General features: G+C 39.5%; 3 protein-coding genes across 11 annotated transcripts; 1 reads left to right on the top strand and 2 right to left on the bottom strand.

Annotated features, from left to right (window-relative positions):
* Positions 1 to 7,138: 7,138 nt before the first annotated feature.
* LOC106096629 (C-type lectin domain family 4 member G) lies at positions 7,139 to 12,364 on the bottom strand. The gene is made up of 7 exons (XM_019365149.2): positions 12,057 to 12,364; positions 11,595 to 11,669; positions 10,091 to 10,216; positions 8,966 to 9,373; positions 8,717 to 8,880; positions 8,462 to 8,574; positions 7,139 to 8,342 (listed from the first exon to the last, which is right to left on the bottom strand). The coding sequence occupies exons 1-7, from the start codon at positions 12,121 to 12,123 to the stop codon at positions 8,219 to 8,221; spliced, it is 1,077 nt and encodes a 358-aa protein (XP_019220694.1). The 5' UTR covers positions 12,124 to 12,364; the 3' UTR covers positions 7,139 to 8,218.
* A 672-nt stretch (positions 12,365 to 13,036) lies between these two features.
* Positions 13,037 to 21,179, top strand: nes (nestin). The gene is made up of 4 exons (XM_019365145.2): positions 13,037 to 14,220; positions 15,147 to 15,271; positions 17,028 to 17,101; positions 17,729 to 21,179. The coding sequence occupies exons 1-4, from the start codon at positions 13,390 to 13,392 to the stop codon at positions 20,566 to 20,568; spliced, it is 3,870 nt and encodes a 1,289-aa protein (XP_019220690.1). The 5' UTR covers positions 13,037 to 13,389; the 3' UTR covers positions 20,569 to 21,179.
* A 7,273-nt stretch (positions 21,180 to 28,452) lies between these two features.
* mef2d (myocyte enhancer factor 2d) lies at positions 28,453 to 131,071 on the bottom strand. Of its 9 annotated transcripts, none has more exons than XM_025911272.1 (13): positions 130,799 to 131,071; positions 93,250 to 93,638; positions 84,240 to 84,443; positions 69,876 to 70,013; positions 62,123 to 62,354; positions 57,140 to 57,196; positions 46,874 to 47,052; positions 45,484 to 45,513; positions 42,227 to 42,344; positions 41,791 to 41,968; positions 40,364 to 40,432; positions 36,966 to 37,016; positions 28,453 to 33,865 (listed from the first exon to the last, which is right to left on the bottom strand). In XM_025911272.1, the coding sequence occupies exons 2-13, from the start codon at positions 93,301 to 93,303 to the stop codon at positions 33,430 to 33,432; spliced, it is 1,746 nt and encodes a 581-aa protein (XP_025767057.1). In that variant the 5' UTR covers positions 93,304 to 93,638; positions 130,799 to 131,071; the 3' UTR covers positions 28,453 to 33,429. The 9 variants fall into 9 exon arrangements, with proteins under 9 accessions (XP_025767057.1, XP_025767060.1, XP_025767061.1 ...); XM_025911275.1 differs by having other exon boundaries at positions 45,493 to 45,513; XM_025911276.1 differs by lacking the exon at positions 69,876 to 70,013 and adding an exon at positions 70,160 to 70,285 and having other exon boundaries at positions 130,799 to 131,063.
* Between the last annotated feature and the right edge of the window lie 13,108 nt (positions 131,072 to 144,179).

Below are 144,179 nucleotides of genomic sequence, written 5' to 3'. Positions count from 1 at the left end.
TGACCATAAAGGCCCGATTCACGTCGTGTCCTCTGAACAGTTGATGTAGAGATGTATGTGCTACTGGAACTCTGTGTGGCATTAATCTGGGCTCTAATTTGAGGTGCTGTTAACTTGTGGCTGGTGACTGGGATGTTTTTTGTCAAGAGAGGTGATTCTTGGTCTTCCTTTCCTGGGGAGGACCTCATGTGAGGCAGTTCATCATACCGCTTGATGGTTTTTGCAAGTGCACTTCGGGACACATTCAAAGTTTGAACAAGGACTTTTCAGGACTGATTGACTTTTATTTCTTAAGTACAAATGAACCCTTACAAGGCACACCTGTGAAGAGAAAACTATTCCAGGGGATCATGAAGCTCATTGAGAGAAGGCCAAAGGTTTGCAGTGCTGCCAACAAAGCAAAGGGTGGCTCCTTTGAGGAATCTAAAATATAAAACATATTTAGACTTATTTACCAATTTTTTCTTTGCTTCATAATTCCATATGCTACATGCTTCATACATTTGATGTCTTCAGCATGTATCACAATGTATAAAGTAGTAAAAATAATGAAAAACCATTAAATGAGAAGCTGCGTCCAAACCTTTGACTGATAATAATTAATAAATCATTCTTCAGTTCTGGTTCCAACATTTATTTCTGTTTAATCTTTTATTTTTTCAACCAACCTTAGACATTCACAAAATATATTTGTGAAGTTCCCAACCAGTCCACAGCTCCTCCAGCATAGCTCACATCAGTTATTGTATCTTGAAGTGGTAGGTGGTGTATTGAAATATTGAACCTTTATTTTGCAGTCAAATTCCTACTAATGCTTTTTTTATTATTTGGATATAATAGTTCTTTGCTCATAGTAGCTGTAGTAAAAGTATCTGAAGTTAAACATCATGCACATACAACTAGTCTGCATGGGATAAGTAGTTAAAGATGGATGGAATAATACTGAAAATTCCAGTGGATTACAACTGGTAAAGTTCACAGAGGACACACTCATTCTTAACATTTCATCGTCTTTCAACAAAGTGAGACTTTTACACTTTTTATTTTTTTATTTAATTAAATACATTTTTCTATACATTTTCTCCCATTTAGTCTATGTTTAGGGAGTGGGGCGGGGATGTGGTTGTGGACACGATCCAAGCAGATACCCAGACCTCCCCCTCATCAGCCACCATCACAACCAGGATGCCTCAAAGTCAGATGCCCAAGCTATCAGTTTAGGTTGTTTGGGCATCTGAATGAATCATCTCAATATTCTGGTGCAAAACGTTTGGGATAGTTAGCTTAACATCTAACTTGGACCTGATTTCTACAAGTTTTTTTCCTAGCCTTCATTACTGCAGAAAACACCAGTATAAAACATTGGTATTGTGTAAATTTGCAGTGTTGGTTTTATCTTTTTTTCTTGCAGTATATTTGAAAAGCTTAAGTTACCTTGTAATCGGGATAGTTTCTTAGTGTTGAATGTGACTGAGGCATAGTTGACTTCTTCGTCTGCCATCCTTACAGTCTTGTTGAGCTTTAAACAATTGCAGACAGAGAAATACTACCGTGTTACAGTCACAGAGCAAGTTGTTTCTTAACTCTGTCACACACATCTCTTTTAGCAACTTCTGCTTTTGGCTGACAAAGTAAGCTGTCCATATCTTTCACTTTATTAGGTACACCTTGCTAGTACCAGGTTCTTCATGGCGTAGATCCATCAAGGTGCTGGAAACATGACTCACAGATATTGGTTCATACCAGCATGATAGCATCAGCAGCACAGTTGCTGCAGATTTGATGGTATTTAATGAATCCATAAGATCTGTCTGATATCAGGTGCTTTGGCTCCTTTGTGAGTGGAATAGTTCCAAAATACTCCGAAAATGAGAGGGATGGAAAACAAGCAACTAGAAAAAACATGTAAACTAAAAAAAGAATGAGAAAAATGTCCTTTGGAGGTATTTTTCACAGAGTAATGTTTTATTTGATTATATTCAGCCTCTGATTTTGTCCACATAACATGAGGCACCATTGGCTTATCTATATCTATATAAATATAAAGCTCTAGATGTATACATGAGAAAGTCTGTGAATCAATAACAACTGATAGCTTTTTACATCTAAAAAATACCAAAGATATTATAGTTGATGCTAACAAATTAAACAAAAAGATATATACAAAACTAATATGGAAACTATTAAACTATTGAAAATATAAAACTAACCAAAACAAGTAAATTCACTCTGAAAATTAACTGAAAAACAATGAGCACAAACTGAAAAACAACATATGTAAAACACACAACACGACTCATTTAATAAGCTGAACTTTCCGTTCCTCGCTGCAGCTCTGTGACTGATGTTGACAGGGTGCTTTATTAATCATGTCCAAATGTAGTGGCCAGCTCTTCCTCTACCTCATCTTGATCAAACATGTTACAACAGCTTAAACAGTGTTGTTTTTGGCTTAAAGAGAAGAAGTAAACATCAACCTGACAACACGATTTACTATAACAGAATAAAACTGAAAATATCAGTGCACAGGTATCTAGAGGCTCGTTTGTAAGCAATAACATCCACCTGGTTCCAGTTTTCTGTGAGTCCAGTGTTCATAGCTTCTTCATTGCATTTGAATGCATAGCAACTGCACTTTGATGGCCTCAAGACATCTGGTGCATGATGTTGCTGTGTAAGTTGACAGGTAAGGCTCAGGAGGTTTGTTCTGGTTTACAAATGGAGGACTGCGTGGTTTATAAAAAGTTTAAAAGTGCTGTCCTCAAAGCCTTGGACCTTGTACCTGAAGCCTATAGGCAACATTTTCGAGGTCTAGAGGTGACACAGGGTCAATCTTACCTTGACTTTGCAAGAGAGAAGAAAAAGCTTTTTGATAGGTGGTGCTCATAAAGCAAATGCTGTAGGACATGATAGCCCTCTGCGCCATAGTGCATCTTGGAGAGGTAAGAGTGGGTCAGCTAACAAGGCCAATGCAGATGTGTTAAGATCTAGGGCCAAACTGTGTTTCTTCTGCCACAAGCCTGGCCATGTGGTTGCTAATTATGTGAAACTGGCACTTAAGCGGAAAGCGCATCCGAAGGGAAGGAGGCCTGATTTGAAAACTGTCAGTCATGGTTCCCAAACTGACAAGTAAGTAAGTAAGTAAAATTTTATTTATATAGCACATTTCTAGATAAAAGATCACAAAGTGCTTCACAAGGTATAAAACAAAAACAGTCCAAAGTTAACAAAATGCAATTCTAAAAAAAGGTTGGTTGTCAGGCCCAGCAAAAGACCACACTTGGGGCATAGTTGCTTAAAGGGACTCCTGTGGTCAGTGTAAGAGGTCAACTAACCCTGAGCTGCCGCAGGTTGACCATTTCTCAGGTCCCCAAAATGATCTGCAGGGGAACAGATCATGTATAACACCACCACTCAGACCTGCACCCCTGGGTAATAAACATGCCTGTACCCATGACCTGAGGAATGATCTGGAAAGCGTTTCAGTAAGGCCTACTAGCTGCCTGCTGGGTTCTCCACATGTGATGGCTCAAAAAAGCCCGGGCTATCACATGGGACACTGTTGTGAGGGTCTGGTGCCACCCTCAGTCAGTGTTTTGAACCCATTGAGATGGGGTTGGCAGCTTCCACAGGAAATGCCTAACCGTTGCTATGGGGTTTGGTAGGTGGAAAGCCCACAATTTGTGATGCAGTGATTACAGACTTGATTAATTATGTTGGTTATCGCAACTGGTAGAACAATTTGACAAACCACGGGTTTGTATTTCTGGGAGGGGGTGTTACGGCCCTAGCAGGGCCTCCTCCTGAAGTTGCCTGTGTGGGCGTGTCCTACCAGCTCTCCTGTCTTAGGTACCACCTTTTTCTTTTGTACAGCTGACTCACATCAGCAATTAAAGGTATTTAAGCCCAGAGAAAGGTGAGCTCTGGGCCAGAGTGCCATGTGAGTGTTTGCAGCTAGTGAGCTGTGTGTGGTGACTAAACTCTTTCTTTGACTTACTTTTCAGTTTATTGAACAACGCTTGAGTTTTGTTTGTTTCCTTAAACGTGATAGCGGCTTGTCCGTCTCTTTTAGTTGAGCTATTAATAGAAACTTTAATAAAACTCTTTAATTGAACCCTTTTGCCTCCTTGTCACCTTTTTCTAACCCGGACACTTTTTGTTACTTTCCCTCATCGCCTTGACTCTTTTAGGGGAACGTAACACAGGTATATAAGAATAACTATCACCACAACATGAAAATATCTGAAGACACAATAAAAAGTATCAATGCCATTGATTAATGGTCTTTGTTCAGTGGTTGATAATCAATGGTCAAGACAATTTGCATATTAATGATAAATAAACTGACCTCACAACTCATTGTTCGCTAGTGGTGCTAGTTTCAGTCAATGTGCAAATGTACTGATCATAAGTTAAGTCAGCTGAGACTGAAGATGTCACTTGGATGAGTGACGAAAGGTTTCTCCCACTGAAAACGTGATGTCCAGATGAACCAAATCGATGTTTTAGGACAATAAACTGAGTTTTTGTGCCAGCAATAAAAACAGCACAAGGACTGTTCATACTAAATTACATTAACTTTGGTCATTGTTATTAAAGTGTTATGTCCAATGCTATGTCATTACAAACACAGATAAAGGTTTGGCATGCTGCATCTGTTGCTTTTATGAATAGAAGAGCCTCATTTTTAACCTTTAATCTTCATTGTCAGTAGATTCAAATTGCATATGTCTACTTAAAATCATCGATTTAGATTCTAGATTCATACATCCAACCTTTTTTCTTCTTAAAGGTACGATTTGGAAAATATCCCTGCTAGCTGTTAGTAGGTTACAGATCATAGTCAACTGAATTCAGTTTTCCTACACTTCTCAGTTCAAGTGCATAATCCTAGCTACAGTGGCTGCTGTAGGACAAATAAACTTGGCTGCTGTAACTACAATGTATGTTGTTACTCCTCCGTTTACCTCAGTTATGTATGTGCTAAGTCCAGTTACTCTGGAGGAGGCTGTGAAACTTGGTGATATGAGTCTGCTGAGCGTATCTTTCCTCTGTAGAAACACTCAGACTTTCTAAACCTTTACTTCACAATTACTCAAGTATGAACTATTCTACTCACCAACTCTCTTTCACATACAAAAAGCAGCTCGGTGAGTCAAATTTGCTGTGAAAGTAAATTAAAAATATACATTTTAAAACCTTTAAAACCAGATTTAAAACAAAACCTGTAAAATACAAATCGTCATGGTTTAATGATTAGTTACATGAAACTGGAATAATGACACAAAGATGAAATTTCAAATAAATATATGACTTATGAATATATTTACTGTATTTCTTTGTAAGTCTCATCATACTTTTTGCATGTTGTGCTTCAAAAAACATTACTCATTATGAAAAATGTGGTCCTTACAAAATAAAGGAACATTTGTGTATTTTTAAATTGTGAAACAGCATTTTTAACTAATTTTAAACGTGATAAAGAAGTTTGTTGATTGCTGTTTTAGAAGAAACAATGCTGAGTTGGTGTGACAGGACAGATTATCAAAGTTAATCTGCAGCTTGTTCTTCGGCTGCTAGTTCACCTTTCCTCAGCTGTTGGTTTTTTGGAATTGACATTTTGTTCTTGCCATGACTAAAGACCCTTAAAACAAACACACAATTTCCCTTTTTAATGTAACGATTTGTCAATATCTTTTTCAGTCTGTTTGCACGTATGTGGGTGCTCAAGCTTATTTCAGCATGCACTGCATGAAAGACAGTAAAGGAATACAAACAGATGATAAATACAGAGGAAAAACCACTGATCAGACACACAATAGAAACTATTATAAACATGGGAGGATGTGTAAATTACTTGTTTTAGCCAGGATTATTTTTCTTTAAGATCACAAGATGCCCAGCAGCAAACCTAAACCTAATTACTATTCCAGCTTAAACTACAATGTACTATACTATGGACCAATCCTCTGCATGTCCTTCCTTGTTTACTGTTGCCTGGCAGCTCCATATTTAAAATTATCTGTCCAGTAGAGGCACTATCCCTCCTCTGCACATATTCAGACCATCTCAACCTCTCCTCTCCAGTTTTATCCCCACACGTGTCAACATGGTTGTGGTTCTGATATACTCCTATGATATACTGCTAACAACACTACAGCACTGTTGAAGGAAGAACAACAAGAATTGTTCTTCCTAAAAATACTGAAAAAACTTCCTACGCCAACAGGTACTGCTGAACCAGCGAGGGCATTCAAACACAGTGTACTGTACATGTGTGTGGTATCATCGCTGCAAAGCAGCTGACCATAAAACTCTACAGCTGTTCTCTACAACAAAACATCATTGGAGTACAGAACAAGCTCTGGGGGATATTTAAACACATTTTGCCTCAAAAAGCCACCAATCTGGCCTCAAACTGTACACACAGTTTTCTTACATACAGTCAGTCAGGAATATGTAACTGTACATGCTTGTGAGTTATTTCAAACTGAATTTCTGTTTTTACTGTGGCCCACCTGCAGTACTTTGGCGGCCCACCAGGGGGCCCCAGCCCACACTTTGGGAATCACTCAGCTACACCTTAACTGGTTTGGACCCTCATATGCTTTCAAAAGTGCTTTAATTCTTCTTGATTGAACTCATATGTTAACATCGCACACTTGCTGCTGGTTTGTCAGCTGCAAAAACAAACATCGCAATGGAAGAAAAGAATTCATAAAGCTATGATTCAAGGAATTAAATTAAATTGGACACTAGAGGTACCTGTTCATTTTTTAAATTAAAAAACACATTTATAATAAAATTCACATGCACCTCAATAAGCAATATGTTTAGTGTTTCAAAAGAATTTCCATTTTAGATCATGTTTTGGATGAACATCGCCTTTCACTTTTTGTGTGCTTAGTCCACATATGTGTATGATACAGTGAGAGGTATGATATAGTGTTTGGTTAGATGTGAGGGCATTTATTGAATCAACACTTGTGTCTGTTATTACTGTGGGTGACCTTGGTTCTTTCGTTCGGGGTTGTTAACTGTTCAATTGTAGATGGGTCACATGTTAAATCATTCATTTATATCCTCCAGGCTTTTAATAGATCAGATGTGTAGTGAATGGATTCAGTAAAATTTCAACTCATTTTTCAAAATAAATTTTAGGACTCAAGCACATCATAACAAGGTTACAGACGATAACTGAAAATCTTGGGATTAATGAGTAAGCAAACTACCATACATCTAAACTAAAAAAAACTTTGTTTAGCAACTTATTTTCAGACCTTTTATGAAAAATTATGGATGTATACATGAGGATTTTTATGCAGAGCGAACATTTCCAATAACCATTCTGAGCTTCTTAGATATTGCCCTGTGCTAAACTATTACCATGTTATAGTTTAACTAAAATTAGCATTGAGCCTAATAGAAACTAAATTCAAGTTAATAACTTTTAAAATAAACCTAAAACTGTAAATTTTCTCTGAAAATAACTGAATCTGTATGTTACTTTCAGCAGCTCCCCTTTTACAAGGGTTGTGTGTTTGATTTGCTAGTATTTTAGATCGGAAGCTCTTCCTGATGTGAGCCCAAGGGGAATTTGCATGTCCTGCAGGAATCAAACCAGTGAACCTCCAATTGCTAATTGAACGTGTTAGCAACTAAACTATGGAGCCACTGAAAAGTAATTGAATCTAATTTGGAAAATTTAAAACTGAAAGAAAACGAAAATTTAAAAAAAAAAAGCAAATAAACTATAATAACAATGTTGAAAAACTGATTTGACAAAGAATATATATAAAAGACAAAGCATTTAATAAGCTGGACTTCCTGTTCTTCTCTGCTGCTCTGTGGCTGATGTTGACAGTCCAAATGTAGAGGCCAGCTCTCCTTCTTCCTCATCTTGATTAAACATGTTACAGCAGTTTGAACAGTGTTGTTTAAGCTACAACGTTTGTTTAAAACTTTTGTTAAAAAGAAAAAGTCAGTAACAATATGGCAATTATTTGATTGAAAAAACTGTTTCATTTTTTACTTTCTTTTTTTTCTAGTAAAAGTACAATATTTTAAATTACAGGTTTCTTTTAAATACACAAAAATAATAAAGCAGTGTTCATATTTTATTATATTTATATAATGAATTCTATTTTTACTGATAAGAACAATAATAATATTATATTTTCAGAACATCCAGCAGTCTTGTGACATTTTACTGCAGTTTTCAAAGAGTTAAAGCTTTCTTCTTGCAGATCCATCCGTTCTTCTCATCACAGCTCACTGATTTAAATTCATTTTTCACAGAAACTGCACACTGACCATCAGTAGGAGACGTTGTGATCCAGGAGCTGAGGAAAATCACAGGTTTGATGAAGGGGAATCAATATTGATATAAAATAAGATATAATTCATTTATCTCAGATTTTCAAAATACTTAAAATTATTTTTGATTTAAAGTGTCTCTTACGTATAAGTCAGATTCCTTCCATCCACCCACTTCCAGTTCCCACCTTCGACTCTCAGACCAATCCAGTATGCACTGTTTCCTGAATTCCACCAGTTGTTGCCAGTGACAAAATTCTGAGAATAGAAAGAAAGTTTTCAGAGATATTAAATAGATCACATATCATATCAAAATAATATATAATAAATATTTTGCCTAAAACATTGTGGCACAACTTGTTTTTACATTAGATTTAGAGACCTGCTGGTTTCTCATTACCTTTTCTGTTTCATTATTCACAACAGCCAAATCTGAACTCTTTCCTGTACAGTTTCCTCGAGCACCTTCCCAGGTTTTCTGCTCAGGAGGATCAGCATTATTAATTGCATAGCAGTCTGACTGGAAGGGAAGCCAGCCATCCTGACAAACATTACACTTTCGGTCTGCAAGGATAGAGATCCATTAATAAACATCACTGAATATTTATGTTACATTTGGTATTTTTGTACTAATATATTTGGAACATACTGTTATTGATCTTGTCCTTGTCCTTGGGACAGTAGGCATCAATACTCCACTGGGCTCGACTAACATTGAGCTCATTCCATGATGTCGTCAAGTTTCGTATTTGGTCTGTTAGGTTTTTCTTCTCTGTCTCCAGCTCCTCATTCTGAGTCTCCAGCTCCTCATTTTTCTTTTGAAGGTTCCGGTTTTCTTCAGTCAGGTTTGTCACCTCTTTTTCAAAGACAGTGACAACTTGAGTCAGGTTGTTTATGTGGAGTGTGAGCTCGGTTTGGTTCCTCTTCAAGTCTTCATTGTCTGAGCTGAGTTTGTTGTTGAGTTTTGTCAGGTTACGATTGACAGCATTTAAAGTTGTTTGGTTTTCTTTCAGTTGGTTCAGCTCAGTTTCATCATTCTCATGAATTAATGTGACATCTTAAAAATTAAAATTAGCTTTTAAGACATGGAAATGATGCAGTTTTCATTTTCTCATTTTGTTTTTACAATTTTACCACTGCTTATAGTATTTTCTCTTCTGTTCTAATTAAACTTTTTTTTTACTAGCTACCTTTTTTTTTTTAGATTTTATGACAAAATCTTTTAATATGAATTAAACCCACAATTCCATACTTGGTCTAATATTTCCTTAATGGCTACAGGAGATGAAAATTCCCACAATGCAATAGAGGTTCTAATTTTATGAAAATGTTACTAAAAGTATAAAAGTGCATTTTGGGGGGGGGGGATTCTTTTGGTAATGTAGCTGCAGACTGGTTGTGTCAGCAGTCACAGCATAAGGACTGCCGCAATGACTACTGTTATGTTTCCTTGGGTATCACCTTAAAACCACTGTATTCAATGTTATTATAGAATATTTCCGATGTTAAATTGCATCAACTGCTTTGTTTGGGATCATTCTTGGTTTGCATATTTTTTGTGGGAATTTGCATCTAAAAAGTTAAAACTGAAAAATCACAACTATTTTTTAAATGGTTAGAAATATATTAATCAAGAAATTAGTCTTATTTGTTTCCTAAACAAAATGTTGTTAAACATTGTTTAACAACATTTTCTTGTGACTAATATAATTCATCTAAAGTGCTGTTATTTATGTCTAAGACTGAGTTAATGCATGGATGTTCTCATACTTACTATAGACAACGACTGCTATGATGCCCAACACCAAAATTATACAAAGCGTGCCCAAACAACAAGCCAACTGCTGATAGTGGCGACATCCGCGGTTTGATTTCTTGTCAGACAAGAATTCTGCAGAGGCTAAACAGATAGAAATACAGTTAAGACCATAAATATTTAGACAAACACTACTTTTTCTAATTTTGGTTCTGAACTCAGATCCAGTAGACGTATAGACTTCCAACTTTAATTTAGTGTGTTGAACAAAAAGATTGCATAACAATTTGAGGAACTGAAGCATTTTTAACAAAATCCCTTCATTTCAAGAGTTTTAAAGTAATTGGACAAATTAAATAATCAAAAATAAAATGTTCATTTCTAATACTTTAATACATTCTTTGCTGGCAATGAGAACCTGAAGTCTTGATGTCATAGGCATCACCACATGCTGTTTCCCCCTGTCAGGCTTTTACTGCAGCAGCTTTCAGTTGCTGTTTGTTTGTGGGCCTTTCAGTCTGAAGTTTAGTCTTCAACAAGTGAAATGCATGGGTTAAGGTTCAGGTCTTTTTGTGTTGCCGAATTCCCCAGTGATTTTGATTTTTTCTCAGGATGTAACAAACTGTATATTTTGTCACTCTGTAGCATACTGTAGCATTTTCTCTGATGGGTTTTTCGCAGTTTAAGGATGGCTTGTTTGTGTATGAAGAGCTTCTTTGACTGCATGTTGTCTGTTCACAGCAAAATCTTCCAAATGCAAGCACCACACCTCAAATCATCTCCTGGGCTTTTATCTGCTTAATTGATGATGACATAATGAAGGAATTGCTCACACCTGCACATGAAATAGCCTTTAAGGTGATTGTAATTACTTTTGGGACCTTTAAAAAGAGGGGGGCACATGTTAAAGGGTTGAAACTCCTAAACTCTTCATCCAATTTGAATGTGGATAACCTCAAATGAAAGCTGAGGGTCTACAAATTATGTCCATGTCCATTACATAACTGTATTTGAAATATCAGTAAACAGGTATTAAAACAAAACACTTTTCAGTGTCCAAATGTATATGGACCTAACTGTATATTGTTTTAGCTTTCTTAATTAATAAGTTTTATTCAAAGTTGCAGTTTGTTTTATTAAAACATTTCTGTTTTGTCTCAGCATCTCACAGCAGAAGGTAAAAACCAGAAAGGTTTTGATTTGACTGTATTGAAATACTTCTGTAATTCATGCAGGGCAGTCAAATAATTAAAAGAGCACTTGTTCTAAATGGTCTTGTTGAAAAATAGATGAGTTAAAAGTTCATCATTTGACTTAGACTTTAAAAACTCACAATGCTTAGCTTCTAATAATGTGATTTGTCTTCTTTAAACCAGTCTGCTTAATGCTACCTCAAAATCTCCAGTTTGTCAGACAAAGAGGCTGATTAGTACTCGTCACAACTTCATGTAGTGACAGTCTTTATTTACTGCGTTATTTACAGTGTTAGAAATGTTTTCATGTTTTTCATTTGACTACTCACCATTTGTGTCAGGAGTTTGTTCTGTTGCCTTATTTTGCACCTTCACTTCATCATACACTGTTTCCTCCTTTTTAACTGAAAGGTTTAAACATGAGTTAGTAATCACAAGTTATCAAATAACAGGGCATTCTAATGCTTATTTCATTATTTGGACTTAACATTACAATATCTTTAATCCATGTCAGCTCTCATTCAATGTTTTTCCCCCTGTCTTATAACTACTGCCTAAGAGGAAGAAAGGATAAACTTTGCCTTTAAAACCTTTAGATATGCTTCGTTAAGTTCTTCTGCCATCTTTTTCTTATTTTGGTCATATTGTAATCTTTGGTGCAAGTTGCTTAAACAGGAAGTGAAAATAATAGTGTGTGTCTTCACATCCATTATACTGAAAAGACTACATAAGTACTCTGAGTTTATGAATCTCTTTTTCTTCATGCAGTACATTTGAAAAGCTTAACTTACCTTCTGATCTTTGTTGTTGGTTAGATTTAAATACAACTGATGCGTAGTTAACCTCGTCCTCTGCCATCCTTACAGTCTTTCTGTCTGTTTTTTTGTGACTCGTAGACGGAGAAGAGTAATATATTTGAACCACAGGGCATACATGAGAGAAGTTATTGTTTCCTGAGTTATGTTAAGTCTGTTTCTAACACCAACTTCTGCTTTTGGCTGTGAATGTAATTTGCATACATGTCTGGCTGGAAGAAGCTCAAACACTTTACAGTATGATGAAAAGATAATACTATTCCTGCGAGCAGTGAATATGTTGTGAACAGATACCTAATGTGTACCTTAGACTTTAAATGTTGATTTTATATAAACTGTGAAGCAAAACAATTCAATTTATTGTCCCTCTGTACTGTTTTTGGGAGGTTTTTTTCCAACTTGGCCAATAGAATATATATGTTTCTGTGGTTCGGCCCAAGATATTTTTTTTGGCATCGACCTAATTATGATTTCTTGTAGATGGTGACTATTTTGTAGTTGTATAAGTTCCTAATTACCAAACCAAAGCTTGATTCAACTTTTGCTTGCACAAAATTTTATCTTTGTTCCATAATAAGGTTATGGATTTAATAAGCTCATATTATTTTTGCATTATCGGGCTTAACGATTCATATACGTCACTGTGAATTTAGTCAGATTTATTTTTTAAAAAATGTGTATTAACTGTTGGTTAGGGTTTTCACTTGTTTCAGTCTGCTTAATACTGTGAAGTCTAAACTAAAAAAGTATTGACACTGAGTCCTTCTAAGCTTTAAATTCCTAATAAAGTGGGATACAGAGGAGAGGGAAGGATGGAATGTTCCATGACTGAGCTCAAATTCAGCTGGAAAAAAGTGCCAGTGGTGAAAGAGTTAATTTTATAAATTGGATCACTGCTTCTCTCTCTGCCCTTTCACTGCTATATCCACCCCTGCTACTCCAACCCTCTATCTCATTGCATCTCTGCTTTCCTTCATCCCACTTAGTCACTCCATCCATCTTCCTCTCCTCTCCCCTCCTCTCCCTTTCCAGCCTTGAGTCTCCTCCCTCTCCATCCCCCTCCCCTTTTGTCCATGTGCCCGGCCCCTTCATTAAGCCTAGTATGAAAGGAAACCCTCTTGCAGGCAGTCACATTTCCACAGCCTCCCAGGAGCCTCACTCTCTCACACACACACACACACACACACACACACAAATCACACACGCTGTCTAACGCCTGGATGCAGCAATACAGTCAGTTGCCAATTCCTAATCAGCGTACCTTTGAGTGAGGCTTCAGTTTGTCGTATCTCTTCTTTTTAACACTGTCATGGAGCTCCACAGTTTACAAAGGACCACCCACACCAACCACCTGGGTGAGGAGAAGCAGCAGATGCTGAACCTAAATCGACGACTCGAGACCTACCTGAACCGAGTTAAACTGCTAGAGGAGGAAAACATGCTGCTTGCAAAGGAGATACAAGCTATGAGACGCAATAATCATGGAGCCTTGACACGCAGGAGAGGCCTGGAGGAAGAGTTGCGGCAGGCAAGACTGGAAGTAGATGCAGTCTGGAGAGATAGGGTCCTCACAGAGCTGGAAGTTGGCAAGTTGACTGAGGAACTTCAAGCGCTGGACTTGTGGAGACAGAGGGAGGCTGAAGAAAAAGTGAAGGCCAAGACAAAGCTGGAGCAAAGCAGGATGGAGTTGGAGGAGGAACAGAGGGCACAGATTTGGCTTAGAGAGAAGGTCAACCAGCTGGAGCATGAGATGAGACTCCTGATCCAAACACATGGGGAGGATGTAGCCCACCTGGAAGCCACACTGACCCATTCAAGAGCTACATTATCTCACACATTTGCTCAAAAGGGCAACCATACACCAAATCTCCTTCAGCTGGGACATGAATACTCTCAGAGTGCCACCAGAGCATGGCAGGAGGCAGCAGAGGCCTATCAGGGCCAGCTGACTCAGTTAGAGGAGTCACTTAACCAGGCCAGGAGCCGTTTGACGCAAGTGGGCCAGGAGAAACGTGAGAGCCAGCTGAAGCTCCAAGCCCTGGAGAAAGAGATCATCTCAGCTCAGGAGATCAGACAGCATCTGGAGAAAACTGTTGCCCAGCAGACAGACAAATACAGCCAAGAGATGCAGCAGCTCCAGGTGAGTGAAACAATCCATACATGTTGGGATGCAACAGTTATTACAACAGTTGCAATGGTTGAATGTACATGATATTCAATCCAATTATTACCCATTGAAACTGAAAATTGTTCCGCATATTCACACATTAGGCAACTTCTGACTGGTTGGAAAAGAATGCCAACAAAATTGGTTGGCTGTTGGTTGTGAAATATGCAATAAGTCATTGTGGTTAATGTCACAGTCTAAAATAACAAATGGACAAACCACAGTGGAATTTGAACATGTGATAATTGGCAGACTTGTGACAGCTGCACAAAATAGAGTCTGTGGATATCTACTGTCACTAAATTGACTAGCTATGTCCTAAAGAGATCAAATACTCAGCAAAAAGAACAAGAATACTAGATACATTTTATTTGAATATATATTTTCCTGGAAATATTCAAGGCCTCCAGCAAAAAATGCATGAAGCTCCACTAAAGGCTTTCGGAAGCATTTATGAGTCCCCCCCAAGGGATTTTGCTCCCTTGGCATCCACATTTTATATGCTGATGAAATGAACACATTTGGTTATGAAAGCAACTGGGGGCTACATATTTATAGGCTGGGGTTGATGGGATTAGTTCTGGGTCACAGTTAGGTCTGAGGGGTGAAGCACCCACACTAAATACTTTTTATGGCATTGCTGCTTTTTCTCCCACTGAGGTCCCAGATCACTAGCAGACAGTTATGTTGCTTGTAACAGTGTGTAAATCTAGTGTGATAAGTAAAATAGGTTGAATAACTTAGATGCAGTAACAATAAAAGCCTGTAAACAACCCACCGCATATAACAAGCAACAGAACAAAGGAGATTTAGTCTTACTTAATATAGCACAACATGGAATTCTTTTCCAATGCTTTTTTTAACCTCTTCCTTTTCCTCTTCTGCTTCCTGTTTGGCAGGAGCACTTGGAGGCCTTAGAGGTGGAGAAGCACGAGTTTGGTCAACAGATCGATCATATCACGATGGAGAACCGAGGCCTGATGCAGCTGAAAATGTCTCTAGGTCTCGAAGTAGCAACATACAGGTACACTGAATTGCCTGTTGCACTGTTAATTCTAAAGCACCCTTAACACTTATTTTTCTACCTGATAGTAGAAGTAGAAGCTAAAGTATACTTTACTTTAGAAATGAACTTTTTTACTATTTTTTTTCATGAGTGTGTAATGTATCAAAACAATGGGTTGCTTTGCACATGGGGTATCTTTCAAAGTGAAATAAAGTTTGTTTTATGTGCTTCAGTAACAGAATATAAGATTAGTGGTTACAAAATTATAATATTTATATCTGTCAAATTTATTGTGAGTCATTATTTCATCAGCAGTACTACCTGATTTTGCAATTCCACTACTGCATGAGGTTCACACAGTTTGCAGAAGGTCTTCTGTTTTATTTATTAATAAAGAGACTGTCTAATGCCGTGTCTGCCAGCCCCCCTTCCTTCTGTATTATCTGTGGCTGAAGATGCTTCATGCTCTTTGTGATTTAAAATGAAACATTAGACTTATCTGGATACGTTTTCTATTTAAAGAAGTCGGCCTCTGCATTGACTTAGACATCCCGTATTCGGGTTGCTGTTATATAGCATCAGTGCTTTACAGTGCAATGTAAAAACAATATTGCTTCACCAGGTAGGGTGATCTGAAACACTGAGCTGCTTGATGTCAGACAGTTGGGGCTGCACCTTGCAGTTGATTTTGACTTGCTTAGAGGCAAGTGCAGCTTCATGTGTTTTTGATAGGTGTTCGAAGAATCTCACTAAATGGCTAAATTATCATAGTTCCAAAAATCAGTTTTCAGAAAGAGTCTTTTTCTATAAATTGGTTATTAATGCATATAACAATCAATGTTTTGCTTTCCTGCAAAACTCTAAGAATCAGCCGAACTGAGGTGGAAAAAATATGATTTAAAGATTTACTTAAATAGGTTCTGAACTGCAAACTGAGTCAAACTCCACATGCATACAGCTTAGCTATTAGTTCAGTTTACCATGTAAACTATGTGTTGCATGATTAATTTAACCCACTTAGAAGCTGCTGCTCAGTAACAGGGTATATGATGTCTCTTCCAGTAGTTAGAGAAGCTGACAAAGAAAAAGATGCCCGTGGAGGGAGCAGCCTGTCTGGAAGGTCATTTCTTTGAAGCAGCCGCCTCTGTTGCCTTGAACTGAGTAACTTATCCATTATGAAGCTCTATAGCCCACGTCCCCACCCCACCCTCAAAATATTGACCCTCACCCTTTAGTGAGAAGCTACCAATTTCTCAGCTATGGGAGTCTAGAATTACAGCATAGGGGAGCAGATGGAGACAGGACATTACTAGAGGACACATCTGAATGTCATTTACTCCATGTGCAATTGTAATTCCATGCCAAAAAGAAGAAATTATTTTGTAATAGAGCAAATTATTTAAGTATGTGCTAAAATGGAAACAACAATGATCCACCCGTGAGAATGGAAACAGTTATATTAGTGCTGCATGGGTTGCTTGTAAAACCTGCTGTCATCGTATGTGTGTTCATGAGTGTCCCCTCTGTTGTTGTGTATGTGAGGAGGTTTGTGCACTGCAGATGGCTCCTCAATGGCACTGCCTTTCCTTCATTACCATAACAACAGACCTCAGTCTTTTCTTTCTGCTTAAGAACAGCTAGAGTCTCCCTCCGCTCCTCTTCCCACCCACAGCTCAATGTGCAGCATCATGTTTGCATTCGCTCCTTTACGGCTCCTCCAAATCTTATCCTGGAACCTCAGGATGCAATTGTGTCTTGTTGTCTATCTCCACAGAGCTTTGCTGGATGGTGAAAGCCTGAGGGGAGATGTGTCTGTGTTAAATCAGCCAAGAAACATTTCCATCACAGGTAATTAAAGTAAACTGTATTAACACATCCGCAGCATCATCACCACTGATTTTACCTCTAGTTTGTTTAGAACCACAGCATGTCACATTAATCTTCTTGCTTTTGTCTACTTTAAAACTCATCCTTTCTCAAAGTATAGCTGAAATTATTCTAAGTAAAGGCTCCTCAGAGAGGGTACATGTTTGATTCAGTTGGTAATCGCATTAGTCTCACTGGAGACTGGTGCTGGTGGGGGGCTAGACTAAAGGGGCTGAGGTAGGCACTTTGGGTAATGCAAGCCACCTATGACAGTCCCCAAAGGTTATTGAGCCATATGGCTTTGCTTTCCAGTAATTTAGACAGCAGAGAAAGGAAACGGCGATCAATATCTCCCCATTAGTGTCCAAACCCGGTTGACAACATACATTTTAATAACGCTTTGTAGAGGCCAGATTTCCTCAGAAAATTACACAAACTGACTAATGTTCCGTGGAGATACCTCAGCATGTAGAAAAGCTGTCAGGATATCTTAAAGGATTAGGTTAGTAACATTTAAATGACACATGTTGAAATGATTGTTGTACATCATTGTTATTACAGTAGCTAAGGTCATTGTGTATTCATGAGCTGTGCTCTTGTCTTCCACAGATGCAGTTTTCAATTCTCAAGGCGTTAAAAAGAATTACCAGACTCAGCTGTCTGCCAGCCACAAAACCACTTCTCTCTCATCTATTCGCAGAATAGCAGAACCAACGGTAATGTCTGCCACTGTAGTTTTAAGTAGAAAATCTGTAGCCTCAAATGGAAAACCAAAGATTTCAGAGAAACTTGCTGATACTGGTGCAAGAAAGGCAGAAATTTGGGAAACCCCTTATCCAAAAATAATGCAGGATGGAGCTGTTGAAAATTTCAGACCACAGGAAGTTTGTGAAAAAGTCACGTATGCTGAGCCTTTGTCGCCTCCTAATGAGCTAGAAACTAATCCTAAAGCACCATCAGGGGAAGAGGAAGTGGACTGGAACGATGTTGATGTTGAATGCGCTGATGAAAGGCCAGTTGTTGAGTCAGTTGTCAGTTGTCAGGTTGAATCTTCCCTCAGCGCTGAGCAATCCTTCAATGATGAAGTTGGCCATCACCCGTTTACAGCACCCAGCTATACACCATATCATGCAAATGTGAAAGAAGAGCCCAGCAGTTTCCCAGATGAGTCTGATGAGGATGTAGCTTTGTTAGGGGAAGCTGAAGAGCAATATATGCAACAGGATCCACTTGATACATGTGTAAAGGAAGCATGTACAGACAAAGATACAGGGCATATTCAAGAGGAGAGTTCAGATTCTGAAACAGAGGCAGTGCTTGAACCGACACCTGAATCCAGGCCTAGCAGCCCAGAATCACAATGCGAGCCTCCAGAAAGTGTTTTTAACCAAGCTGTTGATAAAAATGTAGATCTAAATGTGACAAATGAAGTTGATCCAGCTGAAATAAAACAAGAAATAACTTGTTCTATGATAGAGACAAGCCAAATGGATGTCGAAGATAAATTATACCCTGACGGAGAAGAGATGGATACATGGGACAGTGTAATAGAAAGGAAGACTGATGTAAAGAAAGATGATTGCATTACAAATGATGAAGTAAAAGGACAACATGCTGAACCAGAGGAAGACATATCAGCAAGAGAACAAGTGAATGAGCAGAACGGAAGCATTATGCAGGATTTTGCTACAGTTGTACAGCAAGACAACACTATGACTTCTTCCCTGATAGACAAGCTAGCAGATGACCAAGAGCACGCTGCATTAGAGCAAGAGCTTGCTCCACCTCCTGATAACGAAGGAGATGATGATGAAGAAGACTCTCAAAATGTTTCCATGTCGTGGAAGACTGAGCTGGAGGGTGACAGTTATGCTCAGGACAACACTCTGGCTGATACTCGTCCTCTGATCCGATACAAAAGCGATGAGACTGATGCCAACACTCAGGCGTCACACATGGATGAGAGTGAGTCCAGTGAAGGTGAGCAGGAAAAGAAGATCGGAGAGACAGGAACTGGAACGTGGAGTGAAAGCAAGGCAAAGAAATTTGGAACCATGGAAGATCTGTGTGAAGAAGTTGAAGGAGAAACAATGGATGATGAATATAATCTGAGTTACACTCATATCAAAGATGGGGATGATGATGACGGTACAACTGTAACTGAGCGCGTTATCCCGGTGAATGATAAAGAACGTGCAGAAGAAGTGATCAGAGATGCCAGTGAGGGACATTCAGATGAAGAAACTGAAGAACTAACAGAACACATGGTACCTGCAAACGTGGCCTATGATGAAGAGTTGGAAACGGACAAACTTGTGGAGCAGGAATTAGAGAATCTGTGCACAGACAGCTATAGCACTCACTTTGCACAGCAGCAAGACAGCGACCAACTGCTACACACGAATGACGAGTTTGTCCATGAGATAACAGAGGAAGAAGAGGACATGTCGTCCGGTGAGACTGAAATAAGGGTGAACCACGAACTTGTATCTTCCACTACAATTATAGATCAAACTTCTGAAAACCCAAGTTTCAGGGATTTGGCAGATATGACGCATCACACAGACACTGTGGATATAGAGGACATCCACTATGAAGATCAAGAATCGAAAGATACCCCAGAGGAAAGGGAAGAAGAGTGTGGGCCCAATGTGTCCATGGTGACGCAAGCTGATGTAGCAGAAGAACAAACAGGATTTAGCGAATTTATGAGCAGACCTGAGATGGAAGAAATCAGCAACTCAGAGGATCCAAATTCTGTGTTACCCGTGACAACAGATGAGGAAAATGTGCAGGATATGGCAGCTCAGGATGAGGTAAAAGAGGTTTTCCCTCTTGAAGTTATCGGTCAGTCTGAAGAACAAGTTGAGAGTGATAAAGATTGCCAGGAGCTTCCTGAAGCTGAATGGGAAGTTCTAGGAGACCCAAAAGAGGATTTTGAAGCCAGGGATGAGATTGAACATGATGATTGTCAAAAAGTGCCAGAAACCACAAATGAGGGTGATGTTACACACCAGGAGGAGCCCCTTGAGATTCCCCATGAAAGTACAGCTGATGAAAATGGTATTTTTAAGGCAAATGATCCAGCAAACAATGGGCTCAATGGTTTCTTTTCCTCTGGCATAAAGAGTGACTTCTGGGTGTCCTCTTTAGAGAGCGGTGCCACCTGTGAACCAGATGATGCCTGCAATGAAGCAGCTGAGCAAACTAATGAGAATGTGGGATTTGCTGACAACCTAGTCTGGGAGATTACAGGAAACCAGAATGTGTTTAACGGCAAGTCAAGGGTGGATATTGAGTCAGCGCTCACTACTAAGAGCGAGCAGGAACAAATGCATAAAGAAGTAAAGCAAGTGTTGGGTAGAAATGTTAGCGAGGGGGAGTTGGTTCATTCTGAGGAGTCTGAAGCTGAAGCTGAATTGTGGTCATCTGGGGAGGAACCAGCATAAAAATGTGTGAAGTTTTAGATGTAGTGTTAGTCAAAAGTGTGTTTTCTTTAAAACCAAAGTTGTGCCTTGGTGCGCTCCTTAGTGACACTAACCACCAATGTGCCAATTCTGTCTACAAACATACTGAGCACTTGCTGTGTTTCACGTTTTCCTCATTCCTAATTGCTTAAAGGTTTCAGTCAATTAGTGTGCATGCTGTGGAAAAAGATTGAGGGCTTCTGTATGAGGGAACGGCATGATGACAGAACAAAGAATGTCATTTGAAAGTCAAAGCGTTTATTGATTGTTTGCTAATCTGATTGTACTGACTAGTGGGAATCAATAATAGCAGAAGGGTAGAATTACTTGTAGAGCTACTATTCAAAAAAACAACAGACAGCTAGTGTTTCTGTTAGTGAGTTATTTCATTTAACTAGACCAGAGTTGACTTGTTGCATGTTTTACACATGTAAAATGAATAACTGGTGGTAAAATGGCATAAATCAGTTTAGATAAGCAGATAGTTGTGTTTGTATTTTGGCTGATCTCAAAGAATAAAGGTTTTTCCATTCATGAAAATATATAATACACTGCGGTACAGTTACAGTTCAAAATAAACAGTAGCTTCTAGACATTCTGTCTTTTTGTCTTTTTGAACTTATTTGCTTGCACAGTGCCCCTCATCCATGCATTTAATTCCACATCACAATGACATTTTCATTGGTGTAAATATACTCCTACTTATCACTAGTATAGGTTAAAGCTAAACTGAAATATTTTAATGGTCAAGTTTGTTTTTGGTAAACATTATTAACATCATATTAGCCTTTTCCACACAACTCAGTTAGCGCCTGAATTTATTAACCCTTTACACATTTTTACAGAACCTTGAAAGCCAAATTATTGCTTTAGAACGATAACATTTCTTTTTACATGCCTGTCTTTTTTACTCATTATAGAACGACAGGAACAGTGTTCAGCTCTCTTTTGGTTGTCACACATTTAGTTGAATATGTATAAAATCTTCCTGCAGGCTAGAATCCAACATGAGAAATTAAGCTTTTAATAACAAATAAATGACCAGTAGATTTTATTTGGGTTTAAATCAGATCAAACGAAAACCTGTTTGATGTTAATGAGACAAGCCTCTCAAAAGTGCTGAACTTTTCCTTTAGAGTACAGCTGTATTCTTAAGAGAAGGTCAAGAAAAGCAGCTGCTTGCCGCCTTCCAGCAACATCCATCTCCATTTCCTTTGGGGTTTGCATAGAAGAAGGGAGTAAAGCTCGTATGTGCCTGGACTTGGCAACAGCCCAGTTTTCTCTGACCTCGAAGCAGGCGAGACAACAAAGCACCACCGAGGCCCTCCGCAAGCATGCGGCCATCCCATGAGGCGACCAGGGGAAAAGTACGAAAGAGAACAATGTATGACCTCATCTCCTCTCCTTCACAACCCCGCCCCCACTCCCCTACCCCCCTCATGTCTTTCATTAGTCAGTTTACCGAACAATGATGGCTATTTCAGTGGGTGCTCGCCTCCTCACTGCCCAAATCTGCCCAATGGGAGATTCAGTTAGGAAGGAAACCGCGGACGGCTGTATTCAGGATGACAAAGCTGAAGAGCTGGAATGGCATTACAGCAGCTGTCTGGCATGCTCCTATTCTCCACCCATCAATAGAGCTGTTCTACCAAAGACACTCTCTGTTGAGTCACTAAATAAAACTAGAAGAAATGTATTAATCTGTTGAGAGTAGAACAGCAAGAGCAACTACACATAAGCTGAGACATTCACTAAATGGAGTTGATTTGGGCTTGTGTCCCATCTGTGCACCAATTTCACTTATTTCACTATTTCATTATTTAAGGTCTGTTACAAAAGCTATTCACATAGCATATAGTTTTTGCTATTTGATGACTACAAACCAAATTATGTTTAATAATTAAATGCAACATATTGGTATCTCCCCTTTTTAAATTTTGACACTGCACATATGCCAGTGTCTGTGTAGTTAAAATAAGCCTGACTCTGTTTTCAGATTTGAAGGAACTTGGCACAAATCAGCGGTGACCACTATTCATCTTCGTGGTTGGATTTGTCTTTTGATGGCAGCATGAATCATTATATTCCTTGGCAGCTTAACATAGAAAAACATTGTTGCTGAGGGTTAAACATACTGTCAACAACATGTGTATACTCCATTTCAAGTTTTGACTAACAAGCTCCCTAGTGATCACAATCTGGGCTACTAATGAAGTATTGTTGTGTTTGAGGTAAGTTATCAGCACAACTACAACATGTTTGGGTACCCTGCAGACCAAGAAACACAAAATACTTTTAGAGCCAGCTCTGGTGGGTTTAATTGTTGCTATGTTCCAGTTTCTTGCAAACTGAACCACAGGTACTTTCTCTGGTGTTCGGCCATAATTTTATTCTCTAAAGGGAAAAACCTTAAAGGAATATATAATAATAATAATAATAATAATAATAATAATACATTTTATTTATAGGCGCCTTTCAGACCCTCAAGGTCACCTTACAATAACACGATACAATTTGAGTGAAATTCTTTGTTAGTTTTAACACTGGTAACCAAAGGTCCAGCTGTGACCAATTATTGATTATTGGTCACTGTTGATTAACATGGGGGAGGTGTGCTTCTACAAATCCATTATGAGAGAATTGAACCCTTTGTGGTAGTACTTGCACACATGTGCTCCAGTTGTCATCTGCTAACCACCATCCATCTCCATTGATTTACTTTTGATTGGTATGAATAATGGAGGAGCCAGCTACAGAGCCAGACTGAGAAGGAAGAGGTTTCTCCCACTTTAGACCACCTTTACATCATGAAAGACATCATGGACATATGAGCCATATAGCCTAAGTGAACAGATGGTGCCAATGCAAAGTCCAGCAAGAGATAAATCAACACTCATGTATTGTGAGACATGCAGCTGTTTTTAAAATGAATCTATGAGACACAAGCCAAAGAAACTCAAGTGTCTGTTTTCTGGGGTCATAAATTTGCTTTTCAAATTCAAACAATCAATTTAATATTGTTATTAGATATTGAACTATGCTATCTTTAATTTGATCTTTAATCAATCCCCCAAATGGAAAATGGTGATGTGCACAGAGCGTTAACTTGCATAGTATCAAAGGATGTCATCAATAATATCAATGAATTCAGCAAAATGAATAGGTTTTGTTCTCCGGGGACCATAAATATCAGCACTGAATCTTGCTCAGTTGTGAGATGTCTTGCTGTGTTATTCAGTGCTGAATAAATTATCATAAAACAATGAAAAAGGTGAAACTGCTGGTTCAGATTCTCAACAGAGAATCTCTCACCCACTTTACATTTTAAACACTTTCTCTACGCAGTTGTTTTTTTATTGTCACAAACTAAAGAAATATTTGTCCTGTTAACACTCAGGCCACTGACCTCATAACTGTAATTTATTAATGTGCAGTACAGTAATTTAGAAACCAAAGCTCATTTGCTTGCAATTAGTCTAACCTGCTCATCATAAAAAACATAAACTAAATGCTTAAAACATAAATCCCCACACGTCTCTGACAACCTTAAAAGACCCGACAACTGAATAAACAACAAAATCATGTTACCGTCCGTAGAGATGAGTTCCTGCATGGACTGCCTGTTAATTAACATATACAACAACGCCTGTATGCAAAATTTAAATGGTAAATGGACTAATTCTTACATATGATGTTATATAGCACTTTTATACTCTGAGCACTTAAGGCTCTTTACACAATTAGCCTCATTGTGCCTCATCACAATTCACCTTTTCTATGTTATGTCTAAATAAGCGCTTTCTAACATTCACACACATTCATACTTCAGTGGATACACTGGAGAGCAGAATGGAGCAGCCAGGGATCAAACTACCAACCTTTAGTAGATGACCTGCTCCACCTCCTGAGGTACACTTACCCCAGTTATACAAGCTAAAGTCATGCTAACCAACTCCTTAAACCCAAACTGCACTCATGTTTCACTGCAAACTCAAGTTGAATGTTTTTAGCTGGGTGTGGTCAGTAGCGGCCATGCACAGTATGTTAACTTTCTATGTTTTGTTACATTGACTAACTATAAGATCCTCTAAAGCCAATATTATTAGTAAGTCATTAGGTTCTTGTTGCACTCCAATGATCTATTCTTTATCTTTTCTAAGTACTACATTTTTTTTCCATTTTCTTCACCTTGTTCCTCTAAAACAAATATTCCATATGCATCTCAACCCTGCTCTGTCCTGCCTAAACAGAAGCATCTATCTCTGTGTGGACAAGGCTTAAAGACTCTTGAGCATATTATATCACTATCATATCCTACCTATCAAACCATCAGGCTCCAGGCAGTGTTAAAATAGAACAGAAGTTGCACCGCTCTGTGCAATCTGCTGATGACAGCTGCAAGTTGCTTTAATAATCCAGGATGAGTGAGACTGCAGGAATGACACAGGAATAAAAGCTCTAATCCTCCACGAGAACAATATTAGCAAAAGTTGTGACCTGTAGTTCTGAGTTCATATTCAGCTGGTTGAATAGTAGTAAAAGCTATTGTAGTCCTCACAAAATGACAGATTCAAAGGTCCGTTCACTTTAATAAAATGATATTAAATGCTTCAGAAACCATTTAATGTGATCTCATCTGAAGATTATACATATATACAAGGATTATACAGTCCTACAAATTACATCCATATCTCCATATTCGTTTCATGTTTCTATGAGTTGATTATTAAATATTATAATGTTTCATGTCCAGTTCAGCGTTAGGTGTATGAGACGCAGGCAGAGGAGAGGTGGTTCAGTTCCCCTGTTGATATAGCTTTGTGTGTTTCTGCCAGATGTCCACATAGTAATTCAGTTAGCGCGCAGAAATGAAGTTAGACATTAGCTGCCCGACAGCCCACACGCATAAACACAGAGACACATATAAAAGGTAAAGGGGAAGAAGCTGAGTGATAATTCTTTCACTTCTCATTTTCTGATCAACCTCAAATTACACTCTGACCACAAAATTTAAAAATCCTATGTATAGTTGTTTTTACTATACATATTCAAATCACACAGTGAACAGTAAGCTCTAGAAAGACATGATTACAGTCAGAAAATGGCTGCCTTCATGACTCAGCAGTAGGAAGTGGGGGGGTATGTCTCGCAGACAATGCCTCGACTGTTCAGTTTGACTTTTGACTGATCTGTCTGAGGGCGTGTGTGGTTATTATTAGCAGCCTCTTGAGCCAGGAGAATATGAGTCTATCTGAGACATGCGCCTGATCATTGCTGTGGACAAGCCAGCTGAACGTGCCAGATGACAGCCTGCGGTCAGTTCAAGCGGTCCTGAGTTGGGTTGGTGGAGCAATTGTGTGGGTGTCCCCTTTTTGTCTCACATAACCAACCAACTATTTAAATGTCTTTTTGTCCTGAAGTCCATTCGTAAGAAAAAAGGAATGCTACGACTAATTACAGACAATCTGTACTCTGCCCCGACAGAAAAAGCAGGCTGTGATCTTCCTCTTTATCACTTCAGTGCACACTACAGTGCTGGCCTGTACTGTACGTTCATATAAAGAAAAATTTTAATAGAGAGATTGTTAAAAAAGAGAGAGAAATATCCATGTTGGGGTTTATAAAATATACATTTACTTGGTTTGTACAAACCTGGTACTATATATCAGCAATATTAAATACTTTATTGTAATGAAGCCCAGGGTGTACAACACTCAGGCTTTTTGAGTGAGGAACTACAGGTTTCGGCACTTCTGCAATTGTGTCATGATTCATCCCTCAGGTTTATTTCTTGAAAATAAAATACTTAGAAAAAAGATCATGTTGGCATGTTTTCATATTGAAATCATTTGAATTCATGGGCACATTGTGATATACAGTTACATAGCTACATGCAAATGCTCCTGAAAGTAGCTGTGTAAGATGCTGCTATTCATGGAAGGTAGCTGCACATATTTGACCTGGCAGATTTTTATGCCAGATGCCTTTCCTGACACAATCCCCAAGGGAATTGGATCTCCTCCTGAGACTGAAGCAGGTGTGTTTTTGTTAGGCGAATGTGTAAATTCATATAGTAAGCTATTCAGATACAGATGTTAACACAAATTGTTAACTGTGGGGTATATAAGTGCAAAGTAAAAGCTGATTATGGATATTATAGAGATATGTAGAAACATTTATTTAGCTGTATTGTTAATTTCTGGCATTTGTTTCAAATATAATTTTATACACTCATTACATCTTCAAGATCGCACTTTTGCAAATCACTGCTGCACTCTCACTTTGTAGCCTTGTTGAGTGTGAAATAAAAATAGACTTTAACACACTGGCAGGTAGAATGAGCTTGGGAGGGTGTACATCTAATTATTTCTCTTGTGTTTCTGAAGCTCATTAAAGTTGTCATACATTGTTTTTCCTGTAATCGCCGAATAATTATCCTTTGATGCCACATACTGTAAAGCTTTGTTTACCCATCATCAAAAAGCAATTATCTCTGATTTTGAGACATATGTTGAGACGAAGGAATAATTGCTTGTTATATTAAGATAATTGGACAAATTGTTTTCTTGCGATTTATCTCCAGGAAATCAGCATGTTGTTTTAGAAAGTCAAGTAAGTTCAAAATGTACTAACATATTTTTAAAACCTTCTTTAGAAGTAGTTTGCATCCACTAGGCAGGCTACTTCTTATATTTAATGGTTAAAAAAAAAAGAAGCCTTTTCAGCTCAGTGTTTAGTGTATTGTGCCACTTTTCTTGGAAACAGATGACTTCACTTTAAACACTAGACTGGAATCAACAGGGAGCAGGAAACCACCCTGTCAAATTGTTCTTAAGCACCATCCATCCACCTTCTTTCACTTATCTAATTCTGGGCTATGGCTGGGCTAGGGCCTGTCCCAGCTGTCATAGGGCAAGAGGTGGAGTACAGCTCGGACAGATCACCAATCTATCACAGGGTTAACACAGAGAGACAGTTAACCATTGATGCTCACATTTACACCTACAGCCTATTTAGAATCACTAATTAACTTAACATGGATGTTTTTGGACTCTGGGAGGAAGACAGAGTAACCCGAGAGAAGCCATGCAGACCGGGGGAGAACATGCACAGGAAGGCCCCAGCTGCCTGGTGTATTTGAACCCAGCAGATTCTTGCAGTGAAGCAACCACTGTGTAAGTAAGTTCAGTTTTCTATTCATGTATATAAGCGATTAGTCTCAGATGGCTCAATTTGAATAAAATAAAGTTTCTGAAACATTTAGCTTTATCTGTCCTTTATCTTTGGGTTCAAATGCGGAATAAAAAACACAAACGCTGTGAATATTTTTCCTTTGAGGAGCAGTCACACATCACATTTTATTGCTCTGCACTTAGTGACAGTTACAGTACTGTGCAAAACTCTCAGGTCACCCCCCATTTCTGTATATTTAGCTTCCCAGGACTCAGACTTTCCTGTATTTTTTCTAACTTTTGTACAGTACTGTAAGTCCATAAGTATTTTGAGAATAACACACACTCTGCATACTGTCACAGCGCTTTTAAACTGAGCACTTAAGATGTGTCTGAAATTGCAGACTTGTAGCTTTAATTTAACAGGTTTTAACAAAACTGTTGCATTAACTGTTTATGTATTACATCTACACTAAATCAGTCATTGATAACAAAGAAGTCTCATACAAGTGTTAAAATCACTACATATATTTAAAATCACATTGGCCTGTTCTAATACTTTTAAGCCTCTGAAAACTGGAGACAAACACTGATAACAAACACTCTGGTGCCCTCTAGTGGTGGCAACACCGTGATGCTTCCACTTTAAATCAGACTGAAAAAAGGAGTCCAAATAAGTGACACAAACTCAAACTTTTTTCTGTAGGTCAACTTGTCTATTTAATATATAAAATACGGTAAAACATACGCAAAAAGGGGAGGGTAAGAGGGGACCAATGGATACTTTGGTACAATAACAAACACTTTTTTTTGTAAAAGCAGTATAGAATTTGTAATAACATATCAGTGCATACTTTATTTATGAAAATATACACAAATTGTATATCATTCTCCAAAAACAACAAAAAAAAATTCTTTACAACAAAAAAGCAGACTAGCCGAACACAATATATTAGCTATAATTTATTTAAACTTTTTTTTTCTTTGATTTCACTTTTTTTCTTTTAATGTAATCCTGTGTGATGTGTTTTTGTGTCAATATTACATTTTATTTCCTATAACATGATTCACACTTCTGTTGTTTTGAAACGCCCATGCATTGACATAATTGTGTCTGGTCAGAAATAAGTTAGACGTGTCACGCTGCCCCACCCCCTTTAGACTCAAGAGGTTTGTACATTGGACTCAAAGTTTTGCAGCATTGAAGCGATTTGTCGACTTAATCAGCGCCTCCATCCACAGCCACACGTGGAAACTAATATCACTACTCGTGTGTTGCTTGTTACATGTCATAAAAATCGTGCAACATTAGTAACACCCTTGTTGAAGAAGAAAGAAAAATCCCAAAAAATGAAAACAAAAATATATTTATAGAATATTCTTATATAATAAAATAAAATTCCAAAGAAAACAAGAGACCTATCCTACACAAAAAAACAAAAAACAAAAACAACAAAAAAGAACGAAAATGCAGAAATCTATATCATCATGACAGCTACTATCAGTGTGGCTGTGCTAATGATGATAATTATAATAATAACAATAATATCAATTGTCAGAGAACAATTAAAAACAGACTGTCACCAGCACAAATTAACACTGGAAAGTGAGTGAGACTTCTAAACATCATTGTACAGGAGCATGTATCTCTTTTCAGGGGGGGATGCAAGTTAACGGCTTCTCAGCACGATTGTCTGTTGTGTGATTACAGCGACCCCTAGTGTTGTTCTAAAGAACATGTCAGGGCTTCACGAGGGCTCTCACCTGCCTGCTCACAAACAATCTCATTTCTTGGACGAAACATATAAACTTGCAGACTTTTTTTGTTTCTTTTTATTTTTTTGTTCGAAGCTCAGGGCACAACAGTCTTAACAGTCAAAGTGTTTACACTCTGGGGATTTATGTTAACTCTGCCAAGCACTCAGAAAAGCAATATTGACACTCAGACTTGTCACAGAGGATGAATGTGTGTGTGTGTGTGTGTGTGTGTGTGTGTGTGTGTGTGTGTGTGTGTGTGTGTGAGTTTGTGTGTGTGAGAGAGTGAGTGAGTGACAGACGGAGAAAAAGGAAATGAGAAATCACTGATGAACTGAAGGGCGGATGATGGCAGTAGTGTGTGAGATGAAGCTGCAAGCCGAATAGAGTCGGGAGAGAGGGGGTGGTGGTTGTGTTTCTCATGGAAATGACCCCAAAATAATTTGACTCGTCATTTCAGCGCTGACACCCGTTATATGGACGGAGTGAACAGAAGAGGAGTGTGTAATGAAATGTGTGCGTGTGTGTTTGTTTGTCTGTGTGTGTGTGAGATTAAGCTTCCAGAGAGGAGGGAAAAAAAAAAAAACAAACCGAGTGAGTGATAGGGGTGAGAGAGAGGTGACGAGGGCCTGCCCATGAGAAGGATGTGGTGGCTGGATGCGGTAAAACCTAAAGTCGACAAGTCTGCGTTGGATTTGGGAGGTAGTCATTAAAAGATCAAGAGTCATTCTGAAACCTCCGGCTAAGCGACGAACGACACCCAAATGCCAGTGCTTTTAACAAGCAAATGGACGGAGGCTGAGAGTGCTTTTAGGAAAAATAAATACATGAATTTGCACTTTTGACCACCACGTTTAAAAGAAAAAAAACCTAAATCAACCGTTGCCACCTTTATAGAGTAGAAAATTACATCCTTCACTTCTCTTTTCCTTCATAGTCTTCTTAAACTCTCCATAATATAAAACTGCAGCCAACCAGTGACAGGCGAAGGAGAGATCCTTTTAAATATAGAAACATGGCTTTTAATTGGAGGAAAAGGTAAATCTCTAAAAGGAGAAGAAAAAAAGAGGGATCAGGGAAATCCTTGGCTTGCTTAATCATAAACTATCTATATGTATGTATTCTAGAGTTTGACTGATATGGTGGTAGTGGATAATACTCTTTTGCATTTCTGCAATCAAGTTGCACAAAATACCCAATATTTGGCAGTCGCTGCACGAGGAAAAATTCCAGTAAAAGTTTAATTTAGCTAAATGATACAATGGGAATTGCAGTTTTTTTACTAATCTTTAGTTTTTAGCAGTTTTCAAATAAATGCTTCCATAAAAGATTCATTTGAAAGATGAAACTACATCAGCAATGACTTTGAAAGATTGACAAATAGTAACTGAATTTGAAGTAGACAGTGCTACACAGTGAAAGTATAAGTGAAAGTTATGTTCCAATTTTTATACAACTTATCTCTTCTAAAAAAAAAAAAATAAAAAAATAAAAAATTGTAAACAACTCCTTAAATTGGACTTATTATCCTTTTCCTTGCTTTCTATCCAACGAATGCAGCTCGTATTAAACATGTCCAATCCTTTCAGCCCTAAATATTCAATTTTTGTTTTCTACTCTTGGTTCTTTACAAAGCCAGTTGCAGTTGCAGTCATTTGAGACACACAGCACTGGTCATGGCCACCTACCTGCTATTCCAAGTCTTTTTCTTGTGAGGGGCAGGCAATTAGAAAATAAAAAGTAGTTGGCTTAAAGGGAGAGGGAAGGCTGCTTTCACAGAGTTGATAAACTGAGGGCCTGCAAAAAAGATATATAGGATTTATTTGAACTGTGAGTCATGCAAAGCTACCCTGATAAAGTTTAAGTTTGAAAATCTGGAGCTGGAAATGGGAATAACAAGTCTCATTTAAAAAACTGCTTCAATTTATTTACCAATTTATTAACTTAATATATTTAATATTGCAATTAATGAATTATTAATTTAATTAACTAAATTACTCCAATTAGGCAACCAGACTGAGACCCTTACTATAGCTTGTATATTACTTAAATTAAACTACATCAAAAGAGAATTTTGAGAAATAAATAAAAATTGCAATATGTTACATGTACCTGCCATTTTTAGGTTGTTATCCAGCCAAAAACATCAGTCTAACTCTAGTGTGTGCGTGCTGTGCGTGCGTGTCAGAGGTGGGAGTTAAGGTAAAGTGCCCTCCATCAGCGACAGAGTCCTAATCATTGCTCACTCTAAACAGTCCGAGTCACCACGGCTACGTCTTCCCTTCCTGCCTCTACAACACCCTCTCTGGGCTCGTCCACATATTACACTTTATATACACACATAAATAATAATAATATAAAAGAGACAGATCCACTGAGAATCAATGTTTGTTTGTTTTTGTTTTTTTTTTTCCACTTCCTTAAGGGATATCCTGCCGAATATATAGTTTATATATACAATCCCTGTCGTCTGGTGTAGTCTCTTGCCCCAGATGCAGAGCTGCCCTTGCTACCGCCTGAAGCTGTTTAAATATATACTTGAATATGATTTATTTTTTAACCTTCAAAAGAAAAAAAAACCTTATCCCTGTCACACAAAAGCCACAAAGGTTACAGATTGCTTATATACATGGTACCTCACGATTCTCCTCTTTGAACATCAGCTATCTATTCAAAACATGAATTGCTCACAAAAATAATTTCACCTGTGTGCGTTGCAGGTGTGTGTTCAAGGATGAAATTGAAAATGAAGATTTATCCAAATTTACTTCGTTTAAAAAAAAAAAAAAAAAAAAAAAAGCAATAAAGAAAACACAACCAGTTGAGGTAACAAACCCGTATACACACACACGCACACACACAAACCAAACACACACCTTTCTCAGCATCTGTAGTTGACACGATGTGGGCGAAACGAGGAGAATCTGCGTCATGTGTCGTTGAGCTGTGGCAGCTCGTCCCTGATTCAAAGAAAAGCAGTCTTTTACCTCGGCAACAAATCACGTTCCTCGTTTTACAGCTGGTCTGCGTGGTTCTGATTAAATAAAGACCCCTGGTGGTCGCCATTCTTGTAGAGGACCAAATGCCGGCCATGTTGACGGAGCCGCCGACTTGACTGAGAAGGGAGGCAAGTTATTCTTTTAGTGTCTTCATATTCAAAATGAATCCAAACTCTAAATGTCAACAGTCAAGACTGAGGGACAAAACTCCACGCTTAAAAAAAAGAAGAAGAAAAAAAAAAAAGAGCACAGCTGCTCCTCTTAGAAAACAAACAAAAATCTAGAGTGATAGCAATACAACTGTGGATGGGCGGATGTGTACATCGATGTGGACTCGTTTTGTGGCACCGTTTTAATACAGCGCTGTCATATTTGATCAAAACCTACTGTGGATAAACAGACAGTAAAGATATGAAGGTGAGAGATTGCCACCAGCCGTGAATCATGGCAGGGGCATGCTGGGAAACCAAGTCTGGCTTGTCTGCTTTTCCAGAAACTGTCAAGAAGTCCATGTGACCAAATTTAATCAGGCCACAGTTCCTAACCACTGTAGCCTGATTACAAACTCATTCACTTCTATCCGAATCCAGCTGAATGATGTCCAGCATGGTCTTTTTTTTGATAAATAATTCCTGGTCTTGTTGGGTTTGGTGTATGTCAGTGAGAACACATTACAGTTCAAACGTGAATGCACATTGCCATACGAGTGAGTGTCCACGTGTGCGAGTATGCTAGCATGCTTGTGTTGTGTATGTATCCATGTGAGGTTTACTGTGTAGACAGCAGGTTACTGGGTTGGTGGTGGGTGGTTTTTGTCTGTGCGTATGCAATGTGGATATTGGGGCTGCTGGAGCTGGTGGGGCATGTACACAATCCACAAGTACACATCTCCATCCTCCATCTGTCCATCGATCCGTTTATGTGACCCAGGTGTCCAGTCTCATTCTCTTGACGTTGGTCCCATCCTGTTCTTGAGGCTCTGCTGATGAGGGCCGCAGAAGGACCATGGTGGGCTGCTGGGCTCCGGCGCCGACCTGGTGGTGAAAGTCCAGACCCCCGCCTCGACCCTGGGTGCCATCGTCTCGGTCGCTGCCTTCATATGAGCTGCCGTTGCTGCTGAGACTGTCAACAGGTGAGCGGCCTTGGCCTCCCGCTTCAAGACGCAGAGTACCAGGGTAGGCGATGGACACCAGACCTTGTCCCTGGAGTTGACTCTGGCCCACTCCACCTCCAGCCACCCCACTGGTGGAGATGGGAGTGCTGCGGTCACGATTTGGTGAGACTGGTTCGGACTTGATGTTGACGTTGGGGTTTGTGTTGACTGTCAGCGCGGCACCCTGTACTCCCACTTGCCTGGAGAAACAGCGGGTAGAAGAAGAAAGAAAAGAACAAGAAGAATTATGTCAGTATGAAACTACACAACTACACGTATTATCCATCAAAAGTACATGAGAACAGATCTTCATTAGACAAAGGTTTGCAGGGATGGAACACAGAGCTCAGCCAATACTGTAAAAGAATGGTCGCTTTAAAATGAATGGATCAAAGAATTCAGTAAACATATGCTGGACTTGTAAAATGAAAAGCAGGATCTTCAAGCAAAAGGCACCCAGGTAACACTATACACTCGGAACATGAAGGCTTGTGTGGACTTAAGCACATGGAGAACAAAGACACAAAGAACAGATAAGGCTACATTTAAGCAAATTCTGTAAGCCATGCAGCTGAAAAACTCGGATATTAGTTTTGATCCCTTAAGGTCTACAGCTGAACATCATACTGGAGTATCAAAAAAGATACTCAAGTCATCGTTCAGTGGATGCAAGTAGCTAAACAAGAACAACTGCATTTTGTATTTGCTCAGTTTATATCTTTGTTTGTGATACAACAGCTATTAAAGGGCCTAAAGAAAATGTTTCCCAAAATAAATGAAAGAATGACACATCACACATTTTGAAGGGTTTAAATATGATAAGAAGTAGTACAGAAATCAAATATATTTTAGTTGTTGTTTGCTAAAATTATGTTTATTAAAAAAACCTGGGAAAATCTGTTGCAGTGTAAAAATATAAAAATGTTGGAATTTAATTGTTCCTACACTTCTATTTCAAAGTTATATTTTGTCTTTGCTGTACTTTGTATTTTATTCTTATGGGAAAATTTTAGGCACACTAAGGAGCAGTGCTAACCAAGACTACAATTAACACACAACCTCTAAGGCTTTTGGTTCGGGGTACTGGTCTTGTTTTTACACTATACTGTTATACTATCCTGTCATACTTGATCTGGTAAGATTGCTTTCCTCCATGCCGGGGCCACTTCCACAGCTCTTTAATGAGCAAATCTCCCTTTGTGCTTGTGGATTTTTATCTCCATCTGTCCATTTTTTCTGCCAGGTGCGCCCCTGATTCCTTCTCAGAAAGCAACTAACTTTTAGTTTCCCTTGTACTCAAAAGAGCATCTTTTTCACAAGGTCACAAATTACGCATCCTCCACTCTTCTATTCTGTTTTCGTGTGCAAGGTCACTGCCATGTTCGTTTTTAGCTGCACATGCCACAGAGCATCTTTCCCGGCTGATACGGACCATGCTATGAGAGCGGCATCGGTGTTATATTCAAATAGACAACTAAAGCAGCAGCGTGATCTTCCTTCTTTACTGGCCTTTTTTCATGACATCCATAATTTTTTTTAGCATTAAAACCAAAATTTGTCTTGTGCTGTTTGTTTCCCCTGGAACATTTTAACATTATGTCACATTTGATTTGACTTGATTATTATTATTATTATTGTTAAACCTCCAAGCAGCGCCAACCAAGAGTGTCACAGTAGAGTAGAAATTATGCTCTATTGTTATATATTATAAATTGTATACACTTGGTGTTTCGTACACACGTGAAATGTTCACAGGTTTTCAAATGAACCAATCCACACCTAACTCCTTGACTGCGCTGCTCTAGAGATAATTTTGCACACGTGCCCTAAGATCCTCAGGACAATTATATGCCAAAAAGCTTTCGTCTTTGTCACCGTCTCTGCTTCTACCTGCCAAAACTCTTTGATCAGCCCCACCTCACCCTCCTCCGCTGGCTGGAGGCTGAGTCGAACCTGTCACTGTGGCTGACACCGACTGTTGACGCTGCGCTGTGGCTCGCTCCTTTTAACGGCGTCGACATGATTTTTTGGATTGGGCTCGTTCTATCTTTCCCTCTCCTCCAGCTTGACATGGTAGATCTGAATTTGAAGCTCCCAATTACTGCGTTTCGCCCCTTGGGTGTGTTCTAATATGTCATATCATGAGCCATCTGCACCACTGTATCTCTAATATTCCCTCAATTACTGGCAGACTGAGAGGGGAATTTAAGATAGGACTCCTCCAGGCGATCTGGGTCCGTGGCACTCAAATGTGCTCGCTGTCTTCCTCTGTCTGACACACACTTAAAGTTGTGCACTCTTCCTGCCTTACATAAAAATGCTCCTTCCCTCCTGTACTGTCTCACAAACACACCTACACACACACACACACACACACACACACACACACACACACCCACACACACAAATCCCTCGGTAGGACGATGCTCACGCCGTCTCTCTCGTACCCACTTCATCAAACCTGCGTGTCGTGGCTCGGGACGGTACAGGTAGATGGATGATGGTGCCACAGGGGTGCCGTTGCTATGGCGAGTGAAAACGGCTGAGTCAACAGTCCAGTGACAGTGATGAAGGCGAGAGCGGCAGGCTACCCCCCGAGCACTAACAACACGGTGAGCACAGCCAGAAGCAGACACTTGGTTACAGTGCGGTTTGGTGAGCTGCAGCCATGTTTCCCAAAATGCTCTGCTTTTCTCAGGATGAGAATTGGGGAGGGGAAAAAAGTTCGTCTTTTCAAGAATTTTAACTCCAGACTGTTGACCTGTACACTATCACTGAAATACTATATCATGGGGATGCCTACTCATCAGCTCAGCAGGAGCCTTTCCAGGGCTGAGAAATTAGCCCCGATGATGTAACAGTGATGCTATCAGTATTACTTTGGCTTAACAGAAACATTTTGCAAACTGAAGTACAGAACGAAGGAATAAACAGGTACTGGCACAGCTGGCCATGACTGTTTCTTGACTATTACTTTTTAGTTCAGGTTTCTAAATGGTGTTCTGCTGAGGATGTCCATTACTGGATATCTGCATGATATAACATCCTGCTGACAGCTCATTATCCAAGCTCAGTTAGTAATTGCAAGCAGTTCCTTGGTCAGATTAGTTAAACCATCTTGGTGGTACATTAAAAACAAAGGAAATATTATCTGCTTGACGCTATGATACTTTTGTTTCTTTCTTACTACTAACCACTGCTGTTTTGGAGTTAAAGTACCAAAAGGTTCCTTTGTGAAGCAGATATTTTGGGAAAGCAGCATGCTGCAGCTGTGTGGCTTAAGTGTAAAGAGTACTATACCAGCAGAGGCCCTCCTCCCTACCAAAGAGCAAGTTGGGCTGAGAAGCCAAGCTGTGGAGGGAGGTGGAAAAAGAGACAAGCAAGTTTTAAAAAGCTAAAACAGCAGGGGAACAGTGGGACGGAGGCCAGTCATGGTCAATCCAGACACGCTTACGACAAAAAACAAAGGGCCTTAACAGCTGCTTTGGTCAGGCTGGGATGTTGTTAGAGGCAGAGTCGTGAACAGCAAGAAGTGCTTAAGCCTGTGCTGAGAAAATGTGATCACCATCCACATGCAAAGCACTTTTACAGTCACTTTCAGTAAAACTGAAATGGTTGAGTTTCCTAAAATGGGATCAGACAAATTGGCAATCTGTAGTACAAACTCTCCTTAAAGAATATACCACTAATTTTCAGTGTAGTTTCCAGAGACCTTTATATTTACAAAGTCATTTTTGAAATTCTATTCTTCTTTAACTTTCTTTTGCCTCTGTGTCAGTTGTGAAATTGTAATAAATTAATACTAATTAGTCTGTTTATTAAAGTCTGCTTATTAAAGCTGAGTCCACGTGGTGCCAAAAATCAGCTTGCTGTTGCTAAATAAAGACTTCTGAGCCCCATAAAGTAATTCTGCAATTTAACAATCTAACCTGTGACCATCTCAAATAAATGTAATGGATAAATAAACAAATTACCCACACGGCACACACTTAATAGAACTAAAATTGTATTTTTATCGTACAGGTAGAGGGATGTATAATGAATCCCCCGTGGTTTCTAATCTAGGGTTTGAGAAAATACTGATTCCCACCAGGAGGTTTAACTGCTCAGCCTCTGACAGCATGTACGCACCATGCCCTGCCAACAACAGAGTGTCCTCTTAGCAATTTATCAGAGTGTGCACCGTCTCCAAAAGTTCTTCCTTTTTTTTCAGTTTGTGTTCACGAGTTAGGAAACAAGTATGACGAAAAAAGAAATGCTGGGCACAGAAAAAGAGTAAGAAACCAATAAAAGATTTTTTTAAGCTCCATACTGATTGATTAGTAGCTATGTACATTAAAACATCACTTGTGTACTAGCAAACAGCCACCCCTGAAAGTGGGTCTGTTTGTTTCCTGTGAATGTCCCAAACGGAGGCTGTGCCTGCTGATAACACATCGACTCAGTGAGGAAACAAACCATAGTGACGTGTCATGCAAAACCAGTATGCAGAGACCACTTCTGCATAAACACCCAGACAAGCTGAATGCAAGGCTGCGCAGTGAGGGGATTTAGGGGGCAGCCATGACATTAACATTTAGATTAGGAAGTCAGGGCGAAGATGAGAGTCAACAGGTGTACACCAAATTAACTGAGCCTGACCAGGAAAGCAGGAAATAAGCAGAATGACAGAACTAGTGGAAGAAGGGATGATTAAAACGAGGGAAATGGAGAGAGTAAGTTGACAGGAATCATTTCCTTGTGAAGCCTGTGGTGAGGGAAAGTGTGGCCGACAGCGAAGGCGAGGCTCGCAGCCAAGCTGTCAATCACCATTTGATTGGAGGAGCTTGTTTGCTCGCTGTGAGGCTGCGGTGTGATGAAATCAGAAACAAAGCAGAGCAGTCTGGACTGCAGAAGAGCCCACGTCTGCTCATGCTGTCCTTAGGAAGGCACGATTTTCCGTTTTGCCGAGAGAACAGTTTGGCGAGCTGGGAAAGCGTCCCACATTTTCTGTGGTGCTTGCTTGTTTTCAGTGGCAATGATTCTGTTATTCTGATCCCACACACAACACTGTAAACCCGCCTGGTGTCAATTCCAGTGTCACACCTGAGGTTGCTGAAACTCTGTCAGTCAGCATCTGGGCGGCATGATTATGCAGAAAATGGGAGATCCTGCTTATTTAGTAAAATGGTGACTATTTTTCGTGTTTTGAGGAATGTCTTGGTTATTTTATTCTGAAAGAAATCCTTTGTTAGATTAGCTCAAAAAGTGATGAAACATGGCGATCAAACAATTAAGGAATAGAGCAAGCAAAAACGCCAACTTTCAACAGTTCCATGAGCTCAAACGTAAAACTTCCTGCTCCTTCTGTTTCTTTTCTTTTTGCAAATACTTGAACATACTGATCACTTTGAGCTTGTATCTTCCTACAAAATTCCTGAAAATCATTAGTATGTTAAGAATAATCTTGATATGAAAAATGCTCCATATTGCTGTTGGTATAAGAAACAGTTGTTGTATTATTACAGCCAACACTCAAGGAAATCACTGCTGGCTGCTTTTTCAGGATCTCCGAGTGGTTCAATTGATTTGTTTGCAGAAGGATTTCATACAATCTGGACTGCCATTTGTTAACATTTACAAGGCGATATGAAGAGTTCTGCTGCATATGAGCTGGTGGTGACTGTTAACTATATGCTGCTTTTTCAAAGATGCTCAACCCCCTGGAGTCACAGCTGTTGTATACACTAACAAACAACCCATTATCATATTTTCCTGGATGATTTTCAGCTTGTCAGACAGAGGAACAAATAACAATCTCTCTCCTGACAGCTAGAATTATTCTAAGTGTCTTTAAAAAAACAAAAAAACAACAAAAAACACATTTCTCTTATTTGTTTTATTTTTAATCTGTTTTGTGATCGAGATTTGAAGCCGCTGTTCAATTCAGATACATACATTTTGAACAAGAGGATAGCAGCACTTTAATGCCCTTGTCATTGTGTATATGAGTATTTTACAGGGACTTAAATATCAACTGGAAATAAACACTTTTTTTTTAAAGAAATAGCTGCACTTGACAGTGATTCTATACCGTCGAGCTCTACATTATTCTTTTAGTCCCACTAGTGTAGGAAATTCAGACCAATGTGTACCTGAGCAGTTCAATCTTCTGTCTGACTGTCAGCTGAGAGTGACAGCTAAATGGCTGAAAAGTAAAATTTTAATGCACTAACAATGCTGGTGGCACAGAGCTGTGCGCTGGTTTTGTGTTAGGAATTGAAAGCAGCACCCAGAGACTACTTCCATTCAAGAACATAGCAAGGTGCTGCTGCTGTCACACTGAAGCTTCTTCCTCTTTGTTGATGACACTTCCAAAGAGCTTCAGATCTAAGCTTTAGGTGGCATAAAAACTCCTAGAACCAGACTAGTCAAATGATAATCTGAGAGGGAAAAAAAGGTGCTTTTGCCTCAGCAGAAGTGAACGAGCAGTGATACACGGAGAGAGCAAAGCAACAGGCATCACATCAAACATACAAATGGAAAGAGAAGACTGGCTGATATTGTGTTTGTCACGTAATTGCATCAATTTTGTATTTCTTTTGGTTATTTTGGTCACAAACTGTCAAGTTATTATAGACTCATAATTCACTGTGGGAGTATAATAATTTGACAGATAAACGCTGTGGCAGAGCACCAGATGCTATCATGTCATTCACCTCAGGTTAGCAGCAAAATTGGAGATGCAGTTAACCATCTCCGCATTCTGTTTCTCTGCACCCCACATGCTGTGGAGAAAAAGGGGGGGAGGGAGGACAAAACAAGAGGCAGTTACAAGCTGCTCCCCCACCCACACATTAACCTAGCAAACCCAGAATGGTCACATTAAGACTTAATTGTACCAACTTCATTTGTAAAGTAGAAATGTAGTTGATTAGATTCAGGTAAAGGTTACATCAGTTCTGCAAGTTTAAAAATAATATGGCAACATTTCACTTTTTAAATCGCTTTCATGGTCTTGCAAAGCACCAACAAAGGGAAGATAGGTAAAAAAAAAAAGCTAACCTCAGTCAGAAGGACTTACAAAGAATGTCTCAATAATGAAAGAAACATACTCCCAAACACAAACACTGAACTCAAAGAACGGACCCACCTTTGTAGCTGTGTTTGCAAAAGCAAGTTAGTTGTTTTAAACCTATGAGACTTTTAAAGAAGCGGTTTTTCTTCATCAGTTGTCTGCTTCCTGTACTGCACTGAGCTGCGAATAAAAAGCTGTTCACAAAGTAGCTTTTGAGTGCTGTATAATCAGTTAAAATATGATGGCTTGATTCAGCTACTAATGGTGTGTGTCTGCTCCGTAATGACCTCGCTTGTTTGGAATTTATAAGTTTGTCTGACTCGTTACAGATCTGGTCATCTGAAGGAGATAAGAACGTTCTTAGAGCACAATTTAACCATGCAATGCAAATCAAGCCTAGTGTCTCTGTTAATATGCACCAACATACACATTTTTTTTTTTTTTTCCAAAGGCAGTCTGTGGTTTCACAGATGCATTAGAAGTATCCATCACCAGATAGCCATCAAGACACCAAGAACAATGGGACTACTAAAGTAAGAAGACGGGCCATCAGTATAGTGATGTTTCCAGGCTTTTTTTGCTTTACAGCAAAGGTCTGAGGGTACTCAAACCAGCTGCAGGGATTTCTTTTTTAATTACAAAATAGCTCAAATTCTTCAGGGTAAACTTTGTTCTAAGACTAACCTATTAGCTGGAAAATTAGGAAGACTTGAAAAATGGGAACGTCCAAGAGCCAGTCCACCTTTTAAAGTTTTAAATCTTGAGCGCCACATAACGCAGCTAGGAGCAAAGCCTTGCAACCAGAAGCTAAAGACTGGGACCGCAGTGGGAGGTGGAGCTGAGCAGGGGGAAGTATCTAGGTCACCACGAAGATGAATCAACCGCAGCTTGGGTGATGTTACAGCTTTGTATACGAGCATGTGTTATGGTTTGTGTAATGGATCATGTGACATGTGTGGCTCTTGTAAAAGTTTTACTGCTCAGGTATTTCAAGGAAAAGGTTAAAGGTTGTAAGATTGATGGATTAATCTCATTAACGGTGTGTCATAGAAAGAAAAGGGAGCTTACACCAAGTTGCTGAGTGATGCCAAGCTTAGTTGCTGTTGCTGCTGTTGCTGTTGCTGTTGTTGCTGCTGAGAGACTGTTGGTTGCTGTTGCTGTTGCCAAGCAGCCATGTTGCCAGGCACCAGCCCCGGTGGCGTGAACGTCTGGAGCGCTGTGAGATCTGCGCTCGTCAGCTGGTACTCTGAGATTAAGGGATGGAGGGGGAGACGCAGAGGGAGAAAGGCAGAGAGAGGAGACAGAGAGGAGGGGTGAGGGGGATTGTTTTACATCATACAACTTTCGGGTGCATCAATATTAATCAGCGCTAATCCATATTAATGGAGACCTTTGAAGTAGAATCACTCCAGAAGCTCTCACACAATGAACAAAGTGAATATTCATAGTGGTTTGTGGCATCACACTACAAGACTTCCAAGTTTTGCTGCCTTCCACAACTCACCAGTGTTGTAGGCCGTCTGCATGCCGGAGAAGGGCGCTAGGAGACTGGGTGTTGCCACGGAGACCACTGGTGTGGTGAGTGGCTGTGCCACCTGGGAGCCGCCTAGCCGTTGAGCATTCTGGGAACACAGAGAGATGGACAGAGGAAGCTGAACACTGGGGCATGTGAAGGAGAAGAAGTGGTTCTAAAACCAAAGTCTGCATTGAGCTACTGACAAAAAGTCGATTTTCATACGCAACATTTCCTCTTGGTATAAACATCTGTAAGTCTCTCTCTGCACAGTGTAGTTAATCCATGCTAAAACACTGGCACTGTTAAATTCATAACTGAATGCTTCTGATGTTTTCATGCTGAGGAATCTCTGATAAGACACGCAATATTTGAAAGAGAGGGTTTGGTTATAAATCTCAGATGGATGTTTTAGCCAGAATGGTTTCATAGATCCAGTGTTGCGGCTCCATGTCGTGAGAAAACCTGGTCTGGATCCACAACAAATCATCTCTTTTTCTCCTTATATGGACTGAGTGTAGAGGTTCACGGCACATGACTTCATCCATTTTCAACAGCAATAATGATAATGGTTAGCATGTGCTTTTCACTGTACAGCAGAGTGGATGCAGAGACTCTGTAATGTAACCAAGGTCAGCTACTACTTAAATAATTTTACTAAAACCACAGCTTGCTCTACTTCTATTTCAAATAAAAACAGACACATTATCTCTGGTATTCTACTCTATGCTTTACAAAGTACAAGTGCAGCAACTCTAATTAACTTCCAGCTCTGAGTTTTACTGACACTTTAGAGGTTTTATTAAGAGACAGAAGCAAAGAAAACCTAATAACTAAAATCTAATATAATAAACATTTAGTTGATTTCACTTTGCCTGTGCAGGGCATCGGAAGATTCATTATTCATCATGCCACAGCCAGAAGCATATCCGCTTCCAGCAAGAAAATCCAAGCACCTCAGTTCTCTCTGAGGTGTTTTAACTTTTCTGTGACACTTTAACATCGGCGTGCAAGATGAGAAATGTCTCGCATCTCAAGGTGGCGTTGGCACGGCAATGCTGTCGCCAGGGCCGGGTGCTTGTGTTATGTAGCATCACGGTGGAAGGTGTTATGAGAGGCATTGCTGTGCCGGAGAATCATGCTGACAGGAACGCATGCATCGACAAGGCTGACAGAAGAGAGACGAGAGGGGCTGAATGTGTGTAGGGACGTGTTTTTATTTAGTGTGTGCATGTGTGTGTACAGAGAGGAATGCAAGGCATGAATAAACAATGTGAGGTGTGCGTTTGCTCTGAGGGGTGGGTATTGGTATATTTATGCAAAGAAACACCCGTGAACCTGTCAACATGCGTGTGTGTGTGTGTACGTGGACTGAAGAGGTCAGCGTATCTGAGTCTAACACGTCCATCTGTGTTCCAGGTTGGAGACTTTGTGAGCTTTCCTCACTCTGATCCTCAGAGCATCGACACTCAGATGAAACCAAACATGCACATGCTGAGCAGCTTTCACACACAGCAGAGAGTCAGGTGGTTGCTCCGGTTCCCTTGATGTTTTCTCTCTACAGTCTATTTGTGCTTCACAAATGTCACTTTAGGCTAGGCTCAACTGTCCCTTAAATATACACATTTTAAAATTCAATTTGCTTTCAGGTTTTGCTTCGCAATAATACTCCATCAATAACAAAAACTGGAAGGCGTGAAAACGCAACTGCCAAAAGATCAAGATTGTTTTCAATATATTTTAATTTAAAGGATAAAAAGCACAGTCTTAGTAAAAGAAAATACCTGGTCTCAAATGTTTTGGTAAGATTTTACAAAGGATACTGAGATTTAACCCTTTAAAGAATGAACCACGAAAAAAAAACTGTCAGAAAATTGTAATTTTTTAGATAAAGAGTGATTATTGAACCTTCAGACAAATAAAAAAAAATCTAAATAATAAATAAATATATTAAAATGCATTATTTATTTACATTTTTATTACAGTTGCTATATCTGGCATTTTCCCCAAACAATTTATTGCTTAATTTATTGCTTTTTTTCTGTACTATATATATAAACTTTTTAAAAAAAATTATCTATCAAACACAAGTTCTAAGTTCTTGTTTTTAGGTTATGTTTCCCAGACTCTTAAGACCTTTGGTAAATACATATTAATTTGCAGTCTTGCAGAGAGTTGTTTAAGGAGACGGATAACCTGTCATGTTTTTATGCAGCTTATTTAAGCTAAGAAACATAAAAAACCCTCCTGTTAAAAGATGATTTACACTTTTATGGTTTGTGCACAGGTTAAACATACAAGATAAATTCTATAACACAGCTTTAGGGACGTTTATCACTACTGTGCAGCTAAGCTTAGCTGATACCACCTGTTTCCAGTCTTAATGCCAACCTAAATGGAAGCTTCATATCACATCTTAGAAAGCAATATAGAGCTTATCATTAAGCAGCTTTTGGATGTAACTTTATATTTACATAGCATTACATAGAAATGTTATCCATCTTTTCATCTGACTCTGTGAAAGAAACCACCTAAGCCCTAAACGACCCCTTTTTTTGTTTTGTTTTGTCTTGTTTTGTTCCCACAGGTCAAACTCTGCTTCATGATAAGCTGGTAGTTAATAAAGTCTAAAAGACGTTTAAAATAATTAAACAGTGCCCTTTAAAACTTTATGGTCTGCATAATTGAGAGCGCATCTCATGAAAAGCTTTTCAGTCTATCGTACTATAGCCATCAATATGCATTTAGTTCTGTGTTTAAGAAAATGATGTCTGTCAAATAAATGGAATATTAAAGTCCTTTCAGTCCTTGGGCCTAATGAATTAAGCATGCAAGGTATGTGGTTATGCAGGACCTGCCTATCTTATGTATTGTGTATTGTTCTGAGACTTTCTCTGACAAACTTGAAGTTCAAGTCAAGTCTTGCAGGATTGAAACATCACGAGTTCAAGTCTTTTCATGACTTTATTCAAGCCATAAACTCTGCTGGGATTTACAAATCTTGCGGTGAAGCTTGTAGTGAAGCACAACCCTTACAGTCAAACTCATCCAGGAACAGAAGCAAACAGATGATTTCTCCACCGCCTGTGTGTCGCTCTGATGCTCCAGTGGCTTTACGCCTACTCTTCTCATAACACCAGTGCCACTGATTCAACCCTGAAGTGATGCGTTTGCTGACCGTGTCACACTCATGCTCGGTGAGATCACACACCACATCCATGAGCCTAAAACTCTAAAAGTCTATTCACCTCACTCACCAACTCCAGCTCTTCCTCAGTCTGCACGGCCGGTGGAAGAGGGGAGAGTAAAAAACAAAGGGCTGTTAAGTTTCTATAAAATCTAACTGGTGTAGAGATATTTACATGTTATGGTTACTTTGAGAATAATTATAGAGATGCATATTATGGTAATACGATACTGAAAAAAGGGCCTTTAAAAAATTTCCCCCTAACAATGAAGTCAAAACACAGGAAACTGATGGATTGAAGGAGAAAGATTGGATCCAGAAGTCAGCTGTGGATCTGTCTGTACGATCTGTCTGCCTTGTTAGAGTGTACACCATGTATGGATGGACATTGTTGCTTTCTTGTGTTTATAGATTTCTGGCTGTACTAATAGAAATTATGTAATAGTGAGAAAGTTAGAGCCATATTTAGAGAAGGAGTGCAAACATTATTATATTTTAAATTACATAAATTATTTCACTTTCTGGCCATAAAAAGGCACAGTGGCTACAGCAAAAGGAATCAGTGAACATGTCACACATGTGACATGTGAGAACCACGTAAAACATTTTTATTTTCCATCTTCTAAGCCTCTCACTTTTTCCAGACTACAGCTGAGTCCGTCACCTGCAGAATCTTCTTATAGACTGTTTTCTTCAGCCTGATGAATGTGGACAGGTTGTTCACGTCGCTGGAATAATTAATAACCAGAGTTTTCATATAAAGTAACTCCTCATCTTTATAGTTATATTTAGAACAAAGGAATCTAAGGGTAAAGTGAAGTGTTTTAAACACTTCTAAGTCCTGCTGTCAGAACTCAGAAATGTTCAGTTGGGTTGTGTCAGCTGTCGTTTTTAAGGGACCCCAAACAATTAGTACTTCAGCTGCCAATGAAGAGTCCTCGCAAAGTTGTGCAGTAGCAGAAATAAAGATGAAATGGTTTGGCAGTTTCATTGCATGACTCAAACTGGAAGTGGCTAAAGAGAAGTAGCAGTCATGGAAATATGTTTTCATGATATGACACATACTGCTGGAGGCTGACAGGATGTCCTCCTGGACAGTGACTTGCACAAAGATCTTGACAAAAACCTCCTACTGTAGCATTTATGCCATTTTTGCAATACATTTAAAATCTAGATTCATCAAGTTGCTCATTCAACATTGTGGAGGTTTGGACTATCAATGCAAATTGAATAGGATTGAAAATATGAATGGTTCACCCACGAGGCCCCTATTATATATATTATAGGCTTCATCAAAAGGCACCGTAACAAAAAGAAAGGAAAGATTACTGACACTCATCATTGAGAGACTGGCTGTATTACACTTGAGCGATTAAAACACCTGAAGCCTTCATCGCCTAATTTTGACTAATTCTGAATTGAAGTGCTGCTTCCACTCATGATCTCCTTACCAGCTGCATGAGGCTCTTGCCACTCTGTGAGGTGATGACCCTCAGGTCCGGCTTACGGCTGTTGACCATCTGAGGGCTGGGTGGAGGTGGAGACTTAGCCGGGACTACTTTCCCCAGGCTGTTGCCATTGGATACAGAGAGGAGGCCTGGGGAGGCCCTGGCACTGATGTAGCCATTAGCTGGAGAGAAACAAATAAAGAAAGTGAGGTTCAGTGAAGAGGAAGTGTAGGTGGAGGTTGTGTGTTTGTCTGTTTTGATGCTTTTTATGTTTCTACCTGTGAAGTAGTGACTGTTTGTGCTTGTCTGCCTGGATGTGTATATTCAGCTCTGCATGCGTGCGTGAGAGAGCTCTCATTAGCGAGTTGATCGCTCTGTCGCACCACATGCTCGTCATTGTTCCTGTACCTCAAACAGCTTTTCTTTTTTTTTTTGCAAGATGATTCTCTGCAGCTTCTTCACATCAAAACCATGTCACGATCTCTCCAGATCTATGTTATTTCTTTATTTCCATGTTCACACTCACTCTCTACACATTTCCTCTTTTACTTTTACGTGTCTTGGCACTTGGTTAAAAGAAAAACATGCAAATCTTTCTGGACACCTGCCATCTGTGAAACACTGTGAAAAAACCCCCACTTCCTTAGCAACTTAGCTTTCATTGTCACTGAATCATTGATAAATTGGTCTCTATGACGCAGTGAAAAATCCTCCATGCAGTTTAACGATTACACTGTACTTCCAGTACTGTGACTGCATATACTGTACATGTGTAAAGCCATTATATTGTATTTACACACATGTAGTTTATTACTTGTAGCAATACATGTTATTATAAACATCTTTTTTTGAGAAAAACAAAATAAAAATGTTTCTTTTATATAAAGTAAGGTCCATAAGGTTTTGGAAAATAACAGTTTTTGTCATTTTTCTTCTGTACACCACTACAGTGAATATTAACAACCTCTGAAAATCAGATGAGGGGACAAGGCAATGTATAAAAATGCCCTTAATGTCCTTACAATTCATGCAGTAGCTTTTTAAAAAACACATTTTTTTGAATCTCATTCAGCAAAATTGGAAAAATTGAACCTTAGCCAAATATTTACAGATCTAACTATATGTAAATTGATCTAAGGGACTTTATATATATTCTCTAAATTCATCTCTTAAGGTTTTCCTTCAAAATCATTTATTAAAATGAACAGATGTCAATTTGCCAAAAAATGAAGAATTATCCAACACACAAGAGGTTCACATTAAGAAATTAAACCTGTTTTGATCTCACATGGAAGTCTGGTAATGTTTGTTTTTGTGTTTTAGTTCATGAGAAATGTATGAAAAGATATTTTTTAAGGCCATCTAGTCCAGAAGAAAAGCTAACTGATCAGTTTTTAATAATTTCAACAGTGGAGCTTTACGAGGTCTTGAATATGCGGAATACATTTAATTACGTTTAAGGTAAAATTAACTGGTTTTAGTCTTTTCATTGGGCTTGTTGACACTATTCAAAGATAAAATAACTTCTGGTTTGCAGTGTAAAAGTTCTCTCCCCCTTGTTCTTTTGATCTTTAACGTCGATCAGGGCATTCCAGTAACATGTCTGGCCACATTACAGCATGCTACACCTGTTGAACGCACCCTCCTTTGAAATGGCACAACTGCCACATTCCAAACCTTAACACAGCCACACAACAGTTACTCTAAGAAACAACAAAGCCTGATTCGTGACGTGCTTCTGTCACAGAAAAACACTGCACGACACAATGCTGCTTCCTCTCCCATATTTACGTTCTTTTATATTAGTAGGTTGTGTACTTATGGGTGTTGTTGGGTTTTTTAGGTTCTGTGTTTACCTTTGTTGCCTATTCATTTTCAATCAAGTTTAAAAAATTAAAAAGAAGGATGGATTGGGCGGTGATGTGGAAAGGGGGGATATCTGCTTGTCATAACAACAAGACTCCAGCAGACAGCAGCCTGTTCGAGGCTAAAAGACAAGTAGGCTCAAACAGAGATTCAGTCACAGGGTTTATAAAAAGGGGGACAGCAGGGACTTTCCCAGCCCTAACACACCCACCCACACACACACACCCACACACACAGTATTCCCCTTGGACAGACAAGGGCTATGTGTGATAGCAGATAGCAGTTCTCCATGACGCTGCCTCCAGACAACAGTGGCATGTGACTCTGCTTCATCTCAGTCTCACACACACATCCCATAAACGAAACCTCACAACAACAACTAGAAGCGAACCCTACCTCTGTTATCAGCTCAGCGGGAGGGAGACCGGGCAGAGAGGGAGGAAAGAGGAAAAACACAGTAGGAGCAAAGGAAGGAGTAATAGAAGGATAAATGGTGGAAAAGGGAAGGAGGCTTGAGAAGTTAAGGCAAAGCTTCTTAATGTGAAGCACCTTTAGACATCATGTGAGACAAAGTGCTTTATAAAAAAAGCAAAAGAAAGATATAAAGATGAAAAATAGACTCGGACAAATAGATTTTAAAAAGAGTAAAATATGATTAAATATAACCTAAATAGGATTAGATGAACATTATGAAAGAAAATAAAGTTACAATGCAGCTATAGTGCAGTACAAGACCAAATTTTCCCAAATTAAATTTAATCAGAGGCAGAGGCAAATAGAAAAATCCTCAGACTTGATTGAGCTGCTGTAGACTCGAACTTATCTGAGACTTTGTTGCAAATATATGAAGGAAAAAAACTGAATGCTGAGTCTTCATGTTTAGTTTTGACTCTGGGGATATTAAGCAGACCTGTTCTTGTCCTAGAAGATTTGAGAGGTCTGGATAGTTCCTGACAGAGCAGTATCAGATTTGTTCTTTGAGCCTAATACATGATATAGACAAAGAAAGAAAGCTGGAAACAAAAAGAGATAAAGCAGAGCTTAAATAATTGTACTGTATAGTATTACTGTATACTTTATGTTATTTCCTCCAAGTAGTAAAACAAAACACACCTTCAATAAACCCTCAAACAAAGGAAAATTATCATTTTTAAAAAGGAAAAATAGACTTTAAACTGAATTTCAAGTAGGAAGAAGGAAGGCAAGGAATGATAGAAAAAAAAAAGAGAATGAAGAAATTACTCAGAACTGTGGGAGGCAAAAGAGAAAGGTGAGAAGGAGGACCCAGTATGGTAAGGAACTAAGGAGACAGGGAACAACCGAAGAGGAAGGTGTATGGAAAAAATCATTAGGAGACAGGACAGAGAAGGCACTGGAAGGATATGTGAATGCTGGGAGGAAAAAAAGATGTTGCAGGATGCAGCAAGGTAGAGACAGATGGAATGAGACAAGCCAGGAAGATAACAGTAGAGCATGTCAGAAGAAGGTACTGTAAGTCAAGAGAGAAGAATGAAATGACAAGCAATACGAGATGATAAAAGAAGAAAAGGATGGTGGAAGAAGTAGGATGGGAAGCAAGGAAGGAGACAGACTATGACCAAGAAAAGAGGACAAAGGAAGCTAGCAAGGAAGAAAGAAAGTGGGCTTGAAAAAAGTCATTTGGAAAGAAAAGACAAAACAGGTTAAGGATGTTTTATGATACTGCAAGCAACAGGGACAGAAGAAGGGGGGAAGAAAAAGGAAAGAAAAGATGTCAGCAGGTACTGAGGTAATGAGACAAGAGGCAGAGGGCATAAAGTGACCACATATTAGATATGACTGAAACAGAAAGGGAATACAGAAGGAGTGGCAAGAAAGCTACTTAGGAAAAAGGAATGAAGCACATAGGGATAAAAGGGTATCTGGTTACAGAGGCAGGGGGTGGAAATAAGTAGCAACAGAGGAGGAGAAGATAATAAGGGAGAAGTAGAGATGAACAGAAAGGCTAGGAAAGGAAAAAGGCATTTAGGAAATGAGGGACAGAAGGTAGGGAGGTGATGTGAAAGGAAAAAGAAGTGGAGTTTGTTTTTCAGCAGCATCTGACCAGTGAGAACACCTGTGTCCTGCTGACGCACAGTGAACCCTCACTGCATCAGGTGACTCTGGGAAATTCTGCGATCCTCCATGTGTTTCATGTTGCACAATGTGCACTGAGCACTTGTGCATGTCTCTGATGGAAATCTGTTGTTGTTCACATTGTGTTCATGGCCCTGCGTAAACGGAGAGGGTGGTGGCGTTGTGGCAATCCAGAGTCAGGAGTTACAAACAATGTGAATACGAGTGTGAGCCTCTGCTCGAGTTTATGACGTGTTTTTCACTCGCCCTCAAGCCAACTCCAAATCCCCTTACAGAAAATAAAGATGGAGTGCTGAGATGCTTGTGTAGCCCTGTATGTGCATGTATATCTGCTTACACTAGACTAGACAAGTGGTGGTTTTGGCTGGAATTTGGAGATGCAGATTACTGACGCATTTTTGTGTTTACTGAACTTTTACAAGACCCCAGACACATTCTTGTTTGGACACTAAGGGATGAAAAACGGTAAATTGTGGAAAAATATGTAACTGCAAGGAATAAAACACAAAGACAGTATAAAACATGGACAGAGTCACCCATTTCCTTGAAACTCTGCATTCTGAAACATCAACATTAGCTTTTTGAATGCTGCCATGCTTTCTTTTTGCATTTTGTTTTTCATTTTAAAAGCCAGCAATTACCTATGCAACCTATGCAAGCAGCAGTGACTGCTGCTCGTCAAACACATTTCATTGCAATGCTGACCCTGTGCTAACTTGCATATGACAAATAAAACTGAAACTGAAAACTGAATTCTTTTTTTTTTAATTACTGGAAAAACAAAATTGAGAAAATAACTTGAAATTTTGAGTTAGGCATCTTAAAAATTTGAGTTAGCGCTGCCAATCAGGAAGCTCCTCTCCTGTCCCCTGGATGCAGAAGGCATCGGCTATCCAACAGGTCCACATGAACAGACTGATTCGATATCTTTTTATGCAGTTATCATTCACTTAAAAGCATTCAAAGCTGAAGAAGCTGGCACCAATTTGTTGACGTTTGCTATGCACTGGTAGCTCACTGCCTGATTTTGATTGTGTGTGTCTGCACTATTTGCTTCCGTATAACAAGGAAATTACTTCCTTCACTGAGATTCCTGATTTTTAAGGTTTTTAACTTAAAATTTGGAGATACCTTAGTCTAATTTTTCAATTATTTTCTCGGAATTTGGAATTAGGCATTTCCAAATTTTGAGTTACTAATTCAAAACTTTCCACTATAGATATAAATATATATTTTTAGTAGTGCTGTCAGCGTTGATCTCGTTAAAATGACGTTAACGCCAAAACTGCATTAATGCAGCAAATCTGCGTTAACGAGTTACTGCGGATCGCCCCGTGCGTGAGGCTGCACGGCATCAACGCGTTACAGCAGTCAGCTCTTTAACAGGTTGACGCCGTCCAGCCCCAGGCATGGGGCGATCCGCGGGGCGAGCACTAATTTTTAGTGGTGGAAACAAGCTTCCATATTTACCTTATGTGATTAAACAATCAGTAAAACCAGATTAGAGGAGCAGATTCTGACTGGGAAGCCTATGAATCAACATGGCTACGCCATAACTCATTAATTCAAGTGGACGAGTTACAAAAAACCCCACCACAATCAGAGCTGTTATAAAGGGGAAAACAACACAGAGACTGAAAAAGTATTTTTGCATCTGCTATAGACATGCTTTCAATTGTTGTAAAGTTTGGCAATTTAACACAGCAGTCTATAGCAGACTTTCTTTTGGAGTTAGCCGCAAGCGCTCAAAAGAGAAATGTCAGTTTTTGCCACTTCCTCTTGCCTTCACTTTTCCGCTCTGGAGGTTTGCCCTGACCTTCAAAATGTACTTTTTAAAAAACTGAAATCTACAATACAAATAAATTAGACTTATTTTCTGACATAACCAGCAACGCAAAACATCTTAGCTATTACACATAACTGTGAAAATCTACCGAATAAGTAAAGGATGTATAATCCCATATTCCTAGTTGTATCTAGTAACAAATATAAATTTGTCTTGATCTGCTGAGGTCTGGAGATTTCTGCCTTGGCCACAGAATGAATTTGAATCGAGGGCACAAATGAAAATGGAAAAATGAAAAAAAAAAAAAAAAAAAAAGATAAAAAACCTACAACCAAGGTAAGGCAAAAAACAAACATACACATTTTTAGAAGAAAAAAAACTGCCCTACTGACAAAAAAATGTGAATTTTGAATAACAGAAAGGAAATTCTTTTGTGTTTATCTCTGGTTTGTGTTTTAATTCCATGCTTGCTTGTTTTCTGCCCTCTCAGTATCCCTTTTACATTCTAATATAATAACAAACAGAAACTAAATAATTTTTATGTTTTCCTAAAAAGAACTACAAGAAAAATGTTAGGCTTAACAGAGAAAAGTTCAAACTTGCAGATTTGTTTTGTTTTTTATTCCAAGCAGTTAAAAATAGCATACGCTTATTGAGTTGTGGACCCCGTGTTTTCGTGCTGAGTCGTGAAGTGACTGTATTTTAATACTTCGTATGTTTATGTTTATTGTTTACACTGAGCATCCAGAAGCTCACATGAATATAAGTCCTATTCTGAGCATGAGTCACAGAACCGCTCTGTGACATCTGTGGCTTTATTTGTGTACGTTGACTGTTCGAATGCACTTTTCCATATACTTTACATGTGTTCTTGTCAGTGTCCGGGTGAACATGTGTGACTACCCTCAGTGTGTGTGTGATGTCTCCTATTACGCGAGGCTGGGCGTGGGAATGTGTGGAATGCTGGGTGACGTCAATGGTGACATTCCCGGAGCACTGACTCCCTGGACAACAGCTGAGAATGACAGATCCAAGAGGAGGGGAGGGGAAGAGGAAAAAAAAAGAGGGGAAGAAGGGAGGAGAGGAGAAGAGAATGGAGCAGAAGAGATAAAAGGAGTAAAGCAGAGAAAAGAAGAAGATGGGAGAAAAATCTGAAGAAGTGAGGAACTTGAAAAGAAGAGTGGGTTGCAGAAAAAAGTAAGAAAGTAAGCAAAAAAAAGACTCCTAGGTACAGAAAGAAGACAGAAAAACTGGGATGAGGAGAACAGCCATAAAGTGAAAGAGGAAACAAAAGACCTGGAAGAAGGGAGGGAAAAAAATAGGTGACACTGTCGGGATGGTAATGGGAGACACAAAAGATGAATAAAAAAAGAAGAAGGAGCAGGCAGAGAGTGATTAATGAGATGAAGGAGTGAGATGGGAGGACGGAGTGGAGCAGCCATCCGGGTGGATCAGGTAACCTTAGATGAGTTCTGGTACAACGAGGTTTCATATTTCGACACACGAAGGAGTCGTGATGTGTTTACAGAAGTCCTCGTGGTCACATTCATCCAAATCGAAACACAGACATCCACCTACCTTCTGAGGGTCAACTCAGCACAGCCACTGACAACTAAACAAAGGCTTATTCTAACAAGAAAAATACAATGTGTGAAGAGTTTAATAAAGTTAACAATGACTCATTTCTGAAATATTGTTAAAAACAGCTCTTTGATCTTTAATAACAAGTCCAATTTACAGCATTATTAGTCAGACATGACTTTAAATGCTTATTTATTGAATGATGACTTGCTTTTAGGAACACTTGGTTAAAAAAAAAAAAAAAAAAAAAGGTCTCCACATTTTCATTAATAGCTTTGAAAAACTAATATCAATATTGAGCCTTGGCTTTCAAGTATTCCTCTCATACGGTGCAGGGAAGTTAATATAAATGCATTGATTCATTTTGGCCCACCTTACCCTGAGACAATGCGTTTATCAAGTGAATATAGACAGGAAAAAAGCCCCACACCTTTCCACCATATCTATTACTATGGGTTTGCTGGCAGTATCTTTCCCAGCTAATGGGATTTAAGGGGAGAGCTCTGGCTAGTGTCAAAGTCACCTCTGAGGAGAGTCCTTTGCCAAGACAGGGGACAGTTGGATCGGGGGGTGGGGAGGTGCTGAAGGTGGTGGTGAGTGGGGTGGGGTGGTAGATTATTCTAGAGAGAAGATGAGGGGGAACAGCTGAGAGAGACAGCATGAAAAGGGGGGAGGGAAGCAGTGCAGCTAGAGGGTTGAATTGCGGGTGAGGGGTGGTGGGTAAGCACAGGAAGTGGTTTAAGTGAGGGGAGTTAAACAGGCTGCTCTTTTCAGCACCAGATGACGTTGGAAAGGTGCGGGGTGGATGCCATTAATCCTATTTTTCAGATTTCCAGAACAAGATTTGACTGGTTGTTCATTTTTTTTTTAAGCTTCCCTTATTACAGACCATTGAATCACTCCTATGATTTTGTTCAGTGATTAAAACAGATCTGGTCTTGTGATCACTGGAGTCTGTTTCCCTTGGTTGGAGAAACAATCAATCAAAGCTTTGTAGGTCAGGATTAATATATAGTACAAATGCTGAGCAGACGTCTGATTCCACTTTTATATTAAGAAGACGACAAGAAATGATCCTAAATGATAAGAGTCTTAGTTTTGCATGGACAGAAAGAGCTTCATTGACAACGACTGTTAAACTGGCTAGTGCTTAAGTTATTACACTCTAGCTCCCAGCTTGTCACATACTGACACTTTGCTTGTGTCAGTATGTCACAAATACCATTTTAAAACAGTGGCTATACTCTAATTGTTGATTTCTAATATTAGAAAGAACAAAAACCAAGAGAAGTGATGCATGGCACAATCATTGTTTTCATATTTTAAAATTTGATCAACTTTAGCTTTGTTTTGGTTTGGTTTGCTTCATTTCCTTGGTTACCGTGATTACTGTCTCACGCCAGTGACAAGATCAACAAAGCATTTTTGCCAGATGCCAAGGGACTCCTACTGAACTTCACTGGACTAACCCGCACAATTTAAAGTGGCATGCAGTTTGGCATATGAAGTCTGTGGGTGTAAGTGCGTCACAAAAGAAACAGTGACTGATGATGTCTACGTTAGATACTAAACAGGAAACAGAGAGCTGACAGAGAGAGCTGGTCAGTATATGTTTTTGTGATGCCCATATACACGCTGCTTCTGTCCAGAAGCAGGATGTAGCGTTAAGTGGCCATAACTGGTGTCACTTAGCATTGCCAATCAATATCCAAGTGGCAGTTTCGCCCATTTTCAGTGACACTTGTGTTATGTTTAGAGGGACATAAATCTCTAAACTCACTTCTCAATGTACCACACTACTCACGATGACCTAAACCAAAATTAGTGAGACTAACTACTGATTGTTTGGGTCAAAATAAAGTAGAAATAAGACCCTTATCACACTCATCAGGTGACATCAGCACAATGTCAGGCTGAATAAATGAAGTGAAACAACACGGCGCTTTAGTGTGATTATCAAAGTTCACACCACCTTTAAAAAGGGGACAGTTAACCCACAGCAAAATAATATCGACCACAAAAAGCGTCACATGCAGTACACAAAAAGTGGCAAAATAGAATTCAATTACAAACTCATTAACAGTATCATAATTTGAGTATTTTAACATGCTATCAGATGTTTTACATTTCTTTTTTTAATACCAAAGTTGCCATTTAAAAGTTAATGACTGTCATAATAATTATAATAATAATAATAATAATAATAATGATAATAATAATAATAAAGACAACATAATCAGTAGTGGATTTCATCTTTTGTATTCAATACTTTGAGTTGCATCACAATTTAAGCTGCCATAGAAATCATGAATCTGAGTAAACCTGAACTTATAGTTTGCTTCAAATACATTTATCAGTACTCGGCTTAATTTTCATAATTCATTAAACTGGCACTAAAAATGAAATTTTGAACTCACTTTTAGCTTCATGTGTCACATTAAAGACGGTAGACCCCAGACTGGCTTTCTAATATTGCCGAAGATTTGAATTTAAAAAACAGCTGAGAAGCTTCACAGAAGTTATTCTGTAATATTGTCAGTTTCTTTTCCTTTTTTTAAAGTCTCTGCTTGCCTTTCTCCCTCACAACCTGAAACCCATTCTGTTCTTTGGACTGTTGACAAGCAGCTTGTACTGTGACCCTCAGCTGTCGCCAGTCAACAGGTGTTTCATGCTTGTGCTTGCATTTGTGAGTGCGTGTGTGTGCATGGCCGTGTTTGAGTTGGCGTGTGAGTTGTGCGCGCCTGCTGCCACAAAATATTCTGCATTGCTCGGTCTCTACGTCAGTTTCAGAAACCATGTCTCTTTAAAGAGTCCAGCCAAAATACAGAAGGCAAAGAGGAGTGTGTGTTTGTGTGTGTGTGCACATCTTGGTACCAAAACTGGGAAGAAAAGTAAAAAAAGAAAAGAAAAGATTTACTTACGAACTGGACTCGGGCATGCTCCATTAGAGTTCCCCAAGTCTCCCCCTAACAGAGCACCTAGGATAATAGGAAAACACACCACGGTCACATAAATAATGCTAAAAATCATCTCATATCAAATAGTTAATTTGAGTAGCACTAATCTAAAATGATGCATGAAAAATGAAATCATTAAATCAAGTGTCATTAAAAAGTCCTACTGCAATCGATGCTCATTTCACTCACTGAAGGACCATAATTTCAACTCTGCATTTCCACTTAATGTTTAAGTGTTAGTTTCATTACTTCTCAATGATACTTATGTGATATTTTGAGGGGAAAAACTCTGAAAGACTAAATGCTCACCTAAAGCTAATTAAAAGTACAATATTATTTAAAAATGAAAGATCTTCATTGGAAGGAAGACAGTCCATGTTGACAGTGTATGTAACTGCCAGTCAAACTCTCTTATTACATATTTAAGATCGTCAAAATAAACAAATGTTATATACAAAGGTATTTCCTCATTCTCCTCATGGGATTACTATGAAGCTACTGGAGTGCTTAGAGACATTATTCTAGTGTTAATGTACTGTAAATGTGTGAATGTTAAAGTGAAGCAATTCTACTTTAATCATAAGTAGTTGAGATCTCTTTCTCAGTGTTATTGATCTGTGCAAACCCAGAGTGATATTAACAAAAATCCTGACTTTGGAAAATAAACATCAAACACATTTTACCCTTGCGGTTTCAGAGATTTATTTTCAGAGATTCACAAGCCGGTTTTCAAAATGCTCTGTGTCCGATAACACCAATGTGCGAACGTCACAGCATCATATGCGCTGCCTCCTGCACGCTCTATCCAAGCAGCTCTCCCGCCTAAATCACACAGAGTATTTCCAGTAGCGCGAAGGTGTCTGAAGCGGACCATTTCCTGCTGTCTGTCACATGTGAGCAAGGACAACTGTGGAAAATACTTTGCTCTGATCCTCCTGAAATGTGCATGTGTGAAAACTGATTTTTTATTTTGTTTTGTTTTAGCTTAGCTCCACCAGCAGCGCATCGAATCAGAGTGAATATCATTAAAGAAGCTGTGTAGCTGCTAAATGTTTAAAAAAGCAGGTTTGTAATAACACATAAACTTGTGAGAGAGTTTTTCAGTATTTCTCCCAAATAACCAAACGCATAAAACGCATAAAATAGTAATTTTACTGTCGTCATAAAATTAAATCTCATGTGCTTTGTCTCTAAGCACAGGAAACAGAGGCATTTTTATACACTGCAACAGCTACATACATTTATCTTCATTCTAGCAAACATTATGCTTGCTTTTTCCTCACATCGCAGGAAGCATTTTTTCTGCACTGACACTTATTTTCCCTCGGTTGGTGCAATTTCAGTTCTTTGGCTCCAATGCTCTTTAGAAATTCAGGGTCATTAGGGGTGACTGAAAAAAATCTGGCTGGACAGACACACGGAAAAACACCAATAAGCAAAGACAATGAACTCAATGCATCCCTGATAATGTGGGATGCATAAAAGGGTACAGCGATGTATTTGCACTGCTGAGGTTATGAGGAGTAAGGGGAGGGGAGGAAAGGGGCGTCCATTACTGCTACGTGAAACCCACTTGCCTCAGAGAACGGCATGTTATGAAAGATGCTGTAATGCATTTGTTGCGAGTTACATCACCTAATTCTGACTTACAATGAGATTACGCTGGTCGGAACAAAGCTTGATAAGTAACCTTGTCTGAGTCGCAAAAATGGGGCACAAATCCTTTTAGTCAGAGGTTGAAGGATTGGTTTGCCACACAGAGGCAGCGGGCGCACGGTGTACCAGCCAACCAGTCAAAGAAATGATGGATGTCTGTCATTATAGGTAGTGTGCACTTATTTCAACAAGCAGAGGAGTTATTTAGACTGATGGAGCATGCAGGCTGCACAACACATCACTGGTCATTTTGCTGCTTGTCGACTCAGAAGATTCTCTATTAAAACGCTGCTGTTACATAAACCGTGCTTCTGCATAGACCGAGGGCACTTTATGAAATGGTCTTTAAGTAACTACATCACTATGACAACCATGAGTTTAAAAGTGGTTCAAATCATTTCAGTTACACGAGACATTTAGAAATCAGTACAATAACATGTTTGTCCACAGACTGACTGCTCGGGACGGGAAAAAAAAGAAGAAAAAGGAAAAAAAAATACAATTATTAAACGTCAAAATGAAACATTTGAAAACCGATGAAAATCAACTGTACGGAAAGTAGGCCAAACATCGACCGAGAACCACCAGTCACAAGTTTACACAGGGATTTGAGCCTCATATACATAACACAGAGTGTTGACAGATGCTGCTAATTAACATTCAATGCAGCGTGACCCATATTTACAACAGTTTGCAGGTCATGTAGTTACTGAAAGTCCTTTTTCAAAATCCTTGAGACCGAGTGATTGTTCAATGAAATCAGCAATGTGTGAAAGACGTCTTTTTTCAATAATGTTCCCCCTCAAAAAGTCCCCTTTGCCATCTATGCCTAATTTATTAAACAAACATGCAAATAAAAAACTGTATTTCAAATGTTCAAAATGACATCATTTATGGCAAACTATTTTTGTCATCATGCAACGACACTAAGTGCATTTTCCACTGACATGGCGTTGGTGCCAGTGTACGACTGGATTCTCGCACTGTAAAGACTAAATAGCTCACAGACGCACGGCACCACAAATCCGGTGAGCCCCATCATCAACATCGGCATAGAAGGGAAATCATCAACATCTGGCAGATTCAGCCTACAGAACCTGTATGCCATATTTTACACTAGGGCTGCCACGATTAGTCGACTAGTCACGATTACGTCGACTATCAAAATCGTTGACGACTAATTTAATAGTCGACGCGTCGTTTGAAGCTTTGTAAGATCACAAAAGACGCAGGAATAAGTAGTAGGATTTGAGAGTGTAATAACGGACTGAAACAGAAGATGGCAGCACTACATGTACAAGGATGCCAGCTGCCGTTAAAGGCAAAAGAAGAAGAAGCTGTGTCCCAGAATTCATAGCGGCCCAGCGCGGCCCTGCTCAGTTTCCAGCAATGGCAGCAGCTAGTTAGTTTTAATATTACTCTTATTATTCTTTCTGGGTCACAAAATAAACGTCTAACAAGTTTTTCAGGCGAGAATGTAGCTGTGTAAACTTCAAATATCTGCTCAGTTTATCAAGACACCACATATTTTCAAAAGCGCTCAGACATTTTCGGAGACGTCTGTTACGCACCAGCTCGATAGCTAGCTGGGGTTGACGGCTCACTAGAGCCGGTGAGAACACCAGACTCCGGGCAAATCGTTTTCAAACCCACCGCCGTCTTTCACTACTCAGGTTAAACATGATGTATAAGTCACTTAGATAACTGAAAAATGTTATTGTTTGGCTTTTTTTAGTATTTTATTTGTTCCTGGGTAAATCGGTTTGGCTGAGTTTAAAGTTATAGTTTTACACAGCTGAATAAACGTCAAGCAAACAACTGATTATCAGAAGTGTGAGATGCTTGAGAACATACTTCGGTGTCCTGTTATATTTTAGATAGCAAGGAGCAGACGGCTGAGTTTATTAAACTCCACCGAAACAATCTGCAGATTTCATTAAAATTTAATAAACTATCATCTTGTCTTTATTTTTAGTTAGCACATACCTTAAACACTTAAAGCTGTAAGCTAATGATAGTTATTTAAGAGCAGATGCATGCTGGTGCAATAAGCTGTACGTTTTACGTCCAATGGATGCATGATCTGATTAGTCGACTAATCGCAAAAATAATCGGTGACTAGTCGACTATCAAAATAATCGTTTGTGGCAGCCCTATTTTACACCCATGGAAATCACCTCAAATTCTTCGAGTAACAATGCATAATGACCGGTTATCAAACCTGACAAAATGTGGGCTGATTTCCAAACACCGCAATGAAAAACTGGTTCTGAAATTGCACTGGCACCACACCGATAAGAAGATGTATAATGACACCGTGGTTGCACTGAACTGAGTCTTTCTAAGGTGCTCAACCTGACTTGGACTCAATGACACAGGGGCAGCTGCAGTGGTCAAAAGGTTTTTCAGTCACTGTTACTTTTGTTGCTTTTTTTTCCCTTCAAAAAACTGTTTTCTTAATTTTTGTCTGTCATTAAATATGATAAACTCTTTGTGTGAGCTTTCACAGTGAACATGACTGCACTTGTTGTCAGGTTTTACGGCACTCTAAGGTTACACAAGGTTACGACTGAACTGCATTAAAAGCTGGAACACTGAATGTGAAATGGTTATCAAATATTTTATTGAACAAGGAATTTCAGAATTTTAAGAATGATGCATTTCTGGCATTACTTAGATCATGGCTACAACTATGCACACATTTGACAGTGGCAAGCTGCAGCCACTAAAAGAATAGGCTTTTAGGGGGTGCAACCAAAAACAACAAAATATGAGATTTTAAAAGTTTTTTAAAAAATGTAAAAAATAAATATATATCAGAAGGTAAACATATAAAATCATATTATAAATATTTGATGTAGCCAGAAATTTCTAGTCTGTTCATTTTTTAAAATATTGTCTCCATGTTTTCTCCAATACTTGTCAATCAAGCAGTGTGGGTGGCAGTCTAAAGTCTTTTTTTCTTTAGTTATCTTTTGAAGAAGTTTTTGAGATTTTGTCAGTGTGTCTTCTTTGTTCTTCAGTCTATCTCAAAACTGTCGCTGATGTTTTCAAAAAAAGTAAAACTCATCAGTTGCCTAGCATCAGAGGATCCTTCGGTGACAAAACCAAATCAATGTTTAGAACTGCAAATTGAAAACCTATACTGGATGGATCAGTCAGCTGCAGGTATTAAAATTGGATGTTTATGTATAAGAAGATGTTTCAGATTATTGATTATACGAGCATAAGTTCACACTGTCAATCCAAACAGAAAACAGAGTATTTTATTTTGTTCATGCTGTTTCTTACCTGCACTGGCTGGTCGCTGTGGTAACCCTGGTGACACGGTGTTTCTCTGCAGAGCGGGTTGCTGTGGGGAAAGGAGCCGGGGATCTGTGAGGGTGGAGGTGACAAAGGAGGTGGTGGTGACCAGGGCGCCGGAAGGGTTGTTACTGAACTGAAGGGCTGCCGCTGCTGCTGCGTTCTGGTTGGATACTGGCACGGTGACTGGCATGGAGAAGGTGGGCTGTGGAACCGTAGACTGGTGGAATGACAGGAAGAGGGCAAAGATTAGAGTGTTTTCCATGTTTATCCACCCTCACATATAATTATCTATTATAAACAATAATGAACAGGTGATCAGTTAGTGATCAGCAGCAGTGCAAACAAGCCTGCAGGTGACACACATACACACACACACACACACACACACACACACACACACACACACACACACTTGCAGCAATACAACCGATCACAATGAGAAGACTCTTCCCAAAACTAAACTTTAAAAAGTTACACAACAAAGAAGAGTCCTACTTTAAAGCAACAACATAAAAGGAAATGCAAGTGGAACATCTTCTGTTTTGCACGCTAATTATTGTTTCAAGAATTTGTAGCTATTCTTTCAAGCTTATATCACTTTGATAAATATCTTTTTCATTTAAAGGGCAATTTGTTGTGAAATAATACAGTAGTGAATTATTTCAGTAGTTCAGAATTACTTGAAAAGTAGCACTTTTTCCCCTAAACACTTTATCTGATTTGATTTTGGCTCCTCTTCAAGACTGTCTCGTTTTGCTCTGCTGTGCTCAGTCCTGTTGCAAATATGAGGTTGCAAAATTTGATTTTAATTAAAGAAAACTTTTGTATTGTAAATTTTATTGTACCTCCAATATACATATGAAGAATGAACTTTTAATCATTGCATAACGACTGATGTCTCCACTTTCTAAAGTTAAAAAACAGTTAATAAATCAATAAATCAATGAATGAATAAATACAGGGGGAAAAAAAAATCACTCATCCCAAAACTAGAGCTTTGTATTCCAAAACAGGTCAGTGCACAAGAATAAAAATAGTATACAAAAAATTGCAAAATACTTGAAAAGAACTGATTAGCATTGGAAATATTTGTTTCCTACACTGATAGATATTTTCACCTGTTTAAAGAAAATCATATTTTAAAAACTCAAATGCTGACACAAATAATAAAAAATGATTTTAAATAACTTCTTAAGAAGATCGTTGTTTTTCAAAGAAATCATTTAAGGGCCTTAATGGCTAAAGTGATGGAACAATAAATAGGAGTCCATGAATTCTGAACACCATATCATATGTTTCAGATCTCCAACTTTGCAGTTAGTAATAGATTTTAAATCATCAAGATATTATAAAATGATCCTCAATAACTGAAATCTACCTACACTGCATTGGTATTCTGTCACGGTGAATATTCTTTCATTCTTTGCTTGTTTGTCAAGCTTCACTCTTGAGGCAGGAAATCAATTCAAAAGTATCAGACATGTCTGATGTTTGCTGTTTCTACCGTGCTTTAAAAGAACACAATTTTGTTTTGGAAATAAAACTCTTCAAAACAACCAAAAACACACACATCAAATCACAAACACACACACAGACGCACCCAAACGCAGACACGCGCACACTCACTCACTCACTCACTCAGTTGTCATGCAAGGTGACTTGGTGAAAAGGCCAAAAAGCTGTCTCGCCTTTCACTTTTCATGCCAGGTTAAAACTCTTGTCGCAGCAGCAGCAGCAGGTTATTGCATCGGGTTATTGGTGACATTTCATAGCGTGCTTGTCACATTCCAGCAACATCCCACCACCCCCACTGACATGTGCTCATCACTGGGGATTTAAGGAAATATTCAGCAGGAGCTTGCCTACCGAAATTGGCTTTACAATATTACTCTTGTTCTCAAAAATCCTAAAGACAGTCCACCTTTCTGTTCAAAACTTATCAACTGCACTTTTTTTTTTTTAAAGAAATGATCAGCCTCGTCACCTGAGTTGATGAAGTGGATGACCAGACGTCCCCGAGTGCATAAAAAGAGAAAAAAAAAGAAAAGAAAATCAGGGGCAAGGACCTCGGGTTGTCCAGCCATCCGACCCATTTCACCCTGTTCCAACTCAATCTGAAATAAGGACTTCTATATATAGAATATGGGCCAGCACTGCACTGTACTGCACTCAAACTGCCTGGGACCCAGTTTAATATCGAGGAGGACGAGGGCACCTTCCTGCCCTTGATCCCTACCTCTTTTCCTTCTGCACTGCATTGGAGATCACACGAAAATAAGGGAGTTAGTGGACCGAAAACAAACCAGGTGCTAGTTTATTCAGTCAAATCTTGAAAATTGTTACTTAATCATAGGTTTTCATCAAACAACTAAACAACTTTTTTCCAATTAATAAAGGGGTCTTTTCATATAAACCTCAACAATAAAAATAATCATCTTTATTCATTCGTTTATAATTAATTTCTTTTCTTCAAACAAAGTCTAAACAGGGTAAAGACTGGCCCTTTTTTCATAAAACAAACAACAAATTATAGTTCCACAAAAAACCTTTCAATTTATTTGCAATGTTAGCCTTGAAAATGACTAATCTTCATTGAATCTTCCAAATAAGTGAAATTTAAAATTCACTCTTCAGCCTACAAAGAGGAAGTTTGCAAAGCAGGCTGTACAGAGAGAGCTGTAAGTGGCTAACAGGGAGAGTGAAGAGAACAGCTAACAGCATTGCACCACTGCACACAGGCCAAGCAGAAGGTAAAGGAAGGGCATGGATAAATGGGAAAGGGTGGGCAAAGGTGGGGTTAATGCAAAGTGGGCCAGAGGTGTATGAACGCAGAGCATAAGGATCCAGACAGAGTTTATCCCTACAGTGCTTGGGAATGTTTTTTTCTTTTCAGTAATAGATTTCATTATATATTTTTTCTTACTCGGAGAACAACTACAAACAGAGGACAGAGCTGGAGTCTTTGCTGACGGCCATTTTTCCAGAATACAAAGCAATCAAACTGTCACCTTTACCTGACCCTGAAACAAACTACTTTCCCATTAATCAAGTCCAAAACTTACTAAACTACAGTTCAGAGAGAGAGAGAGAGAGAAAGATGTACTGCATTTGCAGATTTAAAGTTGGAATAATGGAACTGTGCTTTTAAATAAATTAACAATAAATAATAGCATTCAGGACAGAAAATATCACTGAAGACAATGTGACCTTAATGCTATATTTGTGGTGATTTGGAGTAATAAAAAAATGGGATTTAAAAAAAAATCTAATTAGACATTAGAAGCAGAGTCAATTTTTAATAACAATGTAATAATTATAAATATTTTTAAGCCACTTTAAACTGACCTATGAATCATTCAAACACAAAGTTAAGTCAAGGTATGAACCAGTGTTGTATCAATCAACCATCTATCAGCAGTCTCTTGCAAAAACATAATTTGTTCCAAATTTATCAGTTGAACTGTAGAAGATTCTCAAAAATAATATATGTGTCACGCATAAAACAGCATTTTTTCACAAACAAAGTGATTCACCAAAAGGATCAAAGAGGGACAAAAAGCTGAGGTACAGCAAATAAGACCAGGACTGGACTGAAAAATCAGTGGCCACAGCTTTTAGAAATCAAAGCTTAAAATCTTACTTAAAATGTTAGTATGTACAGCCATCTGTAAAACATGGTGGATGCTCTATCATGGTTTGGGGCTGGATTTAATTTCAACTAAAGAAACACAAAAAAATTTGACCCACCATGCAATTCAATCTAGAAAGCATCTGATTGGTAAAATTACTATTTTTCAGTAGAATATATCTACTGTAAGCGTCTAGCTGAATATAAAAATGTACACTAGAACACTATCAGTCAAGGATTGGCCTCCAAACACCTAAACACTGCTGAAGCAGTGTGGGATCATCTTAACAGGAATCAAAAGGCAGAAAACATTCAAAGAGCTTTGACTGTCCTTCAAGAAACCTGGAGAACTACTCCTGACGACTACTTAAAGAAGTTCTAAGAAAGCTTGCGTAAGAGAGTTTAGTAGTTATACCAGATATTGCCTTCCAAGCTTGTAATTGCATGTTTCAGTAAATTGCTGTACCAACTTCCTATTATCCTTACTGAATATGAAAAATGAGAGATGACTCAAGAGTACTATGCATACCTTAAAAAACAATCCTCTTCAGCTGTCTGTCTCTAATGGTAGTTTGCAATACATTTAGCCATCGATTGTTTGCAGCTCGCCACCATTCCACAAGACCTTCATATCTGTATCAGCCTCTGGTTGCTAGGAGATTGGTGACATAACTCCAAAACCTCTTCATTTATTCTGTAAATATGAATTTTAAATTTGTCTTGACCCTGCTCTCCACTGTGCTACACTGAGAATTAATCCATGTCTTTGGCAAATTACAAGAGAATTTACATCTGCCCACTCTGACTCCATTTAACACTGCTGCTCCTAATTGCAGAGAGGAGGGTTAACTGGGTACTGCTCCTCATCCTGTGGATTTAGCACAGAGGATGGGAACCATAGAAAAAAAAAATAACAAGAACCTGTTAGGTAAATAATTGACTAGGAGCTTTTCCAGAGGCTCATGTGAGGAAGCTCAAGGCCTCTTCTGTGTGAAGAGAACAAAAAGAGGGGAGAGAAGGCTAACCTATTTTCCCTCAGAGGAGCTCTCTCAACAAGGGTGTGTTTCCTGGATGCAAGGGTAAATCAGAATGAATTAAACTCATGGCCTAGTTTCCCTTTTCCTCCCTCTTGTCCTGGAAGCCTTTGAAAGTTTTCTTTTTTTTCCCCTTTTTCAACTGTAGGATTGTCGCATCATATTTGTACGAGGCTGCAGATCTGAACACAGAGGCAACATTGGAAAAGTGTTTGATGGACCTTTAGATGTCCCAGCAGTTGACCAGTAAATTAGTTTTAGTTGTTTAGTTCTATGCCCCCCCCCCCCACTCTAATTTCTTTCCAACTTCACTGATATTTGATCCTAAATAAATAAAAAGAGGCTGAATGACTCGCGGCTCACCTTCTCCAAAACATTGATTCTCACTGAAAATTGTTTTATTTGCAGCTCTTAACAGAAACTATTAATAGGGATGCTGAGAGTCCTCATGCTTTCATGGCATGAAATTCAAAGCTAAACTAATCTCAAAACTAAATTAGATGTGATTAAGTGTGCAGCAGTTTCAATAACACCATGTTTCACTTGACATTCATACCAAGCTTATACAGGAGACAAAACACTCAGCTTCTTGCTGAAAGGCACCATGGAGGTGTTTGTTAAAAGGCAGAAATCTATTTCTTATTCAATTTCCCGACCCAGAATCTCAGAGCCAGAAAAGGATCAAACCAGGGGCCCTCCGGTTAGGAAAAAAAAACAAAAAAAACCAGAGCTCTTTTCTGTTGCCTACCACAGTGCCAGTTTAACAGGAAAAGATACGTTTGCTGGGGGCTCGTTTAGCCAAGTGTCCTGCCCGTTCTCCCTCACCACTCTCTTCCTACCTCGGGAGGTATTTGAGTACAAGTGGGATTAAGCTTGTATATCCCGGCCCCTATCTGTCATGCTGGGGATTATGATGCTGAGGGGAGGAGTGGCAGGTGGTGCTGCATGTTTCTGATTATTGGTTGACCGTGAAAGGTGTGCTGGAAAACCAGACAGGTAGGCAGGCTGACTGGGACACCGAGGAGCAGAGTGATGTCGGGGCAGCTTTTCGCTAGAGTCATTTGCTAGCAGCGTTACGCTAGCATACAAATGGCATGAGCCAAGGGCTGCAGCTCTCTGAGGGCAGTAGATTGAATCCGCTTCTTCTTCTTCTGTGGTTTTCTCTTTTGAGAAAGTCTTTTCAGAGCTATTTGTCTCACACAGCACAGAGAGGCTGATGGAGGCAGGGTGGATACCAGGAGGGGAGAGATTCATTGAGCTGATTAATCTGAGAGGCAGCTCATTTTCTCCATTATGCTCTGATGTATGTGAGATTTTAGTAAATTAATATTAACATTAGCACTTGATGTCATTTTGAAGAAAGCCTCTTCTTCCCTCCAAACCACCAGTGTGTTTTTTATACTAGTTTTGTCCATAAAACTGCTTTTAATTTAACAAATAGTGTGTTTCAAGGCTTTAAACTGAAAACCAGAGGAAGGTATAGTCTTTCCATCGCCCTAGCTGTAAACTAGATATGTAGCTGACAATGCATACATTATACATTGTTCATAATTATATGCCTTTTCACAGTCCTATTTTCATACGCATATCTCATCACTAAGCCGATTACAATTACAGCATAATTATGAGACTAGTCAATCATACCACAAAACAAGCCTAATACAATAAAGAACAACAATAAGAAAAAAGAAAAACGCCTCTACCCTCCATAAAGGTGTAACACCAAAGGTGTGATTGTAGTAAACAACTGCTGCCTAACTATTCTGCAGAACCTCAAAGTGACTGTGTCCCATCCCAAGCGACCAATCAGGGGGCCGGCAGACAGGAAGAGGAGCTGTAAATTAAGTGCTAGTCATTAAAGTGACATTAATGGCATTATTGAGCAGAGAGGAAAAAATGAATCACAGAGAAATTGGCAAAGAAGTAGAGCGGTAAAAGGGGATTGGCAGAGCGCCAGTCAGGAGGCAGAACCTGGTTAATGTCAGGAGCCCATCGGAGGAACAGGACTACACTGGGACTAAAGTGACCTCAGTAATGCTGCTAATAACAGCCGGTTATCAACTGCACTCTGGCTTTCTATGTGTTATCTGAGAAACAGACACAGCCCTGGTGGATACAGACGATCTGAAATTGCAACGCTCTTTCTTTAATGTTGCTAAGTATTACACAATTGGTGCATTCAGTCAAAAAAATCTGACTGCTCGAAGGCATGCTCCAAACGTGTTGATTATTACCATAAAACATGATTTCCCCTTGCAATATTAGTTGCTATGCCAACTTTTGTGAGAACCAGGGACCTAGTTATCGCTCCTCTCCCTCTGTTGTTTATTCTTGTACGTTTGCGAACTTGCAGAGGCATCAGAAACATTGTATTAAAAGCCATAATACTCCTGAGAATGTGCTTCACTGTGATGACTGTAACTTCAGATGAATAATCACAGTTAGCATGCCCTATTTGGTGTCATGCTGCTTTTTTAAGGATGACTTTCTGTCTTACACATGTGCAGCACTGCAAAAAACAAAACGAAACAGCAAAAAAAGAATATTATCTATCTTTTTTATGAGTCCTAGGAAATTTAACTATAGAAAATGACTCACAATGTACCCCATAAATTATGTCTATCTGAGCTGTGTTACTTTAAAGTTATCATTTTTGTGTTGGGTTGTTGAAAGGACCAAACAACATTGGAAACACAACTTTGGGCTTCCTTACAAAACAACAACAACAACAAAAGAAGAGTAATACCATTAATTAATGATGAATGTGAACATTAGTTAAGATTTTACTTTTAAGAGGCTTCCCTTAAGAACTTGGCTGCTCTTATTTCTTGCTGAAGCACACACCATCAGTGGGGTGGGGTGGTTGTGGGTAGTGATTTGGGGGATGGGGATAGGTGCTATTGGTAAGCAGTGAAGTAGAGAAGGTAAAGGAGTGGGGAATGGTGAAGGCGAGTGCTCTGTGAGTAGTCAGGCCACCATCAGCAGCCGGAAATCTCCGGTTGTCCGGTCAGCGGCAGCAGCAAGGTACCAACATGAAGAGGGGGCAGGGTTACGCAGAGTGGTGGGAGGTACTCACTGACAGCCTATAGTTCTGCATCATTTTATCAAACTCCTCGTCAATTTTTTTGTATTTCTCTTCAGTGCGGGGGGTGAGGGAGAAGGGCTCCTCGGGGTCTGGGCTCTCAGAGTCCCGGTGCTCTTTCTTGTTCAGAGCCTTCGTTCCCCAAACAAAAGAAAAGAAGGCAGACAGGGAGAGAGAAAGAGAGAGAGAGAGAAAGAGAGAGGAAAGTAGAGAAAAAAGGGAGAAGAAGAAAAGAAAGGGTAGGTTAGATAAGGTGACAAAAATGTGATTGTACTCACGCCGTAGCGCTTGAAGAGGCTGTCCAGGTCCTCGGTCTTGCGGTCATTTAGCGGGCTTTGGTCGATGGAGTCGTCGCCGTCGGGCTCAGGGCTGTTGCAACCGTTAAAGCCTTTCTTTCGCAACGTCTGAAGCGGTTAAAGAGGGGTAGAGGAGGAGAAGGAAGCACATTTACATTTCATTTTTCCATGCACATATTGGAATTAGCACACAGTGAAAGATTTTCATTTCTCAAACACAAATGAACATCTTGATTGCATAAAATGTGCTGACTCCTACGCTATTCATTGTATAAACATGAGCCAGCTAAGGTCAGATGGAACAATTTGACCCTGATGATGACATAAAAAGAGTTTGTCTTTTTTTTCCTTGCGGCACCTTCTGTGAGCAGAAAAGCTGCCTTACAGAACACACATTCTCAACTTCAACCTTTGAAAATCCTCTGTCGATTTGTGAGGTCAAAGTTCGTAACATCTGCCGCCCACCTGAAAGCGAGTTATTAAGGAAGAAACTGTACTTGCTTATCCAGCAGGTGCACTCAGGAAGTTATGGTTTAAAGGGCTAAAAAACTACTGAGTCTTATTCCAACTGCAGAAAGCTTTCAAATCGGAGGATGTGGTCTGAGAAAACAAGGCCAATAAACTATGTGCATGTCAGAAGATACAGCAAGGCATCACACTTGTGCACACGTTGGCTAATCAACAGTGTTAGTAATTGGTGTGAAGCTTTGCACTGAGGAATGTGGTAAAGTAAAGCAAAAGGGTAAAGGGTGAGCTAGGAAGCATGTGCTGGTATTAGCGCTTCAGCTAACGGCAGACAGGTTGCGTCAGTGTTCGCACACTTTGGAAAGGGCGAGAAATGGAAGAGGGAGACCGACGGGCGAGAGAGGGAGATAAAGAGGCTCTTATTTTGAGAGGATTCTGCTAAACAAGATTTGCTGTTAAGTAGCTTTGCCTGGTGGGCCCTTGACCACAGAGCCAAGCAGAGAGATCCTCGTAGCAAAATGGATCTTAAACTGGAGCTGGAGAACCTACTGTGGTCCAAATACAAGCTTTAGCCTTGAGTGGTGCGAAAAGAAAGAAATCCCTAGCCTTGAAATCTATCCCAAAAGGAAAAATAGACTATAACCATGGCCAAAAAAAAGAAAAGAAAAAAAACTCTAGTTCTCACTCCAGCAAGTCTTTCCATCCAAAACATTTTTTTATTGAATAAAAAAAAGGAGGGGAGGGGGCATCTGTCTGCGAAGCACTATATTTTAAGCTGCACTCTGTAGAAATCAACTGATTTCAAGAATTAACAAATGACCTTCAGTGTCTTACAAGAAAGAAGCATCATTAAGGCTTAGGAAAGTGGACGTTTACTAAACAAGCAATCACAGGAAAAGAATTTCTTTAAAAGCTCGTAAATCTAGCCGACAGTATTAAGTGTAATGTGCAGTCATGTGAAAAAAAGAAATGAAAAAAGTGGAAAACTAAGTAAGCTCTTATTGCTTCCATTGGTATTATGAGATTAAGGTGCTGCTAATCATATGTGCTTGATTAGATGATCATCAGCAAGTGTGAGCACCTCTATAAAAGCAGGCGTTTTTGGCAGCATTCAGATGTGAGCATCCCAGCAAATTCACCCCAAAGTGAGACCGTGCAAAGCACAGAGAACAACAAGAGCTACATCTCAGACTCTACAGGCCAAAGTAACAACTCTACAATTACAAAAACACTGAACGATTATGGTTGGTTTTGAAGGGCTGCTGGGAGAAAACTACTTAGGTGTGGAGATGTTTGGCCAAATTGCACCACATTTGTAGAAAACCAAATACAGCACATAGTAACAGTGATGATTCTGGCTTGTTCTGCAGATATGGGACCTGGGCATTTTTCAGTGATTGAGTCGTCTATGAACTCCTCTGTATTACTGACTAAACAGCTAGAACTGGGTCATGCAACAGAACAATGATTCCAAGTACACCAGCAAATCTGGTGTCTCAATGGTGCAGTAAAACCAGACCTCAACCTTACTGAAATGTTGTGATGGAACCTCATTGAAAGGTGTGAATAAACAAATGCCTTCGTACCTGAATGAACCCAAGGAACACTGGAAAGAAGAGTGGGCCAGAATTCCTCCACAACGATGTGAGAGAATCATTGTCACACGGAAAATGATTACTTCAAGTTACTGCTGCTAAAAATGGCTCTACAAGCTACTGAATCATAGGGTTGTGCATAGTTTTTCCACAGTATTGTGAAATCATCCTTTTTCATTTGTAAATGTAAATTGGGGGTTGAACAAAAACATGTAGTCGACCTAATTTGTAGTTGAGTATGTAAAACAAATAAAACCACTGGCATCTTTTGACATTCAATTACACACAACATATAATGCAGGACACTGTTACATGTATCACCTAACAGATATTATATTCAATATCTCACGTGTCCTTTACTTTCTTTAATTAACAAGCACTTGCCGTGTCAGGTGCGACTATAGTCTAGTGGCGGTCTGATTAAAACCTAACCATGTGTTCCATGAGTGCACAGCACACAATCATTGCTAAGTGAGAATGATTCAACTGCATGCAATTCAGCCTCTAAAGTGAAGCTGGCGGGAAGTCGTTGTATAGAGAGCTCCAGACTAAACCCCGAGGAGGAAGAGACAGAGATTCCTTTCATTTTTGATGTATTAGCCTGAAATCCTAAAAACAGGTGAGGGCAAGAGGGTAATGATGCCATTTGGATGTAAGGGTAAAAAGACTTTCAGTGTTAATAACAATACTGCTCTTTGATATGAATCTCATTAAAAGCCAAAGCCATTATTATTAGCGCAGTGTCAAAGCTGCTTTTTTATCTACCCACAGAAACGGGTTATTAGAAAGATTTGTTCCAACATGGAGACAGTCTCCTGATTCAGCTGTTAACTCTCACCAGAACGAGTAAGTGCTCTGATCTGCAGCTTAATGTAAATTTCACACACAGGAGCAGCCACCATGCGCTTTGTTGCGCACAATTCATAGAAAACACACTCTGTTGAGGCAGATGTGTGTGCGCGCTGACCTAAAAATTGAGAGAATAAAAGAACTACATTAAATAAATAAAAATAGAACAACTTTCAACTTGACAATGACGGCATGTGACAGAGGGCTGTGCGGAGGACGTGATAGAAGCGTGGACCTCCTGCCCTGACTGTCAGGACACAAAGAGATAAAGAGCCTGCAAACAAAACTGTGATGACACTGGAGCCATGTTCGTGCACTGTTCACATGTAGCGACGCACATTTGTACTTGCATACTTGTGAGGAGAGAAAGTTCCAGTTTTGCATTTCCTAAGCCTAATTTACAGGTAGATGGCTAACACCAACCAAAAAATAAATCTCCTTTAATTTAAGCTTTAGCGCAGTTCATTAAAACTTTGATCCTACTTTCATAGATCTGGGACCAAAGCATCATCAAATATCAGTCCTCGTTAGAGTTGATATGATGAACAGGGCCAAAAAAGCAAATGGATTTGGTGATCATATACTTTTTTACTAATAATTACAACAAAAATAATGACAATAAGACGAACCATGCAACTGTCTTTGGGGTTTGGACAAAATTCCCTAAATGCCCTCGATCTTTAAAATCTTCCTATTTTAAGTGTGATTCATTTGAATTTCTGTACTTGATTAACTCTGGCATTATTTGTCATAAAGATGCAGCTATCAGTGCATATGCTATTAAGGCGCCATGTGTTATTAACTATGACACAAACATCATTTCCCCCAAAGGACAATAAAAAGAAGAAAAATTATGCAATTTCTTGCAATGCTTCCACTAATGCTTCCAATAAGGACATTGTTCATTCATTTTCAGTGTATTTATGCCATCGTGGCAATAGATTCACCAGTTTTTACCTTATTGGCATACAAACTTACCTTCATCTGTAACTTCTTCAGCATGTAGTACTGAAGTCTAAATGCTTCTGCTTATTGCTTTTCCTAATTTGAGGCCATAATTATCCACTGAGATTGCTAGCTTACTCTATTTTCTTCCAAAGAAGCAGGCCATGGAATAAGGTCAGAATGACACTGCATTTCAGTTCCACTGAAGTACAAACCGTCCGACCCATAAATCAAAAATCTGAACTGATCACCACAGGTCAAATATTCCTTTGTTTCCTCTCCATCTGATACTTTCAAATTCATATAAAAAGCAACAATCCTAATGGACACACTGACATATGGATGCAAGCAGATGTACAGTAGGCTTCCTTCTCACACTGTCTCTACTTGCTTTCACACACACTCGATATTTTTTGGACATCACAGGCTTGCCTCTCTGTCGTTCTCTCATGTAAACTCCACTGATATTTTGTGAACATTACAGTGTAAACATGGGCATCTTTCCCCCTCTCTCACTCTCTCTCAGTTTCTTTGTTTGTTTTCCCACTCTCTCTCAGACTGAACATTTTGTGTTACATTGCATTACATTCACATTCTCTCTTCCGCTCACACTCTCCAACACACACACCCCTCTGTTGTGCACTGATCAGCTTGTCTCTCAGTCAGCCATCTGTTCACCTGTCCGCTGTCTCCCTCTCTCCCACTTTCCCTCTCGCTCTCTCGCTCTATTGTGTTGCCAGGGTAAGATTCACCCTGCAGAGCACCACGCCAGCCTCTAACTGGCTATGACTGCTCGCAAGCCCCGCCCCACCTCACTCTCTTCGTTCCCCTCTGGCTCGCTCGCTCGCCCACCCGCCTGTCCGCCCGCCCTCTGTTTCCAGCTCTCCATGAAACGCTGCTGCTGCTTTGTCCTGTCTCTTTTTGTCTTTCTCTCGGCCTCTCATCTCTCAGCCCACCACCTTTAACGCAGCTCTCGCTCGCTCGCAGTGCAAGTGCAAACTCTCGCACTTGTCCTTCTGTGTTTTTCCACCCTTAACATCTCTCGCCATTGCTTCCTCGAAATGTCTCCATACTCAATACTCCCCAGTCGCTTATTTCCTCTCATCAACCTTCATTCTCTCCTCTGTTTCAGTTTCTTTCCCTCTCCTCTTTTGCCCTGTCTCTTGTTCCCAGAGCTTTTCCCATCATAATTTCCTTCCCTTTTCCTCTCTCTTTCCTCCTCCAACCTTTTATCCCTTACTCTGAAAATGTGTTTGAAGCCTCTATGTGCTCAAAGTCAGGAGCGAAAGTTATTGTACGACTGCATGTATAGTGGCAGTATTTGACGTTTAATAACAGAGGCAATAATACTTTGAGTGTATCAGGTTCCCTTCCTGGTTTTTTGCATTTCCTTTTCTGTTTCTCAGTTTTGCCTCCATCAGCTTTATCGTCACATTCATTTGGAAAGTGCCAGAAAAACTGACCTTTACCAAAAACATACATGTGTGTTTGGGTGTCACCATATCTAGCCATGAGTAGATGTATAGGTTTAACAAACACACACACACACACACACACACACACACTGACTCTGGAAGCAACTCTGGGCTCTGTGACTTGCCCAAGGACACTTTGGGAGGTGGGAAGGCCTGGATATGAAACTGCCGAGCAGCACCGCTCACACAGTTTTCCTGTTTAGCCACTTCAGATGTTTAAATTCTCATCTATGATAAAGTAATTGTTCAACATGGCAAGAAGACCATGAAACCTATCTTTGTAATCAGAAGAACAAAGAGTCCTGCAACTGATAGCGTAACCTCCACACAAACCTAATCTCAACTTCATCAAGTTAGCCTGGAAACAGCTTTAATCCACAGAAACTTTGGCCAGTCCTCCAAGAAAACTGGAACAATCATAATTGCTTTAAGAACAAGGAGAGTCGGGCTAACCACTGATTTGTACTGCACTTTAACTAAAGTTAAAGGATGGGAGTCACCAAATAATTGTCTGGAGTTCATAAGGCCACTGATCCTCCTGGTCATGGCTTCCAAGTTAGAGACTGAGGATGAATCAATCAGTCCTCATTAAAAAAAAAAAATCTGGTAATTAAACCAATTTCAGTCTTATGAAGGCAAATAAGACAGATTAAAAAACAACTCATTTCTAAAGTTACATTTACTTTACATACGAGTACCAAATTCCCACTTTGACTCACTGTTGCCGCGCTGCAGGTCAGCACAGAATCAAAATCTTGACTGGATGAATTTCAAGATCTATTCAGGAACCAAAGACTGGATTTTATTCTTCATCACTTCTAACAGAGGCATATTAGGACGGGATGTTTTAGTGGCAAACATGAACATGAAGGATAAACAGAATATTAACAGAGACATGTAAAAATCTTTCCTTTAACTGATTATTATAGTTTTCTAATCTCACTGTCTAACACTTTTATTTGCCCAGTACAGTATGTGCTGTTTATTGTTAGGCTTTCTTTTGGACTATGACGGTGCAGGTTATATGGTCTCAAAAGTATTTAGGTAGCAGGCAGAGTCCCTGCTGTCTAGCTCTGGTAAGTGCAAAGCAAACTGTAATGTCACCTCCCATTGTGGCTTGTCAAATACAGAAATGCAGAAGAAAGTCTCTCTCTCACACGCATGCAGCCTCCTACAGTCAGTCATTTGGGGCATCATATCCACAGTCTCAGCACAGCAGTGGCTGCCAGGCTCCTCAGATGTTGTATTATAGATCAGTACTTGTTGTTTCTCATGTCACTAACCTGCCAAGCTGTGAGACGTGAGGAAGTCATGTCCTCGCTGCCCACTAAAACACACACTCGCTATCGTGCGGGTACAGAATGTATTTTTTTGGACACCTAGTTAAAACAGAAAACCAATAAATAAAATAACAGAAAACAGAAAAGAACGTAAATGCATTTCCTCGTCACGCTCTCTGTCAGTTTTGTATTTAGATTAATTATGCTTCCTGTTCCTAGTGCTCCCCCGTGTAAAGTATTAATTATGCATTAATTTCAGGGTCAAAAGCGTATTTAACATGAAAATGTAAATGAAAACTCAACTATACGTTATGCATTGTGATGGTCTAACTAAGTGTTTTTATTCTAATTAAAGTATAAAATTCAGGAAGTTAGGTTGGATTAATCATTTAAACATTTGGACAAAGTTTAGTTTATGACTTGTAGACTTCCTTTAATTTCTAACCATTTAGTTTATTAAAAACCATCATTGCACAAACAGCTATTACCCCTCCAGCCCCTCCAGCTCTCACTGGAATTATTTGTCCATGAAAATAATGGACTTCTCTCACTTAGCCCTCAAGAGGCCTCTGGATGTATCAGAGGAAGCTGATCGTGCATGATGCCCTACGTCAACTACAGATGACCTGTAAGCCAATCAGTCTTATTGATATATGACCGCCTACACTAATGACAACTAAACAAAATATTTCGAAGCCCATTTTTCTGCCCTCTAGGAGTATGTGTTCCTCATTCAGAATCTCCATAACACGACTCAATCTGGGAGTGAGTCACATATTTGATAATCAAGGACTTCCAGTACTTAATATTGTTTTAATGAAATCTTGGCCCCTTTTCAGCACAGGGCTGTTAATTATTTTGTAAGAAAGGTCAGGATCACTGTTCTGAACACAATGCTGTGAATGTGTGGTATAATACTGACCATAACTGAAGGCATTATATTGCATTCCTTAACCTTGAAATTCAACTGCAAAAAGCAGCGAGGTAATAATAAGAAAGAAATTTGAATAATTTTGAGGCAATGACTAAACATAAGAAAAGTTTATATCTTGGTTTAAAAATCAAGTTGTGTGAATGTGTCATATCACAACCCCCCAAAAAAATCTAATTTAAAAAAGAGAACACATTAAAATTCTACTTGTAACGTAAAAAAAAAAAAATCCAAAAGTCCTAATTATGGTTGAGCTTTGGGCTTTTCAGACAAGTTTTGTGGTTCAGAAACTTGGAAGAAACAAATCCCAGTAAGAGTGGTGACCACTAATGTAAGCACCAATAAACCTTCCTATGACCTCTTCTACTCCAGATTAGGACCTTGGGCATGGCAGGTCTTAGCAGGAGGACCACAGAGTTCAGACAGCAAAGAAGGATTATATGAGGAGCATCTACAGGGCAACACAGGCATCAGCTCCCACCTGTGTGTGTGTTCTGGGAGAGGACGTCAGAGGAGAAGTGAGCATGCAACTCTGCAGAGGGGTGAATTTCTCAGTGTGCACTAAGTGGGGTAATCTGGGGTTGTATACTATTTGTTTGAAGCGCTAGGGATATTGTAGCAACAAAATCAATCTGTTGCTTAGTAGGAAAACACTGACAAGTAATGTTTCGCAATATGTGAGTCTCCCCTGGCTGCAGCCCAGGAGGATCAGGGCGGTGCCCAAAGTCCTTAAGCACGAGCAGTGAAGCTCTTGGTGAGATCTGTCTTCCCTGAGCCGCTTAAAGGAAAAAGGGCATCCCCCTTCTCCGCCCATCTTGCTTTCTCTCCTCAGCTATTCATCCCCACTCTTTTAGCATCGCGCTTGCTTGTGTTCCCTCTGTCTCTCGCTCACTTCCCTTCTTTGCCCTGATTGGGATCTGCAGTCAAGCGGATTAACACATTCTGACAGGAGAGGCAGGCTGCCCACACACACACACACACACACACACACACACACACACACACACACACACACACTTTCAAGCAGCACGTGCATCTCAGAGAGAGGCTGTGTGTGCATATGTACAGCTTCTCAAGCTTGCACTGAAGTGAAGGAATGTCTAACTGTGTGATGAATAGAGTCCCCACACCCACATACACACCTCAGTATGAACTTAAGTGCATCTAGGCATTTAGGGCCAGAGGTGCGTGCATGTACAGCATAGACAGAGCGACATACACGAAGCATAGACTGTGTACGCACGTGCACGTATCAGTTTGCGTGTGCCTGCGTGACTATATCCACACTTCATAATTTATACTCAAAAGCACTTGCAGAGGCAGAGCAGCAAATGGGCACATTTTGTGACTATCCAATTATCCCCTCTCTCTTCTCCCTCTCCCTCACTCTCGCACTCCGTCACTCGGTATGTCTCAGCTCTGTCCTTGACCAGCGATGTTACACCATGTGCCAGTGCAGATAATCTTTAATAATTATTGTATAATTCGCCAATCTTGTCACACTGACTGTTCGACTGTACAGGGCACCACTGAAAGCCCCCAACCCTCTATGTCTAGCATTTCTGTAACGCACGTCCAGTCATGGTTGTGACATTTAAATGTACAAAATGTACAAAATGATAATTATCATTTATTGCACATGGAGATAAAAACTCTTTTACAATAATCACAAGTCTGGTCAAGCTGTTTAAACTGCTGTTCTCTTTTGGACAAGAACATGTTAACAGATTTAGGTCATTTTTACTTTGCAAATTTTCTACATTTCTTTACAGCAATTATTTAATAAAATAATATATATAATAATAAAATAATTCCTGCTAGTGTTTCACAGTAAGAGCCCTTCAGAGAAGTAAAGACATTGGGTTCTTCTCCCCTATAACTTGCCAAGAAAATATCTAATGAAATCTTAGTCACAACTGAGTTATTAAAAGGATGCATGTGATGATCTTCTGTATTTTTGTTACAGTCAACAAACCAACACTATATTCATTCTAGTAACGAGTACTTTGAGGCCATCCAAAGCCAGATCTATCTTATTTCGCTGTGTCACAAAGCTCCATTGTTTATCCAAAAACTTTCAGCAAGCCACACATTTGTACTGGGGAACTTTTCCTTTCATTACCACAAACACCGACACTGTTGAGTACTTTCTTTTGACCAAATTCTACATAGACATTCCTAACTTAAGCACAGAGCGTGGATTTATCTGTCACTGAAAAAAGTCCCCAACAAATACCCTGTTCCCTACAGACAAATGTTTACAATAACTCTGCTTCCAAAAAAGGTGATTACACTGTGTGCAACAAAATTCAATGATTTGCAAATGATTAAAAGCGATTTAAAAAAGTAAAAACAAAATGTTAAAACTGAGAAACGCTATTGTCAGTAATGTTCATTTTGAATTTTATGCCAGCAAAAATGCTCTAAAAACGTAGGACCAGGGGCATGTTTACCACTGCGTTGCATCATCTCCAGCTCTTTTTTTCAAATGTTTTGTCAGCCAAATGTTTTCCAATTTCCAGCTAATGCAGAATATCAGCTCCTTAACAGCTGTCAATGGTTCTGCTTTTCAACAACCTGTTTTGGAGCTAAATATTACACATTTCCCTCCACTACATTTATGCAATGGTTGTATTTACTCATTACCTTGGAGATTTAGGTTTCCCATACAAAAAGTGACAAAGACACATTTAAATAAGCTGCAGTTTTACTTAATTGCTATTTTGTGCAGCTATTAGCAGTACACTATAGAACGTATTCTGAAAAAGGTTCTAAGGGCTTTTATTTTTTTAAACTGAAATGACTCATGCTACTCTACTGGTAATGCGAAATACCAAGAACTCATGGAAAATGTCAGGGGCGAACAACACTGATACCTGCCCAACAAGGTGTTTAATGCAGTACATCTGTGGAAGGGGACAGTTGAGGACAAACGCTGGCGAATGTTGCTTAATGCCTCCTGGCTTATGAAGAGAATGGGTGGTGGGCAGTATGAAGGCCGGTATAGGAAGGAAGCTCCCATGTAGGACACAACACACACACAGATACACACACACAGAAGCTGACACAACCGAGAGGCTCACCAAGTCTGAATATTGTATGAGGCGTTCTCATGGGCCACTGCAGAGCGTGCAAACAGAAAGAGAGGTGGACTTACGCATGCACACATACACACACACACACACACACACAAAGAGACAGAATGAGACAGAGTGACACACTCGAAAACACAAACACATGTACACACACAAACAGAGCCAGTGGAGCTTGAGCTGATGTGGCCCGGAGCAGCCCAACGCCCAGCCACGACACACACACACACACACACACACACACACACACACACACATACATGCATGCACTTGCATACACTTAAGAGCCATCTGCAGCTGAAGATACAGCCTACAGAAAGGCTTTACTGCTGACACTCTGAGACAGACAGAAAGAGAAGGACAAGAAAGAAGGGAAAAACTGTCGTGACCGAGTGAATCAGGAGATTAGGAGGAAGCGAAGTCAGGAAGGGTAGAAGGAAGAGAGAAACTGACAGACAGAAAGGTGAAGGGAAAATTATAGCCTCAAACTCTCAGTCTTACCTTCAGCCCACTCAAACACAAAACTGCTTCACCAACACTTTCACTGAGATTTCAGCAATTACTGAATGCAAGCCCTTATTGGATGAAATTCCCCTTAGGAGCATTCTGCTCAGGCCCCAAAGATTTCATGCCTCTTCACAACCAAATAATAACCAATAATGACAAATCCCCAATCACAAAACTCAGGAAGTTTAGGAGTATGTTCAGACAAAGTCCCCTTTGTGAAATAAATTAGATAAATCTGTTATTCATTGCATTTTCTTTAGGCTTAATGTAGCTAGGCTGGCAAATTCCTTTTAGTCCATGTGTGATTTTGGAGTGATACTTTGGCCATTTTATAACCCATTTCTGATGAGAACCAAATGCTTCCATCAACAGAAAAACAGATGGAAATCAGTTCTAGTTGAATGTGGAATTTACTTTCTGCTATATATGAAGTAATTCAAGCTTCAAGTATGACTCTGTCTTGTATTCAAGGAAAATGGTTTCCCAACAGTTCTGGTCTGAAAATCTTTTTATAATCAGAGATTCCGCAAGAAAACTGTTGGAAAGAGGATTAAATCTCACAGCCAGAGAATACTCAGATGCAAATCCAGAGCTGGGACTTTTGTGATCCAGGACCTGAATTCAACCAATGAGTCCTTCAGGTAGGTTCCTACAGCGGAAAATAGCGTTCTCCATTTAAAAGCACCTTTAGCAGATAACTGTAGCTAGCCATTGATTTGGGTGTTTGTGAACAGTTTGAGAGAACTTGGAAAAGAATTACGCCTTAAAGCAGCAGTTAGAGGTCAGATGAGCTTCCGAGCGCTTCATAAATCGAATCAAACAATGTTTGCAGCCTGTGGGTTTCTTCCAATAACGCATTTGAAATAGCCTGAAAGAGGGAAATAAAACTCATCATTTGCTGTCAAAGTTCAGCACTCCAGGGACACAGGTTGGTATCGCTTACTTCATAAATGTAGTGAATCAAAAACTAGTGGAGAACAAAAGGGTGCAAATAATATTTATTGCTGTAGGATCAATCTCAATTTTACAGGACTACGTTCTGCAATTTAGAAGCAGCTGATAAAAGAGGGAATCACTCCCACTCTATTATTTTTTTGTTCTCAGATCATTGCCAACACAAGGTTTTATTCAAAATTATAAGGGCAATATGACAAAAAATTCAGATTGGGAAATTGCTGTTGACACAGATCAGGTAATGCTAGTGCCCAACTAATAATGGCCTAAATCCATTCATGAGCTAGCCATCTCATTTTCTGAAACCTTCCTGTTTTGCTGCGTGTTGTTTGAAATACGATTTAGCTCGAGCATTCAACATGACAGTAAAGCCATGGCGGTGACTGCATGTTGACAGTGTTTGTGGTTGACTGATCATGAACTCCTGCAGCAATATTCAGTGAGGAAAAAACCCTCAAAGCCAGGCGAGATAAAGCTTTAAGTCAACGCTCCATATGAAGCGTAAGTGCTGTACTGCGGTGTACACGGCTCGCTGAATCATACCTAACCATCTCGTGTTGAATTCATGAGAGGGTCCTTATGTATAAAAGGGTCAGCAAGGCATGTGAATATGTTCCATGTTCGCCTGACAAGCTCCAGCGAAGCCTTTTCCCACAGGGAGGAAAGACGTTAGGAAGCAAATGGATTCCTATTACAAAACCATAAAAATGCAACTGACGGGCTGCCCTCACACTTTCTCTGCTGACCTAACCGTTGACCTCTCTTCTAGTAAATATGTAAATGAACAAACATTATTTTTTTCAGAAGGTTCTTCCTCTAACTGGTGGCCATTTTATGCTGAAGTGGTTTCCAACTGGTTCCATGCATTGTCCTTTGGCTTGTTGGTGTTTTGTTGTTGTTGTCAGAGAGGTCTCCAGGTAACAATACGACCAAAGCCAGAGTGTTAAGGGGGCGGGGGATAAGACGGGGAGGCCCAGCTGTTCCTATCTCTCTACTCCCATTAAGCCTAAAGGCACCAAGCCAGAATCCAACCATAAACAGCACTGGGACTGACTGGACTCCACAATTCTGAACTGGGCAATAGTAAAGAAATACTAAAATATATGGTTACTTTTCAGTAACAAGGGATTTAAGGAAATAACAGTGGGTTATAAAAAGTTTTTAAAAAAAATGTAATGACACCTCTAAAAATGTGGTGTTCAACCACTTCAGTTTCTTAAAGCCTAATTTATAATGCATAACAATTTAGAAGAAGGTTAGATTGCTGCAAACACTGAAGGTTAGTGTGACTTTGGCTACTTTATAGATTAAACAAGATGTAAAATATCACATCAGCTGATTTTTTTGAGCTAAGCTACCTTAATCACCCTCTGCCTCTAACCTACCTACAAGTAAACAGGCATGAAAGTGATATCAATCTCTAATCTTATTCTTGGGAAGAAAGTTAATCAATACACATCTGAAAATGTCCAGCTTCCCCTTTTAATGACTTAATGTAGAATAAACTATGATACTCAGAGCCTTATTGCAACAGAAGGCAACACAGTTTGGTCAGGAAGTATATCTAGGTCAAGATTACTTTAAGTCTAGCATCTGCTAAAATAAATAAATATATTAATTAATTAAAATAAAGGTGATCAAATGGAAAAAAAATACATTGAATGGACCTTAACAAAAGGTTACAATCTGACTCTGTAGAGGATAAAATAGGTTTAATCAAGAATTAATCTTTATTGTTCCAACTGTAGAACCATGTAGAAGGAGGATGCATAAACAATGAATAACTTTCTGAGATTCATGCATAATAAAATAAGCACCTATGAATGAAAACGTATAGATCAACATCAGAAGAGGGAAAAGTGGACCTTTTAAGGATGTCATTGTGTTAAAAAGGTTTTGAGGTGTGTTAAAGACGCAGTTGTTTCCCGCTGTTTGACCCACTGCCCTCCCTCCCGTCTCCACGCTTTACCTCGATAATGTCAGCGTTAGTCCGGCTCTCGTGTGGCTCGTTGTACTCGGTGTACTTCAGCAAGACCTTGTCCATGTCAGTGCTGGCATACTGGAACAGCTTGTTGGAGTGGTTAAAGATGATGAGAGCAATCTCGCAGTCGCACAGGACGCTCAGCTCGTAGGCCTTCTTCATCAAACCAAACTTCCTCTTGGTGAACGTCACCTGATGACCAAAAAGAAAACTGAGCTGAGAGAGATCTAACACAATCTTGGTAAAGCTTTTATCAAAAACACTTCATAGTTTCCTAAAACAATTGTAATTTTAATTTTATAACATCATAAGCGACACTCTGTTAATGAAGTTTTGAAATGAAATTGAAATGAAAACAAGGGCATTATATACATATCTACATTTTATTTCTTGTTCTAAGGCAAAAAGGTTTTCATGGAGCCTCTTGGTCCTGAAGGATGTGGGCCACGGAGCTAGAGTGTGGATCTGGCAACAAGCCACGGATTATAGATTTTTATTAAAAGATCTATTTCAATTTTCATGAGAGCAAAAATTTTCTTCGGGTTCTGTTTAGAGTGATGTTCACTTACAAAATTAAAATGTCAACATGTACAGGTCGCAACCATTTCCAAAAAAAAAAAAGAAAAATACATGCTGATAACCATATTTCTTTCATCACACACCACAGCTAAGACAAACTAGATATTTGAAAAGGATGCAGGTGGTGCACACAAGTTCTCCTCAGCAATTTTTTAACAAATAATAAATAAAAGAAACGAAGCAAGTGAAAGAAATTTTGTTATTTCAGCTTAAATACAACAAATTTTGAATGTGTTTGAATAAAAACATATAGATATAAATAAAAAAATCTGTTCACCAGAATTAAAAAATCTATAATCTGCAAATAAGACACAAGGCATGATGAAACTGAAAGGAACACACTGAGAAATCTGTCAAATGCTGAGAGTAAAACTGATACTAAATATGACTGTAGGATAAGCGACAGCTAGCATCTGTCAAAGCTCCCCTAAAGCTCTCTAATTGTCATGTTATATCCTGTTTTATCTGATGAAAAACCAAAGAGTAAAACTGACAACTTGCAGCTTTACAGTAAATTATCTGACCTCACTGTGACTCTCAATCTTGGCAGGAAAGTAAAAACGCACATTTACTAAAATGTTGAGCTTTTCCCCCTCAAGACCTGACTTAATATCATTTTGGACCAGAGCCATTCAAACCAGCTTATCCTCAGTTAAACTGAAAGTGTAATTTGAGCTTTTTGCACTTCCAGACTCTAAACACGGCACAAATCGTGCGCTGAAGCGTATGGTTTGGCTATCTGAGACAAAGCAAGACTGACTGCATGGAAGCACTGTGTATTAAACATACAAGATAGAGACATTTTCAGGAAAAAAAGACTTCTAGACAGAGTGTCTAAACATGCTCTTTCAAGTACTCAGATTGTATTTTGTGCACAGACTTTCACTTCAGTCCGTACACTCCTTTCTCTCCCGTCACACTCGCTCTCTGTCGCTTTCACACTCTGTTATGCTCTTTTCCATGCTCTCTTTCTATGTCACACACTCTCTCCCGCTCTCTTTTCCGCACTCTCCTTCTCTCACACGTTATTTCTCCCTTTCCCTTATGCATACATACACACACATAACACACACACACACTCTCTTGTACAAGCCCCCTCAGTTGTGAACAAGCTGAACAGAACTGGGAGTGTTGCTAAAGCACAGGGTCCCTTGTTGTCTGCCGGTTGGCTTTAGAAGCGCTTCCCTGCTATAACCAACTGGTATTTACAATCCAGAGAGATTTGGCTTTGTTTGGATTAAACACACAGGATTGCACAAACACAAACACACACAAGGAGAAGAAGATTAGCAGAAGAAAAAGAAGAAAAGGCTTCAGGTACTGTTACAATATCGAGCATTTGATATGGGAGAAATGGAAATAAAAGTCAATGTGTACACAGATGGTGTTGAAGAGGCAGAAAGATTTCAAGCATGCTGCACTTCAAGCAGGCCACACCCACGAATGACATCAACACATTTTCCATCAGACGTGCAAGCCAAAAACCTGCTGTGACATCAATGATTGTGGCTGTGACCTGAAGTGCAGCATGCTTACAAGTTTCCTGCAGTTTACTGCACTTTCTTATGTAACCTTAAGTCTTAAAGTCCCTTTAAATCTTTGATTCTTATTCTTAGAAAGCTTTTTGTTCTGTACATCTGGAGATTGGTGATTTTTACTGAGGGAGAGGGAGTCACATGTTTGACCTTGAAGATTTTTAGCTATTTTACATTAATTTCAGTAATGGACTGATTCGTTTACTTTTTTGCTTTTAAATTGAAAAAAAAAAAAAAAAAATCAAGATTTTTCTGACATTTTTAATATTTAGTGAAGTGTTTTTACAAAGGTTGAACTGATTTCACTGCAATTTTTTACAGATATTCGAGACCTTTAAAAAAGTCTTCATCAAAATTTAATCGCATTTACTTGGCTTTTAAGAGCAAAACTGCAACCCTAATGGAATAACCATCTTCTGGTTTTATTTTTAAGAGTGAGAGTGTTGAGCTTTTTTGTCCATTTATGGTAATTATACTGTATTATAATCATTCTGTCGCCAAATAAACGTATTAATGATATTCTGATACTGCCTCTAGGGTTTACCTGCATCGACAGAGGCCACATTTCTGTGGCAGAAGGCTGCTCCGCTGGCAGCTGAGTTCTGAACTGAAACTATAATTGAAATGAATTGAATACAGAAAGAAAGAGAGAACAGATAGAGTGGTAGAGATAAGATAGAGACACTGAGGATGAAAGCAGGAAAAGCAGCAAGTGAGACCTTCAATCTGTGCATCGTTCTCTCCTACAATCACTTCATCTCTTCCATCTCTTGCTCCTTTCTGCACCCGACATGTTTAAGCCTCCCTCATCCCTCCTTCTCCCCTCTTATTTTCTCGCCCTCGTTTTCTCTTCCTTTCTTCTCTCTCTCTCACTTTTTCCACATCCTCCCTTCCTCCCTCCCTTCACACTCGCTCACTCATTGCTTCCTGCTGCCACAAATCAAATTATATCGGGGTCGTATCCATGGGCAACCGACTCCCCTCCTCCCCTCCGCCCCCCATTTCCCACCTCATCACACACTGCTACCATCATCTCACCCCCCACACCCCCTCCCTCCCCATCTTTATCTCTCTGCCTATCTACATATCTCTCCACTTCTCTTCCTCTCTCCCTTTCTCTCTCTCTGTCTCACACACACAGACACACATGCACAGAATGAGCAGATAAATTATGTGGCGATGTTGGAAAGGGAGGAAATTACAGTTGTGCGGGATGACAAGACTGGTTGGTGATGAAGAGACAAGCCACTGCAAACAACAACTGCTCCCTAAAAAAATTATAAGGTCATCCACCAGTGCTTAAAACAAACAAAATCAGTCCCACATCCCAAACAAAACCTCTGTTCGTCTTTCTTTTTTCTTTTCTTAGAAAAAGTAGGCAGTGGGGTAGTGACTTTAGGTCTGAGCTTCAATCTTGCTGTTTACCACAAAGGATAAACAAGCTGGAGGTAATTGACATTAAGAGCTGAATTGCCAGGTAACCAATGGCAACTGAAGAATAAGACATCCTCAGTGAGGAGAGTAAGAAAGAAAGGGGGCGAGTGGTTTCATTGGAGTGCGTGTGCGTGCATGCGTGTGTCTTGGCGAGGTTGTGGTTGTGTGGCAGATGGATGAGGAAACCACCACTGACAACCACAACCTCCTCTTGCTGTTTCCTGTAGCCAAAACCTTCTCTTTCATTTGCTAGCTTACAGTCTCACTCACACATACAGTTTGAACAGTTGGGGGAAAATAAAAAAAATAAATACACCAGGTCTCACCATACTAATCAGTACAGGTATGAATTTTCAAGTATCTACAGAACCACAACATGCCATTGTTATTTTAAATGTTAAGCGATTCATAGCAAAGGTATTGTAAATAAAACTGTATCTACTGGAACTGCATTTGTTGTGTGTAAATGAGAGACAGAACCTCCCCCCCCCGTAAATTGCCGATCTTCACTTTTAATTAAGGTGCTCCTCTACTAATATTTTAATTGCCAAGAACTGTGCTACAAATAAACAAAAGAGCAATATAATCAGCTGCTTCTCCAGAGTCTCTCTTGTCCTAAGGTATCGCTACACTGTATTGTCCTTCATTTTTTACACATATGAATCTGGAAAATGTTGGGAGAATCATGCTGGAACATTGGTCAAAGCTCTGCTTTTCCACAGCACACCGCAGGAGCTAGTCCACTTCAGAGAGTTTTTACTACTGGAAATACTGATTTAGGCCAGAACGCTGCCTTGGTAGAGTGTGCAGGATACAGTACACACAGTATCCCTTCTGCTAGCTACGAATTCTTCAAACAACTTTGTGTGCCATCGGTGCAAATCGGTGCAATTGCTGACAGGTTAAAAAAACAAAAAACATCTAGTGTCTAATATTAGTGTGTTAGAGATTTGCTTTCTCATGTGCTATTCTGTTGAATAATGTCTAGAGAAGTTTGGAGTTACAGTGCATGTGCAAAATTGAATCTTGATCTGCTTTGCAACGTAGGTTAGCTCAGCACAGTGGTTTTTCTGCATGTTGAACTACAGTTCACGATGAACTACAGAACAGGATGAGAGCTACAAATTGCAGTCTAAAAGAGTGGCATTAGATGCATTTATATGCAAGATAAGAAACTCTATGGAGAATAATTCGAATGGTATCAAGATTGCTCTTGATAGTGCTCGTGTCAACTTGCACTTAGCTTCTTTCTCTTGCAGCCTCCTCTAGCTCTTTTTGAGGGGAGACCTAAGTGTTCCAAGCTACCCAAGCATGTTTTGGGTCTACCCCTGGGGTCTCTGGCCAGAAGGACATGCTCAAAAAAATCTCACCTCACAGATGCCTTAAGAGGCTTCCTAGTCAGATGCCCAAACCAGCTCATCTGGCTCCTTTTAATATGGAGGAGCAGCAGCTCTGCCCTGAACCCCCCCCTGAACGACTGAGATCAGTAAGGGAGAGCCCAGACACCCTTCTGAGGAAGCTCATTTCCACTACTTGTATCTCATTTTTTCGGTCACTACCCACAGCTTGTGGCCACAGGTGTGGGTAGGAATGGAGATCAACCGGTAAATCGACAGCTTTGCTTTCACAATCAGCTCTCACTTCAAGAGAGCAGGCCGATACAGTGTCCACATCGCTGCGGACACCACACAACACATTAATGCTTAATGCTTCATAAATCGTTAGACTTTTAAATACTTTATTATGCATGACTATATTCCAACAACTACTAAAAGTTATCTGTTCTAAAATGTGAATCCTGTGGACTCTGTAAATTTGCTATAACTAGAACTACTTCAGTTAGGTGAATTTTATTCTTCAACGATGGGTTACACTTGAAAAAAATCTAGATAAGCTGAAATGCTGAAATTCAACTTATTTAGTGGTGAAAGAAAAAATTCAGCACTATTACCTTTTTCCATTCACAGATATTTTCAAACTTATTTATTGAAAGCTGCTTCAAGGCTCATAAAAAAAAAAAAAAAAAAGTACTGCACATGAGATTTTTTTCATGTGCAAAAGATCATGCACATTCAGAAACATGGCTTAGAATTCTATGTTTTGCTAGATGGAAGCAAAAAGCAAATGCTCAACTTTGTACAACAATCTTTAGCTTTGATAAGTTCATGTTCAGATTTTAGGTGAATTATGAATGAATGCATCAAAGCTGTAAAGTTGGCTGGGGTGCCGCTGAGGATTAGTTTAAAACCTGACTCATATCTATTTATTTTTTTCTACAACACTTTGCATGAAATTGCCCCGATTAATTGATCTACAGGCCTACAATGAATTTAACAGCTATGTTAAAAAAAATAAAAATTTTATGGCACGGCAAGCTTAAATTAGTTTACTTTTAGACTCAACGACAATACAGAAATACTCATTACAATATGCTGAATTTGTATCAGGAGCTGGTTTAAATGTTAAAATCCATAAATATTTGCATAAATGTAAAGAAGTGCTTTGATGTGTCTAATAGTTGATCATCTGAATTAACCATAAATTGATAAAATCCCATTTGGTTACAGCACATGCATGTTTTATTTAACAGTTTCTAATCTGAATTATCAGAAAATGGGAGTTGAGGCACAAGTGCTTCTAATTATTTCAAACTACACATCACAGAGACGTCTGTGAAATCACGTTTTCTCCAATCAGTTTGGTATGATGGACTAATAATAGTGACACTAAATGCACGACTACAATACTCATTAGACTTAGCTAAGGAAAATAGATGCAGGAGCAGTATACTGGACAGCAACTACCCCAAAATGTGATTCAAAACCAGAATCAAAATATCATCTCTAACTTTGGGGTCAGTGTTAGCAAAACAAAAACATAAATCTTAAGTGGATAGTTTATACTAGCATCCCTGGAGTAATAGTTTTAAGTGAGTTTTCTTGTTCCTTGAAATTTAATTTCCAAAACAACCAGATGATGAATGTAATTCTTGCATTGCACTATGCACTACAGCTGTTGCTTAACATAAATCTGATTAGCGATTCGGGATTCTTTGATTTCTGGCAGCGAATCTTTCTTCTTCTTACATCTTCTTGCTAAAATGGGTCACAGTGTTAATGAAAAGTCAACTCTTTCTGTGTTATCTTTGATGTGACAAACACTTCCATAAAAAGAAATAAACAATTAAATCAAAGCATTCCAACATACCAGTCCTGTTCTTTTTCATGCGTCTTTGTCTTTGTAAGAAATGTGGTATTTGAGATGTTGTCATGTTTCCAGCCGGGGCCCACACTCTGAACGCTGTTTATTTTGCAGAGCTTATGGCAGCATCTCTGAATCAACATGTAGGAGGGTGACGGGCTGCATGTACTCCAAAATTCATTTGATTTCCTTTCAGAAGCTGCACTGTTCATTAGCTGAAGCAACACAGAGAAAGCATCTAAAAACCCCTTATTTCATAGTCTGTTCCACCTCAAACACTAAATGTCACTGAGAGAACAACTGAATCCTGCTTTACTGTGTCAATTGCTCTCACTGAGAACATCAGATAAACAGGAAAAAAAGGGGGCGAAAAAAAAGAAGGTGAAATGTAAATGCTGACTACAGCTTTGGTTCCATACGAGCATCAAAATGTCATCGCGCTGACTGGTTTGACAAAGTGATTAAGAAACCATTTTCTGCGGGGAAATCGCTTGATCGCAGTCAATGATTAATTTGGGATTGTGACATTATGATCATGTATTACCACAGAGTTCATCACCTTATTGATAAACTGTTCAACACCTGACAGAAACACTGGCTGCTCGAGCAGAAACAGCTACAACCATTCCTCCTTTATGTCCAATTGTGTACTGATGAATAACAACTCATCATACTTCACTGACCCCCTGCAGGCACTGCTTCCTCTTCTTTATCGAAATGCAACCTGCTAAGATTGATGAGAAGAAAACTGAGGATGATTTTCCAAACCCTACGGCCACCTCGCTTTTACAGTGCTCGGGTCTTATTCAGTCAGGCACCTTGTTTCTCTCCCTACGCCTGTCTCCATCTTGTTTTTCTTCTCTCTCTGTTTTTGAAGGTGGGCACGTCAAATCCATTACTCAATCTGCTCAATGGAGCGAAGCCCATTTACCAGTTGACTCATTTTAGATGGATCATTTACCCTTTCATCCTCTCTGACAATGCCACTGATGTAACCAGAGGGACTGAGTCTGTTTTTTGGGGAAATATCATACTTTTTTTTTTTTTCTTGCCTTTTTCCACTGTAGGAAGGGGAGGTGTCAGAGAAACCCCCCGACACATATGAGCCTCATAAAACACAATGCTATTATACTGTTCTGTTGTGGCACTCTTGAGAGAGCTGCAACTATGTTGTTCATGCTACATGGGACATATGAAAAACGAAAAGGATCCCTGTGGGAATTTCTTATTGCCTGAGCTAAAGTATTCTGTCACCACAATGGAATTCAGTGCTGGAAAAGTGAAAATGATCATTTCTTTCTTAGATCTGAGCAGAACAGATGAGAACTATACAGAGAAATCAGCTCAGTGAAACCCTGCATCTACTGGCTATATATGCATCATTTAACACTCCCGACTGGATCGTGAAGTTTAGCTCAGAAATTAAACAAATATGTGTGTGCTTGTTAATTTTGTCTTTAGCCTTCAGTGTAACCATTTAGCTACAGCATAGCTAATGAGTGCATTAACAAAGTTAACAACAATATCTGGACTGTGTGCTGCCTGTGTTTTCTGCTGCAAGTTTCTCAAGCAAGTAGAAACTGAGACCGAAGAAGATAAAGTAATGACACAAACTGTCCCACAATCACTCCAGATGGGTCAGATACAACTGCCTTGTGGTACAGTGGTGCTATCAGCAGATGAAATACCCACTCGGTGACATACCAAAGCCATCTACTGCTGTCTGTGCAGACATACTTACCCCTTTTTTTAAACAGCAAGTTCCAGCTTTATTATAAATGTATATCATAATGTATAAGCTGTGCAATTCATCTCTTATATGAACAACATAATGTCTATAGCAATGGAACACATTTGCAAACAACCTATTTAATGTGTTCATTTTATATTACAAGTTCCTTACAATAATTATGCCAGTTTTTACGAAATTAAGTTCCTGAAAAAAAATTAATAAAATTCAATAAATCAAAATATTAAATCTTGATTACCTAACACTGCATGACATTTATCATATACTTCACTACAAGGGCGTTTGGGATTTCCTTATGCATGCACACGAAACAGGGTCAATACAGGATTCATTTTCAAGTACCACAGGACTGATCCACAAATCCAGCTATTTATAATTATCCAGCTACTTATTTTAACTTTGTTGAAAACTTTAGTTTAATTTCTCTAATGGTTTCTGAAACAGGAGTTTAACAGGGGCTACTTTCCATATCATGACAGTTCAGGTCATTTGTTCTAACCTGTTTGTTGCGTTCGTCAGTGATCCTCTGAATCTGGATCTTTTTCCTCCCCATGGTTCTGGTGTTGCAGTGGGAGGATTAGGGGAAAGTGACAAGATGTGAGGTCACGGATGGCTGCTGTTACTTTTCCTCCTCTTTGAATCTCTATTCGCTTTCAGTTTGCCCTCGGTGTACACACTGACCCTGTTTGAAGCACCCAGGCAGGGAGGCTTCCACCAGCAAGATTGAAAATAACAAAAACAAAAAAAGAGGGAGAAGGAAGAAAGGAAGACTGGGGCTCTGTGTACAGCACGCTTTTCAGATCATGGTCCTGTTTCTGGGGGCAGGTCATCCACACTCAAGCTGAACTAGGATCTTCTGCCCTCCCCTTCACCTCAGCTGGGCAGCTCCTGGAAAACAACACAAGAGACATTTATCAGGCTGAGAGAGACAGAGATTCTGAAAAGGGCAGAGAGAGCGAGGCTTTGTTTGTATACTGTGACCCAATTTAGCTACTACAAACCCAACATATACAAGAGAATAAATGATGCAGCAATCCATTTGAGGCACCATCAAATCAGAAGCACATTTGGCTGAAATGAAGAGTAGGTGAGGGGGGTGGGAGTGTTTGTGGCTCTACATGCAGAGCAAGAGGCCCTCAGGGGCCCGCGAGTCGGGAGGCTGTGCTGTGTCAGCTTCATTAGAGGCATCACCGCCACATCACTGATCTGCTGGTCGCCCACGGCAACCGGCTGCCCAGCCCAGGCCGCCTGACACGCCGAATGTGAATCCCCGATCAGAGGCACATTAGAGAGAATCCACCGAGTCTGTGGATTCTGCTCATTTCCCCATTTTCAAAACACCGTCTTATGCATTGATCATTTCTCTACAGGAAGCTCAGTAGTGACAAGACAATATGACGATCTGCACTATGCTGAAGGAAATTATTCTCCCTTTAAATCCATGAAATATCCATATAAATAATCAATGCGGTTAAAATGCAATTTTCAGTCTTTTCAAACAGATTTTCTCACGAAAGATACCTGACACATCTGCAAAGAAAATGAGTGGGCAGATCTCCAGTGACACTTCATATTTAAAAGACAGGATGGCCAATGTCATTTTCTGACCATTAATATCATTACGCCTTATTACCTAAACTGAATGCTGACCTAATTCCATGCAGAACAGCGAAAGATGACGAGTGTAAAAACGTGTGTCTAATTCACTCATACGTCTAACTAACCATGAAATAAGGGTGGTCTGGGATACGCTACGGTGCCTGATCAAAAACAGAGGATGGGTACATTACGAAGTCCATATTTTAAAAGGGCAAGTCAGAGCGAGAAAGCCCAGAGTGTTTCTGCAAATTCATGCAAACTCATGAATGAATGAGACAGCAGCAGCCCAGGAATGGCAACAGAGGCAAAGACCGTTTTAGGCCCTGTTACTACTATTTACGGTTCATCTTTAAAAATAGCACTCTATATATATACATACAGATTGTGTGGACACACAGCACAGCCTGCACGTGCGTGCACACACACACAGAGACAGTGGCAGCCAAGTGGCAGAATTACAGAGCTAAATCATCTGGAAAGCAGCAAGTACAGACACCAGGTCCGCAGCATTGTTTGCATTCCCTCTACCTGGGAGAGCAGCAGCAGAAGAACGCCCTCTATTTACATCCATTCTTATGAAACAAAGAACGTGAAATAGTCTGTCATGAGACTGACATTCCTTTTGTGCTGCTGTGGGAGCTGCACTGCATGCTCGTTTAGAGAGGATGCAATTGGCTTAGCTTTGGAGATGAGTTGCCTATGAATTATGCACTGATGGGAAAGAGTGGAAGGGGGCTGAAGAAAGAGTGTTATGAATGTCATAATTGCTTTGTAAAAAGGCTTGATGGAGAACTGGAGGCTGCCTGGGCCCGATTTTTTACACTGAGCATCTACAGTGAGCTGCAGGAACTGAATGTATTATACTGGCAAGATCTTTCACATATTTGGTTCCAGCCCCTTAAACAAAATTATTTTATAAAAATCCATCTCATCCGCTTTCGTTCATCCTCATTGTCTCCATTTTCAGTAGCACCAATTTAATAGGAAAACTAGCAAAGGATAATGAATTCTACCTGGATCACCTAATTAGTGTACTCCTGGAAAGAGCAGGCATTTCTTTATGTTGCACATTCATTCCTTTCATTCACCCTCAAATGAAGGAAAGTAAAGAAGTGGTGGTGAAATATTTTAATAAAATAACAGGGTGTGCGTTCATTCTCTCATAGAGCCTTTGTCAGCCACAGAGCGAGTAGGGGACTTACTGCAGTTGCAGTGAAGTTCAAAGGCAGCAAACTGAGGGATTTGTCTTTAGGCTGTGGGCTGATCACACATGAAAAGGCTGCTTTATCTGCCTGGGGTGGTCAAGTCTCGACCTTTTACCCTTCATGCTGCTGCAGCTCGCTTCCCATGTCTGATGTCAGGCAGAATCTCTGCTCTCACATGGGAAGCGGAGAGCCTGGAGTGTGTCTGTTACTTCACTGAGCAGACACCAGTGATAGAGAGGCTCTGGACAATGAAAAGATAAACACTGATAATTAGGAATCTACCGTGGACCCAGATTAGCACCCTGGGGAACGCCTAATGCGTTTATATGCTTTATTCCCCAAGAGGCCATTGAAAGGCTAGTCTTTAACAATTTATTATGGTTGGAGTTAGGAAAACTGAATAAAAGGAATATAGAACTTTTAAGGAAACTGCAATCATTGAAAGTACAGCTGTGCTACATTTCTATAGTTTTTAAGCACAAATATGAGCTGTTCAGGTTTCATGAAAAATTCATCATCTCTTCAGATTACCCAATTTATCTAAAGTTGATAAGGCTCTGTGGCTTCTAATGCGAGATGTTTTCATACACTTTGTACCAAAGCAGAGATGCCCTACCACACAAGAAATCTAGAAATGAAAAAAAGTATTTGTACAAGATGTCAGTTCCTTTCTGTTCATCTTAATTACATCAGTTTGGGGTTGTCTTCAGTGTCCTTTGAAGATGCACACTACATTCTATAGTATATAACAAAAAACCACCAGCCTCAAAATATCTGACAATTAAAAAAAAAAAAAGGAATCCATTATAATGTGCTGTTTCAGACAGACAAAAAAGGCACAATGCAGAAAAGTAAGCCAACTGAAAGAGAATCTGGTCATCAAATTAAAGAGCCTTAAGAGAGCATCATAAAGAGCATAAAAATGAAAAATACTGTTACTGTAGAAATGTGTCAGCTAAGCTCTAGAGAGGGCACATCAGGTCACAGCTTTAGGACAGTCTGTAACAAAGATTAGTCCATAAAAAGAATGGTTAGAAAATGTTGCAGTGCATCACCATCCCTGACATCTACTGCTATGGCTGTTAAACATTTCAAAGCATCAAATCTTCTATTCCAATGATGTGGGTGGAAACCCACGAGGTACAGGGGCTATATTATGATTTTAACATTTATTCATGAGGAAAAAGTTGACAAGAATGCTCTATTCTGCAATAACTTGCTTCACTTTTATGCAGAGCCGTAGCTGGAAGCTTCCTGTTGCAACTGTCTTTTACAGTCAGACAATAAAAAAATCTTCCTTTGGGCAATCAGGGGTTAAATGACTTGCTAAAGGGCATGCCATCCAGATTTTCCCAGCCAGTAAAGGTTTGTGAACTACTGACCTTCCTTCTGACAACCTGCCTGGCTGCCCCCAAGGCTAACACTGCCCTCGATATTTCCGATTCAATACGACCAATGTTTCTGCTACGGGCTTAATGTGCAAGAACCTGGAGGGAAAGAGACACACTTGCATGCCACAAAATGTAGCAGGAAAAGAGGGTGTTTGGGTTAAACATGATCTCTGTCAGTACAGCATTCTGTTGGCTTTTACGATGGACGATATGATGTAATCAGATGATGATGCATCTCTGTGTGTGCACACTAAAGCCTGACAGCTACTGTGAGATATTTGGGTCAGAAATGAGTGATAATTCAAGCAGAACAAAACCTGAAACAGGACAGTTTTAATTAAAATACACTACGAGTGCTTTATTTCAGCTTTTTTCCCCTGTTGTTATGGGTTCATGGCACGGGTTTTTAGTGTCGCACTGCAACCTGCACTGTCAACTAATAACTACAAATGTGTGTTATATGCTATTTTCATTAGTGTGAATGCATCTGACATACACTGCGTGGCATGTAAGAAAAGGCAAATTTAGACATTGTCCTAACTAGACTTTTATATCATTGTACTGAGTTAATTTGCAAAAATTATTTTGAGACAGAATAAGCCTGGTTAAAAAGAAACATGATGATTCTTAGAAAAGTTCTAAAGTTATGAGCATTTTTTTCCCCTAATGATTTTTAAGCTGATGAATGTTTACTCGCTCATAATGAACAGAAAATACATTAGTCATTAAGATTAAAACATTTTTGGGGGGACGGTTATCAGTATGCCCATATGATAAATCTCCAGTACAACAATAGCGGGTCTATATTGGTCAGGCCTGAGTATTATCTGTCTGTGTGCTGGTGTGTGTTTATGTGTGTTTTCCTGTATGTCCATTCTTTACCGTCCTGGTGTGTAAAGTGGCAGTGGAGCAGCCTGGAGCAAAGAGATAACAGTCAGCGGTAGAGGGCTGGCCGTCAGGGGGAGGAGTAGTGGTGGTGGTGGTGGTGGTGAAGATGGTTCTGGGCTGTTGGAGCCTTGCCAAAGGACTACAGAGAAATCCATTACTTTTCCCACTCAGCACCAACATCTGCTAAAGCTGATCGCAACCAGCTCCACTGCAGACGCCCACTATGCGCTGTCCATTCGAGCCCAAGCTATGATTACACCAACCGAGACTAAAATCAGTTTCTAGAGCTTAATGGACGGAAAGCTGCCAATGTCATGGGAATTGTCTGAAACCTATATCTATGTGCTTATACCAATTGTAATGAGGGTCAATTTAAATACCCAGCAGACGTATAACGTTTAATGGTTATACAAGTATGAAAAAACTGACACAAATCCAGGAGTTAAACCATCACAAAAATACACACCCAGAACAAATTCAACACAGAAAATAAAATAAGCTATAAAAACAGGCCGTTCCCAACTTAAGGACCAAGTAAAATAAAAAGAAAACCAACAACACTGGCACAATGTTCACACAGTTGTTCAAAGAAAATTACTGAGGCAATAAACTCGCTTATTGCCGAGAAAAAGCATCCATTTAAGTTGCTAAAAAATGTCTTTTTCAGACAACAGACAGTGACCCTGAACCGAGGTACACAATCACCAGCCAGTGGCATTTAAGTGAAGAATACATAATCCAAAAAATGCCCCATGAATCACCGGCTGCTGTTTACCAATGTTGATGTACCTGGCACTTTGGGGAGGTTCATGTGACTTCTGGCTAACAACATAAAGTGGAAAAGTATTGGGTGTTTTAAAGCCACAGTCAAGAAACACAAATTTTAAATAGTGTAAAAGATTCAATTCAAATTACACTTCGATATCTCTTAGTGATGCTGGGATTGATAGTCAGTTTGTGTCAGACAGGACTGTCTGGTCAAATGATGTCAAATGTTTTGTCTTTTGGTCCTAAAAGAAGTTTTCCCTCCTGTCAGAAATGGTGGCAAATGGTGGCTGGTGATGTGCCAGCCCCCATTTACTATGCATAATATGCTGACTATAAGTGAGTACCTCATACAACTAAACTTGAAAAGAAAAAAATGAGTAGAAAGCTAGGTATCAGAAATTACTCTCTGTGGTACAGCTATGTTAAAAGAACAAAACCAGCAAACCTGTTGGTTTTTGCAGACACTGGCAAAAAGATACATGGTCCTCTAAAGGAAGCTAAGCTAAAGTGCACTATCAGTAACAGTGACCGTTTGTCATGATATAAATATAAGCAAATTATGTTGACTGCTAATGAAATGTATAAAAATATCATTTAGCAGACCCTGCTGGCAAAATATCACAGACATAGCCTAAATATCTGACAGGAGTTCAGGGCTTCATGTTTCAAGATGGGTGCAGTTTGCCTGGATATAGCTGCTGAAGTCATGACCTCTGCACCAGGCTTGGAAAATGACTGATCTGTGGCTCAGTTTGAGGTAGACACGGATCAATAATTTACCAATATTCATTTATCACTCAAGGTTCCATCAAAATAGGTCTGACAAGCTGGACAAAATACAATTTGACAAATGATCCAATCAGATGCTCTGTTCAACTGGGAATCAAATGAAATCAAATCAGCAGGTGTCTGAGGTGGTCTTGCACCTGTGGTTTAATTTGACCAAAAACAGAAAAGATGTAGCAGACCAGAAGAGCGATCAATATGAACATGCTCTTCTGCCTCATTAAAAACACAAGGACCAGAAATAAACTCCAGTGTTAGGGACATTTAAAGGTTGAAGGTTAAATGGCAGGCCGAGCTCAAACCAGTGTTAATTGGTTGATTAATTTGTAAGCTGAAAATTAATTTGAAGACATTTCATTTTTCTTGCACAAATGAAAAGCGTCCACTTGGGATTCTAACCACTCTTTTTCCCTGGTCTTTTCAAGTCCCCCCTGTCTTAATTGCAAACACATATAGGCACTGAGACACTGACATCTTGAAGGCATTAATGCCAAGGTTCATGCATTGCACACCAGCTTTAAGATGCATTACACTAATGAATCGGGTTTTGTAAGAGGAGGAGGAGAAGAAGAAGTCCAATAGATTTGCTCCTCGCTGGGAAACAGATAGAACCATCAATGGGGCTGAGAGTGAAGCGCTGAGGGTTGGGAAAAGGTTGGCGTGTAACTGGGCCACTGAAAATGTGACCCGGCGAGCCCAACCTTGAGGGTGTTCTGCCAGCACCAGCTGTGTGATATTTACAGCCTGTTGCCTCATGTTCCCGGGCAACTGTTGGACACAGCTCCCAGCACACTCAAGCTTCAGATCACCCAGCATGCATCTTTACAATATCAACAAAACCCTATGGCTGATTTTGTGGTATATCAGCAGGTGGAGTAAAGGGAGGGCATGGTGACAAATAGTGGAGGAGGAGAGGGAGATGGACGAGGAGGAGGGAGCTGCTGGCCTCGTATCTGAAGCCTGGCTTATGATTGTGATTGTGCCTGTGCTTCAGCGCTGCCAACCCTGGCAGTGGAATATGATCTCCCCTTCCCCCTTCCCCCCTCTCCTCTTAACCAATCATGGGTGAGACTTTAGAGAGGTGGGAGAGAGTGGGGAGGGCTGATGCAGTGCAAGGGCAGCACTTCTGAGGTGGTGGTGGTGGTGGTTTGGGGCAAGAGATGAGATGGGATGGGAGGGGTGGTAAGGAGATCTGTGCCTCATGGCTTGTGAATCACGCCCGCACTGCTGGGTCGCTATCAATACTGCAGTCTGCCCGAGCACGTACACACACTCCCAAACACGTATACAAAAAACAAACAACAGCACGCACAAAAAGAAAAAACACACCTACGCACTTAACACAGGGCGCCCTAACTGTCACTGATCTGCTGTTTGTGCTCATAGCCTCTGGCATGAATACAGCAAAAATATCCTGATAATACCCATAATGCACATATATACTGTATGCGAGTGCACACACAGACTCACAAAGATGTCTTTTGTACTGAAGCTTAGAAACCATGTGGAGTATAGGGGACTTGTTGGCAGGCCATACAATACTTTAAACTGTAATTTGTTGTTGATCTGAGACCTGCCCCTGTCACTGCATCATCAACGTGGACAATGTGGTTTGGCCTGTTGGGTTACATCACGACCAAAAGATAAAAGCTCCTAACATGCTCAGGGGCACTCCTATCCCTGAAAGGTGTGGACTGATTAGAGGAGCTAGTGGTAAGAGTTTAAAATGATAAACTCTTACCGCATAAGAGCTGTAACAAATAGGAAAAATGGGACATCGTTTCTTGATTAGAAATCGTTCACATTATCTAATAAGGGCTTGAGGCATTTTTTTTTAAATGTATTTGAAGAGCTGCTATGGCCTTTCATGTATAAGAGGTCACTACAAGTCCTAAAAATTTCCTGCATTGATGTAAAGGTGCAACAATCACTTACAGTAAATCAAATTCAGTCTCACAGACGCTTTTTCAAGACCTGAAACCGATGTCTAAAATCTCAGCTAAACGTGCCATTGATGGTTATTTTTGTTTGATCAAATAACCTTATCTAAAATGAGTTAATTAATCTTCAGATACGTAGTGCTTGGAGATACTCTAATGTGCATAATTTGCTTCTTCTTTCTGTTTGTGTAATATTAAGTTGGATATATTTGTTTTTCAGACATATGATAATTTCCCCTCAGGCTGAGAACTCCTGTGATCATAAATTTCTTTATTTACTGACAGTTTTAGGACATAAAAAAAAATGACATGAGAGACTGGTATGATAATAACTAAATAAATAACTAATCAATCAACACTGTGGCATTACATTGAATAAGCTCTTACACACAGTGTTTTGTTTTGATTTTTTGGATCACAGCAAATTAAACAGCTGCAATTTGATTTATAAATGAGAGTTATTCTGGCAGCGGCAGTATTTAATGAATTTATTATTCATTCAAGTACTACCCATTACGTTGGGCTTTGTTTGTCTTTGAGATCAGATCATTTATAATCTATAATCTGCCTCATTAGGGCAAACAGTTTTGAAAAGCAACTCTTGAGATGTCTGATGGAATCCAGGTTTCCTCCCTGAAAGCTTTTCCCATCGTTTCAAATGTGCTGCGGCACAACAACAAAAGGTATGTGACAGAGAAGAATGCCCGCCAGACAAAACACTAATGACATCAATGTGACACTCGAGGACGTAAGGCGTGCATGCCCGAGCCAGCGTGCGTACGATGGTTTGACATCACTAGTCGAACATGTTTTCATCAATGGGGCCTTACGCAAGAGCCAGACAGGTAAGATCAAGACAACCGGCTGGCTCTAACACATAGTGCTTTAACGCAAGTGCTGTCAGGTTTATTTTCATGAATGCAGGTGAGTGGGAGGAGGAATTCTGTTTTTTTTTTTTCAGCACGAAAATACCTACCTATTTTTACCATCCACCACAAACGTTATGTTTATTTATCTATCATTAACTGTGTAATGTGGGCACTGCAAGTATGCTAAAGGCACTCAGTAATAATAAACACTCCACGGAGTGTGGCGCACACACAAACACCACTGTTCTGAGAAGTAACTGTAGTCCTTTCAACAATTTCACTTTCCCTATAGAAAACATTTTTGGTAACAGATATACACAGGCTCAGTCATGATTGCTTGCGTGTGTGTGTGTGGTCATTAGAAAGCACAAGCTCCTTCAGCTCAGAGAGGCATCTTTCAATCTAGTCACAGAAGATCGAGCCAGGTCGGCTTTGTTGTCAAGAAACCTTTCAAAACAAGTGCGGAGCAGCTGCTTGGAGACCTGCAAGTCCATCCACTCTTGTTCTGACTGGTTTAAAAAGCAGAAGGCACCAATGCAACTCAATAAAAAAATATCATAACCTTTCTGAGAAAGGAAAACTTATTTCCTGTCATCATCACAAAATTAAATGCTGACCACTATGGAGCAACCAACAGCAGTGCAGCGCACGATCCATGAAATAATCTCCCATCTGCAGAACAAGACCTTTCAAATTCCTGATGTAATTCTTTTTCTACAAACAACACAAAGGAAGACAAATCAATTTAAGCCTAGAAATCAAAATAAGCCTATTATCTCTAGGATAAAACAACCTCCTGCTATTAACCTTGTGTGTTCTTGCAATTGTTCTTGCAATTGCGAAGGTTAAAGAACCCCAACAGCTGTATTCAATGTGATATATCTCACCATACGTAAAGTACAGAACATAGTTTCAACAGGTGTCAAGGGCACAAGCGTCATGGCACTCAACTCACCATTAATGGTCATGTAAGCCTTCAATTCAAGGAAGAAAAAGAGCAGGTGTGACGTTATGAGCTTCACAACAACACAAGCTTTCGACCATAAATCACTACAACAGACCCTCCCTCCACTCTTGAGCCTCTCTCAGCACATTTGGGACTTGGGTAGATGTCAGTTCAGCAGCTGACAAAGGACAGCCGGCCACACAGCAAGTCACCTCGCACTCTTCCATATCTACCTCGTAAAGACCTACTGATTGCTTCCTGGACTGATTAGAGACCCGGGAAATCTCTGAATGTTCATTAAAAAACATTTTTTCAGAACTTCAGCTTAAAACGAGCATGAGAAAATTGAAAAATGTTACTTTTAGCCAGAGACGAGGTAATGTGAAATCTTAAAAGAAAAAAAATATCACTTTCTCTTTTTATGCTTTTAAGAAACATAGCATTCATTTCACATCAAATCAATTTAATCAAACCCACTCTAACGTCTCTATTGACTGCTCTTACCGGCGAAGATTTTAGGTGCCAAAAAGTTGTTTTGGAAGTTCTATGACACAGCAGAAAAAAAACACAATGTTGAGGTCAATAGTTCCAAAGTAGTCCAAGTCAAAGATTGCAGAGGTATACAAAGTCCTGAATAGAAAGACAGTCCAGCTTAGAGCAGCACATGTGCCACTCCACCCACCATCGACTGCCGAAGTGACAACTGCTGGTGGAACACCTCACTCTGGACGCCCCAAATTACCCTTCTTACTGGACCCCAAGCACCACCAAGGCCCCCCCTCTGCTGCTGCTTCTTGTCACTCTACCTCACTCCTCACAATTACACAGTACACTCATCCCCCTCTCTACCCGTAAACCCCTCCCAGGTCACCCTTTGCCCTAATATGCCTTCAGCAACTGCCACCAATTCATCATAGTCTATGTTAGCAAATGAGGTGTGTGTTGCTCAGCTCTTCAAAGAATTTTTTTTCCCACATTTCAGCACATTTACTGCAAATCCTTGCATTTCCAATTTATTAGTAGGTCAATATTTAACTTTATTGAATTATAACTGAACAATAGATTCTTTTCTTAATATATAAAAAAATCTCATTACCCAAGTTTAAACTGATAGTTAAAAATATGAAACTTGACATTATATGTTACAGCAAAAAAATAGTGCAGCACACTATCAAAAAAAAATCTGCATTTTTGCTCAGCATAAAATGATTATCATCTCATATCTGATCTGATTATTTCTTTCACTTTAGTGATTAATCATCACAGCCAGATTGATCTGCTCCACTATGATAAAATAATACTGTCAGATTGTTTGGTGGCAGTACATGCAAGACTGTTGTAATGCTGAAATCCTCAGCTGACAAATGGAAAGGTCATTAACTTCTGTTTTTTGATAACTAACAACCTAATTTTCTTAAGCTTCTGACATAGTGTTTATTGTAATTCCCAGTTTTTAGGCTAAACAGAATATCGCTATATGTATGTGTCCCAAATGAGTAAGGGAGTCACTAGCTGCCTAACTGAGGGTGTCAGATCCTTGTTGCACACCAGTCTGTCCCTCGTGCACATGTGTGTCTATACATCTTCCATTTGGATCATGAGCTGCTGGCAACAGGGTGGCAGCTGCCTACATACCTTTTGTTCCTCTGGACTCTCTGAGGACCCCACCCTCCAAAAATCTGGACACATACACAAAGGCAATGCAATGCAATACACACATATACTCGCATGCTCAGCTGTCGGAGAATTCAACACACCGGTACTGTCTCGTGCCCTTCTGCCCTACCGTTCAATATGCGATTTTGAAATTCTGCTGTTAAACTTCAACAGCTACACCGCCACATCTCCGCCTCCCCGTCATCTCCAATGTGGACCACTGCTGACGGCTCTGATCTGATGCCACATCCAAATCCTAGAAGATCTGAACTTGGTAAGATACAGTTGTTTGACAGCGAGCACTGTAAAAGGAGCGCTTCGCTCTCTGTGACTTTTTTGCAACAGTGACTCTGCTTCCCAAGGCATGAATCTCAGCCCGTGCCCTTTCCTGACCTTGAAATCTCCAAAGGGGGGCCGGAGGGTGTGGGAAATGGGAGGCCAGGAGTCTGCTAAACAGTTGTGTCATTGAGTTTCCACACACAGTGAATACATGTATGGGTGCAGGCACGTATGTGCCAAGAACCAAACGGGTTAAACAAGGGGCAAAAATTCCAAAGGCCGTATTCATCTTGAAGCAGTAACTTATATGGATAAATCTGAAAGAGGAGAGAAAAAAAAATGTTTTCCCTTTGTGTATCTGGAGCAGGAAATCTGCCCATGGATAGGAAAATATACACCACTACTAAACACAACAATCCTAATGTCAGAGTATTGAGGGCACATATTACTTCCACAACAAACACGGGTGCTCAGATGGCCTTATCTTTCTGCCCCGTTCTCCAGGTTTTTTCCCCCGCTTGCCATCCACATTTGTCATCCGTGTGCACGACTGCCTGGGGGCTCTCCGTGTTGAACACACGGTGTTGGCCTGGAGCCTAAAATGGGGATCTATGAGCCTACCTCCGCTCTCACTGACAACTGACTGCAAGCGCGGGCCAAGACTGTGTGGTGCTGGCTACATGTGGTGGGGATCCGGCACTGAGGAGAGGTGGGGGAGGCACAAACACTAAGCAAAAGGATATCTATTCTCTCCTCTTTAGCAGAGCAGTGAAAGAAAGCAGCTCCTTTGCCCAGAGGCAAGTGTATTTATGTTTAAAGGAAACACAAACGCATATAAGCTTCAGCTCTTGCGATGATAAACATCCATCCATGTAACTGCAAATCCTTGGAACAGTTGCAGAGAAGGCAAAAAGATTTGTTTTTGTGTATTGTTCAACGTGAAAGGTGTGCCACCTGAGTGATGTGCAATGACAAAGAAAAACTCAAGAGGTTTTGTTGAAGACAAGCTTATTTGGTACTTTGTCTTTGTACCAAATGACTAATAGGTTTGTGAATAAGCATGATATGCTTTCAAGGGTCTGACAGTGAATACCCTGATTATGCAAATCTGCCTCCCTCCCGAGGATGGGGTAAATTAAAAAAAATGACAAAGCTTTTCTTTGGTGTGGCACTAGTGTGAGCTATTTTCTCGCATGTGACCTACATTATTAAGGAATTTTCCACATTTTCACATCCTTATGACAAATCTCACAGAATAATAAAGCTCAGAAGATGAACATTTCCAACAGAACGTACTCATCCAAACAATGAGGCTGTCTAATTACTCCACATTATCTGTGCCAGCATCCAGAGCCAATCTTCGTTTTACTTACATTTCATGTTAGAAATCTAGTGATTTCAAACCAGAAGGTTTTCAGATGCCCTAAAGCATCTTGAGTGGATCAAACCAATTTCAATTCCATTTTCACCATTTATTTTCACATATGTCTATTCAGAAAATATAAGATAAGCACACTGAATTTGCTTTCATTTTTTTGCATCTGACTTTAGCCATTAAGGTAGGGATGTGATGCAAATGAAGAAGTACAAAACAATGAGGTAAAACCATTAACTCTGCTAAATCCTTTTATGTCATAATAAACTGGTTAATTGTTGAGATCATAATGACAAAAACAGTTAAAATCTGTTGTTATAATTCCTGCAGCCATTGACGTCTCTTTTGGTGGGACCAATAAAGATGTGCAGTTTAACGATGTAAATCAATATATCAGTCAAGAAGCTACGAAAAAGATAAATGATTAGTAAACCAAGTAATTGTTTGCCACTTAATAAATCAATAAATCCAGTTTGGCACTCTAGTATTTAAGAGTTCTACTTTTATTCAAAACTGCCTTTAAAATGAGTTCCAACTCAAACGCATTAGATTAGCAAAAATTTAAAAAATGTAATTAATTAAATGAAGCTGGAGGAGTTCTGTACAGAATCCAGAGGGATATGATCACTGTTCCAGTTTGTTGTGGCTGAGCTCAAAGGGAAAGCTTTTCATTTACTGATCAGTCTGCCTTCCTTGCTTTTCTCACATGCGGCCACGTTGATCACAGATACAGAAGTTGCAGAAATGAGCTTGCTCCGATAGGGCCCTGAGCTTACCCTTAAGGCGCGTCCACACAGGAAGTAATTCGTTTGCCGTGCATTGCTTTGTTGCTGACAGCTGGCTTTCAGCAGACATTCCAGGCTCCAGTCGCCTAGGCAACCCTTTAATATATTTAAAACCTTGCTATATGTCAATCAATGGTGTCCCGCACTCTCACTGACAGTCGCTTCAATCTCTTGCCTCCAGGTCATAAAAACTTTAACTCAGGACCTGCACACTTTGCGTCGCCAGCAATTGCTTGAAATCCCAAATTGACTTTCCATGGTCTCTGCTAGCTGCGAAATTAAAGTCATCACTTCCTCTGTGGACATCTTCAGAGATAAGCCATGGAGCTTCTCTGCATCAGAAGGATCTATTTGAGGTAGTTTGGGCACTACCAAAGTAGTGTCAATGTCCAGTCTACAGCCAATTCCATGAATTTCACCAACCACAACACCATAAATTCACTGGCTCTGGTGTCAGAATTGGCATTGTCAGTGGTTTTGGTAAGGGAGTGTGTAAAAAAATTCAGCAATGACTCAACGATGTAGCCCACAGATTGTATCTGCCAATATTTTTCCAAGTAAATTATCCCATCTTTTGCTTTACTCTTCTGAAAATGCACCAGAGCAGGAGTGACTGTACACCAGCACTGTCAACATGTCAGGGGAAAGTAGGGAGAAGCGGCCACCCACTGAGGTCTTTCAGGCATATCCATGGTGGAATAAGCTTATAACATTTTCAAAGAAATAAATCTAAACTTTACACAGAATGTGAGCTACTTAAAAATAGCACGAGGCTGCACTGGAACACCTTTAGGGACTGCTGTATGTCACAGTGCCGACCAGTATTGTATTTGTCTTTATCTAATCTAGCCCTTGCTCACTCAATCTGGGGAAATTTGGTATCTCCTAGCCCCTGGAGCTGTCGCAGCTATAGGTTAGAAGTCAAGAGCAGCAAGACAAGCCCCAACAGACGCAGCAACCTGTTCCCTTCAACTGTCTGCCTCACTCAGCTGGCTCCACAAAGGCTGCGACCTCCCCACCCCATAAAAGCCTCTCTTTGCAGCTCCAAGCGCATCGCTTTTCCAGGATGTCACTGTCCAACACAGGAACAGTTTTAGGGACAGATTATTAACATCAAACTCCCCTTTGAATCTGTCTTTAATATAACACAAAGCACTAAATTAAGCAGCGCTCTGATTTCTGTTTATTTTATGAAGTAATCAATGAAGTACCATTGCCTTCGTAAGGGAAATCAATCCCTGTTGACTAACAACATGCCTTCCTGTGTACAGTATACATTTTAATATGTAAAGTGTAGTAGTAAGCTTTTTCCATGTCCCTGCCAAGCGATTTAAAGTAAAATTACAGCTGGCTCAGTTATTCTAATTAATGACCTGTGCGTGAAACTTTATCATATTTTAATCTATCAAGTAAATTAAAGCCATAAATCACTCAACACCTGTGACTCCCACGCCAGCATGACATAGTGCATTGTGCAGGACAGCAGACATTTAGCTTACGCCCTGAAGAAAAAAAAAGAAAAACCAACAACAAGAGCAGACGTCTGGAATCAAACGATCACCTATGTTAATTTCAAAGAGCTGTTGAGATCGAGAGGTCTGGAGGAGGAAAATTATCTCCTAAATGGTCATTCTACGTAACAAGAGACCTTTATTACCACAGATTTCAAAGCTCACTTGCTCTGACCTCCTGTAATCTATACAATTGGTTGTTAGTGATGTTGGTGACTTGGGAATTTGAGCTTATTATATGTCTGTACTTACTGTAAATTGTTATTTGGAAGACCATCAGCTGAGTGAATAGAAGAAGAAAAAAAAATCAGAGCACATGGAGGCGTGGGGTGTGGGGTGGGCTGGTTCTTCTGTGACTCTCTCAGCCTGTGGATAATCTCACAACTTCATACACCGCTTTGCACTGCAGCTGCTAATGGCAGTCTTTGTTCTGCTTTGAGCTCAGCTTCAGTGAGCACATAAACCAGCCCCCACCTGCTGCAGGTTCTGGTTAGAGGAGCCCTCCAGATCTCCAGAGCAGAGCTGCAGTCCATGCTTTGGACTTAGGAGTTGGTGTAACCACAAACAAGATCCTCTTTGGAGAAACAAGTAAAGCATGCCTGTGGTAAACACTAGATGTTGTCATATAATTACCTGTAATTGTACTACTGAAATGTTTGAAGTGTTACAAAGCCTTTTGCCAAACACAGAGAGGATTATTTCATGCCACCTGGACTGACAATAAGCTAAAATTGGCTGATATAGTGGCCTGGCCCTCCATACCAATAGCAGGAGGAATATTGAAAAATGAACCAACCTGAGTAAACAATGTCTTCTTACATCAGGACAAGCAGAGATATAGTAATGCGAAAATAAAATGGTGATAAGTGTTTCAGGAGCATTAAAATCAGCTTAGATCTCAAAGGTTAACTGCTCCTAGAAACTACTAAAACAGTTTCTTCAGCTGTGGTTTGACGGTTCATTTGCTACTGATTGGTTAGGGGAAAACGAAACAAAATAAGCCCCCATGCACAAAGAATCTATCAACACGCAACTACTGCCAAACAGAAAGAATAAAGGAAAACAGAAAGCAGTTCAAGATGAACATTAAATGTGATTTAATTTCCCATATTTTTTAAATGATACATGCAGCTATTCTATCAAGCACAAAGATGAAAGAGTGGAAGTTAGCTGACATAGTCAAAATTACTTCTCGACATGAAAGATCAGTGTCAGAACCAACAGCTGAAACCACAGCACTATCAAAGTTTCCACAATGTCAAACTGAAACACAGTCTGCTTAGCTCTAGGACCACGCTGTCAGGTCATGAGTCACACCTCTGAAAGTTGCAACCACATTCTTCTTGCTGTCTAACAACTAAAAGTTTAGATAGAACTAAATATTGAAAATTACTTTCCTAACATTTAAACTTGAAGTTTTTTGATCATGACTGATTCTTTTGGACTCATTTTTTGTACAGTAAGATCTTAGTGATATTTAAAGTTTTGGGGTTTGGTTCAGTTGCAATAAAAAGACATCTGTCATGTAAGGAATCAAACTTACTGCTCATAAAAAGACAAAATAGAGACATTGTTTCAAAGATGCTTTCTGATTCTGATTTTTTTTTTTAAACTGAGAAATTGAGTCAGAGTGCAATGAACAGAAAAGAGGCAAAGTAAGACGAGACCATCATGGCACACAACGTAAGCACGAGGCGCTGTGTTGTGCGCTAACAAATCCCCAGAGGGGACAAGGCGTTTGATGTGCAATGGGGCGGTGAGTGCCACACAGAGCCAGCCCTCCCCCCAACCTCCACAAGCTCCCTGACATTGACTAACAGACATGCACACAAGCGCACAGACACATACACACACTTCTCCTCAGAAACAGCTGACGTTTTAACAGGCTTACAACAGCTGACAGGCTACAGGTGGGGCAGAGGGGACCCTTCATAAGTCCTCTAACCCACCCCTCCTCCTTTTAGTACCCGGCTCATAATTCCCCCTTTGCAATCCACACACACAGAGACACACACACCTGTTGTGACTCCAGAGGAATTGTCCTCTGTGAAAACCCTTACTTCATACTGTATCACCCACCTACTCTCACAGACACACACTCTGTCTCCCCCTCAGTACATTAAAAACAGGGCTTTATGACCCTTCAGCATGTGTTTGAGTGGTTCGAGTGTGTGTTTGCTCTGTCCGACTGTAACAACAGATGCTACCAGAGAAGAGAACTACGGGCTAAAAGCACTAAGCTCCTTTGCCTTGCTTCAGTGAAGCTGGTGCTGGCATTACAGCGAGGAGAAAACCATGCTGTCACGTTAATCCATAATCATTTTAACCCACAATAACCCTGGTTTTCACTTCAATCACCACTGTGTAAAAACAGTTTGACTGTATGTGGATCTTATAATCCTAAGGTCACATTAAAGTCGAGGAACAAACTGAGCGTCAACTTCAACTCTGTTTATTATCACAGAGTATTAATATTCTTTAGATTGTTGAGAGAGAAACTTTTCGGGCATTTAGATTCTGTAGCCACACAATGCAATTCTTCCTTTGACGGAGACAGAAAAGCTCCGTCACACAAGCCTTATTCAGGAATTTGGAGATACCACCCCTCTTGAACATTCTCCAAACGCTTTTGTCAGACATAGTTCTCTCCAAAGTGAATTGTGGTGAAGCGCAGCTGAGATATTTAGGACGAGTATCTGTTTGTAAAAAGGAGCAAAGCTGGAAAGAAGAGAGGGGATTTGAAAGCGCAGCACTTCTTTGGATTGGATGAGAAACCATGGGGTGAAAGAGAAAAAGAAAAAAAAAACATATCTGGATTATGTATTCTTGCTGGGTGTGCAAAACAGAGCAGAAAAGAAGTTTCTATAACTTCTAGTGCAGAGTTTTTCTTCTCTTTTCATCCACAAGGTCCCACTACAACAGGGAGTTATTTACCAACATTCAGTCATATTTGATTGTATAACTTAACAGGAGAAGAACACATAAGATGGATTACGAGGTAGCTGGTAGACTTTTCTCAGGCTTCAATAAGGAACTTTAAGAGAAAATTAACAAGTGATCGAACTGATAAAGAGCTGCTCAATTCAGACATTAATAATATCATTATATTATCAGCTATACCCCCTAGCTGGCTAACGTGGGTTACTGCCAGTGGCTAACGTTAGCGTGTATGCTGGCCAGGTTAACATTTATGATGACTGTTTAATCAATGTTATTGAAATGAGAGCTTTACTGACCTACCAAGTCGCTTTCAGAAAGGAAGCGACTTGCACTGACTGAGGGGTGGGGGGAGTACTATGTCTTTTTTTGTAGCCACTCGTGATTTTTATGTGTACTAATCATGTCTGCTCCATGTCACTCTGCATTTCTATTGAATATATAGCAAATGGTGTGATGCACAAGTGTTCCCCAGGCAGCCCACTTCTGCTGTGCTTTGCTGAACACAGCAGGATGCCGCTATTACACAGTGCATAGAAAAGAATTGGTTGCAGAGTACAACACAGCACATGCATCCTATGTGAAAGGCCCTCAGTCTTTAAGGTGCTTTGCCAAGATTACTGCCCTACTGTTCATGTGTTCAGCTGCTAGTGAGAGGAAGGGTTATGGGCCTTTTTGCAGCAGTGTTTTATGAAGTTCTGTGTCAGCAGGAGGAGGCAAAGGTGTCACTCCTGGTATTTAAACTGTGGCAACTGAGAATCTAATCTGACAAATTTTAATATAACTTAGAGTATCAACTTTTCTGACAAACATACTCAGTACACATACGAACTACAGCAAAATACAATAATATTTTTGAGCTGTATCTGTTGTATGTGAATTATGACAGTTGCAAGCACAGAGAAAAGCAGCTGGATATTATTTTAGGTCCGAAGGAAGGAAGGAAGGAAGGAAGGAAGGAAGGAAGGAAGGAAGGATGGATGGAAGGATGGAAAGATGGATGGATGGATGGATGGATAATCAAAATCTGTTACTTTGACATCAGACACTAATATAGAATTCCAGTTTTGCATCTTCTGTCATTAACTACAGTCTGGCCATAACAACTCACCAGTGGATAAACTAATTAGAACCTTAACTATTGCAGTGGTAATTCAGTTAGTCACACATCTGGTTATCCAGTTTAGAGGAGGTTAAAGGCAGTTGTGAAATCACTAATAAATGTAGTTAAAGTATTCTGGAAAGATCACAGACAGACATGGTTTCTGTTTCCACAAAACAAGTAAAGAAACATGGTGATGCTGATGAGTGCACTGCAAAAGCATTTGAACATATTCTTATCTAGTCTTCCCTCTGCTCTTGTTTTTCGCTTGCACTCTCGCCGCCTTTCTTTTATTTCTTAAGAGAGCGGGAGGACTCTTTCTCTCTGAGCCTGGTGGTGTTCCAGCTGTAATGTGATAACCAGTTCAATAACATAAACAACTGCCAGAATCCTCCAGAGGAAGGATGCAGAGAGAGCGGGAGTGTGTGTTTGTGAGTGTGCGTGTGAGTCAGTGGGTGGATGTCTGTGTGTTTGGCTTTACATGGGAGCGCGTGTGGGCTGGAGAGCAGGAGAGGCCTGGGCGAGAGGTGAGGACGAGTCAGCCATTGAACACCATCAAATAAAACGTTATCTAATGCCTGCACTGACACGGCCCGCCAGAAAACAAGTACACTCTCTATCGACTGAAAACACGGCTGTGCTTTTGCCCGCGAAAACACTCCTCGCTGACGCCGTGAGCTGGGTTTGTACATCAGACAAGAGAAATGGATTTCAGCTGCACTTAGAAAAGCCATCGGGGTATCTGAAGCCTTTGTAAGAACAAATTTAGTGACTTTTAAGACCTTTCTAATATCTCCAAAAACAAGAAAAATACTATTTTCTTACAAAAAGATCCAAGCAAAAGAGCAGCATCAAAAACTGTTCCTTTGTGCAAAAGTGTTATTACAGAATGGCTGGCATCAGCACCTCTTGAACTTTATTTAAAATTAATTATCATAAACAGTATATTATACATCAATTCCCCACAGTGTATTTAAGCCCAATGATTACAAAAAGTGTGCAACTAAAGCATAAATAGCTTAATTACCCATTATCTCTTCACCAAATCTCACCATCTTCATCATCACATGGAAAAATCTTATTCACTTCCTGCAGTTTTAGCCAGTCTCCTACAGTGAACTTCAGAGGTGGGATGAAAGTACTAATCATTGTGTCCTTTAACTGGAAATCCCCCCCCAAAAGTCCTTTAAACTGTAATTTTGCTAATTTCAGACTTGACATTGGAAATGTTTTCTAAAAGTTTAACATTAATACCAAATTAAAACCAGATTTATATGAATAAGTCTGACTTATTTTGTTTAATTTGACATTTTAACAAAAGCTAGCTTTGTTTTAGCCAATTTGATTTGTATTTTATGTTTTAATAAGGTTAAAAAACACTAGCAAGTCCAAGGATATGAATTTCACATCTATAGAGAACCACTGATAAAGTTACCCAAATACTTTCAGAAAATGTATGGCAGGTAACTGAATTATCCAATTATCAACCCTATGTCTGTAGCTACAACATTACTGGCTAGTAGTTCCCCATATATGATTGATCAGAAGTGACTTGGTTTGTCTTCAAGTGTGTAGCTAATGGATTTTCTCATGATCATGATCTCATGAGACCTCCGCTGCCTCACAAGGTAAATTCTGCTCCATTACACTTCCCCTTAGTAAAACAGTATAAAATCTTAAACGTCATAAAAGATGAAGCAGCACAGTTTCAATAAGACGATATATTTTGAACCTCATGCTCTCAATCACTGACAGATACCAGTGTTTGTGCATAAACACACACACCCATACACACACACACGCCTGAAGCCATAGCGACATCACATGCAAATACACAAGCAGAAGGAAGTGTGCAACTTTGGAAGAGTGGAAAGGGGATTTTTCAAGCTCCTCCTTCCTCTACTTCTACTTCTTCTCTCTCTGGAAATATTCCCAACTGGGGTAAGGCTGTTCTACAGAAAAAGAAGAGGAACAAGGATGAATAAACAACCCCCTCCCTCCCTCCATACATATTCTTTCTCCACATTAGCTTATGGCTATCTTAATGAGTCTTGTGCAGATGGTCCCATAACACTGCCACAGCTGTGTGACTGTAAAACGATGCCACGCCCCAGCAAGGAGGAGGCTGTTATGCATTCATATATTCAAATGAGGCCGTAACCTCTCGTTGTGCTTTACTGGAAGTGGATGAGAGGTGTGGGAGGTGTCTGATTAAGAGTGGGGAGAATGGGGCGATGAAATAGAGGCAAGATGATAATGATGAAAAGCAAGAAAATGGCAAGATTTCAGATGAAAGACAGACAGAGTAAAGAAGAAAGACGATAGGGAAAGACCGAGAGAGCACGAAAGAGAATGGGAAAAAGAAAGAAGGAGAGAGGTTTAGTGAGAGGCGAGGAGAGTGTGAGAAGCCTGGGTGTAGCGTTTCAGCTCCTGGCTCTTGCTGCTTGCTATTTCAGCTGTGCTGGAGTGCTGGCCAGCAGCCCCTGCTCTCACGCCATCGTAACCCCGTCAGTATGGTGGCACAGCAACTCGGTTGCATTCACAACTGACAACTGAGAGTCTCCCAATTTCTACTTCCCCCCTCTTACAAAGATCACATTTTTCCCTCCTTGGTGTGACTTGCAAAAAAAAAAAAAAAAAAAAAAAAATGCTGACTGAAGTCACAGTTTCCTTCCAATTCCAATTGAGACCACACAGATCTGTGCCACCAACTCAGATCCCCATGTGTTGTAGCCTCCACCGACTCTGATTAGAATCCTCAAAAAGGACCATAGAGACCAAGTTAATCTCACGTCATTTATCAGTGATGATACCAAGACCTTTTGGTACCATGACAGCTAAACTGAGCCACCGACAGCAAAGACAAAACAAAGCAGGAATGAAAACCAAAAACTTAATCAGTTTGTAATCATGGAGTTGCCTAAAGGTAGAAACTAAAGGAATGTGGGGAAGCCCAAACAAAATATTACCCAATGTCCTCTTCACAGCCTGGTACAATAAAGTTGTCTGGTCTTTTTAGCTAGTTTCTCTCTTCAGAACAGCCTTATGGGGTGCTTAAACTTAGGACATACCAGCACAGGCAGCTATAGCCCAGAGCTTTCTGCTAGGCTTCTCATCCTCTAATTTGGGTTATTGAACTCAACCTCTAAACAGTCTTTGTGATATTGCTGCCTTTTGGAGCATTTTAATGGAATTATCTTACAAATAATGTAGTCTGTTGTCTGGGACATCCTGTCCAAGAGATTTGTGCTCCAGTGTTGTATGTTATTAGTCTGTTGCACCTATAAAGTTTATGAAAATCAAGCTTACAAGGTTGAAGCCAAGATAGTGGGTTTAAAAGTATGGAAATCACTGGGTATCATCAAGGTGGTTATGTCACTTCAAGTTTATCGTTCATACAGTGAACTCACGCATGATCCCCCCCACCCACCACCACCAAATGCAAAATAGTTAAGGGTTAAAAATGTATAGTAAATTCAACTATTCAGACAGCACCATGAAAGCCACAAGTTACTTTATTTCTTTCTCTCTTTTTTTACCCATTTCAACTGCTTCGTTCTGTAAGGCAAAGAGTTTGAAAAATCTGGCATTCACTTTAACAAAACAGTTCCTGGCAAAAGCAACTTAAGGTATGAGTTAACGTTCAAGTTTTGAGTCAGCAAAAGACTTCTGATTATGAAACATTTCTGTTTCTGGAGGCAGAATGATCCGTGTTTCTGAATACTGAATGATGCATCTGAGGTAGTACACTTTCCTAAAACAGATGCATGACATTTGAAACAAAAATCTCTTCTCTTATACATCTTTTTTTTTCCTCTTGTAGCTTCCTCCGGTCTTGTAGGTGTGCTCCTTGATCCATGTCCCAACTTCATCTTTTTTTTCTGCTTGCTTCTTCCTTTTTAATCTTTTTGCGAGGGATTGTTCTCAGAGTTCTCTGGCAACAATACCAGATAGACCTCCAGTGAACCATCAGTGTGCACAAAGGAGACTGCAGCTTGAGTCATTCAACAGAGAAGCCTTAATCTAAGCTAAATATAATGCTGTGGATTGCTGGCCATTGTTGATTCTGATTCTCAGTAATCCTCCTGGTATCTGCTGCTCTTACTGGATTTCTGGCAAAGTCAGGAACCTTCAATTCCAGCTGTGTTATAAAATGCTGATTTTGTGATGCTAGGAAAGCAAAGTCCATCACTATGAGACAGAAATCCAAACTAGGACACTTGTTTTTTTTTATTTCCTTTAAACATCAGTAGGACACTGGAGTGAGTTCTGAATTAAAGTCAGAAGCAAGACAATACAGATCACGTTGACCTTATTCAATAAAGTTTCACTCATTAGAAGTATTCCAGTTTACGGATTTAAATCAAATGTTCATTGATATTAGAGGTTTAAATATGTTGAGTCCAAGTAATCAAATTTTTGATCTTATAAACACAAAAATGTTATTTAGATTAAATAAGCAACAGTGCAGGCAGCTTATTTGATTATTTCTGCTTTTACTGAGTGCTGTTCGTTTAGTTTATCATTTCTCTTCTTTTCACTTTCTTTTTTTCTCCGTTTAAGAACTCCAAGCTTACTAAGTGCATAGGAGAATTTTTAAATAAAAAGGCTGTAATGCTTAAGGTTGTCAGAAGCTGAACTAAATGGATTCAAACTGAACGTAAGTGGATTTTGATAGTACGGCCTTGTCAAGGTCAAACCAAGATTGGTTTTCTGCAGTGCAACCCTGAGAGTGCTGCGAGGGCCCATCAAGCCCCTGTTACTAAAGGTTAATCCTGCAAATTGTGTTGGGTTTAAGTTGCATTAAACCTACAGAGAAGCAGCGGGCTGTGTCTTGATCCAGGGCCAGTGGCCTTTGATCCCACTGCACATGCTGTACGATATCCATTTGGCTAGTTTTGCATTAGATTATCTCTTTGGTAACAAGTGTATTAAAAGAAGGAAAACACAACTTAATCTGGATAAAGTGCTATAGTGAAGCACACTGCACAAGGCAACAGAGCGAGATCACAAAACACCACAGACTCCAGGAGATAGAATGTAATGAGAGGGGCAGAGAGCTGCAGACTCCAAAATCCCTGATCAAAATAAATGTTACGTGCATTCAGTGTTTTTATTTTCTCATCTCCTTCTACCTCGTAGTCAAAACGAGGTCAGCCCAGATTTCCATTTTGGCTCCAAAGCTGGTTTTCCAGCAATTTCTTCAGAGGCAGACCAAATATATTTAGCACCCTGAACAAGATATTTTTAGCCAAAAAGAAAAAAAAAAGCCAACAACTGAGGGATTTACCATTCTTTTTTTTTTTTTTCCCCCATTTCTGTGCAACTTTTACGTACCAGACCTTCACATAATAATTGCATCTCACAGAACGAGCAAACACGGTGTACATCAACAACCTTTGGAAATTATTGCACATTTTCATCATCGCTGAAACCAAACTATTATATTTTTTTTCAGTGCTATTAAGTAGTTCAGCATTCAGCATCTAGCTCAAGGGCACTGGCAGAACACTCAGACTCCTGTGACCTTTCAGATTACCAGAAGGTCTCTTTAAAGTCCAGGCCACCCTCCTGCTCTACTTCCCCAGAATCTGTCATCTGAGGACAAGGAAGAGAAATTCTCTGCTGCTGTTGATCAGGGAGATGAATGGAAAGTCTGTGGTAAACCACAGAGGGCTGATTATAATTTAGGTCAGGATGACAGTCAACAGAGAGAGCAAATTTTGTCAAACGGGAATTTGGGATCCAACTTTCTCTATAAGATCAGAGTCCCTGAGTGGCACTTAAAGGTGAGACCAGCAGTCACCTTCCATATAGAAAGGCACAACATATCGAGTTGTTTTCACAGCAACAAAACTTCCAAATATTCTGCATCATATTTTCCTGATCAGTATAGAGCAGAGGTGTATCTCACAGGTTTCCTCTTCAGTGGGCAAAGTGTAATGGCCATATTGATTAAATGGCCCCGGGAACTAAATATCCCCAGAACCTTATTCACAAACCAATTCAGGAACCAACATGAGAGCATTAGCTCAACTGAAAACACTGATTGGTTGGCAAATTGGATCAATAATGGATTAAATGAACTCCCTTTCATACTATAATGACACTAACTTCTCATTATGCCACCTTTGCTTGTTCACAGCGAATGGAACAAATGACACTGAGGCTCCAGTGTGTGTTTTCAGATAACATGCTGATGTACCCGAATCAGAGGTGTGACGTGAAACAGAACAGAGCTGTGGTGTCTAGTGTAGAGTGCGCCACAATCCTGGATCTCCCTTTCACACAGACATTGATTCAGTCTCTGGGACTTGATTCTGGTGCCGGCTTAAAGGTGCAATAACAATATCCGCTTATTCCGTCTCTTTACCTTTCACATAAAAAAACACATACAGAATATAAGCACAACAGTCCCGCACTGAACACACTGTATGAAAGAGGTCAGTGTCAACATGAATATTACCTTCCACTTGCCATTAATCCCAATTCAGTGCATGAAAGTTTTGGTATAAACTGCAAAGAAGTATCAAAATAGTCTTGTATCCAAAGCTACCATTGCATACCTGATGGTGTGATTTTAGAATGGATCCTAAATTAGAGTTTTACCAGTTTTAATCTATTTGATGAAGGCAAAGTTACTTTTACTTCAAAAGCAATTAGAAAATTGTTTTTGTAGAGAAACAGGCATTAAGTTAAAAAAAAAAAAAAAAAAAGTATGTTGCCTTTATGCATCCTAGATAAAAGGTTAGTTTCGGTATCTGTAACAGCAGTAGCATTGATTTTTTTTTTCCTATCCGCCTGCATGTAGGTGAGTCTGTAGACATGTCATTGCAGTTTGGAGCTTCTGTTTCATATGTTACCGACAGTGAGAGCTCCAAAAGCCCAGAAAGTCCATTCTAATAGTTCCAGTCATTGATATACAATTTTCTGATGGTCCCTTGCACTTTTCTATTTCCTGTGAAGAATTTTTTAAAAGCTTAAAGTTTGATTCTTGATCCAGTTGGGCAATCAGAATCAGAACATAAAATATGACCTTTCTGCCCACAGCACAATAGATAGAGGGTTACTAATGCATTTAAACTTAGGTCGACCAGCTCTTGGATATACTGAGATGTCTGGTTTTCATAACTGAAAATTTGTTCATTTTTGGAAAGTAAAAAAGATACATCGAGTTTCCCTCTGGAAGAAACTTCATTTATATCTGATTGACTGACTGCAGTTTTGCATTCAAAACTATAACTTAAAACTTTAATTCTAGAGAGAAATGTGGTTGCTGTTTCAACAAGCTGATGTGAAGCAATAAAACATGACTGCTGACATGAAAGAAAAGCACATTTTAGGATTCTTTTAAATCTACAAGTCATCTTAAGAGGTCTGCTTATAAAATAGTTATGTGTTTTGAAGATTGAATCATCTGTTTGTTAAATATGGAATCTTGAATTTAACGGGGCAAAAGTGTTTCAAATTAATTCTTGCAGACATGTTTGACATTTTATTGACCTCTCACATAGTGATACAACAGCTTCTCACTATTCAGTCAAATGAAGACAAGTAGAAAGACAAGTTGCAGTATATTACAGCATTGAAAGCTTAGAATGTTTCTCTAATGACCATCTCAAGTATTTAGGTTTTAAACAGGTTTAATGCTAACTTTATGCAAATGCTAGCTTCATCAAATCAAAAATATACCAAAGGCTGTTTGGGTTTCTTTCTAACATTCATGGACTACTACTCAAATAAACAACCTATAGTATTAACACTCTGAGGAGGAGATGGACAACACTCCTAAGTTACACATCCCTAGTTACAAACAAATGTGATTTTTTTTTGCAATGTAGCTACTAATTTTTCTCAGAAGTACTAGACAATGTTATACTATTTTGGTACTCTATGATGAAAAATTGTCTTCCAAGAAGTAACTTACATTTTGATTTTATATCTATCTTGTCCTGTGCCTTTTAGAGATTATCTGTCAGTCAAGCAGTATGGATGGGAATGGGAATGATGTCTCCTCCTCAATCGACTTTCATAGAGTATCATAAAATCATCAATCAAATCAATTGTTCTTACTGGAGTGTTTCTCAGAGGAAAAAGACAGAATAAGTAAATGTTTAAACCTACATAGAAGAAAATATTTGATGACAAAATTACAAGAAATCTCTGAGTAAGGAGTAATATTTAAATAATTTATAATACTCAAAATAATAAAAAAAACAAAAAAAAACCAGTTAGCCAATTAATATTATTTGTCATATTTTGTACCTTAGCTCTTAACTTAATTAAGATTTTCACATCATTGTTATTTTAGTATTTGCATTCTGAAGAGCAGATTAGACATTACTGTCCTGAAACATGCTGAGGATCTCACCCAGACCACAGCCTGTCCAACACAAATACAGCTAAACTAACAAGAAGTCTCCATCGAGCTGTTTGAAGCAGCCTCCATCCCGCACAGCCATAATCAACACTCCACTCCACGACTCAAAAATCACTCCACTCGTTAAGCTACCTCTTCACTGAAACACACACACACACACACACTCAGTCTTCCTCAGGGTGGGTCCTGATCACCTCCCTGCCCTCCGGACTGACTCCCCCCCGCATCTCCCCAACCCGATCTTCTTCCCTCTTCTCTATGTGCTCATTACCTTAATTGATGTTTAACCCATAGATCAGCAGCTGATGATGGCCCAATTAAGAGCTTGCTGGAGGACAGGGATTAGTCCTGTGTAAGTAAGGGAGTTTGTTGGCCTGCAGTTACAGCTTTTGTGTACCCTGATTTTTCACTTTGGCCTTAAGGGTCAAATGAGAGAGGCCATGTTGGCAAGTACTTACAGGCTACATGAGGAAACAATTACAGTATGTACATTGGGGGATTTTCACCAGTCATGATAGCAAAACTGGTAACATTTTCAGCTAGTGAGTCTGTGTACATTTGTCTTCAGTGCCAAATGTGGCCCTGAAGGGGACCTGGTCCTGCTTTGAGTACTTTTGCAGGTGTTTGTATGTTTGTATGTCTGTACAGAAATTTTGTCAACATGAGTGAATGGCTCCAGGAGTTGGGTGGCCAAGGGGACCCACAACTGTCTGTTTGAGAGCTTCAGTACCATCCAAGATTAATTTAAAAAATAAACAAACAAACAAAAACACTCATGTGTTCAAACCATATGCATCATATACCGGATGGAGTCCAGTGCTGCACAAAGTGACTAGTTTCATTATCAGTGAAAACACTTTTCTCTGTTGCTCCAATTTATAAAAAACAAAACAAACAAACAAACCTTGTTTGGACTACAAAATTTATTAATATTATTAACTGAAAAACATCCAACACAGACTCCACAGACCATATCTTTTTCAATTTAAGAAGCCTATATCATATTAATTTACAGGTTGATGATTTTAATTTGGTGGTCAACTAAAACGCGCCATTGCTGCAGCAGCTTTTTTCACCTTCTGTCTGAAACATTTTGGCTTCTTTAAATCGCTCGTGCATAAAAGCCCAGTCTGTTCTGAACGACATAAAAAAATTGTTTGCATATTCTTATGAGCATAACAACAATCCACACAAAACTGGTAACTAAACCTCATAATTAATGTGCACACATTCAAGCCAGAGCCATAGCCATAAACAAGTCACAACATTACAGGATGGTGTTAATATTTCCTGGATTATTTGTGCCATATTGTCATGGATTACTCACAAACAAGCCATCTGAGGTCAGGTCAGAGACATGAAAATACAGTAACCCAGACACTGATTTCCATATGAGGTGTAAAGTTTCTGACAGTCTGCCTGTTTTGCAGTTTTTTTTGTTTGTTTGTTTTTTAAACATAGCTTTATGGACATACGAGCAAGGTAAATGTTAACTAGACACATATTAGCTTTTGTGACTTTGCAGACATTTTACACCACAAAAAATTATGTAAAATGCTAAATGGTACATTAAAGATTGTAAAATTTTGATATGACTAATCAATTTGTCTACAAGACATTTCAGGTCTTAAACAGTTTTAGTTCCTGCCCAATAAAATACCTCAAGTTTAGAAATATCTCTTTTCCCTGATGTATTCATATGTTTATTTTTCATTGCTTTAACATCGCATAAAACATAAATTACAAAAATCAAAACAATATGTGACGATTTTGAAACCAAATAATAAATGCATGCTTTTATGGGGTGGTATAGTACTTTTAACAAGGTGAGACAGATGGTGTTCTCACTTCACTGAGATCCTGGAACACTGACATTCCACGCCACGTGTAAACCATGAGGAAATATCCTAAATTCCAAGTAAATGTTTCAAACAGTTTCAGAAATACTAAGGTGGATGCGTTTTTTTTTGTTTTTTTTTTAAAAAGCACCAAAAGATAATCATATGCTGGACGAATAATCAGATTTCTTCCCTTCTTTTTTTCATCCAAGTGTTCCCAGCTGGTATGAAAACAAAAGCTGGTAAATTACAGCATAGCTCAGAGCCGAGCACGGTCATGCTTTGCCAAAAAAGCATTTCAGATCTCCCTGATATCTTTATCGCCAGTAGTTCTTGTCAGGAGACCTAATACTTCTTAGAAAGTTTGTTTAAATTCAAATTTTGGCATAACTGAACCCATGATCGTAGATACTAACTGTTTGTTCTGATATCTGCTTTTTTATCATTTTAAGAAATACAGCAATGTTCAATTGACAGTTTTCTGTCATTCAGATTCTATGTCAGTTGCACATAAAGGCTATTTTCCAAACCACAACAATAGCAATTTGACAACAACATAAAAAGCCTTATCTGAAGGTCCGCATGTTTTTTTCCCAGTGCTTTCAGCTACATCCCGTGGTCTTCATTAGTAGACAGGAAATGTTCCGCTTTAATAAAAGCTATTTTGGTATTCCATTCGTCAAGTTAAAATCAATGTTAAATATTTCACAGCATTACTACAGACAGATATACACACAGATTTGAAATTTTGCAGTAGATTGAGATTTAATTTTGATTTACTACCACTAAATTGTATTTCAAGTATCGATGCCTCCAGATTGCCAATAAAAATGTTGGCTGGATTGGTTAAATGGATTTTTGCAATGCTTAGCGCAAGTAATAGCCAACTGTATCCGTGTCATGTAACATTATTCGATAAGTCCTATTTATTTGTTTTGCTTGTAATCCGAGTATGTATAACTAAAAACAAATCAAATCTAAAAATCTAACACACTGAACTCTTCCACTCGGGGTCAGGGGAAAGACAACAAACAGTATGCGCGATGAGCCGCGCGAGGAGCGGCAAATCTCGCCTGGTCTGGTTCCTCCACTACACGTGGGGCTTCTCTGGCTGCAAGCACAGAAGGGAGGCCATTTTAAAACCACAGCAGGGGGAGAGTGGATTGTGAGGTGAAGCTTGCTGCTGCTACTTCCCACATTAAAAGGCTGATGGTCTCCTCTTGGTACAAAAACACCTTTGGCTTTAAGTTCCATTAACAGAGAGGGAGTGAGGACATTTTTTTTCCTCTTTCAATGTGCCAGGCTAAAGCATTGCCCTGCAATGATTGAATCATGGCCATAATAGCAGAAGGCAGAGGCCTGCTGTGCAGCTGAGTTCTTCCTGTTCTCCTTGCTCAGCGTGGGAACAGCCGTGGATAAAATCTGCCCTGGAATCAGCACACAAAAGAGGCCATGAAAGCAACAGGACCAGAGCAGGTAGTAATTGCTCCTTTCTGCTGAAATGCTCCATCAGTTTGAAAAGGAGCATGGCTTGTGGTGCAAGGCTTTCAGTTTGACAACGGTGAAGGGGTGACGCTTATCTAACCCAACCTGCAAGGAAGGTTTTTGCGCCATCGTGGGATGAGAGCGTGGGTCAGCTGAGGGCGAACACAGGGAAAACACATACCCAACACAGATGCTTTACTACTATTATACAAGGCTAAGTCTGAGTTGAAAAGGTAAACAGGCAAATCAATGAGGTGGCAGGTGACTCGCCCTGCACAACATGGTAGCTACAGTAGCACAGCTCGCCTCTATTCAACAACTTTCTTATTTCTTTTCTCTTCAGTTTCCTTGGTGCTGAAATATAAAACAGGGTTTTTAAGTTCCACAGCATGCTGATGTAATTTTCTGCTCTCACTAGCTAATGTGGCCTTGGCTTCAGCAGTGATTAAAGCCCATCAATACCCAGCCCAGCCAACAAACAAATTGATTAATGAAAATTAGACCTCAGACTTTTCCACTATGAAAGTCAGGAAGGTCTTGACTAATGGAGGGCTCTGGAAAATCTGTCAGGGAACGAATGCACTGCTGCTCACTTGTTCCTTAGTTTAATTCAAATCTCTGGTACAGAGTCTAAGCTTTCATTATCCCAATGTAGGTAAGAAGTGTTAGAATTTGGTCGTATTTTATCAAAGCTGCTGCTTCAATTAATGATCAGGTTTAACTAGCAGGCATACTGCCAGTGCCCCATTATCTAAATATCCACATAAATTTAAGAAAACACACTTGCAACATTAGTACCTCGTGCATTTTTTAGTCATATCACATAACAATTCTTAGTAAATAGAAGATTTTTTTTCTAAGCACTTAAATGATGTTTCATGCCTCCTTCTACAATTTAAGACCAACATGCCTCCTTAAAGTGCTCGGAAAGATTACAAAAAGTTATTACTTCACATCTCCACATGGCATGGTAAATTAGGGCAAGGTAAACAAACATTATACATCTTGCTGGTTAGTACTGATTTCAAATTAGTCAACCTTCTGAGTCCTTCTGGATAAATGGCAGAAAGTGGTGAAAAGTAAATCAGAGTGCTGATGAATTATTAAAGACAGAACTCATTCCTTTTAAGAGGCATTTTATTCTTTCTTCATAAAACTGTGACAGCATCGTTAGGTAACATCTCTTGATTTCATTATACTGTGAAGTAGAGCTGGGCGATATAAGATTTTTTCATATCACGATATGTTTTTTTCATTTCAGGCGATAACGATATATATCACGATATAAGCTTAATAACTATATTTGTAAGATTTAAATGTGCCGTTGCTCACAAGTAAAATGTGAAATAATCAGCAGCTTGTTTTGATTTAAATATTTATTTCCCATAATAAGTTCAACAGGGTAGATGTACTTAAAGAACATGAGACTTCAGTTTCAGATAAATAAAGGCAAATATTGCAAACTACACAAAAAGGTAGCCGCTAAAGCATTTAAGTTTCAAAATAGAACAAACAAAACAGACTACTAAATTGTCAATTCCACTTAGAAACAAAATATTAATTCTAAAAATATTCTAAAAATTAATTCTCTAAATCTTAGTTTGTTTTACAGAAGAACAGACAAAATTGACTAACTTTTGTCAATATCAAATAAACTGAGAACTAAAAGGAAATTCTCAACCTCTCCTTGTTGTATAGCTTAGCTATTACCTCAATTAGCTGCTTGAATCCTTCATTTTCGACCCTGTTTATTGGTAGCATGTCTTTAGCAAGACGGTAGGCTATGGCATTCGATATGTCGCTATGTCTGTTCTTTTTTGTCATATGGTAAGACGCTGGAGAAAGCCGACTCAATTGACTGTTGTTGCTTCGCAGGGATTCACCTGGTTGTTTTCGATGACGAATTAGCGCTTTTAGTCTACGGAACTTCTCTGGCCCTTCCTTTCGACAATCTCTCCGGCATTGGAACCGTCATCTGTGTTCTCTTCGGTAACCTGGTCACCCAAGCTCTCGGTTGATTTTTCTCTAGCGGGCAAACTCATTTTCTCCATTAACCAGCCGGCACGGCGGCTGGCTGCTTCCCAAACAAATACACGTGCGGCTGGGCACTTGTGCTGTACGTAACAAGTCACGTGACGTGACGCTGCGGCTGTGATTGGTTCGGCTATGCGCTACTTAATTTGGATTGGCTGTTCTTTTAAGACAGGAAGAGAGAGAGATGAGGTCTATCGCAATAGTTTCATTTTTCTATCGAGAAAAAGTTATTTCGCAGTACATATAGTTATCGCTCTATCGCCCAGCTCTACTGTGAATTATTCCACTAGTCACACCCCTTTGATGTTAACTAACTGAATGTTAAATAACTTCTAGATTGAGTTGACTGGCCAGTTGATCAGGGGAAAAAAAACAATTAACTCAGCAGAAAGAGGTGAGGTTCAATCGGTTAGGCATTCTTATTGTTTTAACAGGCTGGTCCTGGTGGTAATTACACAGGAATTACATATGACAGGCAGGTGTGTCAACAACCTTTAACGTTGCTTATCATTTTGAAAAAGTAATCCGCCTAGCGTGAGTCACTTATTAAAAAGGTTACTGCTGGCTATTTCAACACATAATCATTACCCTGTACGCTAGTGTCTTTAGCAGGCGGCTTGCTTCATGTATGCATTTGTTAGAATTAAACTTTAGAGGCCTTTTCTATGTCCAAGAGACAAGAAAGAATATAACACGTAACATCGGTACCACAGTGGTTCAATGCAAAACATATTTATATATTAAAATAACATCCAGTGTTTGTTTTTTAAGATTTTTGCCACTTTATTTTACTTTTTGAGTGTTCTACCTCCTTGATAATTAAAATGAGTAAATATTCAATAATTAAAAGACCAGTAGCTGAAGATGGTCCCTTCTAGAAAAAGTGAAGTGCTGCTTTTGAGCCCCGTGTAAGATTCACCAATGTAAAGCTGTTGAGAGCTGGAGCTGTATGGTCAATGTTGAGCACTGCAGAAAAAAGCGCTGTGTGGAAGTCCGCAAACATGCCAGCTATCACCAGTTGTTGGATTGACAGCGGCAGGTTGGAGAGTTTTAGCACGTCGTCCAACCCCAGCCCTAATATGAACTAATTAGCTGACTAAATTCAAATGAAATTAATGAATAACTCAGTCGGTTCAGTCATTTATCATCAAAACATTTTCTTCTCACAGCTTCTCCAAAGGGAGGATTTGCAGCTTCTCATATTGAAAATTAAATTAACAAATTAAATTAATTTATTATTGGGCCAATTCACAATTTTCAAACATTTAACTAAAAAAAAAAAAAGTTTAATTAAGTACGAAAAAACAATCGGCAGCCTCAGCATTGATGCACTTGCATGCGTTGATACATTTAAGGACACGTCCTACGAAGCCATCAAACTGAATGTTTAAATGCTGTACGCACAAGAAACTACAGGGCTGTGTATTTAAACACGTTCAGCTGTGTCACTGCGCTTCTGACGGACACCGACAATCTCTGTAATGTCTGGAAAATGCGCCAGCTGACTGCCTGTGTTTGCAGTTCAGCAGGAAGCTGCACCAGGAGAGAATGATTGTACTTCCTCAAATTTGCAGAAGCAAAGAGAAGGAGGGGGGCACGCTTCCCCCACTGTGTTTTGACTGTGGCCAACAGAGCACACGATGGGAGCACATGGTAGAGCTCTGGCATGGAAAACCTAAACCAAACCTGGTTTTGTTTGTTTTGTTTTTCCCCATGTTCTCAATCTCAACTCTTAATTTGGATTCAGCACAATTAATTCCAAGATAATTCATTTCAACGATAAAAGTCATCTCTGTAAGTTCTAAGGTGTTTTGACTGGGAATGAGAGCTACAGATTTGCCAGCAGTCACAGTTCTCAGGGACACAAAAGCCCATTATGACAATTGAGCCTATACTGTAAGTTATCTGAAGCATAAGCCTCTTTTCACTGAACAAGTCCGGTTACAAAATAAATTTTGCTCAATTCATGGGTTGTATTCCTATATGGCCACACAAGCAGTGGGGAGAGTACTTCAGAAATTTAGAGACCCTGAGACTCTATTGCACACCTAAGAGCAACTATTTTGCCTTCCTTTAAAAGGTGCACCAGAGTGCAGCAGTGGAATAAACTTCTGAAGGAGATGGCGATGTTTTATATAGGACCTCTGATAATGTCAGAATCAGGATTACAGCCAGCAGGGTCACACCTCACAATCTCGAATGGAACAAAAGGATAAGAGAGATAAAGTGATGCATTAGTAAGGGGATAATTGCTGCCTGGACATCTTGATAATGTCAGAAACACAAAAAGCATTTATTTCAATCAGTCCAACTTCAGATTTTGCTCACATATCTTTAAAAAAAGATATGGCTGATGTGAACGTTAGTGTTTTTAGTGCAAAACCTAAGCTGGAGATTGGGGGGAGAACAGCATACAATATAGGTGTTAAGCTAGGGATGCTGCAGTTACACCCAAACCTGTGACCACCTTTACGTCTTAGACTTAACCTATACTAGAGAATTAAACTGGGATACTGGCAGCTTCAAAACAGCGGCAAACTTTCAAACAGCTATCACATTTAAGATGTTAGACCAAAGGAAAGCTGAGGGAGACCAGGAGAAGAAGATCTGATGTTGGCCGATCCAGTTTTCTGGATGAAGTTCTGACTTTGATTTCACTTGAGAGTTGCAATTTGTTACTTCTTAGAACATAACTTTCATTTCTTAATTCACCGGGCACGACATGTTCATATTAAGATTAAAAAAGCAAAATAAAATCTATTTTCAGTCTTTAGTAGCAAGTAAGCAAATTCTTCTGTGAATATTAACAGTTTTTAAAAAAATATTTCTAGCCTTTTTGATTTGATGCTACTTGAAATGAGCAATTTAGTTGCAATTCTTGATACTTTTGTATATTCATCAGTGGTTTAATGCCCACAGTCAGTTCTGCCCTCCATCTCCATATTACCTGTCTTATCAGGACAAACACTCATCTGTGGTGTAAGCTTCTAAGGCGAACATGCCCTACTGACAAAGACTCACAGAGAACACCTAATCTGTTCTCCTCTGGCTGCTGCGACGCTCACTAGCACCCTTACCTGGACTGGCTCCCTGGAGAGCCACTGACACCTTTTTGGCAATCTGGACTTTACCTGCAGGCATTGTTGAACCGCTCATCTGCCAGTGTTGCGGTGCATTCCTCTGCTGCACTAGATAATGATGTAATAGATAACTGTTCCTCCTGCCTCCTGACATGCCAGACTCCTCTCTAGGGACATATTCTCATTGTCTTGCTGCCCTCTAATCCCAATCACCTGCCTCTCTGAGATGCTGTGCGTGGGAAAAGAAGGCAGACGGGCCCGTTCTGATTTCAAGCAAAACTCAGAGCTGACTTGACAGCAGTTTTATTTGGGTTTATTGATGCCATCATTACGGGCTGCTTCCACGAGTAAAATGGTTTCCGGGTTTGAGGGGGAAATTAGAAGTTTGATGGCACTCTCTCCCGGGAGAGAAGCAATTACGCACGGCAATGAGAGCACAATTGTCGGAAATGGGCTCATGAAAGAGACATAAAATAATTCAACAGCCGCGATAGCTTAAAGGATATGAGGGAAAGCGTCCGATGTGGTTTTTGATAAAGAAACACAATTTCACCAATCACTACAGTTTTCCTAGAGCAAAAACTGCGCTCTTCTCTCTTCATCTGCCCACTTTCTCCGCAATGTAAACCTGTCATTTAACACGTAAACGAAATTGATGGCGCAATAAAAGTTGCCAATAAACTAAACATGCGTTCTTTTCTTGGAATGAAATGGGTTTGAAGAAATGAAGAGAAATCACGTCAAAACCCGGCTGACACTTGTCGTAAATCGTTTCTGACAGCTCTTAATGGAGTGTTATTACTGTTGCGCACAACGCTCAAATCCACCAGCTGAAAGATGCTGTTTACTGAAGGTCTGTGGGACTGAAACGTGCGAGCACGCAGTGAGAAGTGAGCTCTGACTGTGGCACTGGCGTTAACTTAGCAAACTACACGAAGAACTGTTTTCTTGATACAAACACTGACAGACACTTGGGAGGTTTTACAGCGAGCACCGTGCACATCCTCCTCAGAGTTACCACAACCACGGCTCTGTGGCAGTTTTTCAACTCCGACACAAACGTGCAAACACCACAACAACAAACAACACGGCGACTGGACACGCAGTTGTCAGAACTGCCCAAACACAGGAAGAGACAGGAAAAAAATGAGGCAAACGTGAAATGCGGACACAAGCTGGTAAAGAGTGACTTACCCGGGCAGTGTCCACATCTGTTGGATGAGACGGGAGATTCAAGCGTTACACTTCGTTGCATTCAACGCGTTCAGGCGGTTTGGACGAAGATGAACTCTCCGCCGAGCGCGGTGGACTACCAATTAAAACAATTCTTCCTACTTGATGTACAATGTAACTATTTAGTTATGGCAAATGGTGCCTAATCTATCCTGAGTGGCATTGCTTTAAGATTGACAGGTGCGCGACCAATGGGGGCCAGCTGTCCGCGATGCCTCGACCAATGAAATTGTCGGTGCGGAGTTACTGGAAGGTGAGCTGAGAAGTAGGAAGGGCTGATGGCGACATCATGTGTTAAGAGTTTATATCCCTCCGCTTGTCTTGTTTTGAGAGCAAAGACACTCTCACTGCTTGTTATTGTGGGCTACATTAACCGGAAAATTGGAGCTTATGCGACTTAAGCATATTTTGATTGTTTTTATATTCTTGCTTTTGTTCCTTTGAATTCCCCCTTTCCCAGATCTCCCACCATCTAGGAGATTTTCGTATAATTTTCGTGGGGAAATAAATAAAAACAAACGTTTTAAATTATCGAGTGCCATCTTTTTCTCTCCCACAGTAGATGTTTAGGTTGTACATTTACCTAGAAAGGCATATAATTGGAAAATACTGCCTCTTTTTAATATCCAGTCCCTGGATAAATGTTAGGCTACGTCCTTTATTTGTTCTATTCGCATAGGTAGTCCTATTATACATGTTGCAAGTAAATAAATAAAAATTAACTATTTGATTTCCGGGTGGAAAAGTTGTGTTTGTACTGGGTGTCGAGCGAGTGGGGTTCAGTAACTTTCCGCCGCCCTACTTAACCGTTCTTGGCGGAGGAACACGATGTTTACAGTGGGGACGTAGGGACGTTACCTTGACACATGTAGTCAGTTGGCGCTTGTGGCGGAGCAGCGGGAGAAACACCTGCACGAAGGTTACTTTCGCACCCTCCCGATTAGACTTCTTTCTTTCTGTTAAAGCCTTTTACTCTTTCCAATTTCAACGGCGTGTGTGCGTTAGACTACGTCACGTTACGTCAGCACGGCGCAAATGGCTTGGCTTCGAGAAGTGGGCTAATAAGGCTCGTGCATGAGATAGCGTTACGACTACAAAAGGTGACGTCACGGTCCTGTAAAGTTAGTTCAGCGGTTTGTCAGTAACTTTTTAATACCCGTGAAATTATAAAATGGAATAAAGTCCAACTTAGAGAAGTAGAAAATAAACATTTTTTTAAAGACCTACTTTAATGAATTTTCTGTGTCATACAAACTAATAAAAAAATCTGCAAATCCTGCAAAATAGCTGTCAGCTAATATGTTCATTAAAATGTAGTCCGGGAGAAATATAAAGTACTTGGCAAGAAATAATACTTCTGTAAATGTTGGGATGAGTGTAATTTGTTACTTTCCAGCATTTAATAAATTAGTGGAATGTCAGGTAAAATAATTTAAAATAGAATAACAAAAAAGAACTGAAGATGAACAAAACATATGATGTAGCATACCAGCATATACCATCTGCATGCCAAGAGTGTGTGAGTGTATTCCTGTACACGGGCCCACACCTGAATGTGATGTGTGGGCGTCATGCAGAGGGAATGTGCCACACAATCTGGACTACACTGTCACATTGCATGGTAATGCCACATATGACAACAGCAGCACACAGCAGGGAGTGGACAGCTGACTTCTCTCACACAGCAGCGAGATGGAAATGCTTCCCACAAGGGAAGGAATTTGTGTTCAGGGATCTTTTAGTTTGCAGTGTTTTATCTCGGTGAAACTTACTGATGTTGAGCAACAATATTTCATGTAAAAGCATACTGAGAGTAAGGCCGGATAGCTGGTAAAGCTTATTATGCAACATCACAAATCTTAAGATGAAGATAAGATTTCCTTGTTGCTGATAAAGTTGAATAAGGAAGAACCAAAGTGATGAATTAACAAACACTAGTAGCAGTATAGTGACAACAGCTCAGACACTGAGAGAGGGAGTGACAGAGAGAGATTACCCAGTGTTTTCTGCTTTACATAAGAGGCTTATACGGTGGGGTTTTTCGGAGGAGAATTGCAGTAGTCAGATGGACGCCCCGCTGTCCTCCTCTCTTACAGCTGGGTAGTCCAGTGGTCAGCTGCTCGCCCCCGGGGTCAGCGAAATGCCACGGGAAAAATGACAGCAAACAATCGCAGCCAGACTAGAGTCTGGAATAAAAACAGGAAATGCAGCTCATGTCAAGCAGTACAAGTGGCATAATCAAAGCTACTGATCCTGCTGACATATAAGTTACTGCATTATTTAGAAGTTTAACTTTGTCATTGTTGGATTGCACAGATTCCACTGTAAACTGCTTTTGTGGGGACTTTTTCTTCTCACAATAATAAAAGCAAGTAGCTTTTCATTCAGCCCAACTTGTAACTATAGCTTGGCGCCCCCTGTTGAAGCAAAGATGCCACACGAGGTTGTGTTAACTGTAATTCATTAGATAGATGTTATCATTTCAAGTCATATTTAGATCACTAAACAGATGAAGCACAAAGAGACCTTCTACATGACAGCTGTACCACTGAGAAAATCTGAGCAAACTGGCTACTGAGCATTAGTCCGGCGTTACCTGTGATGTTATCTTCATGCAGTACCTGTCTGTGGCAGTTTTTTGACTATTTTTGGACTGTGATAGATTATATTTTGCAGGGAAGACAAATTTTGGTGTTGCGGCACGCACTGATATTTTAGACAGTAGTCTTCATCTAACTTTGTGACAGCAGTTTGAGGTAGCATCTTTCTTGTTTCAACACAACAATGCACCTTCGTACATGAAAAACAGTTCTCTCACTCTGGTGTTGGAAAAAACGTGGCTGATCTGCACACAGCTGTTATCTCAACCTCACCTTTTGGAGGAACTGAAATGGGTTTCACTGATGTTCTGGGGTGTGAATGGAAGTAAATCCTTGCACCAGGTTTAACATGTGTTAGAAAGTTTGTGTAAACAACTTCAAAGGAGGGAAAAGCTACAAAACTCAGGCTAAAAATTAATTGCTAAAGCCTATAAGCAACAGTTCACAGCTGCTTCAATGTATTTTTTAATACAAGCAAGGGCGTCGATTTGGCATGGACGGAAGGGACATGTCCCCACCAATATCCAGCGATTATTGAATTGTCCCCACCAATAATTTGATCTCTTCGAGTAAAGAAAAACAAACCCGATAGAAAGAAAAAAAAGATCTGTCAACGTCTCATTCACCCAGCGGTGCAGAAAGAGTTAAATTACGTTCTCTACTGGAGTCCTACCTCATGTGACAAATATGGCCAATGTGATTGGCTGTGCCTTTCAGGGAGCTCTGTTTAGTTTTAGCAGCGGCAATCCTGCGCTGTGAGGACCTGCAAGGAGGAGAGGAGGATGGCAGCAAAAAGGAAGAACCTGGTTATAAGAAAGTATTTTTCAAAGAAACCTGTAAGTCACTTAAAGTCAAGTTCACTCATAAAATGTGTCCGTCATAATAACGTTACAGGCAATACCAGGCCATACATGCCAACCCTCCCGGTTTTTCCGGGAGAATCCCGAATTTCAGTGCCCCTCCCGAAATTCTCCCGGAGCCACCATTCTCCCCAATTTCTCCCGATTTTCCACCCGGACAACAAAATTGAAAAACCATATCCTAGATTGGCCCAGCCAATTCCAGTTTCCAACAATAGCTACTACTACTGCAGCTACTTAGTATTAATATTACTCTTATTACTCTTTCTGGGTCGCGAAATAAACTTTTAACATATTTTCAGGCGAGAATGTAGTTGTGTAAACTTCAAATAACTTAAACATGTTATTGTTTGGCCTTTTTCAGTGTTTTATTTGTTCGTGAGTAAATCGGTTTGGCTGAGATTAAAGTTATTAGATTAGATTAGATTAAATAAAACTTTATTAATCCCTCGGGAGGGTTCCTCCGGGGTTTTCACACAGCTGAATAAATGTCAAACAGAAAACTGATTAAACAGAAGTGTGAGATGGTCGAGAATCTACGCAAGCGTCCGGTTATATTTTATTTTATTTAGACAGCAAGGAGCAGACGGCAGAGGTGACGTAATTATGAAGGCTAGACCCCCCAATTTCACAGTCGCTCATTTCCGGTCTACCCGGCTTTCGGAGGACCCGGCCCACTTAGACCGCGAAGGCCGGGTCCTCAGGTGGACGCAGCCTCTGAATTTGGACACGGCCGGAAACAGGCCGGCGACATTTAACTTATTTTTTTCCGATAAGTAAACACTGTAAAAACCCCTTTGAATGTCTCCCTAATTCTGAGGTCTCAAGGTTGGCAAGTATGTGCTAGGCTTTGGCCCACATCAGTCTAAAACTGTATGTAACCATGAAAAAAGTGTTGCCATGTCCACCAGGACAGTATAGTATAGACAGTATAGTATAGACTCCTTCACATAGTGGACATTGAGTTGTAGTGTGGGGCACCAGTAATCCATGTGTTTGCTGTAACAGTAGTTCATGTTTAGAATAAAAAGTCCCAGCTCACTGATTTGATCGGGGCAATAGTGCCTAAAATGTTGCATAATTTTGCTGAGAGATCTTTTACTTTGTGGTCATCTTAGACGAGTAGTTTTATGGACAAAAACCACCAGGTCATTCAGTGTTCCCTTAGTGCTAATGTGTAAGAGATGTTGGTACTATAACTGAAGTAATGTTGTTAAGTCCTTAAAGTCATATTCTTTTATTGTCATGACTCTATTTGAAGCTATTTTTATTTTTGTATGATACCTGATTTATATGGAATATGGCTGAAGTAAACTACAGTCTAAAATCAGTCATTTGTTTAATAGTAATTTAACATTATATAATTCACATATAAAACTATGAATTGTAATTTTAAATGGTTTAAAAGCATGTAGAATAACATATGTAGGCAGGTATATTTCTCCTTTTTTTTATCAAGAAGCAAAGGCAAAAAGGAAAAAAAAAGAAACAGGGCAGGGTTCGGTGGTTGAATCATCCGTCCCCACCAATGCCAAAACCAAATCTACGCCCTTGAATACAAGCATGTCCTTTTCTTGTACTGTACTTGTACTGTAGTAGTCAGAGTTAGGCTGACTTTATGTAATGTTTGTAATGTAAAAGTAGTGCAACATAAAAGCTTTCCTTATCAGTAATATTGGAAATGGAAAAGGATCAAGTGATCAAGCTTTTATAAACTAAAAGTGATAAAGTAGGTTACTTATGGGAAGGTGGTAGGCTACTGATTGTATTTTTTGTCATTATTATAAATGGAAGAGGTGGAAAATTGGTGTTGGTGCACTGGTGAGGCAAAACACTATCATGTTTCACTGAGTCCCAGATCCCACAGAGAGAAACAGGAAAACATAAGAATCTGTTTGCTTGTAGAAATATATTTATTTTAATGTGAATCTGAAGATTGCAGCCAGTTGTGCCAGTGTCTCCACATTATATTTCATGTTGCCATGGTATTTTAATTGCTTGAGCTCATGTTTGTGCAAACTGCAGTTGTGGCGGGGAAAGGGCTCAGTTGGGCTCAGTTGGTCTCATTTAGTAGAAAGTTCAGAGATATAAGCAGGAATTCAGTAACCCCTCTACTGTCCATCAGCTTGAATTCCCAACCCACAATGCTCCTGAAGACTGCTAATGTGTTTGGGAGGGCATGAGGTCACTATGGCTGGAGAACACTGCAGAAAAATGACCGGTGTTATGCAATCAAAAGAAGACTCTTCTTTCATGAAATGATGAATACTGACAACTGCTCCATGTTTGTGCCCTAGCTCCAAATTGTTAACCTCTCAGAGCGCTGCATGTTTTGAAGACAGAATGATGAATTAGCTTAGTATTTTTGAGGCTACTGAGCTGGCATATTAATCTTATTATCAAAGTGCTGAATAAAAAATTAGAATATCTTTTGTGTATAAAGTATACACAAAAGACGGCATGGCCAGCATTCTGTACTGGTGTGTAGAGGTGAGGCTCATTGCTAGTCAGCCCCTTTAGTCTGCATTCAAATTAGCTACTGGATGTTATTTTTAAAATTTTATATCAAGATTTAAGACTTTCTGAGAAAAGTTCTCACTGAGCTTGCTGATCCCTTAACCTCTCCTCAGATTGTCTTGAAATGTGAATTTTTTGTACATTCTTTAAAATTATGTGTAAAAAGTTTCACTTCAAGTACAAATGGTTGTCTGTGTGTATGTGTTAGCCCTGCGACAGACTGGCGACCTGTCCAGGGTGTACCCTGGCCCCCGAGACGCTGAAAAGGATAAGCGCTAGAGAATGGATGGATGGAAGTTTCACTTCAAATAGTGCCATCATCAGATCAAACTCTAATCATCTCTGTTTTCTCTGTATTATTGTGGAGTCTTTAACTTACAATTTAAAGCAATTTGAGGCAACTGCTGCTGTGATTTAATGCTATATAAATAAAATTGAGCTTGTTAACATGCAGCCTGGAGCCCAATAAGCACAAGACAAATTCAAAATGGAAAACAATATAGTCCATTTCTGAAAATTGACCAAGACCAAGAGGCAAAAGTATCAAGAAGCAGTATTTACTTTTAAGGCAATAGTATTTTATTTTCCACATATTCATTTTGTTTTCTTTCTTTTTTAAATGTACTTTAAGATGTTTGTTGTGCAGTAAAAATCAGATAAGAGTTCCATAACAGATGTTTGCTTTGATTACACAAACATGTAGGAGTAGGTAATGGATAATAGCCATTCATTTGTAAACAACTGGACTGAATAACATGAGGGTATTATGTAATATTATACTACAGTATGTTTCTAACTAAGCAGGCAGCTCATTCTCTTTGTCTTGACAAGAATTTCTTTAAAGATATGTTTGAAAGAAATGTGAAATATATAAAAGTGGAATCAGAGGTGACATGCAACATTATATTTGGATGCAAACTATAATGTGATATTTAAAATCCCTGTATTCCAGTATAACTTCCTAAATGTTAGCATCTCTTTAGCACTTATTTAATAAATTTGAAGCAAAGTTTTGAAGATAAAAGACATTTTCTGATGATTTGATCTTAATTGACCTTAAAGATGCACTCAGAGATCTAAAGTAACCATATTTAGAATTCCCATATTTCATTCCCTATAGGCCTATATGTCACCAATACAAACAATGGCAGTAAGAAACATAGTTTTAAATAGCTCTATATAGTATAATTACCTTCAGATCAATCTATTGACCTTGAAAGAGAAGTGAGAGATCAAACGTGACATCATATTTTAAATCTTGATATGACATTCATTATGTTAACATTTCACACCACACTTGTAAAAAGCATAGTCAAAAGGCTATTTGTCAATTTTTCACCAGTAAATCATGAAGACCTTGGTGGTGTAAGTAGAATTTGATGGGTTGACCACCCTCTACACCCCTGCAAAGTTTTATCAGAATTCATTCAAAACTATTGTGACTAGAGACAGAAGGGCATGAATGCAAAATCATAATCTCTTCAACAGAGGGAAATATTGGCATTCAGTAACACAGCCATGAGTTAGGGGACTGTAAAGTTGAGAGCCTGTGAACTGATGCATGGTTACTATAACAACCCACAGTCTGCCTATGAGGAAATCAAATAAACAATACCAGACATGTCAAGGTCTGATTGTGCAGTTATCAACGTCAAAAAATAAATAAGGAATAAAAAGAAAGAAATATAACATATGGTTGAATATGTACAGGTTAGTAATTTTATAAAAAGCAGTAATGTCATTACTTGTAAGTAATGAGCAATGCACATTGCAAATTTAAGGTTTCATCTGAGTTTTTACAATATCAGTGAACTTGAGTCGTGTTTGTTATATTTTACAAACTTAAAAATCGGATTATTTATACTTGTAATAATATTAATGATAATTGGAGGTCAGAGTCAGAGTCAGATGGTGACACCATATGAGGACACTGATATGATACCATAACCTGGCACAGCTTGATCTTTAAGGCTCCATTCATTTTCACACATTTCCTCTCACAGTCCTCTCACGCTGTGAAACATCGCTGCACAGATGGACGACTTGTTTGCGTCTGTATAAGTCAAATCTAAGCCGCTCTGCTAACCTTCTGCTTCTCTCACTCCCAGGTATAATTTATGAAAACACTCAGCAGTGTCAATGTAAATGGATACATTAATGGAAAAGGTTGAATGAATGAGTGTAGAAATTAATGAATGTGGATTTTTTCCCCCCCAGAACACAAGGCAACAGTAACAACAACAATAGTGAATGAGTCATGATGATTTCAAAAGCTTCGACTAAGATCTCCCACAAAAATAATTAAATTCCATATTTGTACAGGAAATAAAATCAGCTTTATACTGGACGATTTGATTTATAACTGACAATATATATGTCCCTTTAACTTTAACTAGATCTCTTTAATGCTATTTTTTAAGATGCATGACCTTTCCAAAGAAATCCAAAGAAAGTATTAAAATCAACATTATGTTAATCTGCTTCTCATTGCTGAACCTATTTGTTCCAGCTAAAGATGTAAATCTTTAGAAACATGGGAATGATATTGTTCCAGTCCTCTAAAGACTTTCCTAGCAAAGCTGGGCACTATTTCACCAAACTTTACTCAAACAGGAGGAAATGTTGTCTCAGTATTCAGTGGGAGATTAATCTTGTGTAGTCTATTGAACATTTGAGGGAGCGGGATGGTGAAAATAAATTTCACAGTATCGCATCCCAGTTCCTCTAAATCAGCATAAAACGTGCTACGTGCAGTACAGATGCACAGACCTTTATGTCCATGTATTTACCCAACACGAGACTTAAGCTGCGAACCTGGATTCTGTGTTAACGCTTCATGGGTTATGACCTCCCCATTTGGTCCTGAGAGTACCCAGCTGGTAGATTAGAGTTTTCATCTGCATGTTAGGAAGACATGTTTTCCTCTTATGCACTGACCTAAGTATCTAAGCACTGTAGGTCCTTGCAATAGAATGACCTTTTAGTAGAATGACTGCAATAATTCATCCTCAGTGACTTAACATATATTATTTACTGGTACTTCTATGCAGAGGGAAATGCCAGAGTAGAATAAGGTTGCATTTATGTGATGATTTAGTGCCATGAAAAATAGAAAGACACAGTTCTCTTCTGTGATCCTTTGTTCCTCGTGAGGCATATGCTTGTCTGGTCAGATGCAGCTAAAGCTGAATTATAGTTATATAATAGACATGGATATAATGTGTAGACTCTCAGCTTTGATTTGATGGTATCTACATTCAAATCAAATGAAAGGTTTAGGAGCTTCAGCTTCTTAACATGTGCCACCTTCTTTTTAAAAGGGAACAAGAGTAATTGAATTGACTCAAGGTTATTTAATGGGCAGGTGTGCACAATTCCTTTGTTGTGCCATTATCAATTAAGCCTGGAGTTGATTTGAGGTGTGGTGCTTGCATTTGGAAGATTTTGCTGTGAACAGACAACATGCAGTCAAAGGAGCTCTCCATGCAGCTGAAACAAGCCGTCCATAAGCTGCAAAAACAGAAAAATCCCATTCAAGCAATTGCTAAAATATTAGTAGTGGCAAAATCTACAGTTTGGTACATCCTGAGAAGGAAAGAAAGCACTTGTGAACTCGGCAACACAAAAACACCTGGATGTCTGCAGAAGACAACAGTGGTGGATGATTGCAGAATCATTTCTATGGCAAAGAGAAACCCCTTCACAACAACCAGCCAAGTGAACAACACTCGCCAGGAGGAAGGTGTATCGATATCCAAGTCTACCGTAAAGAGAAGACTGCGTGAAAGTGATTACAGAGGGTTCACTGCGAGGTGTAAACCACTCATAGGCCTCAAGAATAGAAAGGCTAGATTGGACTTTGCTAAAAAAAAGAAAAAAAAATATCTATCTATCTAAAAAAGCCATCACAGTTTATGAAAATCATTCTTTGGATAGATGAAACCAAGATCAACCTCTACCAGAATGATGGCAAGAAAGAAGTATGGAGAAAGCATGCAACAGCTCATAATCCAAAGCATACCACATGATAGGTAAAACACAGTGGAGGCAGTGTCATGGCTGCCAGTGGGACTGGGAAACTAGTGTTTATTGATGATGTGACACAGGAGAGAAGCAGCCGAATGAATTCTGAGGTGTTCAAATCCAGCTAAATGCAGTGAAATTAATTGGGCTTAGTTTCTTAATACAGATGGACAATGACCCCAAACATGCAGGCAAAGTTACCCAGAGTTTATTAAAGCAAAAAAGTGGAATGTTCTTGAATGGTCAAGTCAGTCAGATGATCTTAACCCATGCATTTCACTTGTTGAAGACTAAACTTCGGAGAGAAAGGCCAACAAACGAACAGCAACTGAAAGCTGCTGCAGTAAAGGCCTGGAAGGTGGAAACACAGCATCTGGTCATGTCCATGAGCCCATGAGTTCAAGACTTCAGGCTGTTATTACCAGCAAAGGGATTTTTAAAGAAGTATTAGAAATGAACATTTTATTTGAAGTTATTTCATTTGCCCAATTACATTTGAACCCCTGAACTGAAGGAATTGTGTTAAAAATGCTTTAGATCCTCATATTTTTATGCAATCTTTTTATTCAAACCACTGAAATAAAGCTGAAAGTCTGCACTTCAATTGCATCTGAGTTGTTTCATTTAAAATTCATTGTGTTAATGTGCAGAACAAAATTAGAAAAAAGTTGTCTCTGTCCAAATATTTATGGACCTAACTGTATATTAAAGTGACAACATTTACACAGAAACGTCAGCAGTGACTCTACCACAACAGCATTGCTGTGACAAGTTCTTGACCGAGTTATGGACGAATACTGGGAAGGGAGAGCAACTTAAGGAAAGACAAGTAAAGAAGATAGTGAAAATTCAAGCACAGAGATGAAAAGGTGACTAAAAGGATTAATCAGGAATTTTGTCAACTTTGAAACTTTGTGCCCTCTATCTAGATATTGTTGAGTTTCTGTTTATTATTTGCAATTTTGCTCCTGTCACTACAAACCAAAAAGCCTAGCAAATCTGAACTGAGATTAAAAATAACAAAATTTAAGGCTTGTTTTATTTCTTTAACCTGTTTCCAGTCTGACTCCCTACTTTCAACATCCATCTTTTCTCTTTCTCACTCTTATCTTCTTTGCTCTCTCTGTCACTCCTTATCGCTCTTTATCTTTTGTCAGTCTCACTTCTCGTGTTTTTTTCCTTTCCTCTCCTGATCTCTCTCTTATCTGCCTGCCCTAATCTTCTCCCCTCCTTGTTTACTTGTCTCTCTACTCTGTGCCTTTTTACTTGCTTGCCAGATGATGATTTTTGGAGATTTTGCTTTTCTCGTTGGGTCTTTTTTGAACCACCAAGCTTGCTATGCCTGTGAAAATCCAGCCAGATTTCCTCTTTTTCACAGTAGATTTGTTCTTCAGATTCACATAGCCTGCTCAGAGTGATTTTCAAAGCCTTTGGCGTTGTGTGTGTGTGTGTGTGTTTTTTTTAGTCATCCCAGTTTTGTTACAATGCTATTTCCCTGTATTTTGCATCTTTGTTGTTGAAATTCCTCATGTTGGGTTTTATTTAGCAGTTTTGCAGAATTGTTTGCTCAGTTCTGCAGTGGGAAAACAAGAAATTCCAACTATTCAAACAGAAATATGCTGATATTGTATCTTCAGAAATAACATTTTTACTCTCAGCACAAAGCTCCGATGTTGTTGTTGTCCTCTACATGCATGGACATCATCAAAGATTTTAGTCTCTCCAATCTTGCTTCACATACTCGAAACAAGCTAGTTTGAAAGAAACAGGTACTGACCTTTTTACCACGAGATGTGAATTTTTGTCTGTTAATAATTTGTTTGTCTTTCTGCCTGGAAAAATCAATTACAAGATGTTCTGATTTGCTGAAAGACTGTGGGGCAAATCATTTGAACTTCTGCGCCTAATGTTTGGTCTAGCACCTAAATGTCAGCCCCTAATTATCAGGAAATGTTTTGGGGACTTGTGTAGCTCATACAAATTATAGCCTATACTTTTGTTTTCACAGCACATTTTCCGTGTGACTCAGACATCTCCTTTCAGCAGCCAAGCTCAGAAACCGCCTGTCGACAGTGCAAACAGACACAGTCACAGACAAGCCGCTGAAGAAAAGCGCTAGAGTAGCTAAATTAAATGAAAAGAGCAGATATTTTTTCCAAGGAGTGTGTGGAAGCAGAACCATAGATCAAATCAGAGAGAATATACGATTTATGTCCTCCAATAAGTGAATAAGAACTATATTTATTAATGCAGCTTTGGTTTTGAATTTACACAGTCTGATATGGTGGACATGTATATATGCTTAAAACACAATGCACAGCTTTTTCCTGTCTCTTCTATCTTAACTAACTCATTTATCTTAACTCTATTATCAATAACGGAGAGGATGATACTGTTTTTTTAAAGTGAAGTCTTATTTTCTGTCTCTGCTTCGATTTAAAGTTTAGGCTATTTTGCAGGGTGCAGCTTTAGGTTGAAGTATTAAATGACCATTGGTGCTCCTTGCACCCAATCAGTTAGTATAAGGGACTTGTCATCTAATTTATTTCATCCCTTCATATTTCTTCTATATCTGCTCTCCCTATTAGTCTCCCCCTTCAACTGTGTGTGCTGGGTGTGGTGCACATCAAGCACAGGATCATAAAGTTTGGGGATCATAATGAAAATGAAATCAAATAAAATTTTGTCTTTTTCTGCACAGGAATCTCACTGTATCTGTTCGTTACGCTGTGTAAAACTTCCTAGTTCCTCTATACAGAAAATACTAGACTTTAATCTGACCTGACAGGTTATATGTAGCATCACATGTGCATAGTGTATTCCTTGCAAAAGATGTCTCCAGCATCTCTGTCAGTGAAGATGAGGCACTTTTTAAAGTGAAGTCCTATTTTCTGTCTCTACTTTACAAAATATGGTAAAATTGAATCAGAGTGCAGCTTTAAATTACAGTATTAAATAATCATTGGTGCTCACAGCAGCCAATCAATTAGTATAAGGTACTCTTCATCCAATTTATCTCATCCCTTCTCATTTCCCTCTCCATCCTCTCTCCCTATTAGTCTCCCCCTTCTGTTGTGTGTTGGTCTGTGTGTGAGGGGTGTGTGTGGGTGCACATCCCTCTCTCCACAGTGACCCGCTGCTCTGCTGCACTCCGCTTCCACAGCATCCCTCTGGCTGCCTAGCAACGCTCAGTGTCCATGGCAACAGAGCCAACAAACGCCCCCACACCTCTTCAGCTTGCACCCTTCAATTAGGGCTAAAGTGTGGCAATCAGGAGTGAAGAGTCACACAGCAGATTAACAGGGAGGGACATCAGGAACTGGGGTGCACAGGTTGGAGATG

Source organism: Oreochromis niloticus, linkage group LG11 (assembly GCF_001858045.2).
Source record: "Oreochromis niloticus isolate F11D_XX linkage group LG11, O_niloticus_UMD_NMBU, whole genome shotgun sequence".
In the NCBI taxonomy this organism is placed as follows: domain Eukaryota; kingdom Metazoa; phylum Chordata; class Actinopteri; order Cichliformes; family Cichlidae; genus Oreochromis; species Oreochromis niloticus.
This window is presented reverse-complemented; position numbering and strand designations above follow the sequence as displayed.

What these genes read in the sequence shown, in the direction of transcription:
- mef2d (XM_025911272.1), bottom strand. Translation starts at nt 93,303, where the DNA reads ATGGGGAGGAAAAAGATCCAGATTCAGAGGATCACTGACGAACGCAAC. An exon ending in TGCAGAACTATAGGCTGTCA is followed by an intron (nt 62,355 to 69,875) that starts GTGAGTACCTCC and finishes TCATTCCACCAG; the next exon opens with TCTACGGTTCCACAGCCCAC. An exon ending in ACAGCGACCAGCCAGTGCAG is followed by an intron (nt 57,197 to 62,122) that starts GTAAGAAACAGC and finishes CTATTATCCTAG; the next exon opens with GTGCTCTGTTAGGGGGAGAC.
- nes (XM_019365145.2), top strand. Translation starts at nt 13,390, where the DNA reads ATGGAGCTCCACAGTTTACAAAGGACCACCCACACCAACCACCTGGGT. An exon ending in AAGAGATGCAGCAGCTCCAG is followed by an intron (nt 14,221 to 15,146) that starts GTGAGTGAAACA and finishes CCTGTTTGGCAG; the next exon opens with GAGCACTTGGAGGCCTTAGA. An exon ending in AAGAAACATTTCCATCACAG is followed by an intron (nt 17,102 to 17,728) that starts GTAATTAAAGTA and finishes TGTCTTCCACAG; the next exon opens with ATGCAGTTTTCAATTCTCAA.
- LOC106096629 (XM_019365149.2), bottom strand. Translation starts at nt 12,123, where the DNA reads ATGGCAGAGGACGAGGTTAACTACGCATCAGTTGTATTTAAATCTAAC. An exon ending in CCAACAACAAAGATCAGAAG is followed by an intron (nt 11,670 to 12,056) that starts GTAAGTTAAGCT and finishes TAAACCTTTCAG; the next exon opens with TTAAAAAGGAGGAAACAGTG. An exon ending in CAAGGACAAGATCAATAACA is followed by an intron (nt 8,881 to 8,965) that starts GTATGTTCCAAA and finishes CTATCCTTGCAG; the next exon opens with ACCGAAAGTGTAATGTTTGT.